Below are 144,179 nucleotides of genomic sequence, written 5' to 3' on the forward strand. Positions count from 1 at the left end.
TTGGGGTGGGTATGTGGGTGGGGCTAATTTTCTTATGTGTGAGCTTACTCTTATTTGGAGAGAAGGGATGGGGAGAAGCAATGACGGAGGTCAGGGGGAGCAGAGAAATGAAACGGGAGGCAACAGACAGTCGGTGTAACATGCCTGGCTCTTAGCAACTGCTGCCCTTTCCATTATTCAGGTACGACGTGACGTGACATTTTCTAAAACCTTTATTCAGTTAGAGGCTGGGAGAGTGTATGAAGCCCTTATGGGATGCTTTGATAATATGTGTTGTTGATGATGATGATGATGATGGGCGGAGGACCCATTATCCCTTCAACAGCTGTAGTATTATTTATAAGTATGCAAAAATGAATGATTTCTTGAAGCCAAGGAAACCACTTACAATGTGGGTGTCAGCCAGATAGCCAAAAGGACGCCTGGTGGTCTAGTTGGTTATGGAACACAAATAGGATTTCGCCAACAATGGTTTACACCTGAGAGACATTTAGAGTTTTTGCTCATGCATTAATGTCACTGAAGAGAAGGGTATTAGTCACACTAACCTTAAATATCCGTGCTAAGTAGCCTAGCCCCGAACTCCTACACTTCTCATCCGGTAGTAAAGGATTTGATGATAATTACAATCTTACTTCGTGGGTGAAATAGGGAGTGTATTAAAAAAAAAAAAAACGAAAAATCGATGTGAAAAGCTATGTCAGAAAATGGAGAAGCGAGTGCATTGAAGAAATTAGTTAGATGAGTAAGAACGAAAGTGTGCATTAAAGGATGCAACAGGAAAGAAAAAGAGTTGGTTGGCTTAAAGCAGTGATAGGGAAGTGGCTTAAAGCAGCGATAGGGAAGTAAGTGGTGAGTATGAAAGAAAAAAAACAACAGCACAACGGACCGTGTTATGTTTCGCACTCTAACGCACTGAGGTAAAGCTTGGAAAATGTTGGAAGGACACAAGCGAGGAGCGAGAGCAGTGGATACGTGTTGTTTGAAAGAAGCATGTGGAGTTACACGGAGAGACAGACACACAAATGAGGAATTGAAGGAGAGTTGTGTTGATGTGGGTGTGATTTTTTTCCATATTCCCGACATTTGAACCTTGGACAACAGCAACAACAACAACCACACCTTCAGTAACCTGACACCTTACTTACTTAGTTTTTGCTTTTGTCTTTCAGTTAATTGATGCCTTGGGAGGCAGCACGAGAAATGAATTAATGGAAATTCATTTCTAATCCCATCACTACAATCCATCTTTCCTAAGCTGAAAAAATCGTTTAATCATAGTTTGGGAAAGACAAAAGATGCATTATCATACTGAAGGGAATATCTACATGTCTTAATATTTCAAGCTGATGATATCGTCTTAAACTTGGTCTAGCCAACGCCAGCGTCAGTCACTCTCCTTACGAGACGTCCCCCATCTCTCGTGCTGAGGAGGGTAAATGAAAGCCATCAGGACGACAATTTTATCTACTGTTAAATACAACTTTCTGGAAGTAATAACAATATGATTATATGGTGTCATCATACCTCAAATGTAAACCTGCCTTGAATCTTGCTACTCTTACTTACCCTGTCAAACCCTGACATGATCGTCATTGGCTTCTCTACCCTACCCTACCTTGCTCTACCCTCCCCTCCCCTACTCTGCCCTACTCTTCTTTGTTAAACCCAGTTCTTCATTTTGCCACCCTGGCGTGTACTGCTTCGGACTGCACTGCTGTGCCCTGACCTACTTTAACCTGCCTGATTTACTCTGCTGCCTGCTATCTTGTTTGTGCCCTGTACTGCCAATCCCTGGGTGCACTGTTCTGCACTCATGCCCTGATGTACCCTGCGTACACTGTTACGCCCTGCCCAACCCTGCCCTGCCCTACCCTGCCTTTCCCGTCCACTCCTGCCCTGCCCTGCTCTGCCCTGACCCACCATTATGCTTTCTGCCTTGCTCACTCTGCTCCGCCATTATGTTTCCTTCTTTGCGTACCCTGTCTGCCGTGCCCTGGCCTGTCCCGTCATTCAGCTTGCTGTCTTACCTGCCACGTCATGTTGTGCCCTTCCCTGTGCTACCGATCCATGCCCTGCCATCCTGTGCTCTTCACTGCCGTCTTCGATCTTGTTCTGTCTTTCTTCTCCCGCGCTGCCTTGCCTTTGCCTTTACACCATCACTATAAGGAGTGCTGCATTCATGTTACCACCAGATTATTATATTCAGTTATAAAAAATACACGCTCATTAGAAACGGTAACAAACTTATTGTCCTGAATAACTCCTAATTAACAAAGGCCGTTTACTTACTTGAATAAATATATTGTCATTAATACGAATGACATTGTTTACTTTGTATTGTCCACCCTGCCTCACAACTCCGGCTTTACTTTTTTTTTCATTTTTTGTTTCATGTATCCGACCCTGGGCTTAGGCTTCACAGTCTGCTCCCAAGGCCCAGTAGTCCTCCTACATAACAAACACTTCTACCCTGTTTTGTCCTGTGCTTTCCTTCCCTTCCCACCCCTACCTATCTGCAGCGTCTGGAATGGCTGGTATGACCAAAATTTTCCCTCAAACCCGGCGGCTTAATATGACCTTGGCTGTTGCACCACCAGTTTTTTTTTTCTTTTTTCAGCTAATCACTTCTTCCACAAAATTTGAATTACTGTCCTTTCTTCGAACATCTCAGTTTTGACATGAAACACAAACCTTGTTAGTTAAGCTGAAATATTTGCTGATTTAGGCAGGAGGCAATACACAATAAAATAACTATTACTTTATTTTCTGTCCATTCTGCTTCAATTTTTTTATTATTAAAGTACCTCCTGACGGTTCTGCCTAAATATCATACAAATAGCATACTACAGTCTCTCATATTCTTTCCTACTCGCTACTCTCAACACGTAAAATCACCTGTGTTTGATATCTCGCAAGTGGAATGTGGAAAAACAAGACATCAGTGCTAGATTATGGTGCAAGTCACGAAGATATGCCACGGGAAGGATGTAGAGCTATTGCACTGTCCTATTGTGTCACTTGGTTACAGAATATACACTGCAAAATGAGGAAAATCACTCCCAAGTTAAGGTAAAGGAGCTAATATACATCTGACAGTTGGGTCAGGGTCTTAAGACAAAGAACACTGCTAAACATTTTATTATACTATAGGCAGCAGACTGTGGCAAAAGATGCTGTTCTCGTCATTCATTTACACTCTCCCAGAAAAGTATCTGCCCTTAAGGTTACGATGGTTACGAAAATGAGCGAATTCTGCAGACACATATGACTCTATAAACGTATACGACCCAACACGTGATTTTTTTTTTTTTTCGATTTCGACTTGTCATAATTTCCAGAGATAATATTTTCACATAATAACAGGATGCCCCTCATATCACAATGCTTCGTCCATATTTCAGAATGATACGTGCCGTTAGACTGCCGATATTTTTTGGGGAGAGTGTGCAAGTGTTTTTCAAGCTCAATTCGGTGTTGCCGCAACGAAAGTCTAGATTTAGCTCTCACTCCGGGGATTAACAGGGCGTCCACAATGTCTTGCTGGCTTTACGAAAGTTTTTTTTTTTTGTTTACTAGTACACAGCTAACCATACCGACATTCCGTTTATTCCATACTAAACAATATCCCTTATTATTGCTCCTACGAGATGATAGTATTCAGACTTGGAAAACATCCATGGTTGTGAAGGAGCGAAGTGGTTAATAATGCCTGATATCTGCAACAAATAGCATGAAAAATTTCTTCTTGAATGGATGAAACTGTCCTGTGGTTAAAGAACAATATACTGTAATAAAGTTATCGGTCTGAAAAGGTGAATCTCCCCCAGCATGATAATGTCTGTTGTACTTCTTTCTTGTTTCAGTTGAGGGAGGACGTTTTGTGAAGTAAAAATTACTTCTTCACTGAAAAGTATCTCTTCTTGAGTAAAAATTTCTGGTGGTAGCCGGATGAAGGAATAAATCGCTGTTATCCGGTGACGTAATTGCTGTCTCTAGCGAGTATTTGAACTGGAGGGAAGAGACAGAGTTCACATTAACCCTTTCAGTACTGCAGAAGAGCTCTTTCCTATGTAGAGTAAAATAATTTAGAGATAGCAAGAATAAATATAACAGGTCACCATACTGAAGGGTTTACGGGAAAGGTGGTCTGGATATCAGGAACTTCTCTTCGATAAAGACCATTCCTCCCAGACCGAGACCCAGGAGAAGCAGCAACAGTGGCTCCTGAAAATGAGTAAGCCTCAAACTTCTAAAGTTTGTGTCCTGACTGTCATTTTCCGTCTTTTCCTCCCGCTGCAAGTTCCTTAGCTGTTCTCGCTATTTTGATGCGCTGATTTTGAACATCAGCTGCCAGTCCTTCCTTTTTCCATTGTTCGTATGAAAAAAATGAAAATGTGACCCTACTGAACAAAATTTTTACTACTGTAATCCTTTCACCCACTCTACATTCATGACATATTCCACCCATTTTTCCTCCTCAGGTAGACCTTTGTCTACCCTTTCACCTCAGGTAGACCTGGGTCTACCAGACCCAGGTCAGAAACAAGGTCAGAAAACACATTTTTGTTTTATTTATAGCAGATCCAAACATGGTATGACATTCTTCAATGTATATGCAATACAGCCATGTAAATAAACTAAATTTTTTGATTCATTATATATTTTTACCAATCAAAAAAAAATAAAAAAAAAGTTCCTTTTTTTAAATATTCAGGGAAAAAATGAAAACAACATCTGATTGTAACTTTGTGTGGTGCAACTGGCAGTAGCATCACGGAGCTTCATGGTGTGATGTTGGGGTGCCTGAAGGACCTTATTTGCAATCAGGGAACAAAATAAAGCACCCTGCTCAGGTAGAGCCGGGGTTCTGAGACCCTCCCCCTACACCGGAAACAGAGAAGAGTTTGAAATTGCCCTTTCATCCCTTACATGGGTACAAAAAGTCAGGCAGCTATTGGTGGGTACACGGTTCCCTGTTGTTTAGAAGGTAGTTTACCTAATAAAATGGGGGGGAGGTGGGTCTCAGAGACCCGGCTCTACCTGAGGAGGGTTAACCAGCACACTCACACTACCATATCCATCTGCTCTTCCCTACCAAAATATCTTATACCGACAATCCCTCCCGGTAGTCATTCTGGCTGATTCACCACTATACGAGGTATCTAACTTCTTGTACACAGCCAACATCCACCTATCTCCTGCTCATTACCTCAATCACATCCCCCGCTCTACCCATCAAACTACCAACATGCCAAGATGCCACTCTGATCCCCTTAGGTGATTTAGTATCGTCAGGCTTCTGCTTTATTCTCTTTGTTTGCCAAAGACATTAAAATTAGATAGAGGGGGAGTCATACCACAGGCCCCACCCACCTTCACAGTCCCAGGTCCAGGCATGGGACCTGAAACCCGAAGCCCACCAGCGGTGATCAATGGCCGTGGCAGTGGCCTCAGGGCACCCTGCCAGGACAGCTACAAGGACACCCTCCAAGCGCACCTTAGCACTGTAACTTCAACGCAGTTATATACCCACTGATAGGGCAGCCTCCTGGGACGCTAATCCCAAGTTCGAGTCCTACTCTGTTGGGCAGAAGTGGCAACCTGGGAACCGCAATGCTCTGTACCCTATAGCACGGATCCAAGCCCCAACCCATCTGGACTCCGAAAAGTATGCTGGTGAAACCTGCGTATGTATAAGTGGAGAGGATGGAGGGTGAAAGACTGACGAAGAGAGTGTGTGTGAGTGAGGTGGAGGGGGGGAGAGGGAGGGGGAGGCCGAGGATGAGATGGAGGGATGGGATGGAGAGGTATATGAGAGAGGGGAGTGTGAGTTGGGAGCAGGGCAGTAAAATGGCGGGGGACAGGGCGACGTGGAGGCGATTTGTTTGTGGCCACCCCGAACGGGATTGAGGCATCTGGCAAAATATATATATATATATATATATATATATATATATATATATATATATATATATATATATATGCAGAGACTTCACTTCACCTCGAAGATATGTATGCAAAATAACCACAGGAGAAATGAAAGAAGCGACAGTAAGTACTTTCGTATATTGCATCTTCAGACAGAGTGAGACAGAAACGTAAAGGGTAGAGGTCTTTTATGCACACTCGCAGCAGGGAGTGGCACACAAAACAAAGGATGACCTGAAATTTTTACCTGCGGCTTAACTTATGGTCACCTGCAGCAGGGAGTGGCAACAACAATGGATGACCTGAATCTAATATGCACAGAACAATAGGTACCTTTCTTTTTTCTTCCATAGGGATGCACGTGACAAAGGAGGAGGGAGTAGGAGGGGAGAATAGGGGAGTGGAGGGAGGGGGAAGGGGGAGGGGAGGAGGGTTAGGGGGAAGGAGAGAGGAGGGAGGGAGGAGGAGGAGTAGGGGATAAATACTGCTGCTTAACTTAAGACCTAGAGGATTAATGCTTGGTGTGTCCCACACAGGTGTGACTACACTACCAGGAGATGACAGGGAACAATCAGTTGTTAGTCTGGGGGATACTGCTTTAAAATTAATTCAGTTATCATTTTATCACACTTAAGTAAAATTATAAAAAGTTACTTAAGATTTTGGGACATATCACTTTCACTTGAAGTGTATTCATTTCCTACGCGTAGCAAGAATAATGTTAACACGTTTGTGTTACGGGCTGTTATAGACTGGAAAAAATAATTCATGTGCATTGCTTCGAGTATATATTTTTTTCAGAATCTGACATATGAATGTAACAACAGTGATGTCGTATGGCTTAAGAGGCCAGATACTAAATTATGTTATAGAGATGTTTTGCATTGATAAAAAAAAAAAAAAAATCTGCTTGCGGGAATCATGCGGATAATTAATCAGTCTATATTAGTCTCGTAGGTCTCGGTGTAGGAGAAGGTTGAGGCTCCGACACCAGCAGCCTATCGACTACAAAGGCCACACTGCCCAGGGTGATGCCCACCAGGAGAAGCAGCAGAGGTCCCTGCATATGGACAATAGATAGACTCCTGAAACTGCTTTGGCTGTGTTCTGCTCCATCCTGCCCTTGTTGTTTTATTTCTTCCCTCTGTTTCATTCGACTTTCACGTGCAGCGGCTTCCAGTGTTTCCTTTTTCCACTGCTCATACAGACCAGCCTGAAAACACAAAGTTGCAGTAGTGAGTCGTGGAAGAACTGAAATAGACTTCGTCAGATCCCAGTGTAGTAAATGTTCTAGTTTTTATGTAAACCTCGTAGTTAACCAATAGTATTACAACATTTATATTAATCTTTTGTATTTTAATGCATTGGACATACTGATTTTATGCACTGTCACATGTAATATGCATACTGGTACAGGCAGTGTATAATGACAATACAACATGTTAAGAATAGATTTAACAATTTGTTCAACAACTCTGATAAAGCAGAATCATTAAATACAATGCATCAATCTAGGCTGGTCACTCCTGTCTGGCATTCAGAGTAAAGTGGTTGCGTGGGCTATATTTCAGACATCAGCTAAGAGTACTGTGACATCCCCTCGTACTCAGTGGTACTATCACCACATTTTATCGGGCTGTTTGGACTATTTCCATATACCGTAATGTGGCCTAGAACAATGTGGTCGCTACTTGTCCCTAGGTAGCATACCTTTGAACAGTCAGGCCCCACCGTCAGGAATTAATTCTTTATTTTATTCTTAGGATCATATTCTTCGTTCCCAATTTATCGTTTTTATACTCCGTGGAAAATGGTACGGTGCATGTGAATCGTACAAATACGATAATCAGCGCAGTATTTCGCAAAAACAAAGAGCATATCGTAGTGCAATGAAATGGGAGCCAATACTTTTGAAAGATGCAAAATTCTACATTAGATGCTGTATAATGCATCTGAAACGAATGTTTTCTGCTTTGTTACGGGGTGAAAATATTAATAAGCTTTATCTTGAAAAATATGATTGGTAATATATTTTCAAGTTACATTCAGTAAAAAAAATGTAAAACACTGGTGTTAAATCGCTGAACGGAGTCTTCTTTGGAACAGATTATCTCATTTAAGTCATATAGCTTTGGTTCAAGCATGAACTGTATTACATTACCTGTATGCAAGTAAATGCTAACAATCCTCAATCTTCTTAACAATCTTTTAATAATTTTAAGCATTATTTTCATGTTCTGAACTTTTGATAATGATCATTTTTCGGTACATAGGCCAATATAGGACCAGTGTTATTTATAGAGCCGTCTGATATATTCCTATGTATCTCCACTGTTACTGGGGGGATACAGGTGTAAATTTCAATCAATAACAAGTTTGCACTACATCTGAAGTATATGTCACGTTTTCATGGGCCACCTGCCACAGACTGACTAAACTGTTTACAAACCTGCTCCTACGGTCACATGAACCACTTCTTGCAAAATCCGTCATTTATTAGTTTGTGATAATAAAATGTCTATCTAAAGCATAACAAATGCCTGTTCATTACAAATGCATATTTTGGCCACCAAAGAAAACTCTTCACCATTTATGCCTCCCAGATATAGTCAGCATATAAGTAGATTTCAAAAATTTTCGCCTACAAGATCCCTGGGATAATACAATATAGGAAAATGTTTCTTAAGCAGACAGAGAAAGAGAGGGGGGGGGGGAAGGGTTGATTCACTGATTGATTGAATATAATTAAAATCTGGCTGTGCAACTGCCAGGGTCATATGCCGCTGGACAACAATGTAAAAGACGCCGCAAATGAAATGTGCATATTCAAAATACAGATAATACCCATTATTAAGAATAAAACACTGAAAATAACAAAAGCTTAAAATATTTATTAATTGTTAAAGTGGAAGGAGGCCCGCCTCCTGAAGATAATTAATAACATCAGTAAAATCGCCAGTGGCTCCCCCAAGCATCGAGGACAGACAGGAGGCACCATCTGCCCCCTAATGCTTATGGGGGAATCTCTGACGGAGGTCCCCCAGACCTGGACACTCGACCAGCAAGTTACGGACAGTAAGGGAAACAAGACAATCATCACAGTGCGATTGGGTCCCACCACTCATCAGGAACCCATGTGTAAGCCAAGAGTGCCAAATGCGAAGCTTAGCAAGAGCCACTTCCAATTGCCGAGGTATGGAGGGGAAAACCCTTGGCACAACCACTCTCTGAAAGATTTTTTTAGCTTATTATGAGCAACACCATCCCAGCGTCTCTGCCAACACATACAAATCGTGTACCGCAAGGAAGGTGATACATCAGAAGCAGGAAGTAGATAGTTGGTTGTGGCCTGTTGAGAAGACCCAGCTTTAGCTAATGTATCTGCCCTTTCATTGCCCACCACACCAGCATGTCCGGGAACCCAACAGAGGTCCACATGATGATCACGACGCCCAAGAAGAAAAAGCCACTCTAAAATTCATAAAACCAATGAGTGGGATGCATTAAATAACTCCAGTGCAGAGAGCACTACGGGTGTCACTAAAAATCATAAAAACAGATTGATGGAGAGTAAAAATGATTTTGAGAGCATATAAAATCGCAGTCAGTTCTGCTGTATACACTGAAGTAATGCCAGGATGGCTACCGTCCCTACTAAAGGAAGCAAAGGCAACACAAAATCCTACTCCAGTATCAGTCTTAGACCCACCAGTATAGACGGGGACAGAACCCTCATGAGTGGAGGCATGTTTTAAAATGGGAGAGAGGGACACCTGAGAGAGAAGTGTGCCCTTTTTACCAACAATGGACCTATAAAGTCATACAAGGGAGTAGCCAAATACCTACCCTTGGGATTTGATATGGACAAACTGCCAGTCTCGGAACAGAGAGGACAATCATAACAGACAGGACCCTGTAACCAAAGGGCTTCGGGAATCTAGGACATGTGTCATAAACAGAAGATCATGAATCCTGGGAGACGATGGCACAAGAAATTGAGTCTGGAAAGCAGTGAGGATTATACCAAGACCGCATCACCAACTACTAGCGCCGCAAATCCAAGGGGTGTACACCAGCATCGACCAACAAGCCTGAAATAGGGGATGACCTGCATGCCCCGGTTGCCAGAAGTACACCAACATGATGCACAGAATTTAACAACCGGACACAGGCATCTGTTGCAGAGGAGCAGATATCACCACATTCAAGTTTAGGAAGAATAAGAGACCTATGCAAGAGGAGGAGAGTCTGATGGTCAGCACCCCAAGAGGTATGAGCCAGAACCCTCAAAAGACTGAAAGCTTTAAGACAAGCCGCCTTAACTGAACGAATATGAGGAACCCAGGTTAGTCATCTATCAAAAAGAAGACCCAGAAATCACGTCACTTCCACACAAGATATTCTCCGACCATAGAGATATAACTCAGGATCTGGGTGAACCTCCCGAAGATGACAAAAATATTTAGCCACTGTCTTTGTTAAAGAAAAACGGAAGCCGCAAGACTCTGTCCAGTCAGAAATTCTGTTAAGGGCCAGCTGCAAGTTCCTCTCTGTCAGAGACATTCTAGATGAGGCGAAGGAAAATGAGAGGTCACTGACTTATAGTGAGCCTCGTACACAATCAGGAAGTACACTGATTACGCTGCTGATGGCCACAGCAAATAGAGTAACACCAAGGATACTCCCCTGTGGTAATCCATCTTCTAGTGCACGGGAATTAGAATGCACTCCTCCCACTCGGACCCTTAATAAATGGTTCGATAAAAACTGCTGAATAACAATAGGTAAGCGCCCATGAAGACCAAACTCATGAAGAGAAAGTATAATACCATTATACCAGGCGGTGTCATGTGCCTTCTCCTGATCAAAGAAGACTGTGACCTTTTTTTTTTTTTTTTTTTTTTATGTGACCGACTCTGGGCATAGGCTTCACAGCCTGCTTTCAAGGCCCAGTAGTCCTCCTACGTACCGCACATCTCTACATGTCACCACTTCGGCCCTAACACCAACCGTCCATATTGAATACATGCTAGGGCTGTCTCATACAGGACTGGTGTATTGGTATTAGCGGGGTTTTTTTTTACGACATGTCGGCGGGTCTTCTGGTATATCAGTAAAGTCTGATTTTACGAAATTCAAATCCTTAAACTTTTCCCTGCCTCAGCGGGATTTGAACCTGGGTCCTTAAGGACTGCAGGCCAACTCTCTACCGATTGAGCCACCGCCTCCCCTACTGGTGTTGGTTAGTGGAGAAAGCCTCTCAGACAGAAGATTCCAAGGACGGTAGTGCATCAGATGTAGTTCACATTTTTTGAAAATCATACTGGGCAGAGGATAAGATGTCATCTCTTTCCAAAAACCACACCAGCCTAACATTGACCATCCAGAACTCTACATATACAAGAAATCAGAGAAATAGGCCAATAATTCGTCATCTGTAGGTGGTCCTTACCTGGTTTGGGGGTGGGGATGACTACAGCAACACCACCAACGAGCCAGAGAATCACCAGAACACCAGATCTTATTAAATAATGAAAGCAAAAACGAAATGGACTCATCTGACAGGTGACGTGAAAAGGCATAACGAATATCATCACGACCAGGAGAGCAATCATGGCACTGTGACAGAGCCGCCTGGAGTTCAGAAATAGAAAAGGGAACATTATAAGACTCTTATCCAGAAGAGGCAAAACTGAGACTTCGAGACTCTAGGTGCCGGCAGTGGCAAGCCAAAGGAGTATCTGCATTCATCTGTGACACACTGCCAAAATGATCAACAAAAAACTCTGCAACAGCGAAATGAACAGCCACAGTTCCACCCGCTGCAGATAAAACAGGAGGGAAGGGAACAGTAAATTTCCTGAAATTTTCCTTATCCGGTTCCACACCTGAGGGAAGTCCTCGAAAAGATGGAGGAAAGATAACTCTTCCAGGATGAACGCCTGGCCTCATATGAGCTCGTGCCCTTTGATATGTCACCAAATACTGAGGATCCCCACGGTTACGACGAAGTCGAGAGAAGGTGACTCGTTTGGCTCTCACTGCAGAACTGCATTTAGAGTTCCACCAAGGAACTGGATGTTTAGAAAATTAACGCTTCGTTCTTGGGATTGATAATAGGGCTGCTGAGTGCAACACGTCAGTGAAATATGACACCGCCTCAGTAAGACAGCCAAACTCATTGACAGAAAGGGAAATGGAACTTAATACCCCGAAACGTGGCCAGTCAGCCTTATCCAGAAGCCAGCGAGGAAGACGAGGCTGAGATCCACCTGCACTAGCAGTTAGAAGTAGTGGAAATTGGTCGCTGCCATACAGGTCTGGCAACACATTCCTGGTAAAATCTAAAATTGCATCAGCTGAGCATAAGGACAAGTGAATGGCAGTAAAAGCTCCAGTCTAGCTATGGAAATAAGTCATTATACTCGGAGTTGAAAATGCCCAGTTCCTCATCTTCCACTAAAGAGGCCAGCATTAAAACCCCAACGGTTGGACTCACTGTTTCCCCACAGTGATGATGACCATTCGTATCTCCTAGTAACAGAAAGGGAGAAGGAAAGCCACAAATAAGGCGTTCCCAATCCACCCTTTCAATAGTAGCACTAGGATATTTTTGGTATTTGATCTTTGATACACATATTTGGCTGAACATAATGTAAAAGTACATTATATACATATGCAATTTGTATGTAGGGTTAAACTTCCTAAGTTATAGTCACACTCTGGTCTTTTTCACTTCTACCAAATTTTCTTACATGACATTTGTCCACAGTGAATTCCGTTTGCCATCTATTGCTCCATTCATGAAGCTTATTTAATTCCTCTTCTAGCTCTATGCAAGAGTCTGTGTTTGTAGCATCCTTTGGCATTTTTTCATCATCAGCAAACATTTTGGTAATTTCCATTTCCAGTGTTGCTGTCTATGTCATTTATATATACTAAAAAAATAATTAGTGCCAGCACCGAGCCCTGATGAACTCCACTTGTCACTTCTCTCCATGATGAGTAATTTCCTTTTAGCATTGTTTTCATTTCCCTTTTACTGAGAAAATCTTTCATCCAGTCGTACAGTATACCTTGAATTCCTCCTTGATTGAACAGTTTCCACAAGTCTTTCATGTGGTACTCTGTCAAATGCCTTCTTGAAATCCAAATATATGTTGTCTACCCAGCCTTCTCTTTTCTGTTTTATTTCTGCAAGTCTGTCATAGTAACTTAATAGGTTAGTAACACATGATTTTTCCTTTCTAAAACCAAACTCTCTTCCTGTTATCATATTGTGTTTTTCCAGATGAATTACCCAAATTCTTCATATCAGTTATTCTAACATCTTGCTTACGACGCTGGTCAGTGATACTGGTTGCTAGTTAACCCCTCTGTCCTCTCCAGTCTCGACTACCCCCCAGGACGCAAAAACAGGCCTATTTCTCGACTTTCTCAAAGGTTTAAAGTTTTCTGCCCGATTTATAGAGCTTGAATTTACAAACCTGAAAACTCAAACCCCACCGTCCAATACCCAATAGTTACCAAGAATTGGCCCATCAAAGTTGATAACAGTTACCCATTGTGGCCTGGTCGAGTAAGAAAAATATGCCGGGGGGGGGGGGATAAAGATATTCTGTGCTACGGGGTGGGGAGTGGTAAGGCCAGGAGGGGGTGTACGGGGATGGAGGATGGGAGGAGACCACCACCAGATACAAAGGCAGGGCCCAGTGGAGTACAGGGAAGTGGAGGGAGGGTAGAGAGAAAATACCCTCCCCCCAGATGACTGGGGGCCGGGACATGGGGGGGGGGTGGAATCCACAACCGAAGGGTGGAGGATGCATGAGGAGGGTGTGTGAGGGATGGTGGTTGTGGTAAGAACCAAGGGAGGTACTGTAGGGTCGTAACAATGTAGTGAGGTACAGTAGAGGGATGCAGTGAGATGGAGGGTGCACCCCCTACTGCCTGGGTACGGGCCTGGATTCTCCCTCCTGCGTGTCCAACACTTAGTTGTAATTGGTCAGAAGCCATCTACAGTACATCACAGCCAGGGTGGGGCAACCTGCCGCCAGTTTTTTGTGGAAGTTGCACGATCGACGTTCCTTGTCCATGTAAAAAATTGTGAAAAAAAGTTGATCGTCGGGCTTAGTACTTTAGAGGTTAAGTGGATTTTGTCTATTTACTTTCTTCTAAGGGACACAATGTTTGCTTTCTTTCAAATATCATATAGTTTTCCTTGTTTTAAGGATTCTCTGAATATTAATTGTAATGGACTACTTAGCACTTTTGCAAGTTCCTGTAATACCCAACACAAAATATCGTCAGGGCCATTGGCTTTTCCCCTGTCTAATTTCCTCATCTTTTCTTGGACCTCTTGTTTGTTATACATATATTTGTTAATATGTGTGGGCATGCTCGTTCATCTTCATCTCTCGCAAATCTACTTAACTGAGTAAAAACTGACTGGAAATTTGTGTTTAGTACTTCACAAATATTTTCATCATTGATATAGATTTTCCCCTCAACCATGATGGATTGTATTTTATCTTTAGCTTTTGCTTTGCTTCGTTTGTAGCTGTAAAACAACTTCGGCCAATCAATACTTTTATTAACAATGTCTTCCACAACCTGCCATTGAGTTTCTCTCCTTATCCTTGTATAATCAGTTCTTGCCAGCTTGTAGTTTTTATATGCTCTCTCACTTTTATGTCGACTGTATCTGATCCACAGCAAATCTCTTTTCTCTTTTGCATTTTTACAATCAGTATTGAACCAGTTCTTTATCCTTATTTCCTTGTCTTTGTGCAATGGGACATAATTATTTTTTTTATGCAAGGAAGAAGGAACCAAAGGCCAGCAGCCCACAAACCGTTCCTTCCAAGAAAAAAAGATACAAATGAGAGCCAAATTCCAGATCCGTTCAAGATGCCTGGACATATTACGTTTGGGAGACTGGAGATATAGGAAGTAGGATAAAAAGAGGGAGACAGTTCCAGAGTTGACCTGTAACTTGGATTAGAGAGTTGGACAGAAAAGGGATGAGAGTTTGTTGTTAGATGGGTGCTACGTGCTCGTCATTGAGATGGAGGGATGCAAGCAGACAGTTCAGAGGAGCAGCGACCACTGAAGTAGCGACAGAAGAGATAAAGATGCAACACTTCAGCAATGAGACAGAGGTTGAAGGGAGCCAATAAGAGGAGGAGAGTTAATGAGATGAAAAACCTTTGACTCCACTCTATTGAGAAGAGCTGTATGTGGGGAGCCTCCCCACACATGAGAGTTGTACTCCACACGGGTGAATAAAACCCGTGTATAAGGTCAACAACTTTGCAGGAGTATAGAAGGTACGGAACCGGCTTAGCACCTAATCTCTTGGAGGCAGATTATACAAGAGTTGTAATATGATCAGTCCAAGATAAGTCCCGAGTGAATGTAACCTCAAGCATGTTCCAGGATGATGCAGGATTGAGATGGATATTATTAAACGTTAGTGAGTACTCCTGTGGAAAAATTTGTCGGGTTGATAGGTATAAGAACTGAGTCTTTGATGCACTAAAAAAATATATATATATATATATATTTTTTTTTTCCCCAGTCAGAGTAATAAGACAAGTCAGACATTAGGTGTGCCATATCCTCATCCCTTGTTTGTTGGAGTAACTGCTGATATGGATGTTGAGGGAACTGAATGGAATGGGAAGGGTGGAATCATCAACATACCAATGGATAGGGTTAGATGTACGGCTTAAAAGGTCATTGATGAATAAAAAGAAGAGAGTTGGTGATAGGACAGAGCCCTAAGGAACATCACTGTTGATAGATCTAAGCGAAGAACGATGGCTGTCTACAACAGTGGCTATAAAACGACCAGAAAGGTAGCTATAGATCAAGGCACAGATAGGATAGTAACCGTAAGAGGGCAGTTTGGAAATGAAAGATTTATGCCAGAGTCGACTGAAAGCCTAAGGTATGTCAAGTGCAACGGCAAAGCTTGCGCCAAAGTCGCGAAAGGAGGATGACCAGGAGTCTGAAATGTAGGTGAGAAGATAGCCAGTGGAGCGTCCCTGACGGAACCCATACTGATGATCAGAATGAAGGTTGTGATTTGAAAGATCATTTAAAATTTCTCTGTTAAGAATTGGCTCGAAAACTTTTGAGACAGAGGATGTTAAAGCAATTGGACAATAGTTAGAGGGTTGGGAAGAGTCACCCTTCTTGGAGACTGGCTGAATGAGAGCAAACTTCCAGCAAGAAGGAAAGGTACAAGTCGATAGACAAAGGCAAAAGAGTTTACCTAGGCAGGATGTAAGCACAGAAGCACACTTGTTGAGGACAACAGGAGGGACTCCATCGGGCCCATATGCCTTGTTAGTATTGAGGGCACTGATGGCAGAAAATACATCAGCTGAAGGTCTTTTTAATGTCAGCCTTGAGGAAGTCAGAGGGAGGAAGTGATGTAGGAACAGTATCAGAGTCGTCTAAGGTGGTATTAGAGGAGAAAGTCTGTACAAAGAAATCTGTTTTATCAGTAGAAGAAATAGCTACAGAGCTATCAGAGTAGAAAAGAGGAGGAGAGGATGATGAGGTAAAGTTGTTAGAAAGGTTTTTGGCAAGGTGTCAGAAGGAGCAGGAAGAATTGGAGTTGGAGAGTTGTGAGCATTTAATACAGATGAAATTACTTTTCGCAGAGCGAAGAACAGACTTAGCACAATTCCGGGCAGAAACATAAAAAAAGATGTGATTCAGGGTTGGGTTGACTCTGGTACTTTTATATGCCCTCTCCTTGTTGTGGACAACATTAGAACAAGTGTGATTAAACCAAGCCTTTCTTGCATTAGTCAAAGGATATGAGAAGGGAATGTTTGATTCCATGCCCGAGAGAATAACCTCCGTAATGCGCTAGGTACACTCAGATGGTAGTGTACCCATACTGTGTACACCTAAAATCTATATATATATATGTATATGTAACCAGTACCATTGATGAAATCAGCACACTTCTCTAAACTGCTGACTTAAGCTAAGGTTCCCACCCCCGCTGCTCGCTGTGAGTCAATATGGGGCTAGACATCTAACAGAGCACAGGTATAGAAGTTCTGTCTGGAATAAACCTCCATTATACGTCACCTCAGATCTTTGAAATAAACCTGAGTGGGGAGCACGAGGCTATTGAAACAATTTGGTAGCAGCGGTGTATTGGACCTCATTTTGCCTCTACTGTGATTTAGTGCCACAACGGGAGTGATTCCTACACCTGCTTGTGCATTCTCCACACCTGCCGCACGTCTGCCTTTTCCCTGCCTTATGTTTGGGACACCTACGTCTTCCGTAGTGAACGGTTCCTGCAACTTCCCTGACATGTCATCACCGACGTGCGGGCCACATCGCTTCTCAACAGCTGCTATTCTACTGAAACTCAGTAAGGAACTATCAGGTGTCAGCCTTTCCATCCTCATTGTCTTCATAAATTTATGATTACCATCCCGGCTCACCCCACCACACCCCAACTGCCCCTTCTCACCCACATCTTCCGCATTGCTGACCAAGCAGAACCTGCCCTAGCAGCCCCACCCGCACCGCCTGGCAACTACGGCCACCGGCATCTTGCCCAGGGCATGTCTCCACGTCATCGCTGGCTCTCTTCACTCACCATCTCGCTGGTGATCATCTGACCCTCAGCTGGACTCCCATTCGTCGCCTGAACTTGTGACATCATCGCCATCCCACCACTGCCACCAAATGTAACTTGCAATACTTTGGTGATAGAAACTCCGTGTACAAACAGCTAGTTAAGGAGTTTATTACGAGCTCTGGCAATAATAGTCTGCCCTTCTTGAGTGTCTGCTCAGAACTGACGCAGTAATGCCCTCTGCCCAGGCTTGGGCTCTGGGAAAGCGTGCTAGGTCAGCAAGTTTAGTGGAGACATGTATGCATTGGGGGGGGGCATATATACATCGGGGGTAGACATATTGTAGTGAGGGGTACATGGCCATGAAAGCAATAATCACTCCAGGGAATATCAAAGAAGTACTGCCTCAGGGCTTCGCAATCCACAACGCTAAAGTACCACAATCGACGTTTCTTTGGAGGGTCCAAAGGCCATACTGGAGAAATAGGACAGGTTAAAGTTATAAAGTTGTAATCGAAGGAGCCCAACAGAGAGGAAGGATTAACAGCATAAGCAGAAGGATTACTCGTAAGGAAGAGGTCAGTTATGTTGGTGCTCTCTCCTAAGTTGTCAGGGATACAGGTGGTGTGCTGTACGAGCTGCTCTAGGTCATTAAGGATAGAAAAGATGTAGGATTGTTCACCAGGTGGATCAGCGAAAGGAGAGGAGAGCCAAAGGTGCTGGTGAACATTGAAATCTCCTAGAATGGAGATTTCTGAGAAAGGAGAAATGGACAGAATGTGTTCCATCGTAGAAGTAAGATAGTCATAGAATTTTTTATAGCAGAATCAGAGCATAAGTAAACAGCGCAGATATATTTAGTCAGAGAATGACAGGAAAGCCGAAGACAGAGAGAGAATTCAGAAGAATCAAGTTCTGGAACACGAGAGTAAGATAAGTTGTTGCATTCATATACACAACAACCATCTTTGGCTTTGAGATGAGTATCGAGAAAGGAGGAGGATACAGAAAAGGATATGTTGTCAGGTACCTCAGACAGCTGAGTCTCAGTCAGGAAGAGAAGGTGAGGTTTAGAGGAGGAGAGGTGGTGCTCAACAGAGTGGAAGTTAGAGGAAAGGCCACGATTATTGCACAAATGAAGAAGGAGTTAGTCAGACAGTGGTTCCAGGCATCTCGTTGAGTTGTCACCGGGAGAGGGGCAGATGGTGGGAGCATTTATGGTACCCCCCCCCGGACTCCGAGGCTTCTTCGAATACCGGCATTTTTCTTTTCTTTTTTTCAAATTTTGAAAAGGATGTGTAGTGTGAACTGTGGATGTAGTTTGGTGTTGACAGTTAGAGAAACTTGTACTGGAGAGCATGCTGGCCCACTCTCTGTGTTACTGAAACTCTGAAAAAGTTCAGCAAGGGGGATGGTCTGGAACTAGTCCCAAGGGCTGATGAAACGGAAGCTTCATCCACCTTGAGAGTACTGCCCTGCTTGTCTGGTGCTACAGTCTACTTCTCTTGGTGCAGCTGTCTACTCCTCTTAATTATGGACTCCTGTTTCGTAAAATTCACATACGGTACATTTTTATGTATAACATTTATATTTTGTCCTCTTACCTCCGTTTCCCAATCTGTATCATTGAAGTACTTCTTCAGGTCATGATAGTTGCCCTTTTTGTAGTTTAGCCTCTTTTTGTAATTTCTATTACCTCAAAATATATCATAATACTATCCTGAAATTGTAATCTTGTACTGCATGGTCACTTTTACTGAAAGGGAGGTGACAGCTTATATTGTCAGTTTCATTTTCTTGCCTACTAGCTATGAGATCTAGTAATGAACGGTGTTCTGGTCTTCCTTTTCTGATGTTCTCCTTTACATGTTGTGTCAGAAAAAATTCCTGTGTAAGATCCTAAATCTTTTGATCTCAATAACTTTCATGGCTTTACATCTAGAGTATTCCAGTTTATATTTGTGTTAAAATCTCCCGTTAGTATTATTCTTTCAGATTTTTCCTCTATCCTGTATAGTAAGGTTCTTAAACTCTGAATTGTCTTTTCTGCCAGATTTTCATATTGTTATGAAGGGAGATATGCCACTTAGGTAGTTTCGTACCTTCGAAACGTTTCTGGTACCGTAAGTTCCTGTACGAGTCATTGGAGTTGCCAGTTTACCTGTTGTGTGTGAGGGTGGTTTTTTCGTATGTTAAACAATCATTTATTTTATGCTCTTTTTCTCTATAATGTTTTATTTAAGTGATTGCTTGATGAATTATGTAGTTTAAGGTCCTAGGGTTAATGATTTAGAGTGTTATGTAATGTGAGACAACTCTGCATGTTTTAATGTATCTAAGTTGGCAACTGTTGCCCGTCGAGAGTATACTCGTAAAATGTAGACGTTTCTAGAAAAATGCAAGCTTATATAAGATGATGTAGAGATTATTACAAGGTTAGTCGGGTTTCAGTTCAGTTTGAGTGAAGTGCAGTCGGTTTTGGTTTGACAGTAGGGCAGTCAGTGTCAATGAAGGTTGTACATTTTTGGTACTTGTGAAAACAGTGGCAAACAGTGACGGGATATTGAAGTTTGTATATCATTGGAATTTGAGAAGACAGAGAAGTGTATTAAGTGTAATTACTGTCAGTGAAAATTATTCTCAGTCTGGTGTACTAAGTGTAGTGTTAGCAAGCATTAAGTGTACTAACTGTGAAGTGTTTAAACATTAAGTGTAACTGCAATCGGTAAAGTGCTTGTGAGAACAGTGAAAATGAAAAGCATTAAGTGGAATTACTTGGAAAATAAAGACAGTGAACTTTACAAAGCCAGTGTTTATTTTTAAAATTCACACCTCCGCCGCCGCCGGACCAACCACCCCACTCCTGACTCGCAGCCCCACCACCACCCCAGGAGGACACCATGGCAGGCCAGGGCAAGGTAAGCCTGAACCGGAGCAAGAAGGGCGCTGGAGCGCCCCCACCTTGAATCCCTCTTCCGCAGAACCGACCCAACAGCGACCACGCGGGAAGAGGGAACAACCCTGCAAGCAGGGCAGCCTTCACCAAGTTTGGGGTGGGACTGCTCCAGAAACAGTTCCAAACAACACCGCGGATAAGGCCATCGTACATACCGAGGAGGAAGCGGCCATCGTATGCCCTTCAGTTGTTTCCCCCTGTAACACCACCAACACGGCCATCGTACATGTGGGGGAAGGAGTGGTCATCGTACGCCCTTCGGTTACAGACCTATCTGGAGACGGCCTCAGTGGAGTAGCTATTGAGCGCATACCGACAGGCAAAGGAAGGAGAAGTGGAACTGCGAACACGGCCATTGTACGTGTCGGGGAGGGAGCGGCCATCATACGCCCCTCACCCAAATCCTCCTCCTCCTACGGGAGTAACACGGCCAACACGCCCATCGTATGTGTGGGGGAAGGAGCGGCCATCATACCCCCTTCAATTGCTTCCTGTCAGGCAGGCAGAACCACGGACAAGGCCATCGTATGTGCCGGGGATGGAGCGGCCATCGTACGCCCCTCATCTGCCTCTTACTCCTTCGGGAGCAGCACCGCCAACACAGCCATCGTACGTGTGGGGGAAGAAGCGGCCATCGTACGCCCCTCAGCTGCTGCCCTCAGGAGCTGTGGAACCGCCAACACGGCCATTGTACATGTGGGGGAAGGAGCGGCCATCGTACGCCCTTCATCTGCAGTTCCTAGAGTTCTCCTGGAGGGGAAGGTGCCTTGCACGGCCAACCCCCTACCTCTTGGCTGCGTGGGACGTCCTTCTTTCACTCCCTAGAGTGGTGGAGTGATCCTGTTCCAGTCCTGCAGCCAACCCCTGGAAGACCCCGGCCCCTGACAAATGTCCCACGGAAAAGGTGCCGCAGTTCCCTCCTGACGGCACCTTGCTCTATAGGCGACCGCAGCACCCGGACCTCCAGTGCCAGTCAGCAGGCCCCTGAGCAGGGCCGTCTGGGCCCCACTCCCCCACGGCCCTCCGCCAGGAGGAAGAGGCAAAAGGCCCGGCTCCTGGAGTTGTTTGGCCCCAGCCCAGAGGGCCACCTACCAGCTCGAGGCCCCCAGACTGACGGGCCTCCCTGCACCCCACCGACGAGGCCCCTACACGAGGACCATTCACCAGGTCGAGGCCCCCAGAGTGAAGGGCCTCCCTGCACCCCCCGGACAAAGGAAGTCCAGGAGACGACGCCCCTGCTGCCAATCCCCTGTCTCCTGCAGGAGGGTTCCCCTAGAGGGCCCCCTCCCACGCCCGGGCGCCACCTCTGCTAACCCAGGTGCCGGGTATTAGTGGCGACCTCAACGCTTCTCGTCTGTAACATATAAGTGCAACCCTCAGAGACAGTGACAAAGGTGACAGTGAAACAGTGCGGAAGTTAACGTGAAGTAATGCACTATAGTGACGAATCTCAAGGCAGTAAATCAGGGTCAGAGAACATATATATAGAGTGACTAAATGTGAAGAAACTTTCACAGTGGTAAAAAGACAGGAAAACCAGTACAACAGTGTTGCCGCGGCAAAGTGACAATCCCTGATGACGTGCCGTGTGCTAGAACAAATATGTGCAAATATAAGCCAACTAGACCCGTTGTTCCAACTATATATTGTGCATCTTGCCCACAACACCAAATGACAATTATTCACTGTTCATAATACTGATGCCATGTTCTAATAATTACCAACCTATAATATATATATGAATTCTGCCCTTGACATTCTTGTGTGTATAGTGTTTTTTAGTAAACCCGCTCTGTCGTCCTATTCATACCATATCCAGTGTCTCTCTGTTCTTATATTGTAAGTTGTATTGAATTAGTGCAATAGATGTGTTAAGGTGTACTGCCAAGTTTTTATGCCCTGTTCCTTTGTTGGTGCTTTATTTCCGGCCCGGAAAGAGGACCCTGCTCAGCCGTGGGCGTTTTTAGGATGAGAGGTTGGACTAAAAACACCCCGCATAACACTGGTGGCCAGTGGTGGTTCTGGATCCGATTAAAGCACAGAGGAACACATTAAGGGAAACTTGCACAATGGCAGGCAAACCTCACATCCAATTGTCAAAGTTCAATCCCGAACAATATGACATTGATTTCTACTTGGATATGGTTAAACCTCTCTTAGATATCGGGTTTGACACTGACAGAGAGAAAATAGCAGTCACACTACCCAACCTGGGCAAAATAATTGCAAGCGTTGCCTCAAAAATCGTCCCAGAATTAACATGGGATCAATTCTCACACATCGTGAAACAGGCCACCACGCCTTCACTTGGCACAGTTGTCGCCCTGTCACAACTCGACGCCCTCACCTATGACGGTAGCCTAGACGACACTCTCGTCAAGGGACGGCGACTTGTCGCCGCCGCCTATCCCGAAGCAACTGCAGCCACTTGGGATCAGCACACATTTAATATCCTGCTGAGAATCCTCCCAAGCACAGTCAGGGAGCATTTTACTATCCATGATCCTTCTGGCAATATGGATCGAGATCTACAACTCTTACGACTCCTCCTCGCCTCCTGCCCCATGCCCCAGCCTATCCACGCTGTAAGCAAATTCCCCACCACAGTGGCTCCACCACCCACCACCTACCCAAGTTACCATGGAACCATCCTTCACCGTCCCCAGGGCCCACCCCAGGGAAAACCACAATCTCATTTCAATCAACCCCTGGGAATTTACGGCCTGCAGTCGCACTTGCCCCCTGCACAACATCAGGAAACAACTGAAAGCTAGCCGACGCAGGCCCTTCACACAAGGGCGCCGACAGGTATCCTCCGTGGCAGATGATGCCTCACAAGATGACATTCCACTCATAATATACACAGAGCCAGGCGATGAGGAACCTGACGAGGAAGACCACACTCAGCAGATGGATTTTTAGGTCCGCCCCCCCCACCTCCCCACGGTGGCAGGGGCCACTTCACACAAGTACAGACCCCCAGTCTACGTCAAAATACGCCTGAATGGGGTCAGGGCAAGGCTACTGGTGGACATGGGACCTGCCAGGTCATGCTTGTACTCACACTTTTACTCCTGCCACAGCTCCGCCTTTGGCCCCCCTCCTCTCCATCTCAGCCAACCTCGTAGATGCAAGCGATGGTCCCCTGCCTATCCATGGTGAAACACGGGCCCTGCGGACTGAAACTCACCAACATGCTTCCACCACACACCCCTTCATCGTCTTTGACTCTACCTGCCATGCATACGACGGGTACGTGGGGCTGGACCTTCTACGCCACCGCCTCCATTTCTATCCAGTCCCCAACACCCCCCCCAAAAAAAAACAACAACAACATAACCCTTCACGCCCCACACACACACCATCATCACCCACCACTCATCCCCCCCATCCACTCTGCACATGCAACCCACCAACCCCGTCACCCCACGTCTAACCTCCTCACCCCCACTCCTCACCCTCTCCCTCACCTATTCCACCTTCACCTCCAACTTTTCCCGCCACCATTGATTCAGCTATCATCATTCCACCCCACCATGAGCCTTGGTTACAACTCAACCGACCCTCCAGTACCTCCATCCTCTTCTCCCCAGCCCTACCCACCGGACCCCTCTCATCCTGTTTAGTATCCCCAACTTTCCCCCCCCCCCCATGTCCGTGCAGTCCGTATTGCAAACATTGCTGCCACACCACTTACCCCTACCACGAGGTTTGATCGTAGGCGACATGGAGGAAGCAGAACCCCACGAATCACCTCCCTCCACCCCTCCCATTCTACCTACTCTACCTTCCCACCTCTCCACCACCCAAGCTAACAGCCTCCGACAGTTACTCCTGGATTTTCAAGACCTTTTTTCATCAGGCCCAACAGACATCGGCCACACTACCTATCTCAATCACGAGATCCACACCACTGGCCCACCCATCCGTCAACCCTCACGCTGCAAAAACACCAACCAGCGAGCAGAGGAAGACCGGCAGGTCCAGGACATGCTCAATGCCGGGGTTATTTCTAACTCCACCAGCCCATGGTCCCCCCAGTCGTGCTGGTTAGAAAAAAGGATGGCACCATGCAGTTCTGTGTGGACTACTGCAAGCTCAATGATGTTACCACCAAGGACGCCACACCCCTACCCCAAATTGACTATTCCCTCGACTCATTACACGGCTCATCATGGTTTTCCACCCTCGACCTGCAATCGGGTTACTTGCAGGTCCTCGTCCACCTGGAAGACAAACAAAAAACGGCCTTCTAAACCTCAAACGGCAAACAATGCCCCAGCTACATTCTCCCATCTCATGGAGTCGGTCCTGAGCGTCCTTACCTGGGAGATCTGCCTGCCGTATCTTGACGACGTCATAGTATTCAGCCGTACCTGGGCAGACCACCTCCACCGCCTCAAACAAGTCTTCCTACGTATACACCAGGCCGGACTTAAACTAAAACCATCCAAATGCATCCTAGCCGAGAGATCCATCTCCTTCCTAGGGCACGTGATCGGAGCTGAGGGCATATCTCCCGATCCCGACAAACTCCGCCCATAGCCAACCTCCCTCTACCCAGAGATGTTCACGAAATGAAGGGTTTCCTAGGCCTAACTTCCTACTACCGGCGTTTCGTCAAAGGCTTTGCGGACATCGCTAAACCCCTGCATGACCTCACAAAAAAGGGCGAACCATTCATCTGGACGGATGTGAGGAAAACAGCATTCACCACCCTCAAATCAAAACTCATATCAGCCCCCATTGTAGCTTTCCTGGACTACAACCTCCCCTTCCGTCTTTACACCGACGTCTCCCTCATTGCCATAGGAACTGTACTCGCTCAGGTACAAAATGGCCGAGAACACATCATTGCCTATGCCAGCTGCACCCTCAATCAGGCCGAATGGAATTACGCTCCAACCAAGCGGGAGTGCCTTGGCATCGTCTGGGCATTGGACTATTTCCATTCATACATCTCCGGCACCCACGTAGCCATTATTACAGATCACCAATCACTTCAATGGCTACAACAGTCTAACACCACCAACACCCAACTCATTCGTTGGCGAGAGGCTCTGGAGGAATTCGATTTCGAAATATCTTACCAGCCCGGGAAAATACACACCAATGCCGATGTCCTTTCCTGCTCTGGCTCACCCTCAAGCCCCACCAGGAGCCAAACACCACCATGTACCACTGGACCATCCTCCTCCAGCACATTCAACCGGCTCACCAGACGTCCACAACCACCACCTACCACCTCCAGTCACCGGGCCGTGACTTCTTGACCGCGGAGGGTGGTATAATACACACCTCCACAGCTGCCGGACCAACCACCCCACCACCCCCAACCCCACTTCCGACTCGCAGCCCCACCACCACCCCAGGAGGACACCACGGCAGGCCAGGGCAAGGTAAGCCTGAACCGGAGCAAGAAGGGCACCGGGGCGCCTCCACCTTCAATCCCTCTTTTGTGGAACCGACCCAACAGCGACCATGTGGGAAGAGGGAACGACCCTGCAAGCAGGGCAGCCTTCACCAGATTCGGGGTGGGACTGCTCCAGAAACAGTCCCAAACAACACCGTGGATATGGCCATTGTACGTACCGGGGAGGGAGCGGCCATCGTACGCCCCTCTGTTGTTTCCTCCTGTAACACCGCCAACATGGCCATCGTACGTGTGGGGGAAGGAGCGGCCATCGAATGCCCTTTGGTTACAGACCTATCTGGAGACGGCCTCGGTGGAGTAGCTATTGAGCGCACACCAACAGGCAAAGGAAGGAGAAGTGGAACCGCAAACACGGCCATTGTACGTGTCGGGGAGGGAGCGGCCATCGTACGCCCCTCACCCACGTCCTCCTCCTCCTACGGGAGTAACACCGCCAACACGCCCATCGTACGTGTGGGGGAAGGAGCGGCCATCGTACGCCCTTCAATTACTTCCTGTCAGGCAGGCAGAACCATGGATAAGGCCATTGTACATGCCAGGGAGTAAGCGGCCATCGTACGCCCCTCATCTGCCTCTTACTCCTTCAGGAGCAGCACCGCCAACACGGCCATCGTACGTGTGGGAGGAGGAGCGGCCATCATACGGCCTTCAGCTGCTGCCCTCAGGAGCTGTGGAACCCCCAACATGGCCATCGTACGTGTAGGGGAAGGAGCAGCCATCGTATGCCCTTCATCTGCAGTTTCTAGGGTTCTTCCGGAGGGGAAGGTCCCTTGCGCAGCCGGCCCCCTACCTCTCGGCTGCATGGGATGCCCTATTCTCTCTTCCTCCAGGTGTGGTTCCCTGGAGGTGCTGTTGTTCCTAGAGTGGTGGAGTGGTCCTGTTCCAGTCCTGCAGCCAACCCCTGGAAGACCCCGGCCCCTGACGGACACCCCACAGAAGAGGTGCCACAGTTCCCTCCTGACGGCGCCTTGCCCTACAGGCGACCGCAGCACCCGGACCTCTAGTGCCGGTCAGCAGGCCCCTGAGCAGGGCCGTCTGGGTCCCACTTCCCCACGGCCCTCTGCCAGGAGGAAGAGGCAACAGGCCCAGCTCCTGGAGTTGTTTGGCCCCAGCCCCAATGCCACCTACCAGGTCGAGGCCCCCAGACCAGTGGGCCTCCCTGCACCTCACCGACGAGGCCCCTACACGAGAGCCACTCACCAGGTCGAGGCCCCCAGAGTGAAGGGCCTCCCTGCAACCCCCAGACGAAGGAAGTCCGGGAGACGACGCCCCTGCAGGCGATCCCCTGTCTCCTGCAGGAGGGTTCCCCTGGAGGGCCCCCTCCCGCGCCCAGGCGCCACCTCCGCTAACCCAGGTGCCGGGTATTAGTGGCGACCTCAATGCGTATCGTCTGTAACATATAAGTGCAACCCTCAGAGACAGTGACAAAGGTGACAGTGAAACAGTCCTGAAGTTAACGTGAAGTAATGCACCATAGTGACGAATCTCAAGGCAGTAAATCAGGACTAAATTTGAAGAAACTCTCACAGTGGTAAAAAGACAGGAAAACCAGTACAACAGTGTCGCCGAGGCAAAGACAATCCCTGATGACGTGCCGTGTGCTAGAACAAATATATGCAAATATAAGCAAACCAGACCCATTGTTCCAACTATATATTGTGCATCTTGCCCACAACACCAAATGACAATTATTCACTGTTCATAATACCGATGCCATGTTCTAATGATTACCAACCTATAATATATGTATGAATTCTGCCCTTGACATTCTTGTGTGTATAGTGTGTGTTAGTAAACCCGCTCTGTCTTCCTGTTCATACCATATCTAGTGTCTCTCTGTTTTTATAGTGTAAATTGTATTGAATTAGTGCAAGAGATGTGTGAAGGTGTACTGCCGAGTTTTTATGCCCTGTTCCTTTGTCGGTGCTTTATTTTCGGTCCGGAAAGAGGACCCCGCTCAGTTGCGGGCGTTTTTTGGACGAGAGGTCGGACTAAAAACACCCCGCATAACAATTTCACCTCAGCTGATCTTGTGCACTGCACACTTAAAGGCTGACCATAGGAAGAACAACTCGCTGGGCAACGTCCTTCCTATACTGTAGCCTACTAGTGCTGTTGGAGCCTGTGGCAGTATGGGGACTGGGACGTAACAATATTCACCTCTATCCTATGTGTTTGTCTTGGGTGGCATATATAAATTTGCACCAATTATTTTCCCTTCTGATGTACTAATCTCTACTGCAACTAATTCTACTTGTGAGGGTATGTCTGTTTCTGTCTCTTTTACATAGAGTATTTTCTGTTATTATCGTAATTCCTCCTTTTTTTTTTTTTTCTGTGTCCTCGCCAAATACTGTACTCATCCACATTTAAAGAGTTGTTTGATATCCTTCAGTTTAATTTTGTTTCTGTTAGATAAATAATATGAGGCTCATTTATATAGTCTTTTATCTCTAAAAAATTGGATACCATTCCTTCTACATTTGAGTATATTCCATCTATCTATTGCCAGACGCCTTACTGCGGTGAGGGGTGGCCACAAACAAATCGACCCCATGTCACTCTGTCCAACACTATTTCAGTGCCCCGCTCCCAGCTCACAACCCCCTCTCTCATAAACATCCCCACTCCATCCCTCCATATCATCCTTGGCATCCCCCTCCCTCTCTCTACCTCCACATCACCCACATACACCCTCCTCGTCAGTCTCTCGCTCTTCATCCTCTCCACATGACAACACCACAATGCTCCTTCTCTTCCTGATTCGTCAGTCTGTCTTTCCATGTGACTCCACATGCGCCTCTTAACTCATTTCCATTCCTCTCACTCTTGACTTCTGTCCCTCCAACAAGGTCCTAGCTTTACTTCCATGCGTTAGTCTTGGTATCACGTTACTGTCATGTAGTAACTTTTTCACTTCCATGCTCTCTTCCTTGTTTCTTATCACTGCTCTCAAGGAACAAGCAACCTTTCTTCCTCGTTGTACCTTTTCGAGCACTTCACCCTTCCTCCTGTGGCAGTGTGGGGGGGGAGGCGGTGGCTCAGTCGGTAGAGAGGTGGCCTGAAGTCCTAACGGACCCAGGTTCAAATCCCCGCTGGGGTAGGGAACAGCTTAAGGATTTGAATTTCATTAAATCAGGCTTTACTGATCTACCAGAAGACCCGCCAACATGTCGTAAAAATACCCCTGCTAATACCAATACACCAGTCCTGTATGAGACAGCCCTAGCATGTATTCTATATGGACGGTGGGTGTTAGCACCGAAGTGGTGACATGTAGAGGTGTATGGTATGTAGGAGGACTGCTGGGCCTTGATAGCAGGCTGTGAAGCCTATGCCCAGAGTCGGGCACATAAAAAAAAAAAAAAAAAAAAACTTCAGTCCTTACAGATCGCACTCCTCTAGTACTTAAACATACTCACATTTTCCATTTCTTCCTCATCCAGCCTCACTGTACATTCACTGACTTCACTTCTCTCGAAAACCATAACACTACCCATCCCTACATTCACCTTTATATTCCGTTTCTTACACTCTCTCCCAAAGTCATCCACAATGCCTTGCAGATCCCCTTCGTCTTCACTTAACAACACAGTATCATCTGCAAACAACAGTACAGGGAGTTTCCAAACACTGCCCTCTCTCATTAGGGCCGCTTCAGTACCTACTGCCCTACCTTGTATCTCTTTTATAACCCATCCGTGTACAGACTGAACAACCAAGGAGACATGACACATCGCTGTTTCAATCCAACCTTCAAATAGAAAAATTCACTCAGTTCGCTATCCACACGCACTGCAGCCTTAGCACCCTCATACATACTCGTCACGTCCTTCAGCAAATTCGCATTTACTCCATATATTCTTAACACTTTCCACAATCCTTGACTATCCACCCTGTCATATGCTTTCTCCAAATCCGTGAAGGCCGCATACAACTTCTTTCCCTTCTCTAGAGAATTTTACGCTAAAGATCTAAAGATGAATATCTAATCTACACAACCTCTTCCCTTCCTAAAACCTCCCTGTTCTTCTCCAACTAATTCCTCTCTTATTTCCCTCTGTTAATAAGTATCCTACCATATATTTTTCCTATTTCACTAAGAAGACAGATACTACTATGATTACCACACACTTCTTTTTCCATTTTTCCTTTGCACAGGGCAATAATTATACCTGACTTCCAATCCTCTAGGACTCTACCTTCCTCCCAAGCCAATCTGCACATCTTCCACATCCATTCTACTACTATCTCTCCCCCATGCTTTAGCATTTCACCACACGCTTTATCAATTCCTGGGGCATTCCCCGTTTTGACTTTATTCATTGCTTCCATAACTTCCAACCTTCTGATTTCTTCTCATCTCACATCCCTCCGTCTTCCAGCCATTCCCCAGCCAATTATTCTTGCATTACTTTCATTCTCTATATCCAAAAATTCCTTAAAGTGTATCCAAAAATTCCTTAAAGTGTTCTCTCCATCTGCTTACCTTTTCTCCCTTCTCCACTAGTAATCTACCACTTTTATCTTTCACTCCCCGACTAACTTCTTTGACACCCTGTCTTACTGTCTCTACCTCCTTCTAGAACATTTTCTTACATTCCCTCCACTGTATACTTAAATTCTTTCCAAATTCCTCATCCACTCTTTTCTTATTCTCTCTCACTAATCTTTTCGACTCACTCTTCCTCTCGACATATAACTCTCTCTTCAGTCTCTCAACTTCTTCAACGCCCCTATTTCTCATCCACTCACTATACAGAATCATCTTTTGTGCCACAGCCTGTCTCACCTATTATTTCTACCATGCTGTTCCCTGCACCCCCTTTCAACTTCTCTTCACCCTACACACCACCTCACATGCTGCACAGATTTCTTCTGAGATTATCTCGCACACACCTTCCACATCCCTCATCTTCACCAATTATTCATATTTACCCAATCGCTCCTCCACTTCTCTCTTATATTATGCATTTCTTCCATCCTCTTGTAACCTTTCCAGCCTCTATGTATGCACTACTTCCTCCTGTCTTTCCCTTCTTCTACTTCATTTCATTTGGACCTTGATTTTCACCAGCACCAAGTGGTGGTCAGAAACTCCACCAACCTCTATATGCTCTTGCATCCATTACACACCTTCTTATCCTATCATCCACACACATATAATCAAGTATTTCCTTCCACTCATTCAGTTCACCACCCACCCTTCTCATCACTCGCCACATATACCTATGGATCATTTTGTGTCTGAAGAGGGTAATGACTACCACCAACCCCCTCCTGGCACAAATGTCCACTAAAGCACTGCCATTCTCATCCATCTCTGCTGGCACATCCCAATCACCAACTACTCCATCCACCTTTATATTCCCTACTTTATCATTCATATCACCAATCAAAAACACTCTCTCATTCCTTTCAAACTTTTCCATGCACACATCCACATTTGTCCAGAACTCTTTGCTCACTCTGCTTGTACGATCTTGCTTTGGCACATACACGCACACAATCGCCCACATTTGTAGTCCAACTTTCAGTCTTACCCACACAATCCTTGTGGCAACTGATCCATGCTCACCTATATTCTCCTTCCATCTGTTACTCACAACAATACACACTCCTTCTTTTGCCCTCTCATTCTCACTTACTCTCACACATGTACCCCGTCCATACTCCCATTCTCTCACACTCTCTCCTCCCCATTTAGTTTCAGTTTATCCACATACATCTACTTTTGCACCTTCAAGCACATGGACAATCTTTCTCTCTCTTTCACCTCATCATTTGCACCCCTTACATTCCATTTCGCTATCTGTACCATGTCCTTTGTTCATTCCCCTGAGCTCTATAATATGGAGAGGTTATTTCCGCAGCGAGCGTGTAACTATGGCTTGCCCATGGAAACACATGCACTCGTCACGTCAACAGTGGTAATGTAATTGCATCTCTGTTCTTTGCTTGCTGTTTCTGTTTCACTGTTGCTTACGTAACCCAAGCAGTGGGCCATGGCACTATGTTTTCCAAATTCATCAGTTGATTTCAAAAGACGTGGGTGTCGGTGGTGTAAATAAACAACATCAGTGCCGCCCTGGGGCCTTGGCGGCGGTTACACAAACTACGTGGTGCTACCCACGAGAAAGCCTCTCGATACCATAGAGCTCACTGGTTCGGTTATTAGTCATCACCTTTTGGTCAGTCCTGGTCCAAGGCTTCTTGAGTTTTTTTTTTTCTTGAGGAAGAAGGAACCAAAGGCCGCGAGCCCGCAATTATTGTTCCTTCCAAGAAAAAAACAATATACAAGAGAGAGCCAAATTCAAGATCCGATCATTTCGAGATGCCTGGACACACTGCGTTTGAAAGACTGGAGAGCATAGTTAGCTGTAGTGTTCACATATTTGACATTGGTTGAGTCTACTATCTTCCTCTTATTTAGTTCCTGCTGTTTATGTGCCATTTTTTTACTTGGAATCTTACTTCTTAAAAAAAAATACTTCCCACTTCATTTGATCTTATTCTCTCTATTCCTTTAGTAATCCCCATTCCTCTTGAGTTGGGCACCTTTTTATCCACACTTCTTTGTACTCCTCTGATTCCTTAAGTTTGACAGCATTTTTTGATACCTCTTCTACAGTGTTCACACTTTGGAAGGTCACTTTCAGGGGCCTTGACCTGTTTCTCTCATATTTCCCTAATCTCTTAAATTTCTCTACATCTTTCTCACAGATTACATTTGATACTACTTTCAATATGCCCATTATATTTACCACCTCTTTGTTATCTCTGGTGATTCAATTCCATATTTCTTCTTCACCTTTACCAGTGATGGCTATAGATCTGTTAATCCCAGCTGTTTCCTTTATCAGCCTTGGGTTCTTCCTTATGTTGTCTTTCACTACTCTTGTCATGTCTTTTGCTTCAGCCTTGTTTTTTAGATCTTGACTTATTTTGGCTACTTCTCCCCATGTATTATTTTACTTCCTCTGTGTAGTTTCTCATCATTTCATTTACCAGAGTTATCTTCTCATTAATGTCCCTACTTTGCTCTATTAGATCACCTACATCTCTAATTATGTCTTTATCAAAATTGTACTCCTTCAAAACTCTTTCATGGGTGACTACTGTATTTCCCATTTCGTTCATTTTCTTCCCCAGAATATCTACCTCATCTTGCAGCTCACTTTTGTTGCATCTTTTCTGTTAAATTCCTTTACCAGTTCCTCATTTTTCTCCTTTTGTTGGTACAGTTCCTTCCATATTTCATCCAATTCCAGTTTGAAAGTTTCTTCCAATCTGTTCACTTTCTCTGCTTATTTATTAAATGTAACCAGTTCCACCAGGTCTCTGTAGTCATCATTTTGTTTTTTACTGTTTCCCTTCCTCTTACCTAGTTGCACTTCTTGAAAGTACACCATCTTATAGAAATATAATTTCCACTTACACTTCAGCATCTCCGTTTGGTCAGTGTGGGAATTTACTCACGCCTCGTCTGTTTACCCGACAGTGTCTGTCGTCTGCTAACGCAGCAACTCCTCAAGGCTCTGACTACTTGATATACTTCCTTTGGAAGTAAATCAAGTGTGTGTGTGTGTGTGTGTGTGTGTGTGTGTGTGTGTGTGTGTGTGTGTGTGTGTGTGTGTGTTCTTACCTAATTGTATCTTTACAGGAATGAGTCAAGCTCGTACTGTCCCGTGTCTTAAACCATATTTATTGTACATATCCTTAAATTTGTGAATTGTTTTGGCACACACTAATTCATTCGGTAGTGCATTCCATTGATCAATTGCTCTGTTTGGGAAACTGAATTTCCTTACGTCTTTATCACCTCTCTTCTTATGCAGTTTTTTGCAGTGTCCTCTTGCTGATGCTTCTCCGTATGTTAAGTAATCATTTATGTCTATTTTATCCTTTCCTGATATGCATTTATATAGCATTATCATGTCACCTCTTTTCCTTCTCTCCTGTAGTGTTGGTAGATTCAGTTTATTTAGTCTTTCTTCGTAGCTTAGGTCCCTTAAGCTCGGTATCCATCTTGTAGCGGCCCTTTGAACTTTTTCAATCTTGTCTATGTGCTTTTTGAGATGACTCCAGACTACTGATGCATATTCCAGGGTTGGTCTAATGAATGATGTTATTATCCTTCTTAGCATGTCTTCATTTATGTATGTGAATGCTATTCTCATATTTGCAAGCAGTGTATACATGTTCCGTACCTTCTCGCTGATGTGTTCAGCCGGAGATAGTCTGTTATTGATAATCACACCTAGGTCTTTCTCTCTTTCTGATGTATATAGGGTTTTATTTCCTAACTTATAATCCCAATCAGGTCTTTTTCCACTTTTACCAAACTTGATTACATGACACTTGTCCACATTGAATTCCATTTGCCATGTACTACTCCATTCATGAAGTTTATTTAATTCTTCTTGTAGCTCTTTACAAGAGTCTGTGTTAGTAATTCTCCTTTGTATTTTTGCATCATCTGCAAACATATTCAGATAGCTCTCATTTCCAGTGTTACTGTTTATATCATTTATATACACTAAAAACATGATTGGTGCCAGCACTGAACCCTGTGGTACTCCACTAGTCACTTCTTTCCATGATGAGTAGTTTCCTCTTAGTACTGTCCTCATTTCTCTTTTTATGAGAGTCTTGCATCCAACAAAACAGTTTGCCTCGAATTCCTCCTTGATGGTACAGTTTCCATAAAAGTCTTTGGCGTGGTACTGTGTCAAAAGCTTTCTTGAAATCTAAATAGATACTGTCCACCCATCCTTCCCTTTCCTGTATTGTGTTTGTTACTCTGTCATAGTAGCTCAACAGATTAGTAACACATGATTTTCCTTTTCTGAAACCAAACTGTCTTTCTGTTATCATACTGTGTTCTTCTAGATGATTTACCCAAGCTTTTCTTACAAGTTTTTCTAATACCTTGCTTACAACACTGGTCAGTGATACTGGTCGGTAGTTGAGTGGATTTTGTCTATTTCCTTTCATGAATAAGGGGACAATATTTGTTTTTTTCCAAATATCAGGTAGTTTACCTTGACTCAAGGATTTCTTGAAAATTAAAAATAATGGTTTACATAACTCCTTTACACATTCTCGTAATACCCAACATGAAATTTCATCAGGACCACTTGCTTTTCCTCTGTCTAATCTACTTAACTCCTCCTGTATTACTTTTTCTGCTATTTGTATATCTGGTAGTATGTGTGGACATGTGTGTTCCACACAGTCCCTCTCAAAATTTTTTTCTTCTGTAAAAACTAATTGGAAATTCTTATTTAGTGCTTCACAAATATCTTTCTCTTGTGTATAAGTGATTCCCTCGTCCGTAATGGATTGTATTATATCTTTTACTTTAGTTTTGCTTCTGATATAGCTGTAAAACAGCTTTGGTTGATCACTACTTTTATTTATTATATCCTCCTCAAACTGTTTTTGGGCTTCCCTCCTTATTCTTGTATAGTCGTTTCTTGCCTGTTTGTAATTATTGTACGCCCTTTCACTATTGTGTCTTCTGTATCTATTCCACAACAGATCTCTTCTTTCTTTTGATTTTTTACATTCTGTATTGAACCATTTCTGTATTTTCTTATCTGCTTCTTTGTGCTGTGGGATGTACTTCTGGACTCCTATTTCATAAAATTCACAAAATTTTTTATATACAGCATTTAAATCTTGTCCTCTAAGCTCATTTTCCCAATCAACTTCTAAGAAATACTTCTTTAGGTCTTGATAATTTCCCTTTTTATAGTTTAGGCTCTTTTTGTAACTATCATTGCTGTTTACTATGTCATATGCTATCCTGAAGTTATAGTTTAGTACTGCATGATCGCTTTTGCCGAGTGGAGGGTGATATATTAAACTGTCAGTATCATTTTCTTGCCTTGTAAATATTAGATCTAGCACTGAAGGTACATCAAGTCCTCTTTTTCTAGTGGTTTCCCTCACATGTTGCATTAAGAAAAACTCTTGTACGAGATCCAAGAGCTTTTGGTCCCAACAGCTTTCTTGGCTATTTATATCTAGAGTATTCCAATTTATATTTGTATTGAAGTCCCCAGTTAGTATAATTCTTTCCGATTTCTCTTCCATTTTATGTAGCAATGATCTTACACTCTGAATTGTACTCTCTGCCAGGTCTTCATGTTCGTCTCCTTCCCATGTGTTTGATCTGGGTGGCATGTACAAATTGGCTACAATTACTTTACCTTCAGATGTGTCGATCTCTACTGCAATCAGTTCTACTTGTGATGGTATATCTAGTTTTATTTCCTTGACTTTTAGATTTTTCTTAGTTAATATTATAATTCCTCCTCCTTTTTTTAAATATCTGTCTCTTCTCCATATATTGTATTCCTCTAAGTTTAGTATGTCATTTGATATCCTTGGTTTTAATTTTGTTTCAGTTAGGCATATTATTTGTGGTTCATTTTCTCTGACATAATCATTCATCTCTAGTAATTTAGATACCATTCCGTCCACATTTGAGTACATCAACTTTATCATCTTGTTTATATACTTGTCATGACATGGTTCTACTACCTTCCTCCTTTTTCTTCCATCCTGTTTGTGTACTACTTTCGTACCTGTAATCCTATTACTTTGTAAAAAAAAATTCTTGTCCTCTTCTGATCTTCCCTCATTTTTTGTTTTTGCTTCCTCCCTTTTCTCTTTCAGTAATTCCAGTTCCTCTTGTGTTAGGCATTTTTTTATCCATACATTTTTGAACTCCTCTTTTTCCTTAAGATTCTTTGCATTTTTTAGTATCTCTTCCACAGTGTTTACACTCTGGAAAGTCATCTTTAGAGGTCTTGTCTTGCTTCTCTCGTATTTCCCTAACCTTTTGTGTTCCTCTATGACTTTACTACAGATTTCCTCTGATACTTGTTTCAGTAAGCTCATTACATTTGCCATCTCCTTTTTGTCTCTTGTGATCTTGTTTTTAACTTCATCCTCTTCTATACCAGTGATTACTATTGATTTGTTTATCTCTACTGAATCTCTGACTAACTTTGGATTGTTTTGGATTATTCTTTTCACCTCCTTTTTAATGCTTTTTTCCTCCACCCTTGTTTCTAAGTCTTTCTTTACTTTCACCATTTCTGCATACGTGGTTTCTACATCATTTTTGTAGCTTTGCACAACTTCATTTACTTGTGTTATCTTCTCCTCAATATCACTGCTCTGGTCAATAAGACTGCTAACTTGCCTAATTGTCTCTGTGTCATTTTTGAACTCTTCCATAACACTCTCGTGATTGACTACTGTACTTGCCATTTCACTAATTTTCTTCCTAAGTGTACTCAATTCCACGGTTAGTTCACTGATGGTTGTGTCTTTCTTATTGGCCTCCCTTCCTAGTTTTTCTATTTCTTCCTTTTGCAAGTGCATCTGCTTCTTTATTTCATCAATTTCATTTTTGAAAGCCATTTCTAGTTTGTTTACACGTTCAACCAGTCTATTGTGGGTCTCTACTTCAACCAGTTCTTGGTAGAAATCATCATTTTGCTTTTTACCTTTATCCCTTTTCTTTTCCAAATTTGTTTTACTGAAGTATGTATCCATTTTGCAATACTTAAAGTGCAAAGCATATACTTACAATCTCCGTCCTGTTGTAAACAAACCTCAGAGATGACTCAGCGTATTCTTTCGTCTTGGTTCTATTTCCTGTTTTTACAAGTCTTGTTGAAACTTATTATTTTTTTCCTTTTTATAATGAACAATCATTTAGTCTAACCTGGTACTGAGCTTGACTCATACAAAGATACTATTTAGGTAATGCCACTGGCCGTGATGATTTGGTACGGAGCGCCGGTGTCACACGTGTGTGTGTGTGTGTGTGTGTGTGTGTGTGTTCCTGAAAGTTGTGGAAGAATTTTCACCAAACCACGAAGAAATAACAATTATGTGAATGGGCAGAAGTGATTAACTTTTCGTTAGGATTTGATCAAAGACGCCTGAGTACCATCCAACATACACCAAACTGCATTTTGGCCAATATCTCAGGAATAGATAGAGATATTTTCTTAAAATTTGGTTTGTAGGTAGCTTGTACCTTAGCCAATATATTTGGCCGGTGATTAGCATATGGCCCCAGAATGCTTTTGTTTTTCATTTAACTAAAAATTTAAACAGACTTCGTACGGGATTTCTAACTTTAACCCAGTAGAAATCATTGTCACCCTGGGATGACAGTTTGGTGCATTTTAGAACCCCAGATTGCGTCCTATGATTCTTGGAACTATGACCTGATAGATGAATGTTAGTGAGCTAAGAACCTTGCTCACAAAATTCCACCTGCAGCAACTCAGGGTTTTGGAGGGTTAAGTGTAGCTGCAGAGTATGTAACCCATCTTTCATGACATTCTTTAGAAGCTGCAGCAAAATTCTGTTATCATTTGTGTGAAGATAACCTGCCATGCCTCGTCCTTTAATTGCTGCTCCACAGTGGAACTGTTCAGGTATTTCAGCAAACTGGGAGGAACTTCAACTGCTCTTGTGTGAGTTTTATCTTCTGTGTTTGCCTTCAGGAGACAATTGTCAGAAACAAGACTCTTCATGTTCTAAGAGGATATACAGTTATCCGCTCACCAGCTATTATGGACTCTGGTACTCGAGGTGTCTGTCCTCTGCTTTGCTGTACCGTCTGGTCTCTCCTTCAGGCTGTGGCTGTTCAATTACACCTGGGGAGGAGTTACATCTTCTGTTTTCTGTATTTATCCCCCCCCCTCCACCCCCCTCTGTGCCTTGACTACTTCATTCGTCAGCTTTCTTGGCCATTTGTTCTAGGCAAGGTAAATGGGCGTCATGCTGTGTGGGGTGAAAGTAAATGTGATGCTTTTAGTGATCTCATGGCATCTTTGGCTGAGGATTTGGATCAGGTTCCACTGAGCACGGGAGACCTGACGTATTTTCGAACTTGTATTTTATCTGTTATTGGTCTTACATTGGTATCCCATGATTCTTCGCTGAACTTTTCATGTGAGATTTTGTTTTACTTGAATGGTATTGATCATTACCCTATTGTGAATAAAGCATGCAACTCTGTACTGGTGAAATGTCTCCCTCCCTTGTGTTTGGGTTCGGCTGACTGGGGAGAGTTTGCAGAACACTGTAGTCTCGACTGTAGTGTTCCCCACATTCAAAGGGCTGATGATGCAGAACAGTATTTCACAACTACTGTATATCAGGCTGGCCTTTCCTTAATTCCACGGTCTGGAAAGATTTGTAGGTGATCTGTGCCTTGGTGGGATAAGGAGTGTGCTTTAGGTAGGTGTGTCCACAAAGCTGCTTGTAGGAACCTTAGGAAAAATAAAGATGTCTTTTAAATTCAATTCAGGAAAACTCGTGCCTGTTATCAGTGGGTTACGAAGAACTCGCATCAAAACTTGTGGAGAACCTATGTCTCCTCAGCCACCTTATCCACTCCTTTACCATTGGTCTGGAAGAAGATGATGAAAAAAACGGGTAAATAATCACTTTCTCCTCCCTTGGTGCTTAAAATTCAGGGATCTTCTTTATCCAACTCCTCTGAGGAAGCTTCAGCCCTGGCAGAACATTCTTCAGCCCTGGCAGAACATTTTTACAATGATTTTTCTTCAGATCCCTCCAAGCCATTCAGCTTATTGCGGTGTCAACAGGAAAGGTGACGTATTTTATTTGTGTATACAGAATGGGAACTTTTTTTTTTTTTTTTTTTTTTTTTTTTTGCCAGCTGCGAACTCAGGGCTGCTCTCCAGGAGTGTAATTACTCTGCTCTTGGGCCTAATGACATTCCATATGCTATGGTTTACCATTTGTCGTAAGAGTCTTTGTTTTTATTGATAATTTATAAGAGGATAAGGAATGAAGATAAAGTATCCACTGATTGGGGGACTGGTTTAGTTCTTCCATTTCCTAAGCCACATAAAAACTATATTTTTAATGAGTCTAACTATAGTCCCATTTGTTTGACTTCTCTATGCTAACTGTTTGAGAAGATAGTTAGCAGAAGGCTAGTTCAGTAACTAAGGAAGATGTTTCTTCTTTCTGTCATAAAGAGGGTTTCATTGGATGAGATGTACATTGGACTACCTCATAGGATCTGAGTCAGCAGTCTGTGAGGCTTTTGCATCTGGATATCGTCTTGCAGCTTTGTTCCTTGACCTGGAAAAGGCATATGATATGGCATGGCACCATGGCATTCTGAATTAACTTCACAGTTTGGGGCTGCATGGCCACCTGCCATTGTTCCTTAGTGACTTCTAGTTGAACCGCAGGTTTCAGGTCCGTGTGCTCTCCTCACTCTGTCCTACGAGTTCAAGCAAAAGGTGTTCCACAAAGGAGTGTGCCAAGTGTTCCTTTATTTGCTGTTGCTATCAATGACATACTTGGTTTCCTGCCGCAGAGGGTGTCTTCTTCCTTTTATGTGGATGACCTAGTGATATGGTTTGGTTCCTAGTTGTGTGCTGTTCAGAGGGGGATGCAGCTGGTGCTGGAAAGGCTTGCCAGCTGGGCAGGCTGGAGAGATTTCCATCTTTTTTCAAGCATGAGTGTGGCAATCCACTTTTATAGATTAAAGGGGCTGGTGCCTGCTACAATACATGGAAAAGACTAAGTTTCTTGGCTTAACGTTTGAGTGTCAGGTTACTAGAGTTTTACCTTTGAAACTTCTCTCAGTGTCATGTAAACAGCAATGAATTTGTTGAAGGTACTGTCTTTATATCTCACACCTCGTGGGGTGCTGATCAGAGTACACTCCTTCGCTTGTATCAAGCCTTAGGTGGATCTAAACTTGCCTATGAATGTGAGGTCTATGCCTCCTCTACTGTTCCGCAGCTTAGTGTCCTTAGTCCTTTGCATCATGCAGTTTTGTATCTCGCCAATGGTGCTTTCAGATCTTACCTGATTCCTAGCTTGTGGAGGCTGATGTTCCTTCCCTTTATCTACAGCATAAGTCGCTAATCATTCGTTGCTGGAATCGCATAAGATATATTCCAGAGTAATTTATTGCTGTTTGTGTAGGATGGCTGTCATTTTTTCGGCATCATGTTTCTCATCCTCGCACTCCACATTCCTTTGGGTACAGGGTCAGGCAGATTATGGGGGATTTAGGTCTCTCTGCATAGCCTGTCTGTCCCGCTCGGCAACAAAGAATTGCACCATGGTACCTTCCCGGGGTGTAGGTGTGCAGGGATTTTTAGAATACTAAATCTTCTCTTTCTCCTCTGGCGCTTCATCAGCTATAAGTTATTTTTGGAACATTTATTCATTCAAAGAGGCACCCCTTCCTGTATATAAAGATGGTTCAAAGTCACACACTAATTGTTTCTCATCCTCGCACTCCACATTCCTTTGCGTACTGAGTCAGGCTGATTATGGGTGATTAAGGTTTCTCTGCAGTGTGTCTGCCCTGTCCAGCTCCCAAAAATCGCTCCATGGTGCCTTCCTGAGGTGCAGCTGCGCATGGATTCTGAGGTTACGAAGTCTTCTGCCTCTTCTCGGGCTCGCCATCAGCTGTTTAGGACCATTTGTCAGTTCACAGAGAAACCGTCCGTGTATATACAGATGGTTCAGAGTCAAAAACTGGTGTCGGGTCTGGGGTGAAATTCGCCGATTTTATAAGGGTTGGAATTCCCCTAAATTCCACTATTTTATCATCAGAATTTAATTCAGCTCATCCCCTGTCCTTGCCTTTCTCGAGTAAGGCAATGGTTCATGCGCATATCAGTGTGGACTGCAATGATATAGAAGATACATTTGAAAAATCAACGTCTTCTCGATGACCCCTGCCAACTACCGCTTTCCTGCTTCTAATATGACACCATACTTGAAGTATGATTCTTATTTGCTGGCAGAGCCTGTGGGATGCTGTTCTTAATAATAAATTAAGGGATGTTATTTAGAGGGTAGTAGTGCTGAGGGCTCTCCCATCCATGTCTTAGTGATTAGAGGTGGCTGTTGCCCAGCAATCCACTGGGCACTTATGGCTTAGTCATGGGTTCCTAATGTGTGGTGGAGTTCAACTGTATCGTGATGATTGCTTTGTTCCCCTTACTGTCCGTCACACGCTAGTCCTGTGTCCGAGTCTGGGGGACCTGCGGTGGAGGTTTCTCCACAGGCGTGGCAGGACGGAAGGTGCCTACTCTCTGTCATTCATACTTGGTGGAGTCATTGGCTATCTGATTGATGTTTTTTTCCTAAGGAAGTGAACTTCTTACACCTTTTATTGTTGATTGATGATTTACTTACTTTGTTGCAATTTATCCTTTTAGAGGTATCGATGTTGTTTTAGTGTACAGGTTTTAACGTTTATTCGGTATCATATAATCAAGCTGTTGCAGTGCCACAATTTTTATTTCCAATAATTCAGTTCAATTCTCTTGTCATCTACAGAATATTTTTATTCATCTCAGGATATAACTCATTGAAGACTTGCAATTAGTGATGACTAGTTCACTGCTAAGGATTTATCTGCAACTGGGTAAAAGTGCTTGGAAGTTGCAAAAATAAAATATGTAAGACATCGTCCTTGTGAAATAATAACTTCTTTACTACAGTAATACAATTGCTATCTGCGGTAAATGTTACTCAGCTGAGGAGTGATTTCGTGTAAAAAACATATTAAGCCAAACGATTAAATTCTCTTACCCACCTGCCATATAATCCTCAGACATTTATCAATCTGAGGTGTGTAGGGGGCATCTTGAGGCACTGGCCAGCCTACCGAAACCTGTGCCAGGTTTTCCTTGCCAATATACAAGGGGGAAGTGCCATCTAGTTTTGCAAAGTTCCGGGATATTATCAGCTGCAGGTTCAGAGGGCTACTAATATGAGCACTCCTGAAATAAACACAAAAATAGTTAAATGTTATAATTTAACCAGAAAAAGCATGAGGTAGGATAAATAAGGACGGAATATTCGACACTGCGAGAATAATGAACAGCATGCCCAATAGAATGGGCCTCATAATCATTCGTACATCATTTAGTCCTCTGGAATCCCGGCGGCTCGTCACATACCAAACCATCTACAAGTTTTTGCTCCATCAAATTCAGCTGCCAAACTGCTTTTCAACTGGCTGTTAATATAAAATCGTTCCACTTAAAATTGTTCCACGTAGAATACAGTCAAGATATGTAAAATTCATCTTAGACAATTTACCAACCAACAAAGCTCCAGGCCCAGATCGAATTCTTCCAATTGTTTTGAGAAAGTGCTCCCTAGAACTTGCTTATGTTCTAGCTAAATTATTCAGGCTATGCTTACGTACTTCTTCATTCCCTAATTCTTGGAAAGAAGCCAATATCAATCCAGTTCTGTAGAAAGGAAGTTCCTCTGACCCCTTTGATTACAGACCAAAATCTATCACGTTTTCTCTTGGTAAAGTATTTGAAATTGGAATGAATGAGCATATAATTAACATATTGAACTGAAAAACTTATTTCATATAGGCAGTATGGTTTTCGCCACGAAAGATCCACTAGTGATATACTTAATCTCTTGACTCACACCATCCACCAATCAGTTGACCAGCATGGAGAAACTGATGCAGTAGCCTCTGATATTCCTAAAGCTTTTGACAGAGTGTGGCACCATTCCCTGCTATCTAAATTCCCATGCCATGGACTAACATCTTTAGTTCCTCTGATTTCTTCATATCTCAGCAGCAGTAATATAAGAGTAAAAGTAGAGGTATGTTCAAATATCCCTCAGTGACCAATGGCCTGCCACAAGGATCAGTTCTGGCTCGAACCCAATTCGTAATTCATATTAATGATCTCTTATCTGTCACTTATAATAAATTCATTCATATGCAGATGACTCAACACTTCACAGTTCATTCACACTTAAACACCCATTCACAAAGTTTAATATCTCTAACTCACAACTCAGTACAGCCATCTCCATAAATCAAGACTTATCTAGGATCACTGAAGGGGGACAAAATAACCTTGTCTCATTTAATGCTAGTTAATCCAAATATATGCAGTTTACTAATAGCCAGATATTGCCAAATTCCTATATAATCTTCAATACTACTAACATTCCTATCTCCAAAAGTATTGAAATTCTCGATGTTTCACGTAACAATTCCCTCAGCTGGACCTCTCAGGTCAGATCATTTGCTAAAACTTCCTTACAGATACTTGTATTACTGTACAGAGTTCGTTGCTTCGTCACTGACGAGCGGTTAGCTATAATTTATAAGAGTCATGTGAGCTCTCAGCTTGAATATTGCTCACCCTTGTTGAATGTTTGGGGACAGGTTTAGGGCTGCCAGATCTGGACAGTCAAAATACCGCTCGCCTCCACTGAAAGCCATGCTCCCCCTCCCCTCCTGCCGCCAACACAAACTTCCCAGTAAACTGTATTACGTTGCAGCAACGTTACCACAACGTTGGGTTTATGTTGCCACAAAGTTATGGCACTACGTTGTGACAACGTAATCTTGTATGGTTTTCTTAAAGTTGCCACAACGTTGCACGATAACGTCTTTTGCAACTTTCAGGCAACATTGCCACAGCTTTATGTAACCAAGCAGCAACCTTTATAGAACTTACCAAAACCAACACATATTTGTGTATCTGTGAAAAGGAATAAGCAAAGACAGATCTTTCTACATTAAATTTCTATTTTACGGAAATTTCTCAAAAATACAACTGGTAATGAGTCCATTCAGTGTTTATACAATCTTGTCATGTCTTAATAATAATAATAATAATAATAATAATATCATTATTAATTATTATGGTGGGATGAAGAGGTTAAGAGAGCAGTGGAGGAAAAGAGGAAGAAGTGGCTAGAGTGGTTACAGGACAGGGGTTCAACTGAAATAAGAACTGAATATACTGAGCAAGAAGCACGTAAAGAGACTAGTGAAGAAGAGACAGGAGGTCAGTGGTGATCTAGGAAGGAAAATGAATGCAAACTACTCTGAAAATAGGAAGTTATTCTGGAAAGAGGTGTAGAAATGAAGAACTGAACACTGAAAGAGTTATGAAGGATGTAGGTGATTATTATTAACCCATGGTGATGAAGTAAGGATCAAATGGAATGAATATTTTGAAAGCCTGATGACTAGAGAGAGCAGAGCCACTGTAAACATGATTGGTTTGGGGGGTATACAGAGAAGGAATGCAGTGCCAAGAAGCTTGTCACTCGCACAGGTGAAGAGTGCTGTGAAGCGGCTGAAAAATGGGAAAGCAGCTGGGATTGATGAGGCGTATGCAGAGATGATTAAGTATCGTGGAGAAAGCGGAATGAAGTGCTTGTTGGAGATATGTAAGAAGGCATGGATGAGTGAAACTGTGCCAGCAGAGTGAAAAAAGGCTGTGATTGTACCCCTATACAAAAACAAAGGAAAGCGAAGTGGGTGCAAAAATTATCATAGCATAAGTTTACTGAGTGTGGTAGGGAAGGTATATGGAAGAATTATTTCAGAGAAAGTAAGATAGATATCTGAAGTCCTACTGAGTGATGAACATGGTGGCATTAGGAGGGGCAAAGGATGTGTGGATCAAATATTTGCAGTGAGACTGATAGTGGAGATGGCTTGTGAGTAGGACTATAAGGTGTTTATGACATTCATGGATCTGGAAAAAGCATACGACAAATTATCCAGAGAATGATTGTGGAAGGTTTTACGCATATTCAATGTAGATGGTAGGCTGCTAGGTGCTATCAAGAGTTTTTATGATGGTAGTGAAGCATGTGTAAGGGTTGATGGGCATCTTAGTGAATGGTTCACATTCGGTATGGGCGTGTGACAAGGTTGTGTGATGCCCCCATGGTTGTTCAATATATATATGAGTGGGGTGATGAGAGAAGTAAAAACACGAGTAATGGAGAGAGGGATGGCGTTGTGAATGAATGATGATGGATGGGATATCTCATATTTGTTGTATGCTGATGATGCAGTACTGCTTGGAAATACCGGACAAGAACTTATAGACTAGTGCAGAGTTTTGCTGATGTCTGTGAGCAACGTGCCTTGAGAGTAAATGTAGAAAAGAATAAAGTGATGGTTATTGAGAGATATGGTAACTCCCAGTATGATTCTACAGTGAATGGAGAGAGACTGGAATTGGTGAGAAAGTTCAGATACCTGGGTACAGTGATAGAAAAGAGAGGAAAATGTGCAGAAGTGGAAAGTAGAGTGACACAAGGATGGAAAGTAGCTGGTGCAATAAAGGCATTGATAAGAAACAGAGGCTTAAGTGTTGCAGCTGCGCGAGGCTTACATGAAGAAGTGTTGGTGCCAATTTTAACATATGGACTATGATGTGGCATGAAAATGAAAAGTCAAGAGTGAAAGCTATGGAGATGGGACTACTGAGGAATGTATGTGGACTACAGAGAGTGGATAGGATACAAAATAATGTGATTCGTGAAAGATGTGGAGTGAGGAAGTCTCTGGACACCAGAATCGAAGAGAGTGTACTGAGATGGAATGGTCATGAGGAGAGAATGGATAACAAGAGAGTGGTGTAAAAGGTGCAGTATATATGAGCGAATTTGAAGGAGGGAGGAGGCAAGGTAGGCCAAGAAGGTGGAGGGATATGGTGGATGAATGTGTGAGGAAGAGAGGTTTGGAAGTTGATGAGGCTAGGGAACTGCCAAGAGATCGAGCTGCCGGATGAATCTTGTGAGAATAAGCACATGATCTGGGATTTGGCACCCATTTTTTACGTGACAAAGTCCGGACTGACTCTATCGGATACTTTTATATGAAGCTAGAAGATGTGGTGAATGTTTTTGGCGTATCAGATAAAGCCAGGATTCCGGGGGCTTCGATGGTGAGCGAATGCAAGTGTTGCCCAATGACCGGGCAATTTTGGGCTGTCTGGACATTGCTACTCCTCACATGCCCTAGGGTGGGAAAGGAGGTCTAAATGAATAATAATAATAATAATAATAATAATAATAAGAGTCGGTTAGGATTTATACACAGTGGCACATTAAACATCGAACAAGTGTTTATAAGTCCCAGCCATGCTTGAAACCAACCAAGGATAACCCAATAAGGTCTCTGCAGTGTATTTCCAGTGGGGGTCCTTTTGGAATCAGGGTTAGCTGGGGGGAAGGAGGAGCAGTTAGTGTTCTTCTTGAGGCAATCTTAGCTTAAATTAAAATAATTTGCAAACGCTTTTTTTTTTTTCCACTGTCCCCTTTTGTTGATAAGGGCTATGGTGTTGCCCCTGTGTAGGGAACTTAGGTTTGGAGCGTGTAGCACTTTATGAGCTGTTGCCTTTCCTGATGTATACCAATGACCCTTGGGTCGACTTGAGCCTCCGACCCTTCGGCTAGAGAGGAGCGCTGTATCCCACTGAGCTACGGTTGCTACAAAAAATAATAAATAAAAAATATTAATTTATTGGTAATATACTTAAAACTAACACTGAAGTGTCTAGTATAATAATAATAATAATACAAATATACATACAAGGAGGACAGAAAGGGTGCAAGAGGATGGAAAAAGGCAGAATGTAGGAGAGAAGTGGAAAGCCATTGGATAAATATGATTTGGAGCAGATGGGAGAAGTGGAAGGTGTCTGCAAGATATTCACAGACTGTTGCAACTAGTGGCAATTCGTAAGGCAGTGTTGTGTATGGTTTGTAAGGTGTTGTAGTGAGTGTTGGAGAGGATAGGAGTCCATGCTGGAGAGGCATAGGACATTACAGTACTGACCTGGACGCGTACCGCAGGATGGACCTGTCCAAAGTGTGTTTAAAAGACAAAAAGAACAATAACGTGGTCTACATGTCAGCGGTGGCTGAATCGATAGAGAGGCGGCCTGCAGTCCTGATGGACCCAGGTTCGAATCCCGGCTGGGGCAGGGAACAGTTTAAGGATTTGAATTTCATAAAAGCAGACTTTCCTGATCTACCAGATGACCCGCCGACATGTCATAAAAGTACCCTCGCTAATACCAATACACCAGTCCTGTATGAGACAGCTCTGGCATGTATTCAATATGGACGGTGGGTGTTAGCGCCGAAGTGGTGACATGTGGAGGTGTAGGAGGACTACTGGGCCTTGGGATAGGCTACTACAGCCGAGATATATGCCCTGAAGCCTTTGCCCAGAGTCGGACACATTAAAAAAAAAATAAGTAATAGCATTCTGAATTGGCACTTTCTAGATTGTTTATCTAAGCCAATAACATGGACCTTTTGCATATGTAACAAAGTACAATGATATGAAATAGAGTCTTTATATATCTAATACAATACACTCTGTTGCCGTATATGCCACAGGAGTACTTTCATATTCTACATAACTTTCTGCATTGTTGCATATGATATAGCATTTACTAATTCCAAATCTCAAGTAACACTAAGAATTGGTCTTCTCATTACAGAACGTATTACAGTCCAAAGACAACAGATAACAGAAGGAAACAACAACATGTAACATTCAGTATATATATATATATATATATATATATATATATGTGTGTGTGTGTGTGTGTGTGCTAAATTAAGTAGTGGTGATAAAATTGTTAAAAATTGTGGAAAAGTGTCCACTGCAGGATTTGAAGAGTTGGGCACTCTACTGGCTGACAGGAAACTGGAATGGTTGTTTCTATGACTAAACAAGTGACTTTGTTATTGTCTGCTCAAAGGTCAGGATTCAGGTATTTGGACCATGTACAGTTAGAGAAACTTCCGCACGAGACACTGTGTAGATGGCAGCAGCAGCGACAGACAGAAATGATCTTGTAACAGTGCTGGGGGTGAAGCAGGGTGAGGGAGTTGTGGGGAAAGTGAGTGATGGGGGAGAGGAGGGATGGTGGTGGGGGTAGGTGAGTAATAGGGAGAGATTAAGTAGCCATTAATTGTGTCAACAAACTCTGCGTAGATAATCTTTCCAATACGATTTTTCTATTTATAATAAGAGGTTGTGGCAACAAGCTGCTAATGATGTTCAGTATTTGATGGAATAAGTTCAGTACCTAAGGAAACAGGTATCGCCAATACGTAACCTTATCCTTCCCCTCCGTCATTCCGTCCCCTCATAGGAAAGCTTTCTACTGTTGACTGAGAATTTACAAATATTTTGAACTGATTTCAGCTGCTTCTCATGCAAGTTGCTTAACGCAGATACTGTAACTTTCATTGCAATTTGTATTGAATACCGAATCTAACATCATGTAATAGTCCATTTTATATATGTATAAGTCAACTACTGTTAAGACCGAACGCTAGCAGAATAAGGAAAATACATCCTTTAGACTGACGACGTAATTTGTTATCCTTTCATGGTCGTATAGGCACTTACTCTGCTTACAGATGGATGAGCCTGGCCTTCATACCAGACTATAAGTTTAAGGATGCTCCAGTCAACAATTTCTTAGGGCCAATCCCTCATATTTTTATTGACCTATATAACTTTACACTTATGTGCATACGTAAGTGATTATACGAGTATTAATCATGCATTATTCTCTCTCTCTCTGTCTTTCTCTGACACACGCAGTAATTACCTTACATACAGTCACATTGGTATCCTTTTGGTTGGCAGGAATAAGATACAGTACAATCAGTCTGTTTTTCAGTTGTCATCTAAAGTGAATATGGACATAATGTCGCTATTAAAGATGATGATATATATGACAAAATACACAAGACAAACACAAAATGTAAAACTTGCATTATTACAAATTGTGCATGCACCTGACGTTTTACGAAAAATCCGTAATGTAATATCTACAAATGTGCTAGCCGTAGCAGTCGCCCTGTCCACACAATTGTTCTAGCCAGCCTACACACACACACACACACACACACACACACACACACACACACACACACACACACATAACTGGCGTAGTTGTAAAGCTTTCGTCTCTGCCATCTAGTAAGATAGGGGTTTGCGCCGGATCGGGTGCAAAAAGTTTCACGGACGAAGTGGGAGGTTACTGTTCCTCTCAAGGAGGGAATGGTTGTGTGCATGTGTGAAAGTCACAGCCTTGCCCTAGATCGGACTATTTGAGCTCTCAGCTCTCTTCCTGGAGGATTATGAGCTGATGATCACGCCAATCACGTTATCCTGACCCACCCATTGAACTATACACTCATCTGAATGCATTAAATTTTGGCAGGCAGTTCTCCTTTCTGCCCACTCCTTCCACAGACACTAAGAGATAATATCATACTTATGTCTCATACATCTCACAGTTGAGGAGAATATACCTGAAGAATAATTCTTTCTGGGAATTAGGTCGAAGGAAGGACTTATTTGTCCCATTACATTAAAACAAGAAGTGTTTCTCAACTCAGCTATTCTGTTCTACTGAGTTTCTGATAAACTTCATGCATCAGTCTAGTACTACGCGTTTTAACATTTGTCTGGATAAACAAATATTACTAAATGAACCAAGAGCAAAAACGTCACTGAAAGAATGTGTCAATACCAATGACAATGTTGGGTTAGCTCTCGGTTGACAATGTTCGTGTAAACCAGTGCTTTCCAAACTGGGGAACGCGCCCTTCTTTGGGGTGTGTGAGGTATATGGAGGATGACCTGGAGCCATCTTCCAAAAGTTGCTATTATATTGCTGTATGGCGCAGGAGCCTGGGCATTGAGGAAGAATGAAGAGAAACAGCCGGAGTGGACAGAGATGAGGATGCTGCGATGGCTGATGGGAGTATCACAGAGAAAGAAGGAGAGCAGAGGCAGGAGTTGTGTCAGTTGTCGAGAAAGCAAGAGAGGCACATTTGAGGTGGTATGGGCATGTGACCAGTTTGGAGGAAGTTGATCATGTGAAGGCAGCATGGAGGAATCAGGTGGAAGGGAGAAGAACGAGGGGAAGACAAAGGCTTAGGTAGAGAGATGAAGTTGAGAAAGAAATGAGGCAGTTAAGCCCGGAGGAAGAGGACACAGTGGACAGAAGTTACTGACGACAACTTAAATATAAGATCGACCGACCCCATGAGGGACTAAGGCAACGATAATATATATATATATATATATATATATATATATATATATATATATATATATATATATACCTGATGGTCAGTAAACGGTAGCTGAATGAAATGGATTCGTGTATCACCACTTGACTCACCAAAGTCTGAGACGCATGCTATATATATATATATATATATATATATATATATATATATATATATATATATATACTCAAGTCACAGCCTTCCCAACCACAGCCAATTATGCAATATATAATTCACAATGATCTGATGGATATTATGGCTTTAAATATTACAGGTTGAAGAAATTATACCCAGGAAAAATCAAAGAAAATGCCGTATAAAGAAACAAAAAATTAGGAATATGCACCTGCACTCATAAATGCCCAGAATATGCATTTGCATATGTATATATGCAAATGCGAAAATTATCCTAAGCCTACTTATGAGACTCTCTGAGATTAACCGAGAGAGTTAGATAGCGAGAGACCCAGTATTATTCACTGCACAACACACACATACGCACATGCAGTTGCTACTGATTGACCTGAAAAGGTCTAGGTCTGGTTTATGCTTAAATTAGTTTGTGACAAGCAGCCAGCATGTGCTTACAATTTAGGAAATATATCAAAATCACATTGACAGCTAACAAAGATGCATTTGTCTTAAAATCTGACATACTTTAATGCATTTGGGGTTTAAAAAAATACTAATGGTTGACTGAATCAACGAAGAAATGGAATATTACATATACTTTATTTTCCATACACTACGTATCTACGTTGCAATTTTCCGAGACTTATGTGATGTTAGTCTGTGTTACAATAAGGACGTTATAGACACCGAAGGGGGGGGGGCGTCATTATATAAAGTTACGTGTCGGTGATGTCTATTTTATTTCAGGCTTGCGCGATCGCTGAACTGACCATTTTTCATTATGTCATAAACCATCAGTTTACAGCTTGTTGTTACTTCGCGTGTTCCACTATCATAAAAACAGATTCATTTAAAAGCAAAGCAAATTATGTTACAACATTAAATGGCTACTAACCCTCTCCCCAACATTCCGCTACCCCCACTCCGATCCCACCCAACACACAGCTACTCCCACTACCCCCCATCCCTCACGTCCCACCCCTCCCACCACACAGCTAGCCCCACTACCCCCCAGTCCCTCACGTCACACCCCTCCCACCACACAGCTAGCCCCACTACCCCCCATCCCTCACGTCCCACCCCTCCCACCACACAGCTAGCCCCACTACCCCCCAGTCCCTCACCTACCCCGCACGTCCCACCCCTCCTTTACCCCTAACACCGATTCCAATTCAAATTATTTCCAGCTCCTGCTGCATTCTACCCGGCGTCCCGCGCGGAAATTTCTCCAACTGCACAAGGTCCTCCCAACACCAATGATTATCTTGTTGTTGCAAAAATCAATCAGAAATACTAGTAACACGAACAATACTGCATAAATATTTGCAACTGTCCTCACTCTTTGGTGTTTGCACAAGTATCACCATATAAATTTAAAACATCCACAAACTGTCCAAAAATAAAGAGCCTTTGTGAACAAAAGAATACTACTAAATGAACATGATCACAATGATGCAGAATTCAAAAGGCACATTTCCTAATGAGTAAACAAATAAATATCACAGGCATGCACGACAGAACATACAGCCAGTCTGTACTGACTTACTTTCATCCACGTAAGCTCTGTTTGCAGTCTCCTTCAGTAAACTTCCCCTCAGTTGAGGTAACTGACTGGTTTCTACAGACTGAGATTGAGGCCTTCCTGTCTCTGGGTCTGACCTATGAGCATCAGTCCTTGTGCTTGAAGACATTTGTGTTGTTCCAAGCAAGCTTCTGTATTCCTTAAAAAAATAAATAAAAAATAAAACAAAATGTATCAAAATTGTAAAGCATGACAAATTAGATATAAAATATGCAGGGTTTCTCGTAGTTCCTGGGTTTATCTAATTGGAAACATTTGTATATTTTAAGAAGAACTGGGTTACTTTAATTTCAATTTATAAAGCTTGGTGTGAAAAGAAAGCTGGTAATGAAAATCACATATGACATTTCTCAAATGAAGACTTCATTGTTCAAAAGTAAAGTTTCCCTTCTCCTATATAACCCTTCGATAAATATATATACATCCTCAGTTACTGGTTGGACCTTTGTGACTTACCATCATTATTGGCATAGGTTTTGCCTGCCCTTTTGCTCAGGAAAATTGGCTGTACAGGAGACATCTGGCATGTACCGACAATTGTGGATGGCTGTGAGCTCTTCATTCCACAGAACTCCATAGGCACGTCTGTCTTTGTATGAACTGGTGTGGATGAACGGGGCCTGTCAGTCAAGTCTCTCTCTTCTGTGAGAAAAACAAATGATAAAAAAATAAGTGGACTGTTCGTAAAACAAAGAATCTAACTCTATATTGACTTGCTAACACAAAAGGAATGCAAGGAGTTTTCCTCTGCTGCAAGAGTTTGGTAATATGGTCAGGCTAATGTAACAGTCAACTAAAACATACCACAATTCAGAACTCTTTCCAGCAACATAATGGCTTCTCAATCGTGCACTTATCTAATGAATAGGGACATCATAAGGCACACCTGCCACACACAGTGCAGTGAGAGATGTGTTCAGTGTGGACTTATTAGATTCTTGTAACGACTTGGGAATAATAGCCTAAACAGGAATACACGTTAAAGGAAATGCTTCACTTCTCCCAGGACTTATATCAGGTAGTTGTTATGGTAATTGCTGTTATAACATACCCTTGGTCGAAGGCATAAACCTGACAGTTGAGGCCAAGACCTGAATGGTGCGGCTGATGACAAGTTGGTCCTGTATTCATTAGGTTCATGTTCATCTGAAGAAGAGGAGTATTATAAACAAGATGCTGAAAATGTTTGCATCTTATTAGCAGTGCAGGAGTCATGTTCCTCAGCAAGTTTAGTGTCACACTCGAAAAACTTCTAAAGTGAACAATACTATTTACTCCATTTAAGTTGGTGGACCAATAGTTAAATCATGAAATATTTACCCTGCTTTAGCTTTCAGAGAGAAGTAAGAATTAATGATTTATGAATCACCTACCATTTGTGTGGTTTGCAGCATTGAAATTTAGTGGACGTGGAAAGTTAATTGACACAGGCTTCTTATAACCAGAAAAACCATGTCTTCCTGGCTTGGATGATGAGTTTGCTGGAGGTTCTTGTCTTCTGCATTCTCTGGCTTCATCTGAAGCAAGTATCAAAGCTGAATAATTGAACTGTATAACCAATCATACATTCAGAATGTTTCACAGTTTATATGTCTAACTAATGACAGGTGTCTAAAATATAAGAGCAGCACTCTGACAACTTGGCAATACAATATGAATATAGCACCAATCAACGTAGTTTATACTAGGCCATGGTTAGGATAATGGTAGCGATATATATATACACACTCACAAACTACAATTACGGCAGCCGTAACCTCAACTCACGAACTACAATTACGGCAACCTTAATCTAACCCAACGTAACCTAATCTGTTTCTAACCTCACCATACCACCAAACAACACCGCTAAATTCTAACAGTGTAAACTGAACTGTAGCGGTATTAACCTAACCTAACAACTGTTAGGTCCAACAGGAAACAAAGGGCAGTTGCAACATTTATTCACATAGTTTCAACCTGGAATACCATATCACAATAAATACAGTTTCAGTGTTTGTTATCCTAAAATTCTTCAGATGCCCTGAGTTTATGATAAAGTACGAGTTATTCATATTAACGTACAGTCCACTAGCAAGCATTAAACAGCAAGTCCACCACCAACAATATAAACGAACTTTTGAATTATATATTACATACATCTCCAAAGTATATATTTCTAGTTCTATGTTCACTGTATAACAATAACATAGGTACTAAATTCACTTACACCGTGACCCTTCATGACTCCTGATGGACCATAATTATGGTAGTAACGAAAACCTAGATGGCTGCGTGAGCACTGAAATTTATATTATATTAGTCATACCTGAAATATCCTTACATAATAATAAACAGCAACAATATGATGCCTAATATCCTGTACACTCTACCATGACTTCTGTGGCAAGGTCAGTGGACCAGACTAAATATTCCAAAGTGCAAGCTGTACCTGGGCGACTGGGATACTGTCAACCGTCCTAGTCGCCTTGAAGAAAAAGTCCTGGCGCGATTACGGCTCAATACCACCATGGTAACGCACATGAAACCGAACACTGAAAGACGCTTTCCACCGAACTGTGACATCTGTGATGCGGTGTTATCTATCAGTCATATCATCCTGCGCTGTCGGCGATTTATTCGTGAACGTGCTTCACTTATAAATTACTGCGGCGCAGCAGACGTCCCCTTCACCCTTTCCACCATCCTGGGTGATGGGGACATTGTTATGACTGATGAATTGATGGCTTCCTTGAGAGAGACCGGACTGATCAGAGTGATGTGACTTTTTACTGTATGGTTATGGTTTTTATCACCTGTAAATATGTATATATAGTACTGTTAATTAGGGTTGACAGTTGACATAATTGAAATAGTTTCTCCTCCTACTAATCTATTTCTAATATAGATGTCCCCTACATTAAACCCTGGTCCTCGCCTGACGGTCACCAGATGATGAGTGCAAGTGTGCAATATACAGTAGAAAGGTATTGGGCACTTGCAGTCGATTGTGGTCTGTTGGGCGAGGTTCTTCATTTTTTGTACATATTATGTAAATATATTACAATATCTTGCTTAAGTTATTCTAATTAGGGCCAACAGCTGACATATATGGAAATGTTCCTGACTCGTCTGGTTCTCTTTCATATAATAATGTCCCCTATATTTGGTTATGCCTTGACAGAGAGGGCAGGTATGTAATGTAGAGAGGCATTACATATCTGCAGTCGATGGTGTTCTCTTGGTCGAGGTATTTTTCTTTTTATCGTTACTATAGGTTTCGTTATTTGTCTTTTTAGGATTTAATATACTGTAGTTTAACGATTTGTCTGTTAGATGATTAGTTTTAGGGACTTTAGGTTTCTTAGGCTTTTTTTTTTTTTCCCACTAGATAATGTAAGGTTTAAAAAAAATAAATAAATAAATAAAAATAAAATTAAAACAAAAAATACAATAAAAAATTATATATATATATATATATATATATATATATATATATATTAATTTACACAGTATATGTACGTATGTATGTATGTATGAACATTTATATGTATATATGCATGGATGTGCGTATGAATGTATGTATGTATATATATATGTTTGTGTATATATATATATATATATATATATATATATATATATATATATGAATGTATATATGTATATATATACTAAAGTTGGAAGACAAACTTAATAGAGTTCTTAGGAGAATAAAGAACTTGATTTCATCAGAAACTTATATATATATATATATATATATGTTTGCCTTAATGACCAGGGGCTTCGGCCCCAGTGGTCGATAGGCAAAAAAAAAAAACTACCATGACAACTAAAAACTCTATGAAGTACAGGAGACCGGGGCTAGTTGGCACACTTTTTACTTTTTCGGTGATGGAAGAAAAACTACGAAGAATTTTGGATTTTTCTTGCTTTCATTGAAAAATACAAACATTCCTCTTACATTTCATGAAATAAAAGCATGGTTTTCTTTCCAAACTAAAGCAGAGCATTCTTTAGAAAAAAATTACTTAACTGTGCCAACATGCCCCATATATGGGGTACGTTGGCATACACTATGGGGTAAATTGGCACATCAGATATAAGCAGCAAACTCGACCCATGTAAGTGTTAGTATAGCCACAGAGTATCCGTAAAGCTTAATTTGAAGAAGATCCAGTTCCAACGAAACAAAAAAATATTTTCTTAGGAAAGTAAGCAACTTTTTATTATAAAATAAATAAAAACTCTTTCTTGTATACTGAGGTGAAAATAATTATACTTCCAGATCATAATGGCATATAAGATAATTGACAGTCTAAATCAGTGGTTCCCAAACTGAGGGCCATGGCCCCCTTGGGGGCCATATATCAGAATGTAGGGGGCCATAACCTGAACCGAAGGAGTTTAGCGAGTAGGTAGTCAGTGGAGAGAACTTACACTGAGTGGAATGGGGATTCAAATGAAGGAAAAATGAACCTGGCATGAATGTTCAGAAGCAAATGGTCTGGGAGGAGGTGGGTGTGTCGCAATTGAAGGCCATGGTTGTGGCAGATAATTATGACTCACTATGAAAGCATATCATTTCAGAATTATAAAGTTATCAGATTTGTAAGATTCAAAGATCAGATCAAATTGCGTGGGATTAATACACTTTTTCAATCCGGTGAATTTTTTTTTATTGCTGAATCAGCTTTTCGCAATAATGGAATTTTTAATTACTCTAAGTATGGATTTTTTTAATGTGCATTTTATTATTCCTTTAGTACCATTTCAATAATTATATATATATATATATATATATATATATATATATATATATATATATATTTATATATATATATATATATATATATATATATATATATATATATATAAGATTCAGCTAAGACAAAATACACATTTCTTTATTAATACTTAACAAAAGAGAAAATAACAAATGAAATCAATAAAATTACAGGATTTGCTAGAGTGATTTTTATATGGACATGATGAGTGTAGGACTGTAGTGTAGACAGTCACTGTAGTCATGGGTTATGGTTGGGGAAGGGGGGCCATGGACAAAGATCATGTATAAAAAGTGGGTAACGACCAGAAAAAGTTTGGGAACCACTGGTCTAAATCATCATCTGAATCACAGTTATGAGATGTATAAAACAAATCTTTATCGGTGCAATCTTCACGGGCCCACAAGTTGCACACTCTGCACTGGATCCACACTTCTCGTGGCTTGCTGTGGGAAAAAAGCTCCATGCACACCAAACAGAGAATGTCCTCTTTATCTGAGTTTTCCTCGTCAGCATGAACAAGTTTTGATATCCTTCATTGCTTTTTCTTCCTCGTTTCTGAAAATATGTTTCTTTTGGTTTTACTTGTTTTTTGCTCTAATTCCTTTTCAAGTGATTTTTTTACTGGTGTGCATGAAACTAAATAATAAATGTATCAAGATAAATATATCACAAAAACAATATAAATCAAATATAATCTGAAAATAGAAAGGAAATAAATAAGCCAAGGTTATTCATATATAATATGGGGTAAGTTGGCACTGTGGCAATGTGCCCCATTTTCTTTGAGCCAACTTGCCCCATCCGTACCATTTTTCTTAACAAACGATTTTCGTATACACTAAGCAGTGGAGTAGACTGTAGCACCAGTCGAGCAGGGCAGTACTCCCGAGGTGGATGGAAAGCTGATGACAGGGAGTGCTGGAGCTCCCGTTTCATCAGCCCTCAGGACTAGTTCCTGACCATCCCCCTTTGCTGAACTTTTTCAGTGTCTCAGTTACACACAGAGTAGGCCAGCATGCTCTCCAACACAAATTTCTCTAACTATCTACACCAAACTACATGCACAGTACACACAACACTTCCTATTCAATATTTAAAAAAAAAAATGGCGTCTCTTCACCAAGCCTCGGAGTCCCCAGGGGGGGGGGACCATAAATGCCCCCACCATCCCCCCCTCTCCCGGTGACGACTCGGGGTGCCTGGAACCACTGTCTGACTCCCTTCTTCTTCATTTCTGCAACATTCGCGGCCTTTCCTCTAACTTTCGCTCTGTTCAGCACCACCTCTCCTCCTCTAAACCTCACCTTCTTTTTCTAACGGAGACTCAGCTGTCTGAGGCAACGTACAACAAACCCTTTTCTGTATCCTCCTACTTTCTCTATACTCATTTCAAAGCCAAAGGTGGCTGTTGTGTATATATACGCAACAACTTATCTTGCTCTCGTGTTCCTGAACACGATTCTTCTGAATTCTCTACACTCTGGCTTCGGCTTTCCTGTCATTCTCTGACTAAATATATCTGTGCTGTTTACTTATCCCCTAATTCTACTGACTATCAAAAATTCTTCGGCTATCTTACTTCTACGATGGAACACATTCTATCCATTTCTCCTTTCTCTGAAATCTCCATTCTAGGAGATTTCAATGTTCACCACCACCTTTGGCTCTCCTCTCCTTTCACGGATCCACCTGGTGAACAAGCCTACATCTTTTCTATCCTTAATGACCTAGAGCAGCTTGTACAGCACTCTACCCGTATCACTGACCGTCTTGGAGAGAGCTCCAACATACTTGACCTCTTCCTCACAACTAATCCCTCTGCTTACTCTGTTAATCTTTTCTCTCCATTGGGCTCCTCCGATCACAACCTTATTACCTTAACCTGTCCTATCACTCCGGTACGGCCTGTGGACCCTCCAGGGAAACGTCGTCTGTGGCATTTTGGAGCTGCGGACTGGGAGGCCCTCAGGCAGTACTTCTTTGATTTTCCCTGGAATGATTATTGCTTCCATGGCCGGGAGCCATCTGAGTATGCCTTGCACATTACGAAGGTTATTCTCTCGGGCATGGAAGCATACATTCCTTTCTCATATCCTTTGACTAATGCAAGAAAGCCTTGGTTTAATCACGCTTGTTCTAATGCTGTCTGCAACAAGGAGAGGGCCTACAAAAGGTACCGGAGCCAACCCACCCCTGAATCACATCATCCTTATGTTTCTGCCCGGAATCGTGCTAAGTCTGTTCTTCACTCTACTAAAAATAATTTCATCCATACTAAATGCTCTCAACTCTCCAACTCGAATTCTTCCCGCTCCTTCTGGCACCTTGCCAAAAATCTTTCTAACAACTTTACCTCATCATCCTTCCCTCCTCTTTTCTACTCTGATGGTTCCGTAGCTATTTCTTCTACTGATAAAGCAGATCTCTTCGCACAGACTTTCTCCTCCAATTCCATCTTAGACGATTCCGGTGCTGTTCCTCCATCACTTCCCTCCTCTGACTTCCTCATGGCTGACATTAAAATGTCTTCAGCTGATGTATTTTTTGCCATCACTGGCCTCAGTACTAACAAGGCATATGGGCCTGATGGGGTCCCTCCTGTTGTTCTCAAGAACTGTGCTTCTATACTTACACCCTGCCTAGGCAAACTCTTTCGCCTTTGTCTGTCAACTTGTACCTTTCCTTCTTGCTGGAAGTTTGCTCTCATTCAGCCAGTCCCAAAGAAGGGTGACCACTCCCAACCCTCCAACTATCGTCCAATTGCTTTAACGTCCTGTATTTCAAAAGTTTTCGAGTCAATTCTCAATAGAAAAATTTTAAGGCATCTTTCCTATCACAACCTTCTTTCCGATCGTCAGTACGGGTTCCGTCAGGGACGCTCCACTGGCGATCTTCTCACCTACCTTTCAGACTCCTGGTCATCCTCCTTTCGGGACTTTGGCGAAAGCTTTGCCATTGCACTTGACATCTCAAAGGCTTTCGATCGAATCTGGCATAAATCTTTAATTTCCAAACTGCCCTCCTACGGTTTCTATCCTTCTATCTGTGCCTTCATCACTAGCTTCCTTTCTGGTCGTTCTATAGCCGCTGTTGTAGATGGCCATCGTTCTTCTCCTAGATCTATCAACAGTGGTGTTCCTCAGGGCTCTGTCCTATCACCAACTCTCTTCCTTTTATTCATCAATGATCTTCTAAGCTGTACATCTAACCCTATCCACTCATACGCTGATGACTCCACCCTTCACCTTTCCATTCGGTTCCCGCAACGCCCATCTCAACAGTTACTTCAACAAACAAGGGATGAGGCTATGGCACACCTAATGTCTGACTTGGCTCGTATCTCTAACTGGGGTAAAAATAATATGGTTGTTTTTAATGCATCTAAGACTCAGTTCTTACACCTATCAACCCGACAAAATCTTGCACAGGTATACCCACTAATGTTTAATAATATTCAGCTTAATCCTGCATCATCCTTGAACATGCTTGGGGTTTCATTTACTCGGGACTTATCTTGGAAAGATCATATTACATCTCTTGTAAAATCTGCTTCCAAGAGATTGGGTGTGCTAAGCCGACTCCGCTCTTTCTTTACCCCTGCTCAATTGTTGACTCTATACAGGGGTTTTATCCGCCCCTGTGTGGAGTACAACTCTCATGTGTGGGGAGGCTCCCCACATACAGCTCTTCTCAATAGGGTGGAGTCAAAGGCTTTTCGTCTCATTAACTCTCCTCCTCTTACTGACTCCCTTCAACCTGTCTCTTCGCCGCACTGTTGCATCTTTATCTCTTTTCTATCGCTACTTTAATGGTCACTGCTCCTCTGAACTGTCTGCTTGCATTCCTCCACCTCTACGACGGGCGCGTAGCACCCGTCTGGCATCAAACTCTCATCCCTTTTCTGTCCAACTCTCTAATGCAAGAGTTAACCGTTACTCCCAGTCTTTCATTTATGCAACAGGTCAGCTCTGGAACTGTCTCCCTCTGTCTGTATTTCCTGCTGCCTATGATCTCCAGTCTTTCAAACGCAGTGTGTCCAGGCATCTGAAAATGATCGGATCTTGAATTTGGCTCTCTATTGTATTTTGTTTTTCTCTTGGAGGGAACTGTTACTGCGGGCGCATGGCCTTCGGTTCCTTCTTCCTCGCATAAAAAAAAAAAAAATCTTGTATGATCTGTTTTCAATGGTAGGCAGTCCATAAACCCTAAGGAAAATAATGGCTAAAATAAATATCACTTATCTATAACCTGACGCATGTTACAACAATGTAAGGAAGTGAAAATTTACCTAGCAGCATCAAAATTGAACTTTTCCTCACTCCAGTCAAGTCATGCGACCATCACGCGTGGCTGTTTGTTGGTGATTGAGGATCTACCCGGTGATCACGTGGTGTGAGTAGCAAAGCTAGCTAATGGTAATTAGTGTGCCAACTTACCCCTGTTGGCAACTTGCCCCGGTCTCCCCTTTTATAACCTACCGATACTGCCGCAAACTACTCGTATGTCTGGAGCTTCACCAGGCACCGTCAATCACTACTGCCCATATGGAACTGACCTGAGAATAAGCACTGAACGGCCAGGAAGCAGATCACACACAAATGCTAGCTAGATGCGCACTATTTCAAGAATCTTTCTTCCTTACCATTGTAATGCCACAAGAGTCAAAACATGGAAGAGTCATGTAAGTTAAGGCTTTAGTACGTAAGCTATACATTTGTATTTACCCTAATCCATTCTAGGCTTAAGGTATAGAAACATGCTTGTACCTAGCAGTTAATACATGTTCTTTTTATTATTATTTCTGTAGCTGTAAGATCATAAATCTCATTTATGTTGTGCTAGTTCTTAAGAATATTTGTACATATTATAGGTGAAATTTTGCTGGAGGCATACGTGGGATATTTGAGTGGCGTATCGTCTGTACTCATTTTCTATTAAATCAGATCTGATACAATCATAGTAAAGTCATAATGTTGTCGATTAACATGCTTATAGAAGAAATAATACCGTATAGGGGGGGAAAGCCGTTAAAAATTTTAGTTAGCTAATACCCGAGGACATGACGTAATAGTTGGGTAATGTATTTCTCCGCCGACAGGATGCTAGCGACCGCTGTTGATTCAATTTACGAGTCTTTGTGTGGGATAATTAGAATAACTAAATTTTCCCTGTCAGATTGAGAGTAAAGAAAATTAATATCTGCATCCATTCAGAATCAGAAGTTTAGAGTTGTGACCCTCATATGGGGTAAAGCAAAAACTACCCTACACGTCATCCAAGTCGCTTAGTTTCCCGCATTTTGAAAAGTAACAGAGGGGGGTATTAGCCAGCTCCTTGCTCACTCTCAGTTTTGCCCCAGTGCCACGTACAGGTGAGTATCATTACTCTGTTTTCTTCTCTTCTCCCCTGTTCATGCTGGCGTTGTGAAATGTCAGTGATATTATGTGTGCCGTTGTGACCTAAGTTGTAATGAAACTGACTCAAATTTGCCCCCGCGCCATGTACAGATGCAGTGAAAACGCCACCTCAAAAACTCCCCTCTAATCGCCATATTGTAACTGCCCTAGCAAAGTTCTTTAGGATTTACATTGTACACTCACCATTTACACAGAACAGTGATTAGGTCTTTTGATTATGTAATTGTTTAGTGAGTCCCCAAGGCAAACTCCCTCGCCTGATGTGCTCGGAGAAAGCCTGTATGTCCAGGAGTGTACTGAATGTGGCGAACCGTTTAAGTTTCACTGGTGTTGGGGAGGAGTGAGATCTAAAGGGTAATAACATTTGTTGGCTAACTGAGGTAAATGTGCCTATATAAAATTCGTTGTGGAGGAAATTCTGTGTACTGTGAATAAACAAAATGTTAGATGATTGAAAAATATAGAGTTCTGTCAAAAAGTAAAGTTTCATTTCTTAGAGAAAAAATCAGTATAAGTTGTCATTTATTAGTAAATTGAATAGTATAATGTAATGTGATTTAACGAAAGGAGAGATATTAGTAAATTCAGCATTTTGAAAAGTTTATTGAGTTTCACTGTCATTCCTCTCTTATATCTCTCAAATCCTGTATAACTTCTTCTCATAACCCTCGTGCCTTGGTGGGAATTGTTTTCGACCCCTGTGCTGAATCGGTTTTGGGAGTATAAAGTTCTGTTATTGCATTGTCTCGCTACCCAAAGTTGTTATTGTTTCGCTACCTAAAAATTCTCTTATTGTTATGCTACTCACGATCAAGCTACCAAATTTCTTTCCTATTAGTAATTATTCAGAACGGCCAATTTTCCTTGTGTGTGATATTTGATAGAGAGAATTAAATTAATTTTTGAATCTCGGATCCCAACCGATTCCACAGTTCCAACAATATCAGGATATGGGTCGAACGAACCCTAGGGATGTAATTGTGGTGCTCTTTGTAAGTCAGCCTCAAACACCAACATCCAATAAGAGGGATCGGGCTTCACAATAATTACAAGAAATCAACACACAACTAATAGTAAATGTTATTACACGTTACATCAGTGTCACATTTCAAGAGTGTACCCAAACATATACTGAACACAAATACAGACAGCCAACCGAACAGCCACCACAGTTAATACCTGTCCTTTGGACAGTACAAATTCTTTACAAATTATTACTTGGTACAATATTAAAGGTAAACAGTACATAATTACAATACAGTACATATCATGAGTGCAAATGATAAATGATGATACAGCTCTATCATTCATTATATGTATACAAGCTCTGTAAGTGACGTAATCATAGTCCATGAGTGTATGAATATAATTACGGTTGTTGTAATTCTAACCACTTTATACTAATCAATACCACTGCAGAAGTCCTGCTGATACTACTGGGGTTTCTTCCTCTTTGTGGAATGTTGTCATCCATCTCAGTGTTGGAAATGTCATCTGCATGTTTGATATGGCAAAGAGCCTGTTCATAGGTGCCTGGAACCAGAGTGTAAGGTTCATTTAGATTGCACTGTTCATGAATTCTGTAGCAGTTCAAACCTACATGGCTGATACGTGAATGATATTCTACTAATTCTGTAAGATGTACAACAAACATCTAAATAATGTACCTTAAATTACATTTGCTAAAACATCTGGTTAACATCATTAATTTTTTGGTGTCTTATGGGCCACAGAGTACACAATTACGGAATTGTACATTAAATATTGTGTGACAAGCTTTCTTTTCCAGTGGTTCAATGAGCAGCACAACGAGCCTAGTCATACATTTCAACGCTAACTGCTTGTAAAATAGTTCCAGTTAGTTTTGAGGGGGAAAAAAATGTAATTTCAAACATCAAGGAAGTTTTCAGAAGGCATCTTGTATTTCTCAACACCCTGTACTCACAAACGTTGCAGGAAAATCCAGTGCACATAGTCCAAGGAACTAGAAGTTACCTGGATAGGATAATATCATGATTTCATATTTGGTCCAGCATTCCTTGTCTGCCAACTCTGCCAAGTAAGCAGAAATTGAGTTTTATCTTACATAGAAATACTGTTCATTGGAACTGATAACATTAATCTATAACATATCACAACTAGCTAAGTAGATGAGTGAATATTTACCACCTTTCAAAACCTTTGTTTCGCTGCAATGTGTGATACATTATTTTTCTCAGTTTTTGGAAGTTACCTGGATAGGATAATATCATGATTTCATATTTGGTCCAGCATTCCTTGTCTGCCAACTCTGCCAAGTAAGCAGAAATTTAGTTTTATCTTACATAGAAATACTGTTCATTGGAACTGATAACATTAATCTATAACATATCACAACTAGCTAAGTAGATGAGTGAATATTTACCACCTTTCAAAACCTTTGTTTCGCTGCAATGTGTGATACATTATTTTTCTCAGTTTTACCTAAAATTTGCTTACTTTTCATTTAAAATATACAAGGCCTTAAATGGCATAAGAAAACAAAGAAGATTAATTGCCTTTCAAAGAGGAAAGATGAGACTGGGAGGGCTTTATGCACAATGGAATGCCATTGAATTTGTTCGAATTTGTAAACAAATGGTTGCCATATCTCGCTTGGCACTGAATACGTGATTTTTTTATAATTATATCTTAGTAGAGTGGTACTCAAATGGTGGACCGCGGGCCAAATCCGGACTCCGTCAAGTTTTGATACGGACCCCACTGACTTCCATCACTGAATGTTCAGTATCGCACTCGAATGAAAGAAACACAATATTTAGCATCTCTGGTTATGTCCACAATAGGGCTCAAATAAATGTAATTTCACCGGATTGCCAGTTACGTTTATCTTACTGCAGTAATACCAACCTGCCCAATTGATAGTTGCAATGCAGACGAGTAGGCTAACTGATCCACACAGAAACTGCAGATTTTTCCAGCTACTCTAGGTGCTCACATCAATCAAGGTAACGTGAGTTTCATAATACAAAATAGCATTATCACTGATATTAGCATTAAATCCTGGTAACATGAGAACAGGATTCCTAACCATAAGAGTTCTGTATTTAGCAAGCTGCACTGCATGTACCCACAAATTGTTGTCATTGGCTTGTTCAGTTGGTGAACTGATGGAAAGATACCGAAAAGTGTTAAGACTGGATACTGGTGGGTGGTATGGTGCTGTGGTGGTGGTGGTAGTGTTACAGTGATTATAGGGACGGTAATTGTTATTTGGGTAATAGAAGAGTGTCGTCTTGTCTCCTTGTGAAGGAAGGAAGTTTGGAGAGTAGATAATTGTCTTATTTAACCACCTTAACAAGAGTGTCGTCTTGTCTCCTTGTGAAGGAAGGAAGTTTGGAGAGTAGATAATTGTCTTATTTAACCACCTTAACAACAGAAGACATTATCTATAGCTGATTTCAGTTAATTACTCTGCATCCTAAAATAAATGCAAGTAATTTATTCCATTATTAATATTAAATACAATATTGTACATCTGGACCTCTGCAACATTGGAAGATTGTAAGACAGGACCTTCGTAGATGGTAATTGAGGAACCCTGCCCTAGTTCACAGTCACAATGCAAGAAAAATACTCATGAAAACATCAGACAGATGTTATATAACATGAGTTCATGCAACAAAAAGAACAGCATAAAATTATCAATCATGATAGAGCAAAGGGCACCTCGGTGTACTTATTTCGTTACCAAACTATTCGGCGGTATTACGATGTTACATAAATGGAAACTCCTATTGCAACATCAATAGTGGGATATACTCTCCAATATTTCACTTAGGGTATATTTAAGCTTGTAATTCACAAATCCAAGAAAATTCTCAGACGAGAATTCCAAGCAAATTTAGTCTTGAACACGTCACCAACGAGCGTCAGCAACAGAGTCCCCAGTGGATAGTTGCAAGCTCCTGAGAGGGTTGCCCCGGCCCATGCCGTGTGACAACTCGATCCTCCCTCTCTGTTGCCTGCGGAGGCCTGCCTTTCCTGGTTTGCTGGGCTATTTCTGGCACACCTTAATATTCATATATAAATCAGTGTAACAATCGTTAGAACAACGTAAGTACATAACATTAAAAAAAAAAAAAAAAAAAAAAAGTTGCAGCAACATTTAGACAATGTTTCAGGATAATGTTGCTACATAGTTTCGAGATAACGTTGCGAATAAACGTTTCCATAATGTTCTTACAATGTTACAATTAATATAACTTATAGACAACTTTTCCACAACGTTTTACATACATTGTGTGTTTGCTGGGTTTGGACATTTGGCATTATGAAACCCATATTATATATATATATATATATATATATATATATATATATATATGTAATATATATATATAATATATTATATATATATATATATATATATATATATATATACAGTAGGCTCGCCCAGTGCGCATCATCACAGTGCGCCAATCGCATTGTGCGTGTGACCAAAAATCATCACGAAAAACCTTGAATGCGCGAGTTTACCCCACAAAACACGAGGTAGTTGCAAGAAGTGGCTTGGAAACGCCATTTTCCATCAGTACGCGACCCCCCTCCCCCACAGAACGCGCCAATAGTGACCTAGAGGCTCATGGGAAGGTGCTCAAGAGGAGTCTACAATAAGATATCGCCAATAACAGCTTCAATAATAACGTTTTCGGCAATAACAGTAAGTTAGAATAGATACCCAGTTTCTATAATAATGATGTTTATATCGTGAATACCAAGTTGTTATACTGCCAATATATCCATAACAAGATGAGGAATGAAACAAACAAACAAGAAGAGATGAAGGAAATTGCCGAAAATGTGAGCAGTAGCGAGGAGGAGAGGCAGGATACTCCCCTCACCACCTCCCCTGACTCACCCACCGCCGTCCTCCACTGCCCCACCTGACTCACCAGCCGCCTCCCTTTCCCCCTTCACAGCCCCACCTGACTCACCTGCTTCCTGGCATACCTGCAACCCCCACCATAATGACTGATGCTGCATTCTGGAAGAAATGTAACATTCAACAGGCCATAAATTTCTTCGTCAAAGCCTGGAATAGTACAACATTGGCAACCGTTATACAAGCGTGGTGCGGCCGGGATGGCAGCGGGGGCACTGTAAGTGCGTTGCCTGTTGTCTATTGTTGTTAAGGTGACTGCCCATAATTTTTTTGTCGTAGCTATATCTGTAGTACAATGTCTGAAAAATCTGACCTTTTTTTATGTCTCTAAGGGCAAAAAAATGTCCAGGTATGAGGGGGTACAGCCCATATGTCATTTTTTCCATAAGATTATGTATTCTCAGTGTGCGAATTCACACTGTACGAGGTCGTGGACCGCCCAATCTCTCGCACACTGCGCGAGCCTACTGTGTATATATATATATATATATATATATATATATATATCTATATATATATATATATATATATATATATATATATATATATATATATATATATATATATATGTATACATATATATTATATATATTATATATTATAATATATATATATTATATATTATAATATATATATAATATATATATATATATATATATATATTATATATATATATATTTATATATATATATTATATATATATAATATATATATATATATATAATATATATATATATATAATATATATATATATATATATATATATATATATTTTTATATATGTCTATATATATATATTTATATATATATATATATATATATATATATATATATATACACACACACACACACACACACACACACACACATCAGTGCTACCGAGCTGCATCCATCAATCCATCCATCCATGATCCATCACCCTGACATTTAAGATGAGAGTGACCACCTTCACTCATCTGTGAGTGGAATTACGTGAACAATAAACCCCAACCAACCTTTGGATATAAACCTGCACAGGCTCAATCCGACTAAAGTGCCTTCTTTAATCTTTTTACAGGATATTGGTAAACAAGCAAAGTACAAGACTGGCAAAGATTATGACAAATGCAACAATGCCTTAGATGCAGATCATAAGAATAACCAATGCTACAGTGTAAAAATGAAAGCTAAGCCAATAATTGTGTGCAAATATTATTTATTTTATGGCTATAACAACACTAACTATATATAAAAAAAAACTCACGGCTGAACAAAAGGAATAGGCAGGACATTTTAGCCAGCTGCTAGCACTAAAGCAGCTAAGATGGCAACACATACAGGCTGATGAAAACGAAAGTCTCCCTCTCTCTCTCTCGTCATTACAGAGTTTCATAGTATACTAAATTCGAAAAATGTGATGGAAGCTGAAATTCCGGACTTGTGAAGAATTTTTAAAATTCCCCCCGGACGAAGATTTTTACACCTAAATGCAGGACATGTCCGGAAAAATCTGGACGTATGGCAACTCTAGACAGGTTGCACTAAAACAGACAAAATTCAGAACAAAGCTTTTAGAATTATTAGTAATCCTGATGTTACAAATAAACTTCCTCCCCTACACGTATGAAGGAATATTGTCTCCCGTCCTTTATCTTACAGATACTTTTATGGCAAATGCTCAGACGAAGTTGCATCCATTGTGCCATCTCTCCATGCCTTGCTCTGTGCTACGTGGGCATCTGGTAGCGCTCATGACTGGAATATCACACTGCCATAATGCAGAACTTCCACCTATCAGAAATCTTTTATTCCCTGAACAGCATCTCTTTGCATCTCGCTTCCCCCGAGTTGATTCCCCCCAAACTTCAACCTACAGCTGTTCAAGTCCAACTGTTACAGATTCTTATGAATCAAGGACACCAGGAATTTCCTTCCTCTGTTCAGTTACTAAAATTATATATATATATATATATATATATATATATATATATATATATATATCACTAAATCAACTTACTTCATGTTCAGAGCTGCGTTGAGTCCGTCCATAACATCTGCCCCGACCAGCATGCTCCCAAGTTCTCTATAGGCACTTGACTCAGAGTTTAAAAAGAACTTCTTGTATGAACCATCAAAAGGTCTTGATGTCACCCTGTAACATGTACAAATTAAAATTGTTTAATTATTATTACTACTGACGCCTCTAGAATAACGCAACACCAAAAGTTAACAAGGTACAGTTAGTATTTTTTTGTTAAATTTAAATTTGGCCTAAAATTGCCATATTTGCATCTCGATGGCTAAATTGTGACAATAAATTAAAACCAAGATATGATGCTAGTCACGAAGCAGTGTTATGGAAAGGAAGCGAGACGTAGTATTGTCTCATACTGCCACTGTTTCGTGAAATAAGCAGCATATGGAAAAAAACAACCTCGGGCATATTAAAAGAGCTATAGTGTTTTTATTTGGGATTTCTTTATACCGTTTACTACAGCAATCATTGTATTTATCCTATTGTAGTATAGGAATAATAGTAATAAAGTTACAGAACAATCTGAGTACATGATAAGCAATGAAATGAATAATTTCCAATGTGCAACAGGATGTGCGGATCTAGTCCATGTATTAGGGCTGAAAGTACCGGAAGCATAAGCGAAAGACTGTACGGCAGTGATGTCTCTGGAGAAGAATGGATGTGGAAGTGAATAAGGTTACGAGAGCGGTGAGCACAAAAGTAAAGGAAAAATGTAAAGCTGGAGATAAATACTGAGGGAAGGTATATTTCACATATGGTTTATGTGGATGATGTATTACATGGTACTTGAGAACACCATTTATTGATTCAGTGTTGCCCTGCTTTCAAACAATCAGGTCTGAAATTACAGTATCGAAGGCTTTGAATAAAACACCAGCTGCTGGGTGAAAACTAACTCACCGTGAGATGCGTTGGTGAATGTGGAAAAAAAAAAAAAAAAATAGAACTGAGGGTTTAAGAACTCTGACGCAGTGATAGAGCAGAGATTAATAATCCAAGGGCCCAGCATTAACTTGTATTTCAATTTCATCCAGCACCTTTGTATCCAAACGTTGTTCTTCGATATCTCACCTGTCAACTATTTTGACCAGTTCCTCAACTGTCTCTGGTCTGGGTGGCAGCCTTGGGAGGGTGAGGGAAGCAATGAGGCTGGCGTGATACGCTGAGCCCACCACCACATTGAAGAACAACCAAGTGCCGACCAGGATGTGGTTGGACTGGCTGGTTGAGAGGCGTCCGTACAGTCCCTGGCCCAACAGGGTGCCCACAGACTCCACTATCACCGACCCTGTACTCAGCACTCCATGCCACGTTTGCCATGTTTTTCTCCTCGTAATCTGTAAAACATACATGTACAGTGATATACATACACAACGATATGAGTGCATAGCTGTTTATTGTGTCATAGGGGCGAGCAGTGATGTTTCGGACAGTGGAATGGTTTTGATAATACGAGCCATGAATGAAAGTCCACCTCCGTACATCTGGTATTGTTAGGAAGACACACAATTTTAATGAGGTCATTCGCACAATTTTTTTTTTTGGCAGCTGCTTGGTATGTCCAGTTGCGTAAAGTAATTTTGATCGTTTTCTGCTTTTAATGTAATTTTTCGGCTACATATAGGACGCTGTACAATAGTGAAATGTTATGGAATAGTTAGATATTGGTTATAGTGAGGTTATGATGTATTAATAAATTTTTTTAGAGTTCAGTTGATTAGAAATGGCAAAAGTTCTTTCTTCGTCGAAAAAGGCAGACCAAAATAAAACTGTCTGAAAGCAGAATTAATTGACAATTCCATGCTGTGGTTTCAAGGAATCAACAAGTGTGAAGTAGCCAACCACTTACATGACAGTTGTGGCTGTAGTAGAGGCTCGGGATGGAAGTAACAATCCGAATCCACTCTTTACTCATCTATACCATAAATACATATTCCAGCAAAGTGTTTAAAGATATGTATAAAAACAGCGATATATATTCTTTTATTTCTTATTACATGAATCTAACGTCATCCAAAAAGAGTCGTTGTACTTATAGCTGTATTATGAAACTAGTATTTTTCCATCATAATTCTTTGTCGCTCACTCTGATTTTCACCTGTGAGTCTCTTGTTAAAGACTCACATGAACCAATTGTCCGGAGTTAACTGGAAAAGATAATAGAATTAACCTGACCAAGGGGGTGTTCATGGTACCAGAATAAGCAACTGTTTCCATTGACACATTCACCTAAATAATGATCATATAGTGTTGGCTCATGTTATATAAAAGGGAAGAACAAGAAAATGCAACCATGAGAGGGTTAACCCGCCCCATCCTGGAGACGTGAATTCACGTCCTCACATGATGTGCACTCATGTCCTGGAGACGTAAATGAACGCGGCAACATTGCAAGGTCCCTAATTTGCACAATTTTCAATTTTTGCAAGTGATTTTATGAGTGATTTTTGGCACGTATACACAGGACACCTTTCTCTATTCCTCTACAAGATGCCAAGCAGGGACAATGCCTTACACTGCATAACCTCTCCCCTCCCCCCAGCACGCCATTGTCTCAGCAATTCACCTGTTACCAGTGACCTGGCCAATAAAGACATTCAGGGCCAGAGTGATTCTCCAATCGATGACAATGTGGAGGACAAAGTTTACATAGCATTAGAGGAAGAAACAGTCAGAAATGATGATCAGGTAATGTGGTAAAAAAAGGACATGAATGGTGATGAGTTAGTGAGTGAAACAATGCTTGTAATGCCTATATTACTGTTTGAAAACCAATATTCTCTTGTACTACATATAAATTCGTACTAAGTAAATAAATAAATACTGTTTATGAGTGGATAAAATAGTTTTTTTTTATGCGAGGAAGAAGGAACCAAAGGCCATGAGCCCGCAGTAACAGTTCCCTCCAAGAGAAAAACAAAATACAATAGAGCCAAATTCAAGATCCGATCATTTTGAGATGCCTGGACACACTGCGTTTGAAAGACTGGAGATCATAGGCAGCAGGAAATACAGAAAGAGGGAGACAGTTCCAGAGCTGACCTGTTGCATAAATGAAAGACTGGGAGTAACGGTTCTCTTGCATTAGAGAGTTGGACAGAAAAGGGATGAGAGTTTGCTGCCAGACGGGTGCTACGCGCCCGTCATAGAGGTGGAGGAATGCAAGCAGACAATTCGGAGGAGCAGTGACCATTAGAGTAGCGATAGAAAAGAGATGCAACAGTGCGGCGAAGAGACAGAGGTTGAAGGGAGTCAGTAAGAGGAGAGTTAATGAGACGAAAAGCCTTTGACTCCACCCTATTGAGAAGAGCTGTATGTGGGGAGCCTCCCCACACATGAGAGTTGTACTCCACACACGGGCGGATAAAACCCCTGTATAGAGTCAACAATTGTGCAGGGGTAAAGAAAGAGCAGAGTGGCTTAGCACACCCAATCTCTTGGAAGCAGATTTTACAAGAGATGTAATATGATCTTTCCAAGATAAATCCCGAGTAAATGAAACCCCAAGCATGTTCAAGGATGATGCAGGATTAAGCTGAATATTATTAAACAGTGGGTATACCTGTGGAAGATTTTGTCGGGTTGATAGGTGTAAGAACTGAGTCTTAGATGCATTAAAAACAACCATATTATATTTACCCCAGTCAGAGATACGAGCCAAGTCATACATTAGGTGTGCCATAGCCTCATCTCTTGTTTGTTGAAGTAACTGTTGAGATGGGCGTTGCGGGAACCGAATGGAAAGGTGAAGGGTGGAGTCATCAGGGTATGAGTGGATAGGGTTAGATGTACAGCTTAGATCATTGATGAATAAAAGGAAGAGGGTTGGTGATAGGACAGAGCCCTGAAGAACACCGCTGTTGATAGATCTAGGAGAAGAACGATGGCCGTCTACAACAGCGGCTATAGAACGATCAGAAAGGAAGCTAGCGATGAAGGCACAGATAGAGGGATAGAAACTGTAGGAGGGCAGTTTGGAAATTAAAGATTTATGCCAGACTCGATCGAAAGCCTTAGAAATATCAAGTGCAATGGCAAAGCTTTCGCCAAAGTCCCGAAAGGAGGATGACCAGGAGTCTGAAAGGTAGGTGAGATCGCCAGTGGAGCATCCCTGACGGAACCCGTACTGACGATCGGAAAGAAGGTTGTGATAGGAAAGATGCCTTAAAATTTTTCAATTGTGAATTGACTTGGAAACTTTTGAAATACAGGACGTTAAAGCAATTGGACGATAGTTGGAGGGTTGGGAGTGGTCACCCTTCTTTGGGACTGGATGAATGAGAGCAAACTTCCAGCAAGAAGGAAAGGTACAAGTTGACAAAGGAGAAAGAGTTTGCCTAGGCAGGGTGTAAGCACAGAAGCACAGTTCTTGAGAACAACAGGAGGGACCCCATCAGGCCCATATGCCTTGTCAGTATTGAGGCCAGTGATGGCAGAAAATACATCAACTGAAGAAATTTTAATGTCAGCCTTGAGGAAGTCAGAGGGGGGAAGTGATGGAGGAACAGCACCGGAATCGTCTAAGGTGGAACTGGAGGAGAAAGTCTGAGCGAAGAGATCTGCTTTATCAGTAGAAGAAATAGCTACAGAACCATAAGTGTTGAACTCGTTTTCTTTGGTGCCAGCCTGTTTGAAAACCCAGTCAGGTAAGGAGGTACTCGTACCTGATTCAAGTATTTTAAACCTCAGGTGAGGGATTTCTCTATGAATTTTCGATGTTTCTCACCAAACGCGAATGTTTGAGCCTAAAAAAAAAAGGTCCAAAAATGTCGGGACTGGGGCGTACCACTGCCCAGAAAACGTCGGGATGCGGTGGGTTAAATGCATCATTTTCCTCGGTGAGTTAAAAAATAAAAAATGGCAATAGATATGGCACCGTAAGGGACTTCACTAAAATGAAGAACCATATTGGGCTTCGCTAGAGTAAGGCACATTTGTGTAAAAATCCTGAAGCAACTAAACAGAAGCACCTGTCTTGTGGAAATATATTTACGTGTGTGACTAACACTGGAAGACAGCTCCGGGCTGCTAATTGAGAATATCCCACCCCTATATTAAATAACAACAACAATAATAATAACATAAGGAACCGTTTTCTGCTGTTATTACTAATACTGGAAGGGTCTGTGCCCGACCACTTGCATGTTTACCTTGACAAGTGTGAAGCAGACAGTCAGCGTACAAGCCAAGACACCGATCCACACTTGGCCACTCAAAGGGTAGTAGAAGCTTAGCCAACTGGGTGTTATGACCGGCGTGCCCAAGGCGAATTTACCAGTAGTTTCATCGAAGGCGAAAGTCAAGTCCAAACTGGAAACATTGTTAGAAATAGTGGCTACGTTTGTAGATGTTATGGTTATTTGTTACATTTAACCATAGGAAAGGATTTGTTCTCAAACAACAACAATAATAATAATAATAATAATAAATTAATAATAAAAAATAATCAGTATTATAATTACAGTATCAATAACAATAATAATAATAATGAGAGCAAAGCATTTTTTAATGTGAGGAAGAAGGAAACAAAGGCCATGAGCTTGCAATATCAGTTCCCTCCAAGAGAAAGAACAAAATACAATAGAAAGCCAAATTCAAGATCCGATCATTTCGAGATGCCTGGACACACCGCGTTTGAAACACTGGAGATCATAGGAAGCAGGAAATACAGAGGGAGACAGTTTCAGAGTTGACCTGTTGCATAAATGAAGGACTGGGAGTAACGGTTAACTCTTGCATTAGAGAGTTGGACAGAAAAGGGATGAGAGTTTGCTGCTAGACGGGTGCTACGCGCCCGTCGTAGAGGTGGAGGAATGCATGCAGACAGTTCAGAGAAGCAGTGACCATTAAAGTAGCGATAGAAAAGAGATAAAGATGCAACAGTGCAGCGAGGAGACAGAGGTTGAAGGGAGTCAGTAAGAGGGGGAGAGGTAATGAGACAAAAAGCCTTTGACTCCACCCTATTGAGAAGAGCTGTATGTGGGGAGCCTCCCCACACATGAGAGTTGTACTCCATACAGGGGCAGATAAAACCCCTGTATAAAGTCAACAATTGAGCAGGAGTAAAGAAAGAACGGAATCGTTTTAGTACATCTAATCTCTTGGAAGCAGATTTTACAAGATATATAATATGATCTTTCCAAGATAAGTCCCGAGTAAATGAATCCAAATGTTAATCGCCTGCCAGAATATGCTGTTGGCCAAGTCTAAGATTTGGTCATATCTTGATGTGCTGAAGGTTTCATGTTGATAGCTCAAGCCGTTTATATAATTGTGCCACAAGCGGGCTATCGATAATACTTGATTTTTGGTAGCCATGTTTCTGACCTAAACCTTGACCTCCAGTGCCCATATTCGAACCCGGGAAAGATTTTGGCCATATCTTGATACCCTGAAGGATTCATGTTGATAGCTCAAGCCGTTCATGAGATATAATGGAGCTCAGATTATAAAAAGTAGTTGACCTTTGGCAGCCATTTTGGTGACCTTGACCTTGACCCCGAGTGCCCACTTTTGAACTCGGCCAATATTTTGGCCATATCTTGAGACCCCGAAGGTTTCATGTCGATAGGTCAAGCCGTTCATGAGATAGACACACACACACACTTGCACTGAGTCAGGGAAAAACATTACTGCTCCGCCTCGTAAGGTGGGAGATATGTACAAACCCTCCCAATGGGAGGGGGGGCGGGAGGAATCATACCGGCCAAAAGCCGATACGTCTGGCGCTCCTCCGAGTATGACCTTGACCTTGACCTACTTTCTCCAATTTCGAACTCGTAGATTTTCTTCCCTACTACACACCTGTAAAATCCTGTGATGATAACTTGAGTGGTTGTGAAGTTATCGTGTTAACAGACACAGAGACCTTGCACCAGTTTTATACTCATAGATTTTCATCTCATCTACACACCTGTATATTTTTGTGATATCTTAAGCAGTTGCGAATTTATCATGGAAACAGACACACAGAGCGTAACCTACTTTCACCAATATCGATTTCGTGATCGATTTTTTTTATCTACTGCAGACCTGTAAAAGTTTGTAATCATATTTCGAGCGGTTGCGATGTTATTGTGCCAACAGAAACACGGACAGATGGAGAGAAAGACGGACAGATTGAAAACAATACCAGCTTTGCCATCGCAGCTATTATTATTATTGTAATGCTAGGAGTAAAAGGCTTGACTTCTCGGCTCTAGAACACCTAACATGCAGCGGGGTCCTCTTTCAAGACCTGGGCTTAGTGCAATGAAGAGAGGCAGGGCACAAAAACTCCAGGCAATAACCTTTACACGTATATTACCACAGTCAGACACAGGACAAAGACAGCAGATATTACATCACAATATATAGCAAAGAAATAAAACCTTAACTAGGATATTAGTATCTCGCAGGATACTGGCTTAACTGATACTGATGCCAACACAATTAATTCTAGTGCACAGGTGTACAGGGAATGTAGGCGCGCGTGGGGTGCGGGGAGTGAGGCTCACAGGGAAGGTGGGGGGAGGGTGAGGGGAGTGATTCGCAGCGGGTCAGAACAGAGTTATAGTAATACTGGGGAGGAGTATTATTAATTTGAACTTAATATTTCCTGATAGCAAAAGGGTTTTGACAATTGATTCTATTTCTTGTTTACGTTCACGCTAGTTACTGGAGAGAGGGAATGACATTGGGAATTCACTGGTAATAAAAGTGGGGAAATATTAGCACTTTCTCTACTATTTTCTAATAACCGAAGATATTGGAGTATCTTGCTACAGAGAATTTCTCGGGAAGAATAGTCTTACTAGTTTTCTGCAAGGGCGTCACTCGTGAGTCTGATTCACCAGAACTTAGTTTCTGCACTCGTCCTTCACTCATCCACCTGTGATTTCACTTGCCCTGATATTCAACAAACATTAAGTCACTGTATTATTGTTACACTAGTTTGGGCAATGTTACACTTAACCTAAATCAGTTTACTAATTCTGGGGCAACACCACACTTATCATGAGTCACTCATCGTCGGGGCGGCGGGAAGACATGCCGGCGACAACTCGGCCGGGATAGGGGCACCGCCAAGGGGGGCCGTGCCAAGAGGGCACGGGACAACTCGCAGGGGCGTCCTCTCACGTCCAGGGCTGCAGGTGGTGAAGGGGCCCGCAGTCTCTGGGCTAGGCTCAGGGGTGTGGCCCTCAGGACTGGGGCTGAACAGATCCAGAAATCTCTGGCTCAGGTCTCGGCCGGAGGTGGAAGTCTTACGCCGCCTGGTGTGGCATGGGGAGATCACCCCCGGTCGTCCTGGGAAGAGTCTGGAGTGGCTGAGGACTGCAGTACCCAGAGTCGAGGGGCTCCGTCAGGGAGGGGCTGCGGCACCGACCTGAACTAGGGTCCATCAGGTGAGTCTTCTCCAGAGCCAGGCGTAGGAAGGGAAGGCCAGAGGAGACCGTAAGCCCTGGCTGGGGCGCTCCAGTACGGGAGGTCTGGGCTCTTGTCTCCTGCTGGGGCGATGGCTCACTCAACACCTTCTTTTGGCTGTGGGGCCCGGCAATTGGCCATGGCTGCCCAGGGGTGCAACTATCAGGCGCCAAGGCCCAGCAATTGGCCGTGGCCTGAGTGGGGGAGTCAGTGCGCCTCTGCGCACCTTCAGAGCGGCAATTGGCCGTCTGACGAAGGTGGGAGCGGCAGTAGGCCGTCTCCTTCTGCAGGAGGGAGGAGCGGCAGTAGGCCGTCTCTTGGGCAACACCCTCGGAGCAGCAATCGGCCATCTGACGAAGGCGGGAGCGGCAGTAGGCCGTCTCCTTCTGCCGGAGGGATGAGCGGCAATTGGCCGACTCGGGCAACGCCTTCGGAGTGGCAATTGGCCATCTGAAGAAGGCAGGAGCAGCAGTTGGCCGTCTCCTGCAGGAGGGAGCAGCGGCAATATGCCGACTCTGGAGAGGCACCTTCAGAGCAGCAATAGGCTGTCTGGCGAGGGCAGGAGTGGCAGTAGGCCGTCTCCTGAGGGGCGCTGTCTGGAGCTATGAGAGCAGTTCCACCCCTAGCTGATCCGGCAATCCCACCTCCCGAAGGTAGTGTCCTTCTCCTGCTATGGTGACAGTGCGACGGCTGAGTGTTATGTCATAAAAAACTTTGTATTTACTTGTAGTGGAGTTTTATATATATTAGACTTGTGGGCAAGCGGTTGTTATATTTGAGTAGCTTGTAAGTAGATAATCTTCTTTCCCATTTGTCATGTAGTGACAGGAGAGGTAAAGAATAGTATGGGACTATTTTTATTTGTCTTGGAAATATTAACATGTCTCTCACACAGAGCGGAGTAATAAGTAGAGTCCCACTAGTTATCTCTCTGTCTCTCTCTCAAGTTGCTAAGCCCTTCTTCCTGCGACCTGTCTGTTGTAACGGCTAGCTTCTTTCTGCCCTCTCTTTCCTAAATTCTGGTGAAACAGGAGACATATCACGTGTGTTCCTTATGGGTGGAAAGTTCTAGAAGCCTGTGTGTGAGTATGTGTGTATGTGTGTGTATGGTCAATAAGGCTTTGTTCACCGGTGGATTGCTGACAACTACTGCATCATCTTACTGGCCACTCTGTCGTCAGCTTTCCTCAGTGTAATTTGCAAGCTCATTTCCCATTCCCAGGCTCGCATAGAGCTGTCTATCTATCAATTTATCTATCTATGTATTATGATTTGTAACTATAATATGGAGTTCCAATACATTGCTCGGTCACGCGAAAATGGCGTACCATCGACAGTTAATAGTCCTAACATATTAATACACACTATATACACATTATAATGAACTTATAAGCTAATTAAGTGAAATACATAATATTGTAAAAGTAACATAATTGTATGAATATTGTATACATACAATATTCATAGTAAATAGTGATAATTCAGTAATATTACATTTTAAACAAGTTGTATACATATTTGAATAAATGCATTAAAGTAAATTATTGAACTGTAATACAGTATGTACTTGGGTTATTGTAGTGAAACGCATACATGCAAGAAAAAAAAAAAGTTCAAAATTAAGATTATGGTAAGAGTTATTAATATTTCATTTAATATTTCATTTAAAGATAATGGTACTGGTATGCCATACATGGGCCATTCTTCTTTGTATTTTTTTTTTTTATAATTAATAGTATATACAAAATATATACACTTCATTCAGCGGGGTTAACTTGGATGTTAACTCTCCCCCCACTAAATAATGACTCCAAATTAACAATTCTTGCATGCATTCTGTGCATTGCGAACAGCAGTACTGCAACTACAATGCAGACGATTATAAAGACAGTAGGTGCTGGGTTATACACATAATATGGGTTGAACATACTCAAACTCAAATCTTCCCAGGGCTTCATTGTTTCATTGATCAGCTGCATAGTTTCAAACTTAGGTGAAGTCAGCTTAATACTTGTACTCACGTTTAAGTTCATATCAGGCAATGGGTGGAAATGTTTGTGTGTGTGATTGAGAATGGCGTAGTGATTGATGGTGGATAAAGTAGACATGGCTGGTGTAAATACCGCACAGTAGGCTGGTGCTATGTATAATCCTGATGCTGATGTATGAGATGGTGGTATATCTTGACAGACTATGTAAATTGATGTGTTATGAGGGAAATAAAAAAACTGTGAGTGTCCAATGCGTTGATGGTGTACAAGTTTATCTGGGGCAAAAGCGAAGTTGCAATGATGATGAATATTGTCATTTCTGATGAGAGCCATTTCACAAGGGACTGTATCAGTAGGCTGAAACGTGAAAATGTACGCAGGACAAAGATGAACAGCTTTTAAGGATGTGCGGCACTTTCGTTCAATCGTTGATTCACTTGCGAAAGTGACAGTGTCCCGTCTCTTGGAGACCATGATGAGTTTGGTGTCTGTGTTGATGTTGATGATGACCAAAGTGTTGTTATTTTTATAGGGGAAGGGGTGTATTTGGTATACTGTGAACAGGTCTTCAGTGATGAATGGTACATGAACTACCACTGATGTTGGTGTTAGTGTTGCTTCTAAATACGGGTAATATTGCATAAATTCCCTACTGCGGAACAAAGGCTTCAATTTATGTTTATGTATGCCTTGACTAACTATCTGACGTAGCTCATGAACTGGGAGTAAGTCAATTGTGATCTTGCCATCACCAGCATTCGAAATTCCTTGCATAAGTGCCCTGAAACTATCTCTAGTGTTCTCTAATTATAGTAGAATCGTGTCAATATGTTCTGTGATGATGGAGAAGTGTTGGAAAAGTGTAACGTTTCCCTCCAATTCATTTATTTTATCTACACTCTCGAGAGCTATGTTTTCTGCTTGTTTCAGATTTTTCACAATTGTCTTCATTGCTGAGTTCTGTCCGGTGATGAATTTATCTTGGTATGTTAGTACTTGAGCTATCTTATTAAATTTGTTGTTTATTTCTTTAACCCGCCCAGTCCCGGCCACTTTTCGACCACTGGTACCCCCCAATCCCGGGCAATTTTCGACCTTTTTTTTTTTGCTTAAACTTTCGCTTTTGGTGAGAAACATCGAAAATTCATAGAGAAATCGCTCACCTGAGGTTTAAAATACTCATTACAGGTAGGAGAGCCTCCTTACCTTACTGGGTTTTCTATCAGGCTGGCACCAAAGAAAACGAGTTCTATGGGAGGATAACTATTTCACACCATTCATAAACGGTATTTATTTATTTACTGTTACGAATTTATATGTAGTACAAGAGTATATTGGTTTTCAAGCAGTAATATAGGCATTGTAAGCATTGTTTCACTCACTAATACCTGACCTTTTTTTGCCACATTACCTGATCATCATTTCTAACTGTTTCCTTCTCTAATGCTATGTAAAGTTTGTCCTCCACATTGTCATTGATTGGGGAATCACTCTGGCCCTGAATTTCGTACCGTGGCATGACATGGCTATACTGGCCAGGTCACTGATAACAGGTGAATTGCTGAGAAAAGGGCATGCAAGGGGGGGGAGGAGGTCATGCTGGGTAAGGCATTGTCTCTGCCTGGCATCTTGTTGAGGCAGGTGTCCCGTGTATACGTACCAAAAATGACTCGCGAAAATTGAAAATTGTGGAAATTATGAACCTTGCAATTGCAGGACGTTGAAGTACGTCCTCGGGATTAGCTGTGACAAAACGTGAGGACGTGGAAGTACGTCCTCGGGACGGCGCGGGTTAAGGTCATCCTCTGTAGCCAATCCAAAGATGTTCCCAAGAACTGCGCCACCCAGTCGAACAAACCGCGCTTTTGGCGAGTACGTGTGATGTTGTTCCTGTCGCTCAGTACCTCTGTTCCATAAGATGGGAGATCTTCGATCATGACAAGCATAGTTGACTTCGCCTGTTCTAGTTTCCATTTCGCTAACTTTACCATTTCATTCACTTCCTTGGTGTTATGTGCTTGTGAAACATAATTTCCTATCATGAAGTCCAGAGTTCGCATTGGCGTCGCAAGTCTGTCTAGATAAGTAGGTAATTCATACAAGTAATCTAGACTTATTTCAGTACTCATGACGTCCTTAACGATTGTAGTCGTGGCCGTTGGAGCTATGAGGAATCCTTGTCGTACTATATGTTTGGGGTCTAAGTGCGCATATCCTCTTGCTATGTAGAGGAGAATCCATAGCATAAGTCCCTTCATCGTAACCTACCGAAAAAAAAATCTATTAATTTCCTATCATGCTGTGGTCGATGATAGTGATGATGTGCATTACGCTTGATTATTATTTCATTTATAGAAGGAGTTTAAATCGATATTTAATTCTCGTAAATGATGTACTGTAGATTTGATTGGAACAGTTGAGTCTATGTTCGATTGTTTGGTATGTGACCTTAATTTCTTTTTGTAATCATTGTTGTGTTCTTGCTTGGTTTCTTGAGGTACGTTCGCCTGTTCGGTTGTATCCTAGGCTGAATAATTATGGGATAATTCCCTTGAAACTCGTTTTAAATGGTCAATATGAACTTGTTTCTCCTCGCCACTTGAAAGTGACTTAAAACTTTCTTTGCTTTATGTTAACTACTCTGTATGGGCCCTCAAATTTTGGGGATAATTTATTGTCTCGTATGAATGACACTGTAAACAATGTCTCCTAAGCTGATAGGTGACTCTTTTGCCTTCTTGTTAAATGCCTCCGTCATTTCTTCCTTGGACATCGTTAATTGTTTTTTGACTCTTTTGTGAATGTCCTGGAATTCACGTAAACGGAGTTTAGAGTAATCATCGTAATTGTAAATAGGCATGCGGTCACCTTCTAGGAGCTCATATGGTAATTTTTTATCTGTGCCGTATATAATGAAATGTGGTGTGTCACCGATGGATTTATTTATAGACCCATTAATTGAGGCTTCTACTCTGGGAATCCAATCATCCCATCTTGCATAATTTTCACTGAGAATGTGTCGTAGCACATCTAATACTTTTTTATTTTGTCTCTCTACCAACCCATTCGATGCTGGGTGATAGGCCAAAACGTTAACCTTTTTGATGTTGTATTGTTTACATATTTCTTGTAAGATCTCAGAATTAAATTCTCCTCCATTATCACTTATTAGTACCTTTGGGGTAGTAAAGCGACATATTACATTATCTGTTATTGCCTTTGCTACTGTCTCTGCTGTCTTATCTTTAATTGGAGCTAAAATGACATAACGGGAAAAATGATCCGTTGCTACGAATGGGTATTGGTTATTATTGTATGATAATGGCATCTTGAGTAAATCAACAGCGACAACGTCCCATGGTTGATGTAGTACAGGGTAATTACCCATCGGTGCAGGTGTGATTGGGTATCCTTTGTGTTTTGCACATGATTCGCACCTGTCTATATGATTGTTTATATCTTTTCGTAATGAAGGCCAGTAATATAATAGCTGGGCTTGGTTGAATGTCTTACCCTTTCCAGGATGTCCTGCATGTGGGCTGTCGTGTATCAGTCATAATACTTGGGGTATCATGTCATTAGGTACTACCAACTGGTTAGTATTTCTTTGGCGTTTTGGTTGTTTAGAGTTAATTTTGTATAATGTATTATTGACCATTGTGAATTGTTCAAGTGGGACATGCAGTTTAGGTAATTGTATGTCATCTCCACTTTCTAACTTCTATATTACTTTAGACCATATTGGGTCAAGTCTTTGTGCCTTTGCGATATCCTCGTGGTTTGGGATATTTCCTTTGAGATCTAACGCCGCGACCTGAATTGTGTTCGGGTTCCGAGATAATGCGTCAGCTACTATGTTCATTTTACCTTGTATATAATGAATTTGTACATTGTAGTTTTCAACTGTACATTTCCATCTTGCTCTCCTCCCAGAAATGAGTTTTTCTTTAAACATACCCACCAGTGGTTTATGGTCGGTGAATAAGTGGATTTCGTAACCATATACCAAATCTCGAAACTTTTGTAATGCAAGTGCAAGTGCCTAAAGTCTGTAGTGCAATAATTTTTCTCCGCACCTCTTGTTTGTCTGCTGGCAAATGCAATTGGTTGATTCTTCTATCTTCCTGCATCAGTACAGCCCCTAATCCTTTAACTGATGCGTCTGTACAAATAAGAAATGATTTTGTGTAATCTGGATATGCTAAACAAGGTGCATTTGTTAGTTTAATTTTTAGATTGTTAAATGCCCTTTTTTGTTCTTCTTCCCATTGGAATACAGCATCTTTTTTGAGTAGTTGGAATAGAGGAAAGGCTATATGAGAGAACTGTGGTACGAATGACCTATAGTACCCAGCCAGACCTAAAAATTGTCTAACTTCGTCAGTCGTAGTGGGTTCAGGAAAATCTTTCACTGCCTGTATTTTGTCATCAGTGGTGTGAATACCATCAGAACTTAATTTGTGGCCTAAGAAATTTCCTTAAAGCAAAATTTGCATTTAGAAAGTTTAATTTTTAAACCAGCATCACTAAGCTTTTGTAAGAGTAAGTCTAATTTCCTGAGATGATCCTTAATATTCTTCGTTGAGATTATAATATCGTCAAGATAAACAAATATTCCTTGTCCTAAAATTCCGGACAATACGTAATTCATAAGACGCTGGAATGTGCCTGGGGCTGTCCTCAGTCCTATTGGCATTCTTGTATATTGATAATGGCCTCTGTTGAAAAGGCAGTGAATTTACGTGACTCCTCCGATACCGGAATCTGTTAGTAGCCGTTTAGGAGATCGATGGTCAAGAATATATCATTCTCAGGACCAATATTCTGTAGAACATCGCTTAGCAATGGCATGGGAAATCTGTCTGGGATTGTGTGATTATTTAGTTTACGGTAATCTACTACCGCACGCATTTCTCCATTTCGTTTGGGCACGAAGAATAAGGGGGCATTCCACGGGGAGACTGAAGGCTCAATAATTCCAAGTTTTAACATTTCATCGACATACTGATTTGCAAGTGTACGTTGGGAGTGTGGTATGCGGTAAGCTGGTACGAAAATTGGTGGTGTTTCTGGGTGCACATTAATCATGTGATTAATCAAGTTAGTACATCCTAATTGTTCTCCAGGCAATGCTACGGTGTCCCTGTGTGTTTCCAGCATGGTTAACAAATCATTTTCTTCATCAAATTCACCTGAGTGAATTAAATTCTCTTTTATTCTTTCTCTATCCGTAGATTTTATCTCACTTGTTACTCCAGCTATAACTATTTCCTTCACAGGGGTGGGACATTTTTCAATATTAACTATGCAAGTTCCCTTTTTCAACTGAACTTCCCCATTCATGTGATTAATTATGAATATCTGAGTTTGCCCTTCGTCGTTCGTATGACATAATGGGTTTTCTAAAGACAATCCCTTTACTTTACATAATTCTTCTAAGACAAGAACAGTACTATTCCCTAATTTGCTCTTTATGGTAACCTTCATGTATGAATTAGGTGGTATAACTAAATCATTAGTGAGATGGGCTGGAAAAATTGATAAATCAGTACTGTTATCTGGGTCACTAATTCTAGAGGATGGGGTTGGTGGTGGGAGTGGATCTATACACTCATCTGTTTGTGTATGTTTGTTTAAGCCTTTAATATTACCATTTCTTTTTGGCTCTCTTCTACCAATCGGTGAGGGCTCTGAAGTTATTTCCTCTATGAATTCATTATCAAAGTCTATTCCATTCATTTGTGGGAGTATAGTTATGTTCTCAGCTCTCATGGATCTTAAGTCCAGTAACATATGAGCTTTAATTGCTAAGTTTTCAACGATATAGAAAAATGCAGAGAATGGTCTTGTAGTTTCTGTGAAACTGATATTTAATCTTATCATACCCTTCACTGTAATCTCTTGTCCATCCACTGTGTATAAATCTAAATCAGCTTCATCCAGAAAAGTTACTTTCTTTTTATTTTTAAGAATTCTATTTAGTTCTTCATGTGTTATTAAGTTCACTTGAGAGCCTGTATCTAAAAATAAGGAAACGTTTTGATCCTCACATACAGCTGGTATCAAGATACACTCATTTCCCAACATGCCTCATATGTGAAGTTTAGCCTTGTTTTTCTTTACGTTTGTTCGTTTTTTGTCATGACTTGGTCTTCCCCCGATTTGAACATAGACACAATTTTTTCTACTGTTTTGCAATCACTGGTCCAGTGCCCTTGGTATCTATGATGCCTACAGTAAGGACCAAATCCTTGTGTCTTTTGTTTGTCCTCTTTTGCCTTGATAAAGCATTCATACCTTGTGTGTCCTGGTTTTGCACAATAATGACAGAATGGACCTATCCCTTGACTGTGACCTACGAGGTGACTTCCCATAAGAAGTGTTGTTTATGGCGCGAGACCTGCTTGGGCTGCGCGAAAACTTATGAAACTGCCTGTAGGAAGGCTTCTGTGAACGAGGCCTTGTCACGTTTGCTTGTTTGGTCTGCCTGATTTCTGGTCGCGATCGATTTTGTTCTCTGTTTGGGGCCGGTGTAGATGTTTTCAAAGCTGATACTGTCTCAGATACCCTGATTCTACCAGAATGTGCATGTGTGTCGACCATACCTGCTTTACTGCACTGCATCTCTACCTCGTTCATTAAGTCTAGCAAGCACATTCCTGGGGTGTATGCGATCGTCTTGGCGATCTTAAGGGTCCTATCAGGTAATTTACACAAGGCAGCTACATAACCAATGATGTCCACGACGAGGTCTGGGGACATCTTTCCATCATTTGTTATCCAATTAAAATTTTCCAAAGTAGCTAATAATGCTCTCTTGATTGTGGAGACATCAGCAGCTATTTCACTGAGCACATGGTTTGTAGTGTGCTCCCTTACAAGATCTACAATTTTATGTAATTCTGGAATTATACCTGGCAAGAAGTTCATTCCTCCAGAATATTTCTTCAGAAATTCAGTTTTAAATTCATCATATGTCCTAGCACAATGGAGCTTGTCGGAGCGAAGCAAGTTGCTCGCTGGACATCTTTCCTGGCCTATGCAAGATGAAAAAATAGCAATTTTCTATTGTTCATCTAGTATGTGGTGCTTGATGAACATTTGTTCGCACTGACTGACTAATGGAATGACATCAATGCGATCTTTGTCTGTGCCAGAGAATTTTGGGGCAGTTTTATCCTCGTGATACACAAACACGTGAGGTTTGGTTGTTAGATCAGCGGTATTTGTTTCTTGATTCATTTTTACTGTTTGCTCTGTTAATTCATCTTGGACGTGTTTATCGTTGTGTGAGGGAATGGTGGAATAGGTACGACCGGACCGGTGAACCCTGTTAAGTGTATTGGCATACTTGTGCAAGGCAGCGGCAAAGTCCGCACTTTCTATATCAGAGGTGGTTTCCCACTCATCATCTGAAACTGCCGTATTTGTTTCTTGATCTTCAGTGTGTGGTGAGGTTTGTACAAGGGGCGGGCTGCCTTGAGGCTCTCTTAATTGTGAGTCTGTTGTTGTGGCAATTTGTGTGTCATCTGGTGTGTTGCCTTGGGGCTCTCTTAATTGTGAGTCTGTTGTTGTGACAAATTGTGTGTCATCTGGTATTAACGTGGGTGGTGGCGAGAATATTCCTGTCATTAAGATATGGTGTTATGAAATACGCCTCTTGTTTATTTAAGTCCTAACAAAATAGATGAGTAAATAAGTTGAATATAGCTAATTTTAGCACTGAGAAGAAATGAGTAAGTATAATTTTACCCACTTGATACAGATCGTAGAGTTGTCGATACAAAAGTCGATCTCGGAAGAAAAAAAACAGGTTTGATTGAAGATCTCTTGATAATTCTAGTGGTGTGTTGATGGACGATATTACTCAGGAAATTCCATGGCCTGGTGCTTGTGGTGGTTAACAGCTGTCCCAGGCAAACCTCAGCATAGAACGTCGAATTTCTAACTTAACTGTGAAAATAAATGAGTATGAGTAGGAGCTATGTGAATAATGAGTAATGAGTAGTGGGTGAGAGGTGCCTGGTGTCAGTCACACGTTGCTTGGCATGGCAGACTCGCGTTGTGATGTCATCTCAGCACATGGTGACGTCGGCTTCCCACACTGGTAGCTGTGCTGAGTGAATGAGTAGCGATGAGTAACTTGAGTGAAGACGAGTGAGTAAGATGAGTTATGAGTCGTGTCTCACTCTTTGTTTGTTTGTCCCGTTTTTCTTCCTCGATGTTTTCTTTGTCCTTTTTCCTTGTGATTTACTCGTTGTAGGATGAAGACTGCCGCTACCTGTAGGTGCGTGTAGAAGATTATACAGATGACTCGTAGAGTTGTTAATTGTATTTGATTGTAGATGGTTGTAGTTCGTTGGTTCGTCGTAGAAGTTGCAAGATCGTATCAATATTTTGTTAAACTACTTGCAAGGCGTCCTGTGACCTCTTCACCTCTGCATCAGCATGATGATCGGGGAGACGGAGGGGGCTGGTTGGAGAGAACTGTCAGGAGCTGGTTGTAAGTTGTTGGTTGTGAGAGGTATTCTTGTTTTCAATCTTCATATTTTGTAGGAATTCACTGTTGATTCGTAGACGAGGTTCGTTCTTTTCGCTGCTACCAAATGTCATAAAAGACTTTGTATTTACTTGTAGTGAAGTTTTATATATATTAGACTTGTGGGCAAGCGGTTGTTATATTTGAGTAGCTTGTAAGTAGATAATCTTCTTTCCCATTTGTCATGTAGTGACAGGAGAGGTAAAGAATAGTATGGGACTATTTTTATTTATCTTGGAAATATTAACAAGTCTCTCACACAGAGCGGAGTAATAAGTAGAGTCCCGCTAGCTATCTCTCTGTCTCGCTCTCTCTGTCTCTCTCTCAAGTTGCTAAGCCCTTCTCCCTGCGACCTGTCTGTTGTAAGGCTAGCTTCTTTCTGCCCTCTCTTTCCTAAATTCTGGTGAAACAGGAGACGTATCACGTGTGTTCCTTGTGGGTGAAAAGTTCTAGAAGCCTGTGTGTGAGTATGTGTGTATGTGTGTGTATGGTCACTAAGGCTTTGTTCACTGGTGGATTGCTGACAACTAACTGCATCATCTTACTGGCCACTCTGTCGTCAGCTTTCCTCAGTGTAATTTGCAAGCTCATTTCCCATTCCCAGGCTCGCATAGAGCTGTATCTATCTATTTATCTATCTATTATTAGGCTGACTCGGGCAGCACCTTCGGAGCGGCAATAGGCCGTCTGGCGAAGGTGGGAGTGGCAGTAGGCTGTCTCCTGCAGGAGGGAGGAGCGGCAATATGCCGACTCTGGAGAGGCACTTTCAGAGCAGCAATAGGCTGTCTGGTGAGGGCAGGAGTGGCAGTAGGCCGTCTCCTGAGGGGCGCTGTCTGGAGCTATGAGAGCAGTTCCACCCCTAGCTGATCCGGCAATCCCACTTCTTGAAGGTAGTGTCCTTCTCCTGCTATGGTGACGGTGCGACGGCTGAGTGTTATAGGGGTGCACGGCCCGGGCTGACATATGCTGTTGTTGCGCGGTATACCGTCGTCTGGTTGCGGCTACTCCGTGGGGTCTGGGTGGGGGTGTCGGTACGTTCCCTGGGGCACTGGGCTGTACGCCACTCGTCTCATTTTCGGGGGCACTATGCTGTTCCTCACTTGCTTCCTTTTCGGGGGCACTACGTTGTATGCCACGCATTTCAATTATTATTATTATTACAGCTAAAAATAAAGTCCCATCTGGAAACAGTACCAGAATATTACAGATTGTTTTTATATTTCCAGCTTCATCATCTTCCCATAGCTCCATGCATACCCTCCAGATCATTTTCCTTTACCATCGAACATTGTCAGACTACAAGAAGCTACGGTATATTATTTACAACTCCATCATCATCTCCCTATCCATATATCCTTCCCAATTCTGTTTATTATGTTGGGAAGACGAAAATAACAAAAAATTAGCGCACGTAATATATTTTTCTCGTAGATGAATATATAGTCCTTTTTGGACACACTGCCAGAATATAACATGTTGGTACTGACATTTTTTTCATTGACTGAAATGAGATCCTTTTTAAAAGATGAGTTAACCGAGCCAGTTTCTAACCCCTTCATTATGAGATGTACTTTCTTAGACTTACTAATGTTGCTTAGTAACAAGTGAACCAAAAGAAGTGTCATTATTGTGAACAAGCAAAAGTAATATGTGCAGAATTCAGTTCCACATTTGTAGGCAATCAGTAGAAGAATGCTCCTTTTGTGCACTGGCAGGTTCATTTTCTAGTTACTCTACTTTAGCAAGTAAAACAAAATTCAAAAATGATTTTCCCCATCACTTACATTATCTATATAATAAGACATTAGGCAATTTCAGATTAGATAGGCTATCTCTATCATTTGATAATTTATAACTTCTCTTGCTGCATAAGGCTATCTGCAGTTAAACCGTATTATCAGAAAAAACAATGAACACTGCAGGGCAAAGGTTACCCTTAACTTAGAATCTTACCTCTCTAGTGTTTGTGGAATAACACCATATATCACTGTTGCCATGAATGATTTACGAATCTGCACCTGATCTGTCACCTGCAAGTAATTATAACATTAAAATACAGAAATGAAAATCCCAGTTGAAATATGTTTTTTCTCGTGTCATTTTTACCATAAACTCTTTCAGGGAAGTGTTTCGAAATAAAAGTTATGATGTAGCATTCCGTAAAGCTTACCAGCAAGATGCCCTTCTTGATTCGAAACTGATTATTTTAGTGCATAATATAGTACGAGCCAAAGGCTCCAAGTATAATAATGTATTGTTCTTCCCAGGAAGAACTAAAAAAAATCACGTTTATTTCGAGATGTCTGCATTGGACTCATAGTTTAAAAGTTTAGAGGGCATAGGCAGTGTGAAATATAGAATGGTGACACTTCCTAATTTGATCATTTGTATACCAGAGGACTGAGAATATCCTGTAACTGCTGGAAGTAAGAGCTGGACAGGAAAGGAGACTGGGGTTCACAGCTTGGCGGATGCTATATGGCATTCATTATTGGGGAGGAACAGAGGCATTCACTTCAGAAGAGTAATGATCTTTGAAATGTCAGTAAAATATGGCAGGATATGAAATGCTTCAGAGAAGTGCTAGAAGCACGATGCCACAAAGAAGCAGGGGGATGGCAGGAAGTTATTCCTTTACCTCATCTGTGTTTTGAATGAGAGAGAGAGAGAAACTCCTTACAGATCCAGTCTTTCAAACGCAGTGTGTCCAGGCGTCTCAAAATGATCGGATCTTGAATTTGGCTTTCTATTGTATTTTGTTTTTCTCTTGGAGGGAACTGTTACTGCGGGCTCATGGCCTTTGGTTCCTTCTTCCTCGAATAAAAAAAAAAAAGATTCAAAATTATCCCTTGGACAAAGGCAGCAAACTGTCCAGGGAAAATGGACGAGCTAAGGCAATTTTCTTTTTAATTTCTAGATTTACCAGTTAGGGAATAAATAGTCAAAATGAAACATAAATTATTGCTTTCGGTACCAAACTTTTATGAAAAAAAAATTACATTCTGTAAATAAAACAAATGAAATAACATCCCGTAAATAATGAAATATATATATAAAAAAAGAGATAGAGTCCAAAGAAACCCATTGGTGCATATCAAACAAGAAAAAACGACGTCACTCACAAACAGTGGTGCACTATGGGTGAAATTATGTATGGACATACTGGGGGTTCATAAAAGACACCAAAAAGGATATCCCTGGGGTTTATCTTGCAGTTTTAGGTGGAACTGATGAGACTGATACCAGCGACAGTTTGTACTATACGTTTCATTTATCGACACCGACGATCACTGACAGCAGTGGAGAGGTTAAAGTGCTGTTTCAGTATGATTACACATATCATCTAGGATGTTACTGTAGAACACTGATATGCTGGAGATGAATCGAGTTTGAATATCACCTTAACCCGCCCCAACCCGACCACTTTTCCACCACTGACTCCCCCCAATCCCAACCATTTTTGGAAAAATTTTTTTTGGCTCAAACCTCCGCTCTTGGTGAGAAACATCGAAAATTCATAGAGAAATCGCTCACCTGAGGTTTAAAATACTCAATACTGGTAGGAAAACCTCCTTACCTTACTGGGTTTTCTAACAGGCTGGCACCAAAGAAAACGAGTTCTATGGGAGGATAGCTATTTCACGCCACTCATAAACAGTATTTATTTATTTACTTGGTACGAATTTATATGTAGTACGAGAGTATATTGGTTTTCAAGCAGTAATATAGGCATTATAAGCATTGTTTCACTCACTAACTCATCACCATACCTGATCTTTTTTTGCTACATTACCTGATCATCATTTCTGACTCTTTCTTCCTCTAATGCTATGTAAAGTTTGTCCTCCACATTGTCATTGATTGGGGAATCACTCTGGCCCTGAATTTCGTACCGTGGCATGACATGGCTTTACTGGCCAGGTCACTGATAACAGGTGAATTGCTGAGACAATGGCATGCAGGGGGGGGAGGAGGTCATGCTGGATAAGGCATTGTCTCTGCCTGGCATCTTGTAGAGGAAGGTGTCACGTGTATATGTACCAAAAATCACTCGCGAAAATTGAAAATTGTGCAAATTAGGGACCTTGCAATTAATTCGCATTTATGTATGTCGACGGGATTGGCAGTGACAAAACGTGTGGATGTTAAAGAACGTCGACGGGATGCTGCGGGTTAAATGCGATAACATCTCATTTGAAATTAGGTTTCTGGCAGTAGCAGCCAAAATGAGATCATATCCAAACCACTGCAATGAATACTTTCTGAATATTAATTTCGTGAAAAACAATGCAGTTTCTATTGAGATCCCATTTTAAATAGTCGCTAACATATCACATAAGAAAGGGAGTAGGCTACTAAATATTGCAAGACAAAGCTGATATAATATTCGGATGTGATATTCAAATTAATTACAACAGCAACAGATAGTAATAGGAAAAATTAGAATGCAGACAAGCATATTGTTACGTCCTCACCCCACACTGCCATGGGCTTCTGCAGCAGTAGTACAGTAGAGGAAGGACGTAGCCCAGTGAGCTGTTCTTCCTATGGTCAGCCTTAGGTGTACCGTACACAAGATCGGCTGAGGCGAAAATAAACACTGGCTCCATAAAGTTCACTGTCTTTATTTTCTAAATAATTCCACTTAATGTTTTCCAGCTTCACTGTTCTCACAAGCACTGGAGCTATACACACTTTACTAACTGCTATTACACTTAATGCTTAACAACACTTCACAGTTATCACACTTATTGCTTGACACCACTATTTTCTCAAGTACCAACGATATACAAACTTCAGTAATCCCTCACTGCCACTTTTTTCACAAGTACCAAAAATATATAATCTTCACTGACAATAATTACACTGAATGCTTGCAAAGCAACTCTCCACAAACCTCACTAACAGCACTGCACTGACACTATACCAAAACTGACTGCACTTTACTCACACTGAACTGAAACCTGACTAAACTTGTAATAATATCTACCCCATATTAAGCTTGCATTACTCTCGAAACTTCGTGTTTGCTGTCGGTGGGCAACAGTTACCAACTCGGAAACATCCCAAAACATGCCAGTGTTGTCTTACATTACATAAGACTCTAAATCATTTACCATACGAATTTAAACAACATAATTTAACAAGCAATCACTTAAATGAAACATTATAAAGAAAAAGAGCACAAATATTAATGCATAACACGAAATAAATGTGCTCACAAGCAGCAGGCAAACTGGCAACTCTGATTCGTACCGATACGGGAACTACTGTACACGAAACGTTGAGAATCTTCTCAAGCACCTAACTGGCAAATTCCCTTTCATGACACTATCCCCTCCCTAGTTCTTTGTCGTCCTGACAAAACTACACAGTATATACAAACACAAATCTTAATCTTAATGGAACATCTAACTGTACACAAAATAATCCTTCAACTAATCAGGTTTTCTTCTATGCGGCTTCTGACGATGTCCTTCCTCCTCCACACAGTCCATTCCTCCAGGAAAGTCTTGGTCCTCTTCTTGATTTGCTTCTCCTGAGGAACTGTCACCATCCTCTTGCACTTCAGCTCCTTGGACCTCCTCAACATCCTCGGCTGCGGGTGAGTGTAGTTCCTCAGAGACGTCCCAGCTGTACTGTCTTGGCCCATGGTACTGCCACAGACGGTTCACGTGTACCACCTTTGGGCGAGACTTCTTGCCCCCCCGAATCCAATACGTTACATCTGATAGGCGGTCCAACACAGTGTAAGGCCCGTCCCATGGGCTCTGCAGCTTCGGTGACTGTCCCTTCTTTCACTGAGGATTGTATAACCAAACTTGGTCACCATCCTTGAAGCTCACCTCACTTGCCTTGGCATCAGACTTGCACTTCATCATCTCTCCTGAAAACTTGAAGGCTCCTACCACTTGGAGATGTACCTCAGCCATCCTTTCTTGATGGTGCTTCGCATAGCTGGTGGTGTCTGTAGGCATCTCTTCACCAGGTGGTCTCCCCATTAACAAGTCAATAGGTAAGCGTAGCTCGTGGCCAAACATCAGTTTTGCAGGAGTGTAGCCAGTAGACTCATGAGATGCAAACCGATATGCCATCAGCAATGCAGGTAATTTCTGGTCCCATTCTGTTTGTCCATCAACGCAGTACTTGGTCAGTCCTTTTCCCAGGGTCCAGTTGAATTTCTCCACCATCCCATCTGACTGTGGCCTTAGTGGGGTCATCGTGGTCTTCTTGATCCCAAATAACTTGTAGCACTCACAGAACACAGCAGACTCAAAGTTTCTACCCTGGTCTGAATGTAGCTCTTGTGGCATCCCAAAACGACAGAGAAACTGATCAACCAACACCTGAGCAACAGTTGCAGCCTCTTGATCAGGGACAACATAGGCTTCCGGCCACTTTGTAAAGTACCGGTACTCTATGGCAACACATATGTACTGGTTTCCTTCCTCAGTGAGTGGCAAAGGTCCAGCAATGTCCACCGGGACTCTTTCCATCGGTACACCCACTTGGTACAGCTGGAGCGGGGCACAACCACATTTCTTGGGTCCCTTCTTGGCACAGCACACGTCACAGGCCCGACACCACTCTTCAATATCCTGATGCATGCCAATCCAGTAGAACCTCTGTCACAGCCGGCTTAAAGTTTTCTTCACTCCTAGATGCCCACTAGTGATCTGGTTATGGGACTCATCCAAGATCCCGGACATCATCTTCTTCGGAACCACTAGCTGCCAAAACTTGCTGAAGCCATCAACTGTCTCCCACTGACGCTCCAGTAGTCCACTGTTCAAATGAAGAAGTTCTCACTGACTTCAGTAGCTCTTGGTCACAGGGCTTAACCCCTCCGTGGCCGAAGGCCAGGAATTTTTTGTGCACGCAGGCCGACGCCAGGACCATTTTTTGAAGTTTCGAAAATTGACTTTTTTTCTTCCCATATTGAAGAGAAAGTTCAGATATACCTAACAGTGCAAATCCCAGCTTCCTAGACGCATTTTATGGCTTGCAATGGAGAGCAGAAGTTGCAGAAATATTGGCAACTGATATCCGCCTCCCAGGGGCGCTGCCGCAGCGCAACTGGGCAGTTGTTGTACAATACGAATGGTGCTGAAATTTTGTGCATATATGAGATATGATGATATCGAATGATTTCAGTTCATAATCTGTTAGGAATGGCTGGGAAAAAAAATTGTTACCAATACTTTTTCACCTTTTTGATATACAATATTTTTATGGTAGTTTCGAGTTATTTTTTACGTTATCGTTGTGCTCATGCTTGAAAAAGGGAGCGAAAGAGTTGAATTTTCGGTCCTATATGAGAAAACTGCACGTCCTCCAAGGTTAGACTCTGCCACAGGAGAACAAAGTGGAGGGTGACATCCGATTAGCAATGCGGAGGTTGGGTCGCAACTTCGAGCTCCCACACCACGAGCATGGCTAAAAATAGAATCGTAATGCAGTTTCAGAAATCTAATTATTATGAATACAGATACAAAGCAGAAATAATTAAGTTTACAGACAGGGGAAGACGTATTTTTTCCGTAATAATATGTTCATCTTTCTCTATCATTTTATGTTCATCTTTATCATTTTACCTTGTTATTTTCGCAATATATATTGCTGTCTCGTAAACAGGGTGGTTGTGTGTGTTTTGCAAGGGAGGAAAAAGATTGTATCTTCTGTCTGGGTCGAGATAATGGGTGTAACTATGTGTTTTTAGGCATGGCCACGGACAAAAGAATCATGCATCCACTCGTCTTGACAGCAGGTGGTGAACTGACATGATATGTGAGAGGGTGAAGTCAAGGTCAGTTTCATGTCTCACATTTTCGTTCACTTCCTGAAGGTTTTCACAGTTTTCTACAAGTTGCACTGGATCAAATGATCCAAACCATTACAGCAAACCTGAGCAAATAGGTAAAGATACTAAGACAAAAATGTATATTTTCACTTATGATCATGTCTTTGTTGTATGTGCCTGTATTACTTCATAGTCGTAAACAGGTGGTTGTGTGTGTTTTGCAAGAGACGACAAAGATGATATGTTCTGCCTGGGTTGAGATAATGGGTGTAGTTGTGCTTGTTTAGGCATGGCTAGGAGTGAAAAAATAGAAAAGCCACTTATGACAGCAGCAGGCTTTGAACTGCTTGATGAGGTGTATGGGAGTGTAGTGTAGGTCAGTGTGAAGACGTTCAGAACTTTCGTTCACTTCCCAAAAATATTTGCAGTTTTTTATAGGCTGTGCTTAAATGACGCCTGTGGCCATTGATCGGCTAAACGTCATTCGATGCCGGCGGCCACAGAGGGGTTAACCTTGAATCTTCTTACCAAGATGGTCGCACTGTACTCTGCTGCAGCCACTCTAGCACTGGCTGTAAATCTGCATCCTCCATCTGCATCCTCTTCAGGTCTTCTCCATCTGACACTGGCCCTGTCATTGCAGTACGGCTGCATTTCTTACCACGATCTTCCTTTTTAACTACACAGTCGGCACTCCGGATCACAAGGCCGACGACTCAGGCTGTCAACATTGCCATGTACCTGCCCAGGACGGTGTTGCACCTGTTAATTGTGCTGGTCTAGCTTCTTGAGCCAGCATGCCAGTTGCCCTTCCGGATTCTTTAGCGTTTTCAGCCACTTGAATGCCGCATGGTCCGTCATGATGATGAAGAGTAACCCATACAGGTATGGATGGAAGAAATCAAGGCTCTTCATCACTGCCAAGAGCTCCTTATGGGTCGCACAGTAGTTCTGCTCTGGTGGTCTGAGCTTCTTGCTGTAATATGCAACCACATACTGCTTGTCATCCTCCTTCTATGACAGGACTCCACCAATACCATGGTCACTAGCGTCACAGTCCAAGATAATAGGCTGATACTGGTCTGGGTATGCCAATACTGGAGAGCTTGTCAATGCATACTTGAGTTCATCAAAGGCTTTCTGAGTCTCTGTTGTCCATGCAAACTTCTGCCTTTTCCCCAACAGCTTGTGAAGAGGTGCAGCTATCGTTGCAAAGTCTGACAAAACGCGGATAGTAGGTGCACAAGCCCAGGAAACTCCATAGCTCCCTGACACAAGTTGGAACTGGCCAGTTTTCCACAGCTGCCACCTTCTCTGGGTCGGTACAGACGCTGCTCTCACGTACAATGTGTTCCAGGTACTTTATTTCCTTCTGAAACAAGTAGCATTTCTTGGGGTTCAGCTTGAGGTGCACTGCACGGATCCTGTTCAACACCTCCGACAACCTCTCCAGTTCCTGGTCGAAAGTCCATCCAAACACAATTACATCGTCCAGATTGATGAGAGCCGTCTGCCAGTGTAGGCCTTCGCCCATATGAAAAGGCTGTCGTCTCTTTGTCTTTTTCTGCAACCTTGACCTGATGGTATCCTGCCTTCACGTCTAAGGTGGAGAACCACTTAGCACCTGCCAGAGCATCCAGGGTGTTATCAATTCTTGGCAAGGGGTATGCATCCTTCACTGTCACTCCATTCAGGGCTCGATAGTCTATACAGCACCTTACTGAGCCATCGTTTTTCCTCACCAGAACCACTGCTGATGCCAAAGGACTACTGGACTTTTCTATTACTCCTTGACTATGGAGATTCTCCATCACCTTTTCCATTTCTTGCCGTTGGGCTGGCGCCATCCTCCGAGCTGGCTGTTTAACCCTCCTCAGGTAATGTGGGGTCTATGAGACCCCACACTATTTTTCTTAGTGTTTTTCATATATTACTATAAGGTCTTGGGATCTGGTTTTCCCACTACCTTCCTGACTAGTAGACTAGTATAGGGAGGTGATGGGGTCAGTTCGGGATCTGGCTCTGTTTTCGCGATAAAGGGCCTTTGGGGTCCAGTGGACCCCTCTTTACCTAACCTGTGATTATTTTCCCATATATATATATATATATATATATATCTTCCATACAATTTTTTTTTTTTTTTTGTGACGTGCTTCTCTTACTGCTTGCAGAAACATTGGCCATTACTGTACAGCATGCAGTGATAGAACACTGGTGGAACATATCAGTGTTGGTATGGCATCCACTAATTTCAGATGGTATAAAATTTGTCAATGTTTTTTCATTTAATTTTCCATAAAATATTTCGTCACTTATATTTCCATACATTTTGCACTAAATTGAAGGAAAAGGCCTACAGAAGCTGTATAAAAGCGATTGTTTCAATAAGGTTGTTGTAAGTATTTTTGACGATTCTTTAAAGATTGGGGTCTGACAGACCCCGCATTACCTAAGGATAAAATTATAGGTTTACCTGAGGAGGGTTAATCGGGTGGTGATCCCCAGTGTCCATACTATTCTCCACCAGATCAGTGCACCCCAGATCTAGGTCTCCCGTGGAAAAGATATCAGCATATTCCGTAAGCAGCTGCCTCAACTTTAGCACTTGTGAACCATCCAGGTATTGACAACTTGAGAAGAGGTCTTATAGGTGGTGTGGCACATACCCATCTTCCTTGACTATGCTTCTTTTACAGGCCTTCTTCTGATGCCACTCAGGGTCCACAGCCTGGCAAAGTCCCACAATTTCTCCCTCGTTGATCTTTTGTAGCTCAAGGGAGAAATTGGCCACCACAACCGGCACTTCATCTGCACCTGTTTCCACCAGTGTTCTCCCCACCATCACCCCGGCTTTCATCTTGCACCGTACATCAGGCTCCACTACCCTTATACAGCTGTCAAAAGAGCCACTCGCCTTACACTGGAGCAACAGTTCTTATTTTGGGGGTATCACTGTAGTACGGAACGCCCTCACCTCACCTCCAGAACTGGTACTTTTCACTGCTGTGATGAGAAACGACCTTCCCCGAACCTTCATATTCACTGAGCAGAAGTCCAGCTCACATCCCATGGACATAAGGTAGCCCAGACCCAGAAGGTAAGGATCCGCCATGTCGGCCACATAGACTGGTAGAGTAGCCTCTTGCCCTGCCACTTCAATCTGGACATCCAGGGGTCCCCTCAGCTCCGCACAGTGCCCAGTTATGCCACAGTTGTTCTGATGACTCATGCAGATACCGAAGATGGAACACATCAGGCCCCACAAAGCTCTGTTCTGAGGCCGAATCAATCACCAGGGAACACTTCTTTCCATCTCTCCTTCCGTCTATTCTCACACTATCAATTGCCGTCCTCTTGCATTTTCTCAGATGTGGGGCTACTTAGGAAGAGCTGGCTGGTGGTTGCCCCTTCACACCAGCCTCCACTAGTTTCCTGCTTCTTTCTGGTCTTCTGCAACCTTCTTCTTATCATCCTTTTTCTTCTTCGGACACTTGGAACTGAAGTGTCCCACCTCACTACATGTCCAACACGCTTTTGTTACAGCTGAAGATTTCCTTGCACAGCTCTGTTCTTGCTCCTCCTTCCATTTGCAACAATTCCTCTTCTTGTGCCCTGACTTCCCGCAGAATCAGCAGCCTCTCCTCCGGTCTTCTGTTCCCTCTTCCACTTGTAGCAGTCCCCTTTCTGTGTCCTGACTTTTCAAAGAACCAGCAACTTCCCTCAAATTTTTCCTTTTCACATACCTGCCCCTTTCTTGCCTTGAATCCTGCAGTACGACCTGCCTGAAAAGTGGATGTGCTGGACATGATGTAGGACTCAAATTCTACAGCCCTGGCTAGCGCTTCTTGCATGCTTCTTGGTTGTGCCTGCTTCACTTGTACTTTCAACTCTGCACTGCCAAGAGCATCAGTGACCTGGTCTCTCAGTAGAATAGCCAACAGGTTAGGTGCTGCTCCAGGGCACACCTTGTATGTCATACTCTCCAGGTCATGAGCAAGCTGCTGTAGGGATTCTCCTTGAGCCCATACACAGCCTCAGAATCTTGCTCTGTACACCTCAGTTTGGTACATGATTCCATATCTGTGCTCCAGCATTTCTACTAGTGACTGATAACTGTTCCTGTCCATGACTGACGTCTGGCCCAGAATTTCCACTGCGGCGCCCTTAACCCGCCCCATCCCAACCACTTTTTCACCACTGGTACCCCCCAATCCCGACCATTTTTGGACCCAAATTTTTTTTGCTTAAACTTTCGCTTTTGGTCAGAAACAATGGTCAATCACCAAGAAAGTATTCACCGGGGCCCATAAGTGGCCTAAACAGGTATACCTCCGTTACACCTGGTACCGTGTTCTGTGGAGGTGGTCTGTGGCTCTCACGTTTTCTATGGTATTATAAGTCTGGGAAACCAATAAAAGTAAGTAGATATGTATTTATTACAAATATAAAAACATGTGATACAAGAGTAAATTGGCTTTTATACAAAAATAGAGGTGAAATAAGCATTATACCATCGGGCGAACCAAGCGAAATTGGCCAAACTGTTCACTGATGAATCGCTAACATTGCTGATTCATGATACATATCATTTTTTCTACTTACATAATACATTTCCAATAACATTATACCATTTTACATTATAGAACTGTTTTTACGTATTCACAGGCTTTTCAATAACATTTAGCGTAATGTTAGTGCATATTTACGTAGTGAGTGAACTCGCTGTGACTGTTGTTTCAATAACATTTAGCGTAATCCATCCATCCATCCATTGCCAGACGCCATGTATCCCAGACGGGGTGGCCAAGGGCTTAGAGTTAATTGTTTTACAGGGAGGAGCACTAATCCTCCACCAACCCCACTTGACGTAGGGATGCCAACAGCATCTGGTGTTCCCAGGCGGTCACCCATCCAAGTACTAACCAGACCCAACGTTGCTTAACTTCGCTGATCGAACGGGAAGCGGTGTACTCAACGTGGTATGGCCGTTTGTTAGCGCATATTTACGTAGTGAGTGAACTCGCTGTGACTGTTGTTTCAACTCTCATTGTGTTTTTTCAACTTACATAATACTTTCCTAATAACATTATACACTTTTTCACTTTAGAGAACTGTTTTGAGATAGTTTCAGGCCTTACGATAATATTTAGCGTAATAATAGTGCATAATAACACAGCGGATGAAGTCACTATGACTATTATTTCAACTTACAACCTATTTTTGTACTTATATAATACTTCTCCACTAACATTACACATGTTTCCACTTAATATCATTGCTATCACATAATTGGCGACCTTACTATTCTACTGAGGGTCATATTATCGCATATTTGCACAGTGAGTGTAATCGCGATATCATTTGTTTCAGGTTACACTATTATTCAACTTATAAATTACTTTCCTAATAACATTACACCCTTTTCCACTTTCTATCATTGCTATCACATATTTACAGACCCGACTCTTCTACTGAGCGTAATATTTTCGCAGATTTACACAGTGGGTGTACTTGTGATATCAATTGTTACAACTTACACTATTTTTCAACTTATACGTTACTTTCCTGCTAGCATTACACCCGTTTCCACTTTATATCATTGCTGTCACATATTTACAGACCAGACTGTTATACTGAGCGTCATATTTTCGCAGATTTACACAGTGGGTATAGTTTTGATATCACTTCTTTAAAATTACACTATTTCTCAACTTATACATTACTTCCCTGCTAACATTACACCCATTTCAACTTTATGTAAAACCTATCACATACTGACTGGCCTTACCATTATACTGAGCGTCATATCGCCATCCCACACAGTTTCAGTAGTGTAGGAAGTTATGATACTCTTTGAAACAGGGCTGAAGGCACACGCAACATTGCACTCTGCACACTCGTACCTTGTGTCTTTTCTCTGAGTGGCTGGTCTGACTGTCGAGTGCTTGCATACATGGCAGCGGTGCTGGGGTTTATGACAGTTTGGTTGGGAAGGGATTGTGCTAGGGTAGTGGCATCCTGCAGGACTTAGGGGAGTCTGGGCAGCCATAGGGGTGCGTGTGCGGTGTGGGGGCCTGTCCTGTGCGTACCTGGCGATAATTTCACGTGACAGCTTCCTCACAAACCCCTCAAAGGTCTCAGAGATTCCCGTTGTCATGGCGTGGAGGAGTGTGCGTTGAGGACCGTGATGTCAAAAGTGGAAAAAGAGCTTTTTGTACCACTACATCGTGGTCCTGGCACAGTCCACACTGGATATCATGGAGTCTGACTGATCCACTTGCCTCATGTTCAGATTATAGTCAAGTACAGAATCAGGTTTCCAGACGCTGCGCCTCCTCTCGCTACGGTGATCAACGGAGTCTGTGCGGTGCATCGGAGGGGGGGGTGTACAGTCGATAGGAGGCAAACTTCCCTGTTGTGGTTCCACAGGATGGCAAGGATGTTATTTGCCTGGAAGAAAACCACCTCGTTCTTGTCAAGTTTCCTCCCTATCTTGACCATATGGCGACGGTTTCTCTTTACTGTACCACAGACTCCGGTGTCATGTTGGTGGAGGAACCGAGCGAGAAGAGGGCTAGTGTACCAGTTGTCCAGGTACAACACATGACCACGATGAAGGTACTCCTCTATCATTGTCTTCACCACGGCCCCTGAGAGTCCAATACTACGATCTTCTGTTATGTCTGTGCCCCCGTGTACAAGACTATGTCTTGCACATAACCAGTCTTACAGTCACACATAACAAAGATCTTGAACCCGAAACGGTGTCTCTTGCTGGGTATGTACTGGCGAAAGGAAATATTGCCTCTCCACAACACAAGACTCTCGTCTATGACGAGGTCTCTGTAAGGATAAAATGAGGAGCGGAACATTTCCCGTAGGTGATCAAATACAAGCCTAATTCTCTTTATTTTATCAGTGTTATTAGCATTAACTGGATCTTCTGCATCAAAAAAGTGGAGGCTGAAATCTATTACGACTCATCACCTTTCCAAAGAAAAGTGTGATGGTCATTGGGTCCGTGGTCCAGTATGCTGGTATTTGATTTTTCCTGACAACACCCATCAAGAGAACCAGGGCAAAAAATAAGAACATCTCAGAAATTGTTACAGGATAGTCATATTGCTGAGAGTGCCTGCTAGTTGTACCCAGACGTTCAGTTTCAAGGCGCTGTGTTCTTGAAAAGAGGTTTGTCTGCTCCTCTATGCGCCCCACAAACGTCTCCCGAAAGAACAGGTGGAAGAAATCCACCCTAGTGGAACCCGCATGCACACCTGGAGCCGTGCAACCAGACCACCACTCCTCTGTGGAAGGGTGAATGATGGGAGTAAAATTACTCCCATCTTCCCAGTTCCACGAGACGCTACCATCTCCTGCCTCGTCCCCATCGTCGCCTTCGTCAGGGTTGGGAGGTGAGGGTGGTGGGGGAGGTGGAGAGCGGCGCCCTTCATCACTTGCACTTCTCTTCCCTCTTCCTTTTCCTTTACCCTTTCCCTTCTCTTTCCTTCCTTTCCCCACATCTTGGGGCTGTGGGGAGGAAGTTTGCGAATATTGTGGGGCGAAAGGCGTGCTGGGGAGCGGCTCCACCTCGTCTCCCCTATGCCCACGTACACCACATGCTCGTGCTGCCTCTCTCACACCACTTTCCCTTTCACCCCGCACTCCCGCCACACCACTTTCCCTTTCACCCACACATTCCCGCCACACCACTTTCCCTTTCACCCCACACTCATGCCACACCACTTTCGCCTTTCCCAGACAAAACACAAGGACCATGCCTGATTTGCCTTCTCGCCTCACCTTCTGATCCACGGGGTGAGATTTTCTCCTTCCCCAACCATGAGGCAACATCACGTCCTAAGCCACCGTCCTCGTCCTCATCCTCATGAGAATCTCTCTCTAGGGGATAGAGAGAGGTCCATGCAGGTGTTTTGGGTGCAGGCTGGCCTTCCCTTGCTTTACGACACGTAACATACCGCTTTTTCCGCGGCGAAGGGACCTCCTCATCACTGCTTGTTATTTCCTCCTCAGGCTGCACATAATCATGATCCTCCACATCGTCATCAAGTGGAGAATCACTATCTCCAGTGAAGGCATCCAGGGCGGATTGTATCTCGTCGTCAGAGAGACCTTTACACACCATGTCTGACCTGGGTCACTGCTAACAGGTGAGTGACCGAGACAAGGGTGCGCGCAGGTCACGCGGGGTCTGGGAGGCTGCCTGCCTGTTGGCAGGTAGGGGAGGCTTGGGTAGGTGGGCGAATCGAAAATCTCGCGCGAATTTTGAAAATTGTGAAAATTATGGACCTTGCAATTGCAGCGCGTTGAAGTACGTCGACGGGATTGGCAGTGACAAAACATGAGGACGTTAAAGAATGTCGACGGGACGCCGTGGGTTAAGGCTAGTAGCAAGCTGCACTGCTCTCTGCCTATCATCCCAAACATTCTGATCCACAAGCAACAACTCAGATTGTGCACGGTAAGCTTGCCAGGATACTCTACCATCAAATTCTTGAGGTTTCTTTTTAACTAGATCACTATTATAGCCATGGACTTCCCTGGTTTGGGGCCTAAAAACTGGGGCATCATAATTAAGGCCAGGACTTAAATCTCCTACATTGTAATTATTCAACCCTGTAATGCTACCTTTAGATGCTTGGGGTCCGTCAAGATTCACCATACGCTGTCCATTCCCTTCATATTCTCCCTGTACACTAACTTGAGGCTCAGCAGTGCAATATTTCTCTACAGCCTCAATTTTCTCCAATTATCTTCACATGGTCAACTACATACTTCAACTGGCTATCTACATGCTGTCTGCACTCTGTCACAATTCCCTCACTAATCTTTAGCTGGTTGTCTACATGCTGTTTGCACTTTGTCACTCTTTCCTCACTAACTGTCTTCAACTCTTTGTATACATGCTGTTCGCACTCCGTCATTATTTCTTAACAAATTGTCTTCAACTGTTCGTCTACATGCTGTTTACACTCTTTCACATTATTGCTTACCTCACACTTCTGCTGCTCTAGCTTGGCATCTACTTTCTCCTTAAGCTGTTGCTGTTCTTCCTTGATTTCCCCCATGAATGCATCTAGTTGTCCTTGCATCCTCTGTTGTAATTTCCTCTGTTGCTCCTCTGATGCCTCTTGAAGTTGCTCATATCGTTCTTTTTGTTCCTCACGTTGTGCCTTTAGTAGTTCACTATTTGCCTTCAGTAGTTCACCTCGTGCCTGTATTAGTTCTTTGAGTTCTTTATAATGTGCCTGTGATATTTCTCCGACTTCGTTATAATGTGCCTGTAGTAGCTCCATAATTGTCGCCAGGGAAATTTCCTCTTCCTGCCCAGCTTGAGATCTTGTCTTCACACCTTCTGCTTCCATGTCGAAGGTTAGACTAACTGCAGCCCTAAATAATGCTACACTCCTGACACCAGTGTTACGTCCTCACCCCACACTACTACAGGCTCCAACAGCAGTAGTACAGTACAGGAAGGACGTTGCCCAGTAAGTTGTTCTTCCTATGGTAAGCCACAGGTGTACAGTACACAAGACCAGCTGAGTCGAAAATAAACACTGGGTTCATAAAGTCCACTGTCTTTATTTTCCAAATAATTCCACTTAATGTTTTCCAACTTCACTGTTCTCACATGCACTGGAGTATACACACTTTACTAACTGCTATTACACTTAATGCTTAACAACACTTCACAGTTTTATGAATGCTTCATACTTCATTATTTTCTCAAGTACCAATGATTTACAACTTTCAGTAACCCGTCACTGTTTGCCACTGTCTTCACAAGTACCAAAAATATACAATCTTCACTAACGGTAATTACACTGAATGCTTGCAAAGCAACTCCACAAACTTCGCTAACAGCACTGCACTGACACTACACCAAAACCGACTGCACTTCACTCACACTGAACTGAAACCCAACTAAACTTGTAATAATATCTACCCCATATTAAGCTTGCATTACTCTCGAAACTTCGTGTTTACTCTCGACGGGCAACAGTTGCCAACTCGGAAACATCCCAAAACATGCCAGGGTTGTCTTACATTACATAACACTCTAGATCATTTGCCATACGAACTTAAACTACATAATTTAACAAGCAGTCATTTAAATAAAACATTATAAAGAAAAAGAGCAAAAAAATAATGGATAGCTTACGAAATAACTATGCTCACACACAGAAGGCAAACTGGCAACTCTGACTTGTAACGATACGTGAACTATACACGAAACGTTGAGAAACTTCTCGAGCACCTAACTGGTAATTCCCCTTTCATTACAATATAATTCTCACCTCGATCCAGCTGCGCGATGGAAGGACACGGAAAGTAAAATTCAGGGCATGGGCAACCACAACCAGCTGGTTGTAGTCAGTGCCAGAGTACCTGGTGGTGTTGCCCTCCATGGACTCTTGCCAGTTGGGCTCAAATGTAAGCGCCGTCACGTTTATCGTTGCGCCATAGAAACTGCCAAAAATAATGTAATATTCTGAATGTACGGAAGCTGCAGTGCAACATTAGGTGGAAGTGACTTTTTATGCAGCCTGTGATAATCCTGTAGAAATAAAGGCTATTGCATATATTTAAAAGCAGGTATAGGTACTCCATAACAATTTTTTTTTCAGTATTACTTATTTTTATTTATTGCCAGACGCCATAATCCTGTAAGGGGTGGCCATTTGACTTTGAGTTATTTGTTTTACGGGAAGGGGCACTAACCCTCCACCAACCCACTTGTTGACACGTAGGGAGCACGAATGGTTTGGTTATATGGTTACCACCCAGTATTACTGGATTACTAATATTAATTTCATTTAAGTAATTTTCCCGGCTCGATGTTCTCTTTGATTTCACTGTCTATAACATGTAAAGTGTCAGCTACAAATTATACTTGTTTTACACTAATCTGCACTAGATTTTTCAACCTTTCATATTTCACATTCCTCGGATGCAGAAAAATTCAAAGTTGTCTCTACTTCATTCCCATAACACTTTCTCATGAGTAGCACCATATTCTAGTGTTAATCACTTATTAAACCCATTCAAGATGAAAAGATGACAGTTTTAAGCTAGGTTAGAATGAAATGGGTATAGCCCAGTCTATACTCGTGAGTAATTTGGATACATTGCTTATATTTTCCCAGTTTTGTAATGCCCAGTAATTTCAACACATTACATAAGATACTTCAGTTCTGAAATGGTCAATAATCTATACACATTACTTGGTGTATTTCTCCGGGAAAAGGGTGGGAGGTGTGATATAGCGTAGACCTGATGTGGGGGTCCAGGAAGCCACCTGCAGCACCCGGGCACCGTCAGGACTGTACGGCAAGTGAACCAACATGCTGTACCTGCACAATACGTTTATAGTTTTCAGGCAGAATGAATTATCTTTATTCCCTCGACACTACAAAGGTGTAATTTATCATTTCCTGTAACTAATGCAGGGACAGGTTCATGTAGTCTTTGGAAGAACCCTGGTGGTGAAAGTTATATCTAATCGAGGCTATAATTTAACCCCTTCGTTTAGGATAGTACATGTATAACTAACCCCTCAGTCTGAAAATTGTCTCCTGAGAGAAATATTCTGGCAGTAAAAGGAATGAACGAATATATATATATATATATATATATATATATATATATATATATAGTCTATCTATCTATCTCTATATCTATCTATCTATCTATATAGATAGATAGATAGATAAATATGTGTGTGTGTGTGTGTGTGAAGTTATTTCCACTTATGGTCTTTCATCACATAGGGCCATCTTCTTGATGCCTTGGATGTTTTCTAGTAACAAATCTTCTCCAAGAGGAGGCGGTAGCTCATTCGGTAGAGAGGTGGCCTGCAGTCCTACTGGACCTAAGTTCAAATCCCCGCTGGGGGAGGGAACAGTTTACGGTTTTGAATTTCATAAAATCAGACTTTACTAATCTACCAGAAGACCCGCCAACATGTCGAAAAATTACCCCCGCTAATACCAATACACCAGTCCTGTATGAGACAGCCCTAGGATGTATTCAACATGGACGGTGGGTGTTAGCGCCGAAGTGGTGACATGTAGAGGTATATGGTATGTAAGAGGACTACTGGGCCTTGGGAGCAAGCTGTGAAGCCTATGGCCAGAGTCGGACACATTAAAATAAAAAAAATGTTTCCTACGTGAGCCATTGGTTCTATATACTTGGCACTGTTTTTCCCTCGCCGAAACAAAGTTGTATGTAGGGTTTCTCATGCGATAAAGACCACTTACCCTACTTTTTAGCTTTAACTTGGCCTAATATTATCACCTCTCCATCATGAATGCTAAGCTGTAACTAGATATCAGCACTATGATACGTTGTTAATCATGAAAATTGTTAGTGAAAGGATTTAAAACCACAAAATTGTTATTCTGCAACTTAGCTGTGTGAAGTAAGATGCGGAAGGAAATAAAAAATCTGGGACAAGTTTTAATGAAGAGAAAAAATGAGAATATAGACGGACAAGTAATAATATCAAAGTGCATTGTTCTCTCTTCAGTCCAAAAGAGCTTTGAACTACCAACTCAGCACTGGACAGCAGGCTTTTATTCAATGTGGAACTCTGGCTACGATTTCCTTGTACTTGTTGGGAAAATTAGAGCGTTGGCAGATACTGTTGCTCAAAAGTGTTTTAGCCACGGAAATATTACAGCGTCATTTTTTTTTTTTGGGGGGGGGAGGGAGAAGGGGGGATTCTTACAACCGCTAGATCATTATATTCACATCTGGAGAGTTTTTAAATACAAGGTTGAAATATAGCCTTCATCAACTCTTTCACAGCAAAAACTCCTTCCAAAACTCAATTTAAATTCTTTAGTTTTTCCCCTTATTAAAATTTATGAGACTTTACGGTTTTGGGGGTGGTAAGATCTCATCTATGATTACATATACTTCGTTGTTAAAGCTGTTTAAATGACACACAAGCGCATAAAAGGGTGTCCTATGCAAAATTAGTAAAGAAGAAGAATCAGCCTACTCTCGTAAGGCAATGGAAACTCGACACAAATGAAATTACACTTAAATTATAAAGGGGAATACGGACTCCTAGATAATAACAGAGATATACACATGTCTGTGGCCGTGGTGTGCCTGGTGCACGTGCCCATTGCCCTAGTTCCCGTCAGCCAAGTGTGGGGACAATCAATATTACTGTGTGAAAGGAGAGGAAAGGGTTTCGTCCCGCGGAGCTGCTTTTGATGACCCTCAGGCATGTATTGGGGCACACTTTCCAGAGATTGACAATTCGTGCATCATGGATTTTTCACGGTATTTTTTTTTTTTTTTAATTGTCCATGAAGGAATACCTGGGCCCAAGATCATTATCACCAGAAACTCTCCCTACACTGGCTTGACCTCCCTTTGACATGAGCAAACATAACAGAATGGTATTCTGTTGAAGTCGGTGAATTATACGGGTGGCAAGCTCTGACAGTAATTATGGCACACATAAAAATGGCATGCCATACAGAACTATTGGATCATGGACGACCTCACAGCCACACCTGTCTTTGGGAGGTACATGGCACATTACACAGTACTTTGCCGTATTATGGTTCTTGCACTATACCCCCAACGTGGGACCCTTACCCAATGACAGAGTGTGGAAAATTCGCCCAATTCTGACCATGCTAAAAGGTTCTTCCATTTTTTTTTTTTTTTTGTCGCCTTTCCATAAAGCGGTGATGGTTGAGTTGCATGTATTGTTCTGGGGTTGACTGGCATTTATCCAATACACATCGTCCAACGTCATCGCTTATGCATTACAGTCTCTGTTGCTTGTGACTGCAAGACCGGATATATGCTGGGCTTTGTAGTTATCGCCCGTCTGGCGAGAGGATAATGTAACCGCCTGCGTTTCTCCTTGTATTATGTAACTCTCAAGTTTCTCCTTGTAGATGTGACAGGAACCAGCGGTACTGTCAAGCGGTACTGCCAAGACTGAGAATGGTGCTTTACTCATCGAGAAATTTGGTAACATGTCGGTCAATCTCTGGCATAACAAGCGGAATGTACTGTAGGTGGTACAAGAATGTGTTCCTACACCTTTCTGCTATCAGGTTTGCCTGGGACTGACTTCGGTCACCCGGGCAATTACCACATCTCTCAGCACAACGCATACAACAACACCGTTTTTTCTACACCGAGAAATGACTCCCTGGTGGTCATTTCTCGACGACTTCTTCTAGCCAGGGACATTGAGAGCAATCCTGGACCCACCAACCAATACATATGTCCAACATGCTCAAAACCTATCACGTCAAGCCGACAGACAAAGGGTTCAGTTCAGTGTAGTTCCTGCAAGAACTGGACCATTGACACCTCCTTAACACTTTGCATCCAGAAAACATTACACAAACTTATAGACCTGCTCCTTATGCTCCTTCCCTCAACCCACTAACCCGCCCACCAAGCCTACTCCTACTTCTTCCACACCTCTTCAGCCTAACCCACCGATCCTTCCCACACCATCCAATCCCCCAACCCCTCCCATTCCACCCCATTCTAATCCACCTCAACCCTTACCTCCATCACAACCTTCTCCTACCCGTTCCCCTCCACCCACACCACCACCTCCCCCCGTCCTGCAGCAGCCAACACACATCCCACACACAACATAAACATCCATCGATTAAACATAGATGGAATAAACACCAATAAACAAGAACTCACACATTTCATAAAACAACAAAACATACACATTGCATTTTACAAGAAGCAGAACTACATAGAGCACAAAAAACACCAACATTTCATAATTTCACCACCACTAGGCAAGACCAGGCCAAAGGCGGTGGCGGTGGACTCATCACCCTGGTACACAAATCAATCAACTTTGCAGATACCAGTGCACACACAAAGTCACTTCTCCCCTCACATGACACCACACCTGAAATACTATCTATCTATCTATCTTTTGCCAGACGCCTCAATCCCGTTCGGGGTGGCCACAAACAAATCGCCTCCACGTCGCCCTGTCCCCCGCCATTTCACTGCCCTGCTCCAAACAACCCCCCCCTCATATACCTCTCCACCTCATCCCTCCTTCTCATCCTCGGCCTCCCCCTCCCTCTTCTCCCCTTCACCTCACTCACATACACTCTTCGTCAGTCTTTCACCCTCCATCCTCTCCACATGGCCAAACCACCTCAGTGTATTCCTCCTAACGCTTCCTATCACATCCACATCCAAACCACGACGCTTCTTTATATCCTCATTTGTCAGCCTGTCTCTCCATGTGACTCCACAGGCTCCTCTTAAATAACTCATTTCCACTGCTCTCAGTCTTGACTTGTGTCCTTCCAGCAACGTCCAAGCTTCACTTCCACACGTTTGAGTTGGTATCACAATACTGCCATGTAGTAATTTTTTCACTTCCATGCTCACTTCCCTGCTTCTTATCAATGCTTTCAAGGAACCAGCAACCTTTCTTCCCAGCTGTACTCTTTCAAGCATATCACCCACCAAACCTTCATCCTTACTCATCACACTACTCAAGTACATAAACGTACTCACATTTTCCAATTCCTCATCATCCAACCTCGCTGTACATTCACTGACTTCACCTCTCTCAAAGGCCATCACTTTACTCTTATCTACATTCACTTTTAGATTCCGTTTCTTACACACTCTCCCAGACTCATCCACCAAGCCTTGCAGCTCTCCTTCGTCTTCACTCAACAACACAGTATCATCTGCAAACAACAGTACAGGCAGTTTCCAAACACTACCCTCTCTCACCAGGGCCGCCCCAACATCCACTACCCTACCTTGTACCTCTTTTATTACCCCATCCATGTACAGATTCAACAACCATGGAGACATGACACATCCCTGTTTCAACTCAACCTTCAAAGAGAAAAATTCACTCAGTTCACCATCCACACACACTGCAGCCTTAGCACCATCATACATACTCTTCACAGCATTCAACTACTTCCCATCTACTCCATATATTCTTAATACTTTCCACAATCCTTGTCTATCCACCCTGTCATATGCTTTCTCCAAATCCATGAAAGCTGCATACAACTTCTTTCCTTTCTTTAGAAACTTTTCCACTAAAGATCTAAGAATGAATATCTGATCTACACAACCTCTTCCCTTCCTAAACCCTCCCTGTTCTTCTCCAACTAATTCCTCTGTTCTTTCTCTAACTCTGTCAATAAGTATCCTACCATACACTTTTCCTATTATACTAAGAAGACAGATGCCCCTATGATTACCACACACTTCTTTTTCCCCTTTTCCTTTGTACAAGGGAATATTTTTACCTGACTTCCAATCCTCCGGGACTCTACCTTCCTCCCAGGCCAATCTGCACATGTTTGACATCTATTCTACTAATATTTCTCCCCCATACTTCAGCATTTCACCACACACTCCATCAGTTCCTGGGGCTTTCCCCAATTTAACTTTCTTCATTGTTTCCACAACTTCTGTCCTACTGATTTCTTCCTGTCTTCTCACCTACCTCCTCCTCCGAGCCATTCTCTAGCCACTTATACTCGCATTACTTCTATCCTCTATGTTCAACAATTTCTTAAAGTGTTCTCTCCATCTGCTCACTTTTTCTCCCTTCTCCACTAGTAATCTACCATTTTTATCTTTCACTCCCCTTCTAACTTCACTTCCAACCTGTCTTACTCTTTTCACCTCTTTCCAGAACATTATCTTACAGTCCCTCCACTTTACACTCAAGTTCCTTCCAAATTCTTCATCCACTCTCTTCTTACTCTCTCTTACTAATCTTTTCACCTCTCTCTTTCTACATATAACTCTCTCTTCTGCATCTCAACTTCTTTCACAGCCCTATTTCTCATCCATTCATTGTATGCTTTCTTCTTTTGTGCCACAACCTATCTCACCTCTTCATTCCACCACGCTGTTCCTTGCACACCCCTCCATCTTCTCTTCATCCCACACACCACATCACATGCTGCACATATTTCTTCTGTAAATATCCTGCACACACCTTCCATGTCCCCCATCTGCTCCAGTTCATATTTGCCCAATCGTTCCTCCACTTCTCTCGTATGCGCTGCCTTTTTCTTATCCTTTTGTAACCTTTCCACACTGCTAACAAATACTCCTTCTTCCCGTCCTTCCCTTCTTCTATTTCTCCAACATAATTGGACCTTGATTATGGCCACCACCAAGTAGTGGTCAGAAAATCCACTCCCCCAACCTCTATAAGCTCTTGCATCCATTACACATTTTCGCATCCTTTCATCCACACACACACATAATCAATCATTGCCTTCCTTTCATTCATTTCACCACCCACCCTTCTCATCACTCGCCATGTACACCTGTGGATTGAATAGGGTATTGGCTATCACCAACCCCCTCCCAGCACAAATGTCCACTAACACACTGCCATTCTTATCTGTCTCAGCAGGCACATCCCACTCACCAACTATTCCATCCATCTTCACATTCCCTACTGTACCATTCATATCACTGATCAAAAACACTTTCATTCCTTCCAAACTTTTCCATGCACACTTCCACACTGAAATACAATCAATTAAATTACGCACTGGTAACAAATCACATATAACAATGGCCAACACATATATTCCCCCCCCTGTCGTCCCTCACAGTACCACACAATTACTCTCCACAGATACACCACATCACTGACGTACCCAACATCATCCTAGGTGGTGATTTGAACGCCAAGACATCGGCCTGGCATGTCAACAACCCTGACACAGACAGAGGGCTGGTACTACAATCCCAAGCAGATCATCTTTTCAAACTGAATATTCTCCATCAACATACCCATATCCCATACCAAGCCCCCTTCCTCCCATCATCCCCAGACATCATCTTTTGCTCCCCAAACCTCGCCCATAACATCCTGGAGAGTGGTCAAAACCCTTGGATCAGATCACCTCCCAATCATCATCACTACCAAAACCAGAATCACCCCAGCTGGCCACAAACACACATACACTAAATATAAGAGAGCCAACTGGGAGGCCTTCACAACTGAAACGGAACAACATTTCGAAACACTAAATAGTACACCCATCACAAACATCAACACCGCTGAGCACACTTTCAATACAATTATACAAAACGCAGACAAAAGACACATCCCTAGAGGCAACAGAAAGAGACACAACCCCAACTTCACACCAGAAATTCAATGCCTCATCAGTCAACGGGACACACTACGACAATCCCCAACACCCCATACACAAGACACCGTATAACAAATACAAGAACTCAACACTCAAATAAACAATAAAATATCAGAACAGGAAACACTAAACTGGAATAATTATCTTCAAACACTTGACCACAAAACAAACACCATCAAACTCTACAAAACACAAAACAGCAACACACTCTCCAACAACAAACACCATCAAACTCTACAAAACACAAAACAGCAACACACTCTCCAACAGCAGCACTACACAATCACACACTGCCATCACAACAACAGACATCATAACTTCAAACAAACAACTAGCAAACACTCTCATCAATCACTTTCCACATGTCAGCCATCTAAACCTCCATCGCGACGACCAACGTATCATACGACTTAAGAGACAGTTCCCCACAAACTCAGACTTTGCACCTTTCACTTACAACCAGACGAAGCACATCATCAGCAAACTTAAGCACTCACCTGCCTGTGGACCAGATAACATAAGCAACATTCGTCTTAAACACCTTGGACCACAAAGCTTACAAGCACTCACCAACATATCAAACTACTGTACAGCTACTCACACAACATAATACCCAACATCTGGAAGCATGGCATTATCATCACTATCCCCAAACCCAACAAAGACCCCATGTTACCTTCCTCACACCGCCCCATCACATTCCCCTGCACCCCCTCTAAAGTCACTGAACGACTGGTACTACTACTAGTTACACCTCACACCCTCTATCCCCATAACAAAATGGCTTCAGCCCACTACACACCACAAACACTCTTCTTACAAACCTTACACAGAGAGTTTTTGATGACATGAATTCAGCTAGGCCACCCCACAGAACACTCCTAATCACACTAGACATTAGCAAAGCTTTTGATACCATCACCCACCACAACCTCACAAACAGAATATTCAACACAAACATGCACAATAACACAAAAAGATGGCTAGCAGACTACTTAGCAGGCAGATGTGCACATGTAACATTTGTCTTTCAGTCTTCGAACATCAGAAACTTCACAAATGGCGTCCCTTAAGGATCTGTATTGTCCTCTACACTGTTTAACCTATACATGCACGACATACCCACATCCCACACACCACAGATACTCATAGCTTCCTATGCACATGACATAACACTTACATGTACACACCAAATTGCAAAAACAGTTGCACACATCCTCCAACCTTACCTCAATACACTACACAAATGGTTCACCACAAACAGGCTCAAAATAACCCCATCCAAATCTACAGTGACCCTTCTCACAAAATGGACAGCAGAATGCAGTCACTTTCGACACCTCACCATAAACAACACTCCCCTAACACACACACACACACACACACACACACACACACACACACACACAATCCTTGTCTTTTAAACAACACATCACAAACATTAATAATATAATAACACCAAGACTCAGTGTGTTCAGGTCACTTGCCTATACAACATTTGGACACATCAAAGAAACCACCACCACAGTATACAAACAATATATACGTTCAGTGATGAATTATGCAAGCCCTGCTTGGGCTCCTAACCTCAATAAAACACACTACAACACCCTACAGACCATACAGAACAAGGCCCTAAACATAATCACAGGCTGCACGGCTACTACACTCACAGACCACCTACATTAAAAAAACAATGTCCTCAAAGTCAAGGATCATCTAGACATGAAAGGCAGCCAAATTCTCGCTGCAGCTTCCACAAACCCACAACATCCACTACACTACATGGCAACATATCCATACACACCAAGGAACATCAAAACAACACCCAGCACACGATATCACACACAAATACTGTCATCTCTTCCCCCTCTCCCACCTCAGACCAGCTTCCAGATGCATGTCTGTACTAAATCACTCGCCGATCCATTCAGTCACTTAATGACAACACACAATTGCATGCACGGCCTCCTGATATCCATCCTTCTGAATCCTATCTCCCTCGTGAGGACAGGGTCCACCTGGCCAGGCTGAGATGTGGGCATCATCCTGCCCTCTTAAGTTACCAGAAGAGGCTGGATGACTCCATCACTGATGCCTGTCCAAAATGTAACACAGCACCTCATACTATTAAGCACATTATGGAAGACTGCATTGCACACAATCACCAACGCCAACAACACAACATGCACTCCTTGAGAGCTCTGTCGGAAAGCCCGGTCTCGGCCATGGCCTTCCTTGACTCAGGGATGTTTGGCCTGACTGCCCAGTGAACAACAACTACTACTACTACTAATGTTGTGAATGCATTCATACTGTTCAGATAGGTTGTTGGTATAACTGCTGCACCAAGGACACATTGCTGCAGTAATGCCTGATTGGGTTACCCAGGCAGACTACCTCACGTGTCACCGCATGGTGAACCTGGGCACCTGCAGGTTAAAAACTGTACAGACAGTGCAATGTCTGCCTGAACTGTCAGTGACGGTAGCAGGTTCACAAGGAAATGCTGTACCTGTGCAGTGAGTTAAAGATTTCTTCAGTCACTGGTGTGTGGGAGTGTAAATAGTGTATATAGTAATCTTACTACATAAGAAATTGTAATAAAGTTTATAATATAAAAAAGAAAATTATGAGTCTAAGAAAACAATCAGGTTACACTGCAAGTGAATATTCAGTATATGTGTAATAGTAATACAGTGCAAGATACATGGAAATTGGATTTGTTGTGGTAGTGAACAAGTAATCGTTGTGTGCTATTCCTCTAGTGCACTAAGAAATTACTATAGCAAGTGATTTTACCACAGAAGAATTTAGAATATAAGGAAAAGTACGGGTGTAAGGAAAGATTTCAGGATATGGTGGATGAATTCGCAATACAAGCGCCAGAAATAAAGAAATTATTTTCAGGTTACAGTGCAAGTGAAATTGCATTAAAAGAGCAAATATGTGCTACGGTAATATAGTGTACTATTAGTGCAAACTGGTTTTGTTGTGATACTCTTTATTTGTTTCTGCACATTCGCAACCTTTTCTTTAATTTTATCTCTGCTGAACGCCACCTCTCTTCCTGTAAACCTCACTTCACACCCTCATTTGTCAGTCTGTCTCTCCATGTGACTCCACATGCTCCTCTCAAATAACTCATTTCCACTGTTCTCACTCTTTACTTGTGTCCTTCCCACAACGTGCAAGCCTCACTTCGGTATCACAATACTGTCATGTAACTTTTTCACTTCCATGCTCACTTCCCTGGTTCTTATCACTGCTTTCAATGAACCAGCAACCTTTCTTCCTTGATGTACCCTTTCAAGCACTTCACCCTCCATACTCCCATCCTTACTCATCACACTACCCAAGTACTTAAACGTACTCACATTTTCTATTTCCTTATCATCCAACCTCACTGTACATTCACTGACTTCACTTCTCTTGAAGACCTTAACTTTACTCTTCCCTACATTCACCTTTAGATTCCGTTTCTTACACACTCTCCCAAACTCATCCACCAAGTCTTGCAGCTCCCCTTCGTCTTCACTTAACAACACGGTATCATCTGCAAACAACATTACAGGGAATTCCAAACACTGCCCTCTCTCATTAGGGCCACTCCAACATCCACTGCCCTACCTTGTTTCTCTTTTAAAACTCCATCCATGTACAGATTCATCAGCCATAGAGACATGACACATCCCTGTTTCAACTCAACCTTCAAATAGAAAAATAATCATTCGGTTCACTATCCTTACGCACTGCAGCCTTAGCACCCTCATACATACTCTTCACAGCATTCAACAACTTCCCATCTGCTCCATATATTCTTAATACTTTCCACAATCCTTGTCTATCCACCCTGTCATATGCTTTCTCCAAATCCATGAACGCTGCAGACAATTTCTTTCCCTTCTCTAGAAACTTTTCCATTAAAGATCTAAGAATGAATATCTGATCAACACAACCTCTTCCCTTCCTAAATCCTTCCTGTTCTTCTCCAACTAATTCCTCTGTTATTTCCCTAACTCTGTCAATAAGTATCCTACCATATACTTTCCTTATTTCACTAAGAAGAGAAATGCCCCTATGATTATCACACACTTTTTTTTACCCCGTTCCCTTTGTACAAAGGGATAATTATACCTGACTTCGAATCCTCCGGAACTCTACCTTCCTCCCAGGCCAATCTGCACATCTTCCACATCCATTCTACTACTATCTCTCCCCCATGCTTCAGCATTTCACCACACACTCCATCAATTCCTGGGGCTTTCCCCATTTTGACTTTCTTCATTGCTTCCACAACTTCTGTCCTACTGATTTCTTCGTGTCTTCTCACCTCCCTCCTTCTCCCAGCCATTTCCCAGCCACTTATACTCGCATTACTTTCATTCTCTATGTTCAACAATTGCTTAAAATGTTCTCTCGATCTGCTCACTTTTTCTCCCGTCTCCACTAGTAATCTACTATTTTTTTCTTTCACTCCCCTACTAACTTCATTGCCCTGTCTAAGTCTCTTTACCTCTTTCCAGAATATTTTCTTAGTCCCTCAACTTTACACTCAATTTCCTTCCAAATTCCTCATCCACTCTTTTTTCTCTCTCTTACTAATCTTTTCACCTCTTCCTCCTTTCTACATATAATTCTCTCTTCCCTCTCTCAACTTCTTCCATGCCCCTATTTCTCATCCACTCATTATATGCTTTCTTCTTTTGTACCACAGCCTGTCGTATCTCTTCATTCCACCATGCTGTTCCTTCCACCCCCTTCCATCTTCTCTTCACCCCACACACCACCTCACATACCAGTCGTACTAACTCATATTCCTCCTCCTCCTTCCGATTCTTGCCAAATACCTTTCTAACAACTTTACTTCATTTTCCTTTGTTCCTATTTTCCACTCTGACAACTCTGCAACTGTTTCTTCTACTAAAAAAGCAGAACTCTTTGCTCAGAATTTCTCCTTCATTTCCACTTTAGACGATTCTGGTGCTGTTCCTCTGTCACTTCCTCCCTCTTGCTTCCTCATGGCTGACATTAAAATTTCTTCATTTGATGTATTTTCTGCCTTCCCTGGCGTTGATGCTGACAAGGCATATGGGCCTGATGGGGTGCTGATGGGGTCCCTCCAGTTGTCCTCAAATGCTGTGCTTCTGTGCTTACATCCTGCCTAGGTAAACTCTGTCGCCTGTCTGTCAACTTGTACCTTTTCTTCTTGCTGGAATTTTGCCATTATGGAAGGTTGATGATTTTCAGCCCTCTAACAATCGTCCTATTTTTTTTTTAATGCAAGGAAGAATGAACAAAAGACCAGGAGCCTATAAATTTCTCCCTCCAAGAAAAAAAAAAAAAGCATTACATAAGAGCCAAATTTAAGAACTGTTCCCATTGAGGTCCATGGACACGCTGCGTTTGAAAGACTGGAGATCATAAGCAGTAGGCAGTACAGACAGAGGGAGACAGTTCCAGAGGTGACCTGTTGCATGCATGTAGAACTGGAAGTAATGGTTAACTCTTGCTTTAGAGAGTTGGACAGAAAAAGGGATGAGATTTTGTTGTTAGACGGGTGCTATGCGCCCATCGCAGTAGAGGAGGGATGCCACCATACAGTTCAGACGAGCAGTGACCATTGAAGTAGCGATTGAAAAGAGATGAAGATGCAACAGTACAGCGAAAATACAGAGGTTGAAGGGAGCTAGTAAGAGGAGGAGAGCTGATGAGACGAAAAGCTTTTGACTCCACCTTGTTGAAAAGAGCTGTATATGAGGAGCCTCACCACACATGAGAGTTGTACTCTACACAGGGGTGAATAAAATCCGTGTATGAAGTCAACAACTGTGCAGGAGTAAAGAAGGCACGGAGTCGGCATAGTACACCTAATCTCTTAGAAGCAGATTTTACAAGAGAGGTAATATGTTACTTCCATGATAAATCCCGAGAGAATGAAGCCCCAAGTATGTTTGAAGATGATACAGGATTAAGCTGGATATTGTTGAAAATTAAATGGTACTCCTGTGGAAGATTTTGTTGGGTTGATAGATGTAAGAACTGAGTTTTTAATGCATTAAAAACAACAAGATTACTTTTACCCCGATCAGAGATATGAGCAAAGTCAGGCATCAGGTGTGCCATAGCCTTATCCCTTGTTTGTTGATGTAACTGCTGAGATGGGCGCTGTGGAAAGTGAATGGAAAGATGAAGGAAGGAGTCATCAGCATATAAGTGGATGGGGTTAGATGTGCAGCATAGAAGGTCATTGATGAATAAGAGGAAGAGAGCTGGTGATATGACAGAGCCCTGAGGAACACCACTATTGATAGCTCTAGGAGAAGAATGGTGGCCGTCTACAGCGGCAGCTATAGTACGATCAGACTGGAAGATATAGATAAAGGAACTGGTAGAATAGAAACCGTAAGAGGGCAGTTTGGAAATTGAAGATTTGTGCCAAACTCGATCGAAGGCCTTTGAGATGTCAAGTGCAAGACAAAGCTGTCGCCAAAGTCCCGAAAGGAGGATGACCACGAGTGTGGAAGGTAGATATGAAGATCATTAGTGAAGCATCCCTGGCGGAACCCATACTTACAATCGGAAAGAATGTTGTGACAGGAAAGATGCACTGAAAATTTTTGGTTAAGAATAGACTCAAAAACTTTTGAAATACATGCGGTTAAAGAATTACACTGACATCATATATTTGTATAGTGTTTGAAACTATTGTGTGATAAGAAAAAAATAATTAAAGCACCTGCCCTATCATAACCTTCTATGATTGTCATTAGGGGCTCAGGCAGGGGTGCTCCACTGGCTATCTTTTCACCTTCCTTTAGGACTCCTTGGCATCCTCCTTTCGTGACTTCAGTGAAAGATTTGCCATTGCACTTGATATTTCAAAGGCTTTCTATCGAGTCTGGCATAAATCTTAAATTTACGGCCCTTTTACGGTTTCAGTCCTATCTGTGCCTTTATCTCTAGTCGTTCTGTACCTGCTTTTATAGACTGCCACTGTTCTTCTTCTCGGGCTATCTATAATGGTGTTCCCCTGGGCACTGGCCTGTCAGTAACTCTCTTCGTTCTATTCATCAATGACATACTAAGGTTTACATGTAACTCTAATCACACAAATGCTGATGACTCTACCCCTCACCATTCCATCTACTTACCGCAGCATCAATCTCAACAGTTACTTCAACAAACAAGAGAGGAGTCAATGGCACACTTACAGTAATATCTGACTTGGCTCATACCTCTGACTCGGGTAAATGTAATCTTGTTTTTTAAAGAATCGAAAACCCAGTTCTTACATCTTTCGACCCACTAAAATCTACCATAGGAATATCCTCTATTTTTTAACAATACCCAACTCATTCCCGCATCATCTTTGAACATACTTGGGGTTTCATTCTCTCGGGATTTATCTTTAAAAGGTCATTTTACCTCCCTTTATAAAATCTGCTTCCAAGTGATTAGGTGTGCTATGTTGAGTCTGTACCTTCTTTTACCCCTGCACAGTTGTTGACTTTAAACAGGAGTTTTATTTGCCCTTGTGTACACCACTACTATAATGAGTGGGGAGGCGCCCCACATACAGCAGAAGTCAAAGATTTTTCATCTCATTAACTCTCCTACTCTTACTGCTGCCTTCAACCCGTATCTCTTTGCCGTGCTGTTGCATCTTTGTCTCTTTTCTTTCGTTAATTCAATGGTCACTGGTCCTCTGAAGTCTCTGCTTCCATCCCTCAACCACTATGGCAGGCAAGTAGCACCAGTGTAGACGTAAACTCCTATCCTTATTCTGTCCAACCCTCTAATGCAAGAGTTAACTGTTAATGCCAGTCCTTTATGTGTGCAGCAGGTCAGCTCTGGAACTGTCTTTCTCTGTCTGTATTCCTAACTGCCTATGACCTCCAGTCTTTTAAACACACAGTGTTCAAGCACCTTGAACAGATCCTCATTTTGGGAATCTATTATCGTGTATTTATTTTTTATTAGAGGAAGCAGTTGGCAGGCCTGTAGTTTTATTTTTTTTCTTGCATTAAAAAAAGGAATTACTGCAATATACTGCATCATACATGGAAACTGGGTTTGTTGTGATAGTAAACTAGTATTTTTTGTGTGCAGTTCCTCTCGTGCAGTAAGAACTTAGCCAAATAAGTCTATCTATCTATCTATTGCCAGAGGTCTCAATCCCATACGGCGTTGCCACAAACAAATCGCCTCCATGTCGCCCTGTCCCCCGCCATTTCCCTGCCCTGCTCCAAACACCCCCCCTCCCCTCTCATATACCTCTCCACTCCATCCGTCCATGTCATCCTCGGCCTCCCCCTCCCTCAAACCCCCTCCACCTCACTCATACACTGTCCTCGTCAGTCTTTCACCCTCCATCCTCTCCATATGGCCAAACCACTTCAGTGTGTTCCTGCTAACGCTTCCTATCACATCCACATCCACACAACAACGCTCCTTTATATCCTCATTTGTCAGCCTGTCTCTCCATGTGACTCCACAGGCTCCTCTAAAATAACTCATTTCCACTGCTCTCACTCTTGTGCCCATCCAACAACGTTCAAGCATCACTTTCATACATTAGAGTTGGTATCACAGTACTGTCATGTAGTAACTTTTTCACTTCCATGCTCACTTGTCTGTTTCTTATCACTGCTCTCAAGGAACCAGCAACCTTTCTTCCTTGTTGTACCCTTTCAAGCACTTCATCCTCCAAACTTCCATCCTTACTCATCACACTCCCCAAGTACTTAAACGTACTCACATTTTCCATTTCCTCACCGTCCAACCTCAATGTACATTCACTGACTTCACCTCTCTCAAAGACCATCACCTTACTCTTCCCTACATTCACCTTTAGATTCCGTTTCTTACACACTCTCCCAAACTAATCGATCAAGCCTTGCAGCTCTCCTTTGTCTTCACTTAACAACACAGTATCATCTGCAAACAACAGTACAGGGAGTTTCCAAACACTGTCCTCTCTCACTAGGGCCACTCCAACATCCACTGACCTACCTTGTATCTCTATTATTACCCCATCCATGTAAAGATTCAACAACCATGGAGACATGACACATCCCTGTTTCAACCCAACCTTCGAAGAGAAAAATTCATTCAGTTCACCAACCACACTCACTGCAGCCTTAGCACCCTCATACATACTCTTCACAGCATTCAACAACTTCCCATCTACTCCATATATTCTTGATACTTTCCACAATCCTTGTCTATCCACCCTGTCATATGCTTTCTCTAAATCCATGAATACTGCATACAACTTCTTTCCCTTCTCTAGAGGCTTTTCCACTAAAGATCTAAGAATGAATATCTGATCTACACAACCTCTTCCCTTCCTAAGGCCTCCCTGTTCTTCTCCATCTAATTCCTCTGTTGTTTCCCTATCTCTGTCAATAACTATCCTACGATACACATTTCTTATTACACTAAGAAGACAAATGCCCCTATGATTTATCACACACACTTCTTTTTCCCCTTTTCCTTTGTACAAGGGAATAATTATACCTGACTTCCAATCCTCCGGGACTCTACCTTCCTCCCAGGCCAATCTGCACATCTTCCACATCCATTCTACTACTATCTCTCCCCCATGCTTCAGCATTTCACCACACACTTCATCAATTCCTGGGGCTTTCCCCATTTTGACTTTCTTCATTGCTTTCACAACTTCTATCCTACTGATTTCTTCCTGTCTTCTCACCTTCCTCCTTCTCCCAGCCATTCCCCAGCCACTTATACTCGAATGACTTCCATTCTCTATGTTCAACAATTCCTTAACCCGTACCATCCCAGGCATTTTTGCAATATTATACCCACCCAATGCTGGACCAACAACGGAAATTTTTTTTATTGCATAAAACAATCCAAAAGGACATATAAATCAAGGAAAAACAAAAAAAAAGTACTCCTTATAGGAGAAATAAGTGCAGGATGGCCGTCCATCATGTTTCTAGCCCAGTTTCCCAAGCCGTGAGCTATGTTTTCCCACCCAGCTGGGCGGGATGAGAGAGAACGGGGGAGGAGAATGGGGGAATCCCCGTTCTCAATATCCTTCTCTACTGGCTCTATTCCTCCCTAGAAGAGTCGTCCAGGTCTTCCTCTTGTATAGAATCACTAAATGAAGGGACAAAGGATCCATGTGACAGTGGCAACCACCTCCAGCCCAATGAGGCGGAAAAATGGCATGACTTCCGCAACATTCTAATGCTGTGACGGACAGTGGCACACTGATGGTACCCAGCCATGCAGAAGCAAACTCAGTCCTACAAGTGCTTGTGCACAATGTTGCCAATACATTAAACTACTCATTAGCAAAAAATTAGCTAGATTGAAGCAGTCAGAGATGCGCTACAGCGCTCGAATTATGCTGCCGGCACCATCAAGTCGCTGGGATTACTCGAGATGTTTTGTACTGTCGGTACCATGCCGACGACGGGATTCTATGGGTTAAAGTGTTCTCTCCATCCGCTCACTTTTTCTCCCTTCTCCACTAGTAATCTACCATTTTTATATTTCACTCCCATACTAACTTCACTTCCACCCTGTCTTACTCTCTTCACCTTGTTCCAGAACATTTTCTTACAGTCCATCCATTTTACACTCAAATTCCTTCCAATTTCCTTATCCACTCTCTTCTTACTCTCTCTTACTAATCTTTTCACCTCTCTCTTCCTTTCTACAAATAACTCTCTCCTCTGCCTCTCAACTTATTCCACACCCCTATTTCTCATCCATTCATTGTATTCCAAATAAGTGCTTTAGGCAAAAAAAAAAAAAGCTACGTGTGTCAGAAATGGACATGACCACAGGGCAAGCTCAAGTGATCTTATGTGACACAGAAAACGTACTCACAGAGAAAGTAAAAGCAATTGTAATGGCTAGTCATGTGTAATAAACCTTGGAATTTCTTTCATGTCTCCCATCCAACACACTGTAATGCGCATTGCCACTCTAAATGAACCGGAAAATTGGGCAAATAAACTGAGTTAGCCAAACGTATATGGGGTGATGATTTATTCATATGGCAGTGGCAAGGGGCAGTGGAGAGGAGTGTCAAGGACACGTCGGGCAGTGGGGAGCATAAGTGTATGCGAGCACAGAATCCCTCTTTGTACCCAGGCTGGGGCAAGGGCTGTGGGCTGTAACTACCGACTCGTCCCCGGACAAAAACATCCTTTCATGACTCCCCAAATTACCCCCATTCATCCCCTCCTACCTCCACAATGCCTCCACCTACAGCCGACCTGTGGACATTTACAATGGAAACATGAAGGACAAATGAACAATCTGGTCCCTAATCGAAAGTTAAGTATGCTGTAATTAAGCAGGGATGGCTGGTTGAAAAAGCCTACTTTCAAGGATAAAATGCGTATGAGAACGGCTCGGCTTGTAAGACCCCCAAGATTTAGGGGTTAAGATTGAAGTGAGCGAAATACTTGGGTAACCACATTCTGAAGCTGTTGGAGATATGATAATGAACAGGAGTGGTACCGCTGGTGACTGAAGCCATGTTCTGGGGGCTTGAGTAGATCTACATTTTTTGTAGACTGGTAGTGTAGGACAGGTAGCACTGGCATTTTTTTTTTTAAGATTTTGATTAGAAATTCTTTGTGAAGCACAGGAAGCTTAAAAGGGTTGCGTGAACTGAGACGAATGATTAGAAAAGATTAGAATGTTTAAGTGTTGAAGAAGGGTGGGTGTAGTACACAAGGTCAAGATTAATATAAGCTTGGCAAAGGATTTAATCAATTTTATTTTTATGGCAAATAAAAATAATCATATGCCACTTTCAAATATGTGGCGTTCTACAGAACAACTGCAAATTAGAATTTTGGCATTAGAGGTATGTTCTTGGTTGTTGAATAACTTACCGTTTGTCAGATGCTGAGGTTTCATCATTTACAACCAAGGTGTTCATCATGGAAAATGTCCAGTGGGAAACGAGTAGAGCCTCGAGGTCTTTCCTGGGCAGGCGAGTGACCACCAGGAGCCTCGTCGACCACACCAGGAGGCGGCCATTGAGGGACCAATTGGCGAAGGCAGTGAGGAAGGCTGGGTCGTCACTCACCACCACCAGCATCACGCACCACGACCCCTGCCGCAGCTGCTGACGTCACCATGGTACAGATTAGCTGTGTGACCTACCTGCCTCAGCAATAATGAGACTGACCAACCCACCTGAGCATTAACGTGAGAATAACCTTCCCACCTCATCAGTAATGCGAGAGTGAACTACCCTCCTAAGCTGTAATGTGAGAGTGGCGATCCCACCTCAGTAGTAATGAGAGAATACCTGACTGCCTCAAGAGTTATGTGAGAGTGACCTACCGACCACAACAGAAGTGTTAAAGTGACCTTCCCACCTGAGCAAATAAATGTAAGAGTGACCTACCCGACGAGCCTGGCTGACCACCTGGGAGAGCTGTGTCTGCGTCACGTTAGTGTCCTGGCCGTCCACACCCACCTCGAACACACCCACACCCCGTGCCGCTCCAACATCACCAATACTCTGATAAAAAGTAGTATATAATTAAACAGAGTAAATTATTTTTCATAGGGTTAAGATGCCAGCGAGGAAAGTGTATTATTACTTTAAAATTTCTTATTAATTATCTGTCTATCTATAGCCAGCTGTCTCAATCCCGCAAGGGAAAGCAACAAACAAATCGGATCCATGTCGCTCTGTTCCCGGCCATTTTGCTGGCTTCCCCCAGCTCTAACCCCCTCTCTCATATACCTCTCCACTCCATCATTCCATCTCATCCTTGGTCTTCCCCTTCCTCTTCCCCCCCCCCTCCACGTAACTCACATACACTCTCATCGTGAGGCTCTTGTTCCCCATCCTCTCCACTTGGCCAAACCACCTCAGTGTATTTCTCCTAACTTTTTTTTTTTTTTTTTTCACATCTACATCCACACCACAATGCACCTTCGCTTCCTTATTTGTCAACCTCCCTTTCCATGTAACTCAACATGCCCCTCTCAAATAACTCATTTCCGCTGCTCTCACTTTTGACTTGTGCCCTTCCAACAAGGTTCAAGCTTCACTTCCATGTGTTACAGCTGGTATCACAATCCTATCAGGCAGAGGCTTTTTTTATCTCCATGGTCACTTCCCTATTCGATATCACTGCTTTCTAAAAATCAGGGACCTTCCTTCCCTGTTGTACCTTCTCATGGGCTTCATCCTCCAAATTTCCATCCTTACTCATCACACTACCCAAGTACTTAAATAAACGCACATTTTCCATTTCCTCATCATCCAGCCTCACTGTGCATTCAGTGACTTCTTTTCTCTCGAAGACCACAACTTTACTCTTCCCTGCATTCATCTTTAGATTCCGTTTCTTACACATTCTCCCAAACTCAGTCACCATGCCTTGTAATTCCCATTTGTCGGCATTCGACAATACAGTATTATCTTCAAATAATAGAACAGGAAGTTTCCAAACACTCAGTAGGACCTCTCTAACATCCACTGCCCTACTTTGTATCTTTTTTATAACTCCATCAATATACAGATTGAACTACCACTGATACATGATAAATCTTTTGTTCCAACATTCAATCAGAAAAATATACTCAGTTCACCATCCACACTTACTGTAGCCTTAGCGCCCTCATACATACTCTTCACGGCATTCAACAGCTTCCCAGTTACTCCATATATTCTTAATATTTTCCACATTCCTAGTCCATCCACACAGCCGTATGCTTTCTCCAGATCCATGGAGGTGATATACATCATCTTTCTCTTTGTAGAAACTTTTCACTGAAGATCTTATGACGAATGTATGATGTACACAACCTCATCTCTTCTTAAAACCTTCCTATTCTTCTCTAACTCATTCCTCTGTTATTTCCCTAACTCGGTCGGTAAGTATCCTACCACATAATTTTCCTATTACACCCAGAAGACAAATACCACTACGATTACCAAACATTTCTTTTTCCCATTTTCCATCATACAGGAGAATAATTATTCCTGACTTCCAACCCTCCGGGACACTGCCTTTCTAACACGCCAGTCTGCATATCTTCCGTATCCACTTCATTAATATCTCTTCCCCGTGCTTCAGCACTTCACCACACACTTCTTGAATTCCTGAGGTTTCCCCATTTTGACCTTCTTCATTGCTTCCACCAATTCCAACCTACTGATCACTTCGTCCCTTACCTCCTTCTCGTCCCAGATACTCCCCAGCCACTTATACTCGCACCAGTTTCATTCCCTGTGTTTAACAATCCTTAAAGTGTTAAAACTCGGTTCTAGCTGTGAGACCATCGCATTGGTAATGAACTGAGATATCAAAGTAATGATCTCATTCAGTACTTGAGCCTTATTTAACATCCATTAACGTATGCTTTCCAAATACCTTTATTATGGTGCTATTTGCTACTAAGTTGTCCGTGAGCAGCATTGGAAAACAACTGCCTTGTAGCCAAGTTTCCAACACTGATCCAACCATAGGTACCGATTCCCACAGACGATCTCTAGAATCTGTAAGGAAATAATGACTCTCTCTCTCTCTCTCTCTCTCTCTCTACTGCACACACACACACACACACACACACACACACACACAGAACTAAGAAAATAAAATGTCAAATTGATGAGTTGAATTTAGGCGAAAAGCAAAAATTTTATACCTTGCCACAGAAAAATTTTCTTAAAAAAATAAAATTAAATAAAGATATGTAAATCTGGTTTATGCCATGCAAAACTCCAGTAAATTATCCCTACAATGATGTGCAGATTATTGTAATTTTTGCATTTTATTGTGCGGGAAAGCGAAAGGAAAGAGACGCACAATTTTATTTTAGTCTCGGCCTCATACTCATTTCGCAATCTTTTTCTTTGATCGGACAGTGTAAATACACTTTGTATGATAGGATGCTGGTTGTGGTGTTACTTTGAAGCTGAATAGTTGTACTTTATTGTTGTATGTTGAAAAAGGGAAAACAAAGAAAATAAAGAGTCAAAGTGATGAGTTAAAGTTAGGCAAAAACCGAAAATTTTATACCTTGATGTAGAAAAATACCAAGAATAAGGTGATAAAGAAACAAAGCCATGAGTCAGACCAGCTGTGCGATACCTGCCACACATAGCACAACCATTCCGTGACGTCATGTTCGATTTTCTTTGCTATGATGCGTAAACGCGATATATGGTGAATATTTACAAAAGTTTCTTAAAATGACGATTAAAAGCGTCATCGGAATCTCTGTGGTTGGATTTGAAATGACTATCAAAATCGTCATTTGAATCTCAAAAGGTATATCAGGACCAACTTGCCTGGCCCCGGGCTTCTACACTTCTCATGGGGCAATGTAGGCTTGGATGATGGACGGATGGGTGGATAAAAGGCATTACGGAGAATATGATGTCAGATGAAAATTAAGCAAAGAAGGAAAAGGTTCTTTGGTGGTTCGTTTGTTAAATAGAATATGTTTTCCAAGTTTATACAAACATATATATATATATATATATATATATATATATATATATATATATATATATAGTGCCATAGTGCCAGACGCCTTCATCCCGTAAGGCGTGGCCAAAAACAAATCGCCTCCATGTCGCCCTGTCCCCCACCATTTCATTGCCCTACTTCCAGCTCACACATCCCTCTCTTATATACCTCTCCACTCCATTCCTCCACCACATCCTCGCCCTCCCCCTCCTTCTCCCCCCCTCCACCTCAATCACATACATTCTCCTGGTAAGTCTCTCACTCTCCATCCTCTAAACATGGCCAAACCACCTCAGTGTGTTTCTCCTAACGCTTCCTATCCCATCCACAACCACACCACAACGCTCCCTCACTTCCTCATTTGTCAGTCTCTCCATGTGACTCCACAAGCTCCTCTCAAATAACTCATTTCCACTGCTCTCATTCTTGACTTGTGTCCTTCCAATAAAGTCCAAGGTTCACTTCCATACATCAGAATTGGTATCACAATATTCTCATCCAGTAACTTTTTTACTTCCCTGTTTCTTATCACTGCTTTCAAGGAACAAGGAACCTTTCTTCCATGTTGTACCGTTTCAAGCACTTCACTGTCCAAATTTCTATCCATACTCATCACACTACTCAAGTACTTTGCACTCACATTTTCCATTTCCTCCTCATCCAACCTCACTGTATACTCAATGCCTTCATTTTTCTCGAAGACCATAATTTTACTCTTCCCCACATTCACCTCTAGATTTCTTTTCTTACACACTCTCTCAAACTCATCCACCAAGCCTTGCAGCTAGCGTTCGTCTTCATTGAACAACATAGTATCATCTGCAAACAACAGTATAGGGAAATTCCATACACTACCCTCTCTCATTAGGGTCACTCCAACATCCACTGCCGTATCCTGTATCTCTTTTATAACCACATCTAAATACAGATTGAACAACCATGGAAACCTAGGAGCATAAGAAGAGAGGATAACTGCAGTAGGACGGTTGGCCTATGCTAGGCAGCTCATAGATGAGTAACTGAACTACTAGGATGAGATAAGAATAGCAAAGGAGAAGGCTCGCCCCCGCCCTCCAAACCCTACAGCCAAAGCCGGCAGGAATAAGTATGAAAGAACACCACGCGTTATATAAAAACTAGCATGCACATTTTATCAGAAAGTGTGAAAGGAGAAAAAGACTATCATAGTGTAACCAAAAAAAAAAAATAATAATAATAAATAATAGAAAGAAAAGAAAAAATGAATTAGTACTGGTTATTAGATATAATTTTTTTTCTATACCCACCCCTTATTTGTCATATGCTTATCTAGCCTGTGCTTGAAACTCTCAATGGAAGGGGCAGCAATTACTTTACTGGTTAGCTTATTCCATTCGTCTACAACTCTATTGCCAAACCAATTTCTACCCATTTCTGTACTAAAACTGAATTTTTCTACTTCAAAACCATTACTTCTAGTTCCACCTTGTATGCCCACTTTAAGTACTGTACCTTGCTAATATCTCCCTTATCTATTCCTGTCATCCACTTAAACACTCAGTTAAGTCTCCCCTTACTCTACGCCTCACTTGTGAGTGCAGACTTAGTCTTTTTAGTCTGTCTTCGTATGACAGGTTCCGAACATCATGTATCATTTTTGTCATTCTTATCTGTACATTTTCTAACGAGTTTATACTGTATCCATTCAATAGTAAGGAAACCAAAATTGTACAGCGTAGTCTAAATGTGACTTTATTAATGCTAGATAATGTTGCAGTATTACTTTTGGTGACCTATTGCTCACGCTTCACGAAATAAATCCTAGGACCCTATTTGTTTTATTTCTCGTATTAATACACTGTTGCCTTGGTTTGAGGTCTTCACTAACCACTAACTTTTTCAGTGTCTCAGTAACACAGAGAGTAGGCCAGCATGCTCTCCAGTACAAGTTTCTATAACTATCAACACCAAACTACATGCACAGTACACACTACACTTTCTTTTCCAAAATTTAAAAAATTATCATGGCTTCGAAATATATAGCCTCGGATTCCCCCGGGGGGGGGGGACTATAAATGCCCTCACCTTCCGCCCCTCTCCCGGTGACAACTCAACGAGATGCCTGGAACCATTGTCTGGCTCACTTCTTCATTTTTGCAACACTCATGCCCTTTCCTCCAACTTTCGCTCTGTTGAGCACCACCTCTCCTTCTCTAAACCTCACCTTTTCTTAACTGAGACTCAGCTGTCTGAGGCAAGTGACAGGAAACCCTTTTCTGAATCCTCCTACTTTATACTCATTTCAAAGCCAAAGGTGGCTGTTGTGTATATACATGCAACAATTTATCTTCCTCTGGTGTTCCTGAACTCGATTCTCCTGAATACTCTACACTCTAGCTTCGGCTTTCCTGTCATTCTCTGACTAAATATATCTGCGCTGTTTACTTATCCATAATTCTACTGACTATGAAAAATTCTTCGACTATCTTACTTCTACGATAGAACACATTCTATCCATTTCTCCTTTCTCTGAAATCTCCATTCTAGGAGATTTCAATGTTCACCATCATCTTTGATTCTCCTCTCCTTTCACTGATCCACCTGGCGAACAAGCCTACACTTTTTCTATCCTTAATGACCTAGAGCAGCTTGTACAGCAGCCTACCCGTATCCCTGACCGCCTTGGAGAGAGCTCAAACATACTTGACCTCATCCTAAAAACTAATCTTTCTGCTTACACTGTTAATCTTTTCTCTCCATTAGGCTCCTCTGATCACAACCTTATCACCTTAACCTGTCCTATCGCTCTGGTACGGCCTGTGGACCCTCCAGGGAAAAGTCATCTGTGGCATTTTGGAGCTGTGGATGTGGAGGCCCTCAGGCAGTACTTCTTTGATTTTCCCTGGAATGATTATTGCTGCCACGGCCGGGAGCCATCTGAGTGTGCCTTGTGCATTTTGGAGGTTACTCTCTCAGCCATGGAAACATAAATTCCTTTCTCATATCCTTTGACTAATTCAAGAAAGCCTTGGTTTAATCACGCTTGTTCTAACGCTGTCCGCAACAAGGAGAGGGCCTATAAAATAGTGCAGGAGCCAACCCACCCCTGAATGACATCTTTTATACGTTTCTTCTCGGAATCGTGCTAAGTCTGTTCTTTTCACTGCTACAAATAAATTCATCAGTACTAAATGCTCTCAACTTTCCAACTCGAATTCTTCCCGCTCCTTCTGGCACCTTGCCAAAAAACCTTTCTAACAACTTTACCTCCTCATCCTTCCCTCATCTTTTATTCTCTCATGGCTCTGTAGCTATTTCTTCTACTGATAAAGCAGATCTCTTCGCTCAGACTTTTTCCTCCAATTCCACCTTAGACGATTCTGGTGCTGTTCCTCCATCACTTCCCCCCTCTGACTTCCTCATGGCTGACATAAAAATTTCTTCAGCTAATGTATTTTCTGCCATCACAGGCCTCAATACTAACAAGGCATATGGTTCTGATGGAGTCCTTCCTGTTGTCCTCAAGAAGTGTGCTTCTGTGCTTACACCCTGCCTAGGCAAACTCTTTCGCCTTTGTCTATCAACTTGTACCTTTCCTTCTTGCTCGAAGTTTGCTCTCATTCAGCCAGTCCCAAAGAAGGGTGACCATTCCCAGCCTCTAACTATCGTCCAATTGCTTTAACATCCTGTATCTCAAAAGTTTTTGAGTCATTTCTTAGTAGAAAAATTTTAAAACATCTTTCAAATCACAACCTTCTTCCTGATTATCAGTATGAGTTCCGTCAGGGATGCTCCACTGGCGATCTTCTCACCTACCTTTCAGACTCCTGGTCATCCTCCTTTCGGGACTTTGGCGAAAGCTTTGTCATTGCACTTGACATCTCAAAGGCTTTCGATCAAGTCTGGCATAAATCTTTAATTTCCAAACTGCCCTCTTACGGATTCTATCCTTCCATCTGTGCCTTCATCTCTAGCTTCCTTTCTGGTCGTTCTATAGCTGCTGTTGTAGACGGTCATCATTCTTCTCCTAGATCTATCAACAGTAGTGTTCCTCAGGGCTGTGTCCTATCACCAACTCTCTTCCTTTTATTTATCATTGACCTTCTAAGCTGTACATCTAACCTTATCCACTCATACGCTGATGACTCCACCCTTCACCTTTCCATTCAGTTCCTGCAACGCCCATCTCAGCAGTTACTTCAACAAACAAGAGATGAGGCTATGGCACACCTAATGTCTGACTTGGCTCGTATCCCTGACTGGGGTAAAAATAATCTTGTTGTTTTTAATGCATCAAAGACTCAGTTCTTACACCTATCAGCCCGAAAAAATCTTCCACAGGCGTACCCATTAATGTGTACCAATACTCAGCTTAATCCTGCATCATCTTTGATCATGGGGTTTCGTTTACTCAGGACTTGTCTTGGAAAGATTGTATTACATCTCTTGTAAAATCTGCTTCCAAGAGATTAGGTGTGCTAAGCTGACTCCGTTCCTTCTTTACCCCTGCACAATTGTTGACCCTATATACGGGTTTTATCTGCCCCTGTGTAGAGTACAACTCTCATGTGTAGGAAGGTTCCTCACAGAGAGCTCTTCTCAATAGGGTGGAGTCAAAGGCTTTTCTTATTAACTCTCCTTCTCATACTGGCTCCCTTCAACCACTGTCTCTTCGCCGCACTGTTGAATCTTTATCTCTTTTCTATCGCTACTTGAATGGTCACTGCTCCTCTGAGCTGTCTGCATGCATTCCTCCACCTCTACAACAGGCGAGTAGCACCCGTCTAGCAGCAAACTGTCATCCCTTTTCTGTCCAACTCTCTAATGCATGAGTTAACCGTTACTCCCAGTCCTTCATTTATGCAACAGGTCAACACTGGAACTGTCTCTCTCTGTCTCTATTTCCTGCTTCCTATGATCCTCATTCTTTCAAACGCAGAGTGTTCAGGCATCCCGAAATGATTGGATCTTGAATTTGGCTCTCTCTTGTATTTTGTTTTTTCTCTTGGAAGAAACAGTTATTGTGGGCTTGTGGCCCTTGGTTCCTTCATCCTCGCATATATATATATATATATATATATATATATATATATATATATATATATATATATATATATATATATATATATATATATATCCTAGATCTCTCTCGCATTTCGATTTACTAATTTCTGTTATCTAAGCTGTATTTAGTATCTCCAGCTGTCTTCACTACGTTAAGTAATTTACATTTTTCTATGCTGAATTCGATATGCCAAGTTTTAAAACATTTGGACAATATATCGAGGTCCTTTCTGAGTTATGGAAATCGGCAGTCAAGTTAATGACACATCTTTGTTTCAATCGAATCTTCAGATAGAAAATTTCACTCAGCTTACTATCCACGTTCACTGCAGTCTCAGCACCCTCATATACTCTTCACAGAATTCAGCAACTCCGCATTTACTCCGTATATTCTTAATACTATCCACAATCCATGTCTATCCACCCTCTCGTATGGTTTCTCCAAATCCATGAGACTGCATAAAACTGCTCTCTCTCTTCTCTAGAAATGTTGGTACTAATGATCTAAGAATGAATATCTGATCTACACAACTTCTTCCCTTCCTAAAACCTCCCTGTTCTCCAACCAATTCCTCTGTTATTTCTCTAACTTTGTCAATAAGTATCCTACCATATACTTTTCCTATTACACTAAGAAGACGAATGCCCCCATGATTACCACACACTTCTTTTTCATCTTTTCCTTTGTACAAGGGAGTAACCATACCTGACTTCCAGTCTTTCGGAACTCTACCTTCCTTCCAGGCCAATCTTCACATCTGCCACATCCACTCTACTACTATCTCTCCCCCATGCTTCAGCATTTCACCAAACACTCCGTCAATTCATGAGCCTTTCCCCATTTTGACTCTCCTTATTGCTTCCATAAGTTCCATCCTACTGAGTTCTGCCTCTCTTCTCGCATCCCTACATCTCCTAGCCATTCCCCAGCCAGTTCCAAAGAAGAGTGACCATTCCCAACCCTCTAACTATTGTCCAGTTGCTTTAACATCCTGTATCTTAAAAGTTTTTGAGTCAATTCTTAATAGAAAAATTTTAAAGCATCTTTCCTATCACAACCTCCTTTCTGATCGTCAGTATGGGTTCCGTCAGGGACGCTCCACTGGCGCTCTTCTCACGTACCTTTCAGATTCCTGGTCATCATCTTTTCGGGATTTGGGCGAAAGCTTTGCCATTGCACTTGACACCTCAAAGGCTTTCGATCGAGTCTGGCATAAACCTTTAATTTCCAAACTGCCCTCTTACGGTTTCTATCCTTCTATCTGTGCGTTTCTATAGCTTTCATTCTGTAGCCGCTGTTGTAGACGGCCATCGTTCTTCTCCTAGATTTATACAAGGCCAATAAGACTACCAGGTCTCTTCACCCAGTGGTACTACGCAGATGTGGTGACGTCACGTTGTGGAGGACTGCCTCCTCCCATTTTCGTCTCCACTCCCCCCTCACCCCCCAGAAGAGGCTGGGGGGGGGGTGAGTTAAGCTGCCCTTGTGACAGCTGTGGGAGAGTGGTAGAGGCAGACATACCCTGGCTCAATTTTTTTTTTTTTTTCAATCTGTTCAGTACTGTGTCAGCTCTTATTATTTTGTTCTAGTTATCATTAGATGAATGTACCCAGATCAGAAAGAGACTGTGGAGTGAAAGGGGTAGTGGAGTTAAGTAAATATAATGAGAATGATGTAATGGTGATGAAGAGTTAATGTAACTCTTTATAATGCTCTCAATATAATTTCGTCTCCCTTCAGTTCCTTGAACAATCATGTATTCCATGTTTTAATATAATTAACTGGAGCATGAAAGCTGAAGTTAGGGTATATAATTTGTCTCATTAAACAGAGACCTGAGAGAAAGGGGGAGAGACGGGAGAGAAGGGGGGTAAAAGAAGGGGCAGTGGGGGGATAGTTGCCAAACACTTCCAGATTACTGAATACCCCATATCAATTTAATCCTACTGTATGCAAATACCTATTAGAATGAACATCAGCTCGAACAGTAAAGGTGATTGCTAAGCTTATCATTTAAAATTGCCCTGACATGGGCGGGAGATGAAACAATTTATATTGTGGAAAAATATGAACATTAGAAACTCACTTGACCAGTTACTCTTTTTTGTCAAATTTTGCTAAATGAATGTATGATTGAGTGATTATTCATTATATTTAAATGTTATACTCCACAAATATATACATGCACAGCCATGGACAATAATGCTATCACAGAACATAAGATGAAACAATTTATCACTGTTTATCACCGTCTGGCAACCTCTTCAAAGATGTATCGACAGCGTGTCGGTGTGCGCGAGCTGGACACAGATTTGCCCTTGTATGACAAGACCTGGTAGTATTACTGGCCTTGGATCGATAAACAGTGGTGTTCCTCAGGGCTCTGTCGTGTCACCAACTCTCTTCAATTCATTCATCAATGACCTTCTAGGCTGTACATCTAACCCTATCCACTCGTACGCTGATGACTCCACCCTTCACCTTTCCATTCGGTTCCTGCAACGTCCATCTCAGCATTTACTTCAACAAAGAAGGGATGAGGTTATGGCACACATAATATCTGACTTGGCTCGTATCTCTGACTAGGGTAAAAATAATCCTGTTTTTATTGCATCAAAGACTCAGTTCTTACACCCATCAACTCAACAGAATCTGCCACAAGTTTGCCCATTAATGTTTAATAATATTCAGCTTAATCCTGCATCATCCTTGAACATGCTTAGGGTCTCATTCACTCGGGACTTATCTTGGAAAGATCGTATTACATCACTTGTAAAATCTGCTTCCAAGAGATTGGGTGTGCTAAGCCGACTCTGCTCCTTCTTTACCCCTGCACAATTGTTGACTCTATATACGGGTTTTATCCGCCCCTGTGTAAAGGACAACTCTCATGTGTGGGGAGGTTCCCCACATACAGCTCTTCTCAATAGGGTGGGGTCAAATGCTTTTTGTGTCACTCTCCTCTTACTGGCTCTTTTCTACCTCTGTCTCTTCGCTGCACGGTTGCATCTTTATCTTTTTTCTATCGCTACTTCAAAGGTCAATGCTCCTCTGAACTGTCTGCTTGCAGTCCTCCACCTCTACACCGGGCGCATAGCACTGGTTTAGCAGCAAATTCTCATCCCTTTTCTGTCCAACTCTCCAGTGCAATAGTTAACCGTTACTCCCAGTCCTTCATTTATGCAACAGGTCAGCTCTGGAACTGTCTCCCTCTGTCTGTATTTCCTGCCAGCTAAGATCTCCAGTCTTTCAAACGCAGTGTGTCCAGGCATCTCGAAATGATCGGATCTTTCTCTTGTATTTTGTTTTGCTCTTGGAGGGAAAAATTAATGTGGGGTCATGGCCTTTGATTCGGTAGAGAGGTGGCCTGCAGTCCTAACGGACCCAGGTTCGAATCCCGGCTGGGGCAGGGAACAGTTTAAGGATTTTAATTTCATTAAATCAGACTTTACTGATCTACCAGAAGACCCGCCGACATGTCGTAAAAATACCCCCTCTAATACCAATACACCAGTCCTGTATGGGACAGCCCTAGCATGTATTCAATATGGACGGTGGGTGTTAGCGCCGAAGTGATGACATGTAGAGGTGTATGGTATGTAGGAGGACTACTGGGCCTTGAGGGCAGGCTGTGAAGCCTATGCCCAGAGTCGGACACATAAAAAATCTCTCTCTCTCTCTCTCTCTCTCTCTCTCTCTCTCTCTATATATATATATATATATATATATATATTATATATATATATATATATATATATATATATATATATATATATTATATATATATTGTCAGACGCCTTAATCCTGTCAGGGGTCCCCACAAACAAATCGCCTCTATGTTACCCTGTCCCCGGCCATTTCACGCCCTGCTTCCAGCTCACACCCCTCTCTCTAATATACCTCTTCCCTCCATCCATCCATCTCCTCCTTGGCCTCCTCCTCCCTCTCCCTCCCTCCACCTCACGTACGTACAGTACATTCTCCTCTTCAGTCTCTCACTCTCCATCCTCTAAACATGCCCAATCCACCTCAGTGTATTTCTCCTAACGCTTCCTATCCTATCCACATCCATACCACAATGCTCCTTCACTTCCTTATTAGTCAGTCTCTCTCTCCATGTGACTTCACATGCTTCTTTCAAACAACTCATTTCCACTGCTCTTACTCTTGACTTCTGTCCCTCCAACAAGGTCCAGGCTTCTCTTCCATACATTAAAGTTGGTATCACAATTCTGTCATGTAGTAACTTTTTCACTTCCATGCTCACTTCCTTGTTTCTTCTCACTGCTTTCAAGGAACCAGCAACCTTTCTTTCTTGCTGTACACTTTCAAGCACCTCATCCTCTAAACTTCGATCATTACTCACCACATTACCCAAATACTTAAATACACTCACATTTTCCATTTCCTCCTCATCCAACTTCACTCTGTATTAACTGACTTCACTTCTCTCAAAGACCATAAGTTACACTTCCCTACATTCACCTTTAGATACCGTTTCTTAGACATTCTTCCAAAGTCATCCATCCTTGTAGCTCCCCTTCTTCACTGTAACAACACAGTATCAGCTGCAAAAACAGTACTGGGAGTTTCCAAAGACTGTCCTCTCTCCTTAGGGTCACTCCAGCATCCACTGTCCTACCATGTATCTGTTTTATAAACCCATCCATATACAGATTGGATAACTGTGGAGACATGACACATCTTTGTTTCAATCCAACCTTTGAGTAAAAAAATTCACTCACTTCACTATCCACACGCACTGCAGCCTCAGAACCCTCATACACACTCTTCACAGAATTCAACAACTTCCCATCTACTCCATATAGTCTTAATACTTTCCACAATCCTTGCCTATCCACCCTGTCATTTGCTTTCTCCAAATCCATGAAAGCTGCATACAATTTCTTTCCCTTCTCTGGAAACTTTTCCACTAAAGATCTGAGAATGAATATCTGATCTACACAACCTCTTCCCTTTCTAAATCCTCCCTCTTCTTCTCTGACTAATTCGTCTGTTACTTCTTTAACTCAGTCAATAAGTATCCTACCATATAGTGTTCCATTTACACTAAGAAGACAAATGTCCCTATGATTACCACACACTTCTTTTCCCCCCTTTCCTTTGTACAAGGGAATAATTATATCTGACTTCCAATCCTCCAGGACTCTACCTGCCTCACAGGCCAATTTGCACATATTCTACATCCATTCTACTATTATTTCTCCCCCATGCTTCAGCATTTCAACACACACTCCATCAATTCCTGGGGCTTTCCCCATTTTGATTTTCTTCATTACTTACATAATTTCCATCCTACTGATTTCTTCCTCTCCTCTCACATCCATCTTTCTCCAAGCTATTCCCCAGCCACTTATACTCGCATTACTTTCACTCTCTCTGTTCAACAGTTGATTGAAGTGTTCTCTCGATCTGCTCACTTTTTCTCCCTTCTCCACTAGTAATCTACCATTTTTATCTTTCACTTCCTGACTCACTTCACTGCCACCCTGTGTAACTCTCTTTACCTCTTTCCAGAACATTTTCTCACATTCCCGTTACTTTACACTCAAATTTCTTCCAAATTCCTCATCCACTATCTTCTCACTCTCTCTTACTAACCTTTTCACCTCTCTCTTCCTCTCTACATATAACTCCGTCATCTGTCTCTCAACTTCTTCCACGCCCCTGTTTCTCATCGACTCATTATATGCGTTCTTCTCTTGTGCCACAGCCTGTCTCACCTCTTCATTCCACCATGCTGTTCCTTGCACCCCCTTTTGTCTTCTCTTCACCCCGCACACTACCTCACATGCTACACAGATTTCGTCTGTGAATATCTTGCACACATCTTCCACATCCCCCATCTGCTCCAATCCATGTTTACCCAATCGTTCCTCCGCTTCTCTCTTATATTCTGCCTCTTTCTCATCCTCTTGTAACCTTTACACTCTCCTTGCAATACTACTTCCTCCCGTCCTTCCCTTCATCCATTTCTCCATTTCAGTTGGACCCTGATTCTCACCACCACCAAGTGGTGGTCAGAAAGTCCAAACCTCAACCTCTATAGTCTATATGCTCTTGCATCCATTACATATAGATAGATAGATAGATAGATATAGATAGATAGATAGATATAGATAGATATAGACATCGATAGATAGACTGATATGTGACCGCTGGTAGCAGATTTTCATTAATAAATATTGAGTAAAACTCGACAATGTTTTTGCAGTTAAGCTTCTTTCTAATATTTTCAGTTTTCGTCACTAATAATCTTCCTTCGTTGGAGTGAGTGAAAACTAAGTCTCCAAAGTTGTTCATTTTTATTCGACATTTCGTCTACAGAAAGACATCATCAGGAATGGAAAGAACACAGCCAGAAATGGAAATGTGATATGTTTACATAGATACGTGTGGAGCAAATGGATACATAATATAAAGGTACTGCACATAAAAAATAATTTAAGTATAACTGATAATTTTCCATATTCCTTATACAAGAGAGTGTGCATAAGGAAAGGCACATGCTATATATACGGCCATCTGAAGTGACTAGAATACTGAATGTTTTTTTTTTCCCTCAAGACTCTTATCAATGCTTTTCGCATAAACATTTTACCTACCTTACAGGAACTTATATGTACAGAAGGAATAATATAAAATATACATACCAGTCATACTGGGACGTTGTCTAAAACTACAGTAGTATAGAGTATGAATATCAATGTACTACTGAGAACTGTGCGTCTAGTAATAATACCTACACAGGTCACAAGCCTAGCTCCCTAGGTCTTTGGCTATCCCTACATGTATAGGATGGAGCCATCAAGGAACTGATATTGACAAAGACAGTATAGCTCAGAACACCAAAACTGTCGCACATTGCGATGACCTGAGGAAATTGAAAATGTTAGAGGCAATTCATATATGAGAAAGAGAACCGATGCTTAATATACAACCTAACATGACTACGAACTTGGCCTTGTTTGATGGTGCTACACGCAGCCGTACAAGGAACAATGACACTGTCACCTTAGGTCAGATAATCCGCCCAACCCTTCCCCTGCCACTTCCCCGTCTACCCCATCCACCACATACTTGAGAAGATCAGCCCGCATCCGGTCTAGCCGTGCCCATGACCCCCAGCCTGAGCATCGGGTATTAATATAAGAACATAAGAAGAGAGGATATCTGCAGTAGGCCGGTTGGCCCATGCTAGGCAGCTCCTAGAAGAGTAACTGACTACTAGAATGAGATAAAGATAGCAGAGAAGAAGGCTCTCCCCCGCCCTCCAAATCCTCCAGCCGAAGCCGGCAGGAAAAAGTCAGAAAGAACACCACGCCGTATAGAAAAACTGGCGTGGACATTTTACAGGAAAGTGTAAAAGGAGAATAGAGACTATCACAGTGCAACTTGAAAAGGAAAAATTATGAATTAGTATTGGTTATAAGATTTTCTTTTTTCTATATCCACCCCTTATTAGTCATATGCTTATCTAGCCTATGCTTGAAACTCTCAATGGAAGAGGCAGCAACTACTTTACTAGGTAGCTTATTCCATTCGTCTACTACTCTATTACCAAACCAATTTCTACCTATTTCCTTACTGAAACGGAATTTTTCTAGTTTGAAACCATTATTTCTAGTTCTATCCTGTATGCTCACTTCAAGTACCTTGCTGATATCTCCCTTATTAATACCCTTCATCCACTTAAACACCTCAATTAAGTCTCCCCTTACTCTACGCCTCTCTAGCGAATGCAGACTTAGTCTTTTCAGTCTGTCTTCATATGACAGGTTCCGGACGTCATGTATCATTTTTGTCATTCTTCTCTGTACATTTTCTAACGAATTAATATCCATTCTATAGTAAGGACACCAAAATTGTACTGCGTAGTCTAAATGTGGCCTTACTAATGCTAGATAAAGTTTCAGTATTACTTTAGATGATCTATTGCTCACGCTTCTCGAAATAAATCCTAGGACTCTATTTGCTTTATTTCTCGCATTAATACACTGTTGCCTTGGTTTAAGGTCGTTACTAATCATAACTCCTAGATCTCTCTCGCATTCCGATTTGCTAATTTCTTTGTTATCTAAGCTGTATTTAGTATCTCCAATGGTCTTGCCTACGTTAAGTACTTTACATTTTTCAACGTTAAATTCCATATGCCAAGTTTTAGACCATTTGGACAATGTATCGAGGTCTTTTTGTAAGTTATGGCAATCGTCAGTCGAGTTAATGATACTCCCTATTTTTGTATCGTCGGCAAATTTGCTGATGCTGCTGTTGACTCCTAAGTCTAGATCATTTATATATATGATAAATATTAAGGGACCGAGTACTGAACCCTGTGGTACACCGCTAGTTACTAATTCCCAGTCCGACTTAGTTCCATTTATTAATACTCTCTGCTTTCGTCCTTTCAGCCAGGATTCTATCCAATTTAAGATATCACTTCTATACCGTGTGCTCGAACCTTTCTAACTAACCTTTCGCGTGGGATCCTATCAAAAGCTTTACTAAGTCCAGATAAATGACATCGTAAGCTTTATCGCTATCTACTGCCTCATAGATCTCCGAGTAGAATGACAAGAAGTTTGCGAGGCAGGATCGTCCTTGCCTGAATCCGTGCTGACTTTCGTTTATAAGATTATTTCTTTCTAAGTGTTCTCTAATCTTATTTGCCAAAATTGACTCTAACATTTTTCCTACTTTTGACGTTAGACTTATTGGACGATAATTCGACGCAGCTGATTTATCACCCTTTTAAAAAAATGGGCACTACGTTTGCGGTCTTCCACGCCTCTGGAACTTCTCCTGAACTTAAAGAGTCATTAAATAATGTTAAAAGTGGCTGACATAATTCTTCTTTAGTTTCTTTTATAATTTTTGCATATATATCGTCCGGACCTGGCGATTTTTGAGATTTTAACTTATTAATTTCTTTCAGTACGTCCTCCATACTAATGGTTATTTTACT

At 42.1% G+C, this 144,179-nt stretch overlaps 1 protein-coding gene and 1 non-coding gene across 2 annotated transcripts; both read right to left on the minus strand.

Annotated features, from left to right (window-relative positions):
* Positions 1–6,871: 6,871 nt before the first annotated feature.
* On the minus strand, positions 6,872–76,284 carry LOC145395790 (ionotropic receptor 21a-like). Its single transcript, XM_080269327.1, has 7 exons — positions 76,214–76,284; positions 74,872–75,031; positions 71,897–71,950; positions 70,793–71,058; positions 69,701–69,835; positions 42,575–42,761; positions 6,872–7,144 (listed from the first exon to the last, which is right to left on the minus strand). Exons 1-7 carry the CDS (start codon positions 76,282–76,284, stop codon positions 6,872–6,874), a joined length of 1,146 nt encoding a protein of 381 aa, XP_080125453.1.
* Positions 76,285–101,329: 25,045 nt separating this feature from the next.
* Positions 101,330–101,448, minus strand: LOC145395963 (5S ribosomal RNA). Its single transcript, XR_013896690.1, has one exon. It is a non-coding gene; the product is annotated as a 5S ribosomal RNA (ribosomal RNA).
* Between the last annotated feature and the right edge of the window lie 42,731 nt (positions 101,449–144,179).

The sequence above is a fragment of the Coenobita brevimanus genome, chromosome 33 (assembly GCF_032717465.1).
Source record: "Coenobita brevimanus isolate Jiangsu-jjx chromosome 33, ASM3271746v2, whole genome shotgun sequence".
Classification (NCBI taxonomy): Eukaryota; Metazoa; Arthropoda; class Malacostraca; order Decapoda; family Coenobitidae; genus Coenobita; species Coenobita brevimanus.

What these genes read in the sequence shown, in the direction of transcription:
- LOC145395790 (XM_080269327.1), bottom strand. Translation starts at nt 76,284, where the DNA reads ATGAAACCTTCGGGGTCTCAAGATATGGCCAAAATATTGGCCGAGTTC. An exon ending in TCTGCTTCACACTTGTCAAG is followed by an intron (nt 71,951 to 74,871) that starts GTAAACATGCAA and finishes ATCATTATTTAG; the next exon opens with GTGAATGTGTCAATGGAAAC. An exon ending in AACGCAGCTCTGAACATGAA is followed by an intron (nt 42,762 to 69,700) that starts GTAAGTTGATTT and finishes TGTTTATTTCAG; the next exon opens with GAGTGCTCATATTAGTAGCC.